General features: G+C 41.5%; 3 protein-coding genes across 4 annotated transcripts; 2 read left to right on the top strand and 1 right to left on the bottom strand.

The window, feature by feature from the left end:
• Positions 1 to 60,627: 60,627 nt before the first annotated feature.
• EGLN1 (egl-9 family hypoxia inducible factor 1) lies at positions 60,628 to 117,590 on the top strand. The gene is made up of 5 exons (XM_082673914.1): positions 60,628 to 61,731; positions 106,179 to 106,298; positions 111,223 to 111,359; positions 113,964 to 114,031; positions 115,057 to 117,590. The coding sequence occupies exons 1-5, from the start codon at positions 60,799 to 60,801 to the stop codon at positions 115,119 to 115,121; spliced, it is 1,323 nt and encodes a 440-aa protein (XP_082530040.1). The 5' UTR covers positions 60,628 to 60,798; the 3' UTR covers positions 115,122 to 117,590.
• Positions 117,591 to 124,431: 6,841 nt separating this feature from the next.
• Positions 124,432 to 136,636, bottom strand: SPRTN (SprT-like N-terminal domain). Of its 2 annotated transcripts, XM_082673370.1 has the most exons (6): positions 136,490 to 136,636; positions 136,084 to 136,358; positions 134,965 to 135,064; positions 130,966 to 131,094; positions 127,978 to 128,245; positions 124,432 to 126,733 (listed from the first exon to the last, which is right to left on the bottom strand). In XM_082673370.1, the coding sequence occupies exons 1-6, from the start codon at positions 136,490 to 136,492 to the stop codon at positions 126,000 to 126,002; spliced, it is 1,509 nt and encodes a 502-aa protein (XP_082529496.1). In that variant the 5' UTR covers positions 136,493 to 136,636; the 3' UTR covers positions 124,432 to 125,999. The 2 variants fall into 2 exon arrangements, with proteins under 2 accessions (XP_082529496.1, XP_082529497.1); XM_082673371.1 differs by lacking the exon at positions 130,966 to 131,094.
• Positions 136,637 to 136,818: 182 nt separating this feature from the next.
• On the top strand, positions 136,819 to 140,118 carry EXOC8 (exocyst complex component 8). The gene has a single exon (XM_082674033.1). The coding sequence runs from the start codon at positions 136,902 to 136,904 to the stop codon at positions 139,077 to 139,079; it is 2,178 nt and encodes a 725-aa protein (XP_082530159.1). The 5' UTR covers positions 136,819 to 136,901; the 3' UTR covers positions 139,080 to 140,118.
• The last annotated feature ends 4,061 nt before the right edge of the window (positions 140,119 to 144,179 follow it).

Here is a 144,179-nt window from a genome sequence, read left to right as displayed (position 1 = left end):
CTACAGGGTTCATGATAATTAGCTTGTTAATTGTCTTGTTCAACTCTTCTATACCCTTACTTATTGCTTGTTTGATTATTTGACTTTTCAATTACTGGGAGAAGTGTATGAAAATCTTCTCCTATGATGATAGATATATCACTTTTTCATTTTTACACTTTTGCCGAAATTTATTCTATTGATTTTTGAAGATATGTTATTGAGTGCATAAAAAATTGGAACTATTGTGTCCTCTTGGTAGATTGCCTTTTGTAATTATCTAATATATATTAAATCATTATATAGGTGCTCTTTATACCTAGTTATCCTTTTTGCCTTAAACTCTATTTTCAAAAATTAATAGAGCTATATTAGCGTTCTTTTGATTTTCTTGCAATTTTCTTTTCATCATTTACTTTCCATCCTTTTTCTGGTACTAGGAGTATCTCTTATAAACAGCAAGGAGTTTTTATTTTTTTAATCCAATCTAACAACATATGCATTTTAACTGGACAGTTAAGTACATTGACATTGATTATGATTACTGATATGATTTATTTCTACCAAATTATTTTATGTTTTTTGTTTTTCTAAATTTTTCTAATCTTCTTCTCTCTTTACGTCCATTACTAAAAAATTGATTATGGGTTTTCTCATTGTACCTTTCTTTTCCACTGGATTGGAATATGTATATGTCTATACCTGGTAGCTTTCCTTGAAATTGTAATATTTATACATCATGTGCAGCCCTGAAGAATAGTAAGGCAGTCAGTCAGTCACATGTGGCAAAGAATAAGAGCTCATATCTTGAGCCAGGATAGTAGATGTGTACTGCTATCCCTATCAAAAAATTTATCCTTCATCTGTAAGAAATACACTGTATTAACTCTAATCACCTCCCTCCAGACTTACATGCATTGCATTGTATTTTGTTGTCTAGTATTGTCTAGTATTTTTCTAACTCCTACAATTTAGAATTTATTATCTTCTTATATACCATCAGTTTGTTCATTTTTACCACTTTCCTTTCTCTTCATACCTTCTTGAATCTTAGATTTCCCTTCTGAGATAACTTCTTGCTTCAAAAAAAAGAAGAAACCTTTTAAATTGAAAAATATAACTCACATACAGAGGAAAATACACAAAATACAATACACTCCCCATGACTGTACAGCAGGATCCATTGTAACCCCCTGTGTAACATCTATCCAATGTGACACCCATCCAGTCAAGCAGCAGAGCATCAACACCTCAGAAGCCCTCCCTGCTGCCTCCACCCAATCACTGGCTTTCCTGACTCCCACTAGTTTTTTTAGTTTAGTTTTTGTGTTTCAAACTTTCTATAAAAGAATATTTATTCTTTCATGTGTGGCTTCTTTTGTTCAAAATTAGAGTTGTGAAATTCAGCCACGTTGATGAATGTAGCTGTAGTTTGTTTGTTTTCATTGCTGAAAATTTGCTTATCCATTCTACTGTTCATGGAAATTTGAGTCCTTTTCAATCTTTGGCTACTGCAAGTAATGCTGCTATGAACATTCTTATCTCGACCCCTTGGTGCATGAATGTACCCAGTGTAAAAGTGCTGGGTGATAAAGTATGCATAGGTTCAACCTCCAAAGAAAATGCCAAAATGTTTAACAGATTCTTGGGTCAATTCATATGCCTACCAGCAGTGTATGAGAGTTCCAGCTGCTTCACATCCTTACAGACCCCTTGGTATTGTTATCTACATTTTTGTCATTCTGCAAATTGTGTGATGATATTCCATTGTGATTTAAATCTGCATTTTCTAGTCACTGATGATGAAGTAAGTCTTCATATGTTCAGTGGTCATTTGGGTATCTTCTCACATGAAGGGCCTGTTGCCCATTTTAAAATCGGATTTTCTATTTTTTTTATTACTCTGTAGAATTTTTTTTTTTTTTGGTAGATTCTGCACACGAGTTCTTTGCCAGTTATATGTATTGAAGTACTTTCTTCAACTCTTTGGACTGAATTTTCACTCTCTCGATTGTGTCTTTTGAAGAATAGAAGTCTTTACTTTTAAAATCAATTTTTTTAAGGCTAGGATTTTTGCTTCACCTTTAAGAAGTGTTTCCCTATCCCAAAGTAATGAAGATATTTTCCTGTATCAACTACTAGAAGCTTTATTATTTTGCCTTTCACACTTAAAGCTACAATCCACTTAGAATTGATTACTGAGTATAGTGTAAGAGCTAAATTTCATTTTCCTCCAATTTAGATATCCAATTAAGTATAATTTGTTAAAAATTCATTTTCCCTACTGCTCTGTAGTGTTACCTTTGTCATAAATCATGTATCCTCATACTGCACTGTCTAAATTGTCATAACTATTTATGAAGTCTTAATATTCAGTATAGCAAATGTTAAACCAAGCTTTCACTACAAAAATCAATACAAATTTATTGGAATCCATCATCTTTTTAGACAAAGCTGAATTTGCTTTGCTATTGTTTTGTTTAGGATTTTTTGCATCTATCTTTATGAGAAAGATTGTCCTTTAACTTTTTTTCTTATGATTTCCTTGTTGGGTTTTGGTATCAAGGTGATGCTGGGTTCATAAAACAAAATTAGAGAGTGGTTCTTCTTTTCCTGTTCTATTTCTCTGAAAGAATTCATGTAATATTGGCATCATTTATTCCTGAAATATCGGGATTTACACTGAAATAGTCCATGAGTTGTGTGTTTGTATGTGTGTGTGTGAAGGTTTTAAATTTTGGATCGAATTTCTTTAATAATTGCAAGACTATTCAAAGTTTTACTTCATCTTGCATTTTTGAAAAGAAACTGTGTTCTATAATTGCTAAGTGCAATGGTATATACATATAAATTAAGTCAAGTTTGTTCATTGTGTTGTTCAAAATCGACCATATCCTTACTGATTTTTAAAAAATCTTATTCTATCAGTTACTGATAAAAGTGTATGAAAATCTAATATTGTGGATTTGCCTATTTCTCCTTATAATTCTGTCAATTTATATACGTGTGTGTGTGTGTGTGTATGTTGGGAAAGGCAGTCATGTACATACAGTCTGCCAGCCCCTGCTCAGCTGCGTAAGCATGGGCCGTGGTCCTGGAACACTTCCTTACTAGGACATAAAAAGCCAACACAGCCTGTGCTGGGCTCTTGGCCTTGTGAGAACCTTTTCCTGTTCTGAGCTTGATGTATATGTACTCCTTTGTTCTGCTTAAGCTTGTGTGTCAGTGGCCATCAGGCACGCCCCCAGCTTTCTGTATTTAGCCCCTGAGTGGGAGGGGTTGGGAGATGATGTGGTCCCCTGGTTGGCTGCAGAACAGATCCGCTGGCCATGGGGGGCCAACGCATTGCAGGAGGCTGGATCTTGTGCACATTTTACCACTCTTCCTTCTTGCTGTAAGTAAACACTGGACTACTCGAGCCTGGTGTTCGTGTTTTCTGTTCCCAGGGACTTTGAATCATGCACTGGTTTCTTCCTTGGGTGGCACTTATCCTCCTTTTAACCCTGACCACACTTCTAATAGCATAACATTCCATCCTGTGGCACAGCCTGACCACCCAGTGAGCAGTAAAACAACGTATATATAGTTCTATACAATTATATTCCACCTAATTATTAGTTCTTCACAAATTATGTTTTACATGCAAATTGTGTGTGTGTGTGTGTGTGTGTGTATTCCTGTTAAATGGAAATCTTGGTTTAACATTTGCTATTTTTCTTTAAGAAGTGAACCTCTTTATCTTAAGAGTTTTTGCTTTAAAAATCAACTTTTTGTACGTATATTAATATAGAAGTAACCAGCTTTCTTTGGGTTCGAGTTAGCATAGTGTCTTTTTCCATATCCTTGTATTTCAATCGAACCAGCTAGTCTAATTACATTTAATGTAATTACTGGTACATTCAGTTTAAATCCACCACCTCTCTATTTGTTTTTTATTTGTTTCATTTCCCCTGTGTCCCTCCTTCCCTCCTTGCTTGCATTCTTTTGGATTGACTTAGTTTTTTACAGTTCTTTTCCCCCAGCCCTTCTTCCATTTCTCAGCCTTGTATTATATCCTCTTGTAGCTCCTTTATTAGTGGTTTCCTAAAGTTTGCAACGTGCATCCTAGACTTATCAGAACCTAATGCTATTCGGTACTTTTACCCACCTCCTGAGCATCAGAAGTACCATTTTCCTCCTTTTGATGTATGTGCATTGTTGTCGTGTTGTAAATTTTCCTATTATTTGAAATTCTACAAGGTATTATTATTATTAGTTTAGGTAATGAATACTGATAGGATTAACTCCAATGTTTACCATTTTCATTGTTCTTTATTGCTTCTTGCATCTCTGGTCTTCCACCTGGGAGTATAGTTTCATCTGCCTGAGTAATACCATTTAGTATGTCCTTCAGTGCAGGTCTATTCATGGTCCATTGTCTCAATTTTTCTTGGTCTAAAAATATTTGCTCTTTATCAGTTGAAGGATATTTTCTAAGTTGGTAGTTATTTTCTTTCGGCTGTTTAAAAATATCATGCCATTGTGTTCTGACTTGCACTCCTTTAGTCTGGTTGTCAGTCAGTCTAATTGTGACTGTTCGTTATCTTTATCAACAAATATTTTTAGAGTCCTTTTATTTTGTTTTGGTCTTTTGGAACAGATAATAGAGAAATAGAATAACAAGCATGTTTCTTTACCAGTCCCTCTGTGAGCCACTGATTGATGCTGATAACAGGCTTTTAGGAAAATGAGGCAGGGAAAACACGCTCTCAAACCGTGAAGAGCTATTTTTCACATGTATTGCTTATTTCTTGTTATTTAAAATTGCCTTCAAATTACATACAGTAAATAAAACTAGTCAAGCAGAAACATCTCTATTGGTTGTATTTTAAGAGCTATAAGAAGTTTTATTTATTTGTACATCTTTATGTTTTGTGTTCTTCCATCAAGAGGCACATAACGTTTGATTGTTTTTTTGTGTGTAATGTTAGCAGCCACTGATAATCAATGGTAAGATCCATTAATTTATTGCAAATGAATTACCTCCAATTCAATTATTTCCTCTTTGCTTATTATCTGAAATACTTCTCTAAAAAATAACTTCCTGTCATCTACTGTTTAGTTACTCAGTAGCAGAGTGTGTATAGGAAAGGCAGAATAAATGTCTGATTATTTCCCTTTTATTTACCAGTTTTCTAAATGATGGATTAGTTTACCAGCATCCTCTGATGGTAACCTATAAAGGCTATTTTTTTGGGGGGGAGGGGTGTGTAATTAGGAACTCGTGGATTTAAATATACTTGATGTGTTTCAATCTGTTGCAGTTTTCTTTGTTCTCAGATTGTCCCAACTTTGTCTTGTCCTATTTCTGAACACTCTATTCTTTCTCAGTTCTCAATTTTCCACTAGCATTTTACTGGTTTCTTCAAGCCCTCTGAATGTATTTTTAGGCCCAGGTATTTCCTCAGAGAGATTCTTATTCCGTGTCTTGGCTTCATAAAATACTGATTTGCTTCTTTGATCATGTAGTTCAAATCTTTTTAAAATTTCTTCTATTTCTTTCAAATTATTTTTAAACTCTGTGTAAACCATTTTTCAGTCACTTGATGTGTTCTATTCTTTGTAGAAAGGAACACTCGCCAAAGAAAACGGAAAATGAACCAATTCTAAATAAGATGGTACAAATCCGAGCAATTCATGAAAACCTAACCTGCACTTAAGGTCCGCAGATACTTGAATATAGCATCTTTGTATATTTTTTCACTAAGTTTTTTAATTCTAAGAACATCCCTCTTCACAGCTGTGAGATTTGGTAACTCCACTATACTTTTCAGCTGGTCTTCCCTGTCTAGAGGTGTATCTTCTGTTGGAGTTACCCCTGAGGCAAAATTTTTGACGATATTCACTTCTTCGGATACCTCTGTGATGGACAGGCCATCTTCAGACACACTGATGTTTCTGTTCTCACACAGATCCCAAGAACCTACATCTTTCAACATGTCTATACCTGCTTCAAGTGTTTTCATTCTAAATTACTTCTTCCTTCTCCAGAAGCTTCTTTTTTTTCCTCAAAACTTCAGCTGAGAAGTAATCTTTATTTATTCACTTACGTTTAACTTCAGTTTTATTTATTTTTGCTTCACATGTTTCACAGAACTTTCATTTAATATTTCAGCCGTGGCCGGTGGTGTGCTTTCCTCCACTGAAGATTGTGTGCAGAGGAAAACAGAGCAGATTCTAAGCATCACACAGCACAGGGGCCTCTTTTTCTTCAACACTTATTTTTAAAATTTATTTATTTTTAATGAAGTATAGTTAATTTACAAAGATGTGTTAGCTTCAGGTGTACAGCAAAGTGATTCAGTTATACATATACATATATATATATATACATATATATATTCTTTTTCAGAGTGTTTTCCATTATACATTATTACAAGATATTGAATATAGTTCCCTGTGCTATACAGTAGTAGGTCCTTGGTTTTTTATCTATTTTATATATAGTAATGTGTATCTGTTAATCCCAAATTCCTAATTTGTCCCTTCCCGTTTCCCTTTTGGTAACCATAGTTTCTTTTCTATGTCCGTGACTCTATGATTTATAAATAAGTTCATTTGCGTCATATTTTATATCACATATAAGTGATATCATAAGATATTTGTATTTCTCTGCCTGACTTACTTCACTTAGAACGATAATCCCTAGGTCCATCCACGTTGCTGCAAATGGCATTATTTGTGAATCGCTTTCATTCTCCACCCTTGAATTTTGGCCACCTAAGGGTGACACTTTGTCTCTACCACACCCAGAAAGTGTAACTTCCAGAAATGAAAGCCTTTGATCAGCACTAGATCAGGCCTCCTACTGTACCAGCTTCCGCTTTGATCCTGTGCTGCGTGATGCGGAGTCTGTCTGAAGGATACGCTGGTGTCTGAAGTATTCCTTAATTTTCGTACAGCAAGGCAGTTGGCTTATGCTGACACTATTCTCTCCGTCCACAGATCTCCTTGTCGTGGAATCTGAAGGACCAAGTTGTCTTCAGTTTGCTCAGTCCTAGATTTTGTTTCTTTTCTGTGTCCACACGTTTCTCAAAGTCTTCACAATGTTGGGAGAATTCTTCCACCACGAGTTTCTCTTTTGTTGTTCTCTATAGTGTCCCCTGTTTCATTATTCAAAACTCTTTAGAAAATCTTGAAATCTTTTGATTATGAAGGAAGTATACAAGTTAGAATCAATTTCAATTGGAAACAACAGAAAACTCAAAAAACGGCTTAAGATACAAATTTCTCTCACACACACATAAATAAAATATGATCTGAGAGGCTCTGTCTGATGGGTGTTTATCCCAGTTTTACTTGCTGCAATATTATATGACTGCTTATTTCCCAACCTATTCCAGACTTTCCATTAACAGTACTTTGTTTCCTTGTTTTCCGTTTCCTACATTCCATTGGCTACACCAAGTTTTCTCCTGTTACTTTACAAGTTTTCCATTCTGCATTTTTTTATCTTATGATAGTTGCCCTTATCTCAAGAACCAAACTGAATTGATTTCTTAGACTTCTCCACATCTCTATCTTCCCCCATTAAGACACGTACCGTAGCACACTCACGTCGCTTTAATCACACCTCTGCCAACCCCACATTGATTAGAGATACAATTTCAGTTCTGAGGAATTTTTAAATATTTTTGTTTAAAAAAATTTTTGTCTTTTTTTTTTTCTGTACACTTTTTTTTGGCTGTGTTGGATCTTCGTTGCTGTGCGCGGGCTTTCTCTAGTTGCGGCGCGCGGGGGCTTCTCTTGTGGCGGAGCGTGGGCTCTAGGCATGCGGGCTTCAGTAGTTGTGGCTCATGGGCTCAGTAGTTGTGGCTCGCAGGCTCTAGAGCGCAGGCTCAGTAGTTGTGGTGCACAGACCTAGCTGTTCCGTGGCATGTGGGATCTTCCTGGACCAGGGCTCAAACCTGTGTCCCCTGCATTGGCAGACGGATTCTTAACCACTGTACCACCAAGGTCTTTCTTTTTTTACTAATTTGTTTCATCATATTTATTTTCTATATCTCCTGCAGCATCCTCAGGAATTGTTCTCATTTGAGTGCTTCTCCAGTAGTATTTTTTTAATGGATTTTTGTCTGACAAACCTGAAGAATTATATGCCTGGTGATGTCTTTAATATTGTGAGTGTACGTATTTAAATGACAGTTTGACTGAATACAAAATTCTAGATACAAAGAACTACTTCAGTGCTTCAAAATATCACCCCACTGTCTTCCTGTATCCAAAGTCCCTTGGTCTGTATGATGTCAATCTAATTCTTGTTTCTTTGAAGAAGACTGGCTCTTTGTGTGAGCTTTTTAACGTTATCATTGTCTTTGCTCTTCTTAAATTTTATTATAATATGTCTAGGTATAGGTTTTTCCTTATCTGTCCTCTTTGGCATTCTCTGAGCCCTTTACATGTAGCGTCTTTCATCCTTAATTTTGAGGACTTTATCACCGTTCACTTGAAATATTTCCTCCCCTCGGTTTGTTTTTTTTCTTTACTTCATAGGCTCTTTTATCCAGATATTGGCACTTGTACACTTCATTTCACTTACCTTTGTCCTCTTCCCCCTTCTATTTGATCTTATTCACAAATTCCTGCTTTGGGTGTATCCATCACTATTATTTTCATGGAGCCAGAATATCTGTGTTTAAATCCTGGCTCCGCCTCAGCAATTTACTTAACCTCTTTGTGCCTCAATATCTTCATCTGTAACGTAGGAATAATGCTAGCTCCTGTCTCACAGAGTAATTGTGGGAACTAAATGAGTTAATATATGAAACACACGTAGAGCATTGCCGGGTACAAAGTAAATAATACATACATTCAAACTGTTATTATTATTATTAATTGTTCTTATATTTTCATACCTGTCATTTCCACTTACCCCTTTTTGACCTCTTGTATCAGCTTCCTATTATTTATGTCTTCTGTGAGGATATATGTTGCTTATTTTAAATTCATCGTTCATCTGTACCAATAATTCTGCTTTCAGAATTCATGTGGTGTACACTATTCGGTTTTGTTGTTTTTCTAGTTAGCTGTATGTTTTCGGGAAGAGTCATGCCCAGGTCTGGTTTCTCTTCTTGGTGACTTTAAGGTAATAGAGAAGATGTGCCTCTGTGCAGACAGCCCCGGGTACCACACAGCAGCGATCCGTAGCCCTGTTTCCTGCCACCACACTGGCAAACTCCTGGTCAGGGATTTGCTCTTAAAAGTCTTAGCGAGATGCTGCTGCGCTGGAAAGAAAGAATCTGAGCGTGCGATGCACGGGTCCTGCAGTTCGGAGTGGGAGTGTGTGCAGGTGTGAGAGCTTAGCACCTGTTTCCATCAGTGTCTCACCTCACTCCACCCCAGCAGGGCTTCTAGGTCACCCTGAAATTATCCTGAGACACCAGCTGGCCTGGCTACTGCTTCCGTGATGATACTCTGAAGGCCATGTGTGGGAGAAGCCAGGTTAGAATTTAAAGCTCTGGTCTGGCTTTCTTGGTCCCTGGGTGTTCTCCTCCCTAGGCTGAGGCCCCCTCTGGCTATCCCCTCACTCACACCAGTTTGTGAGTCCTCCCGTCTATACTGGGCTTCCCACAGTTTTTCTGTTGGGCCTTCAGATCCTCACTTGCTCTCACTTCTGATTTGGGGAGATAGAACCAGCAGCCTAAGATGGCTGCCTTCTTATCAGGAGCCAGGAGTCTCCTCTTCACAGAAAACTTCTAGACCTTTTTCTCTTTGGTTTCAAAGATAAACTTGATGGTCAAACACTATGAGTTTCTTGGATGACACTACTCACTCTTAAGGTCACCATTGACCTGGGCTCTTTGAGATAAGGATTCATGGAAAGAAGACCACACACTCCCTACCTCCCACCCCAGAGGAGGGACTATTTTTTCTTTCTCTCTCTCTCTCTTTTTTTTTTTTGTTGTTGCTTTTCTTTTCTTTTCCTTCTCCTTCCCCTTCCCATTCTTCTTCTCTTCCTCCTCCTCCTCTTCCTCCTCCTCCACCTCCTCCTCCTTCTTCTCTTCTCCCCCTCCTTCTTCTCCTTCTTCTCTTTCTTCTTCTGCTTCTTCTCCTCCTCCTTCTTCTTCTTCCTCTTCTTCTTCTTCTCTTCCTCCTCCTCCTCTTCCTCCTCCTTCTTCTTCTCTTCCTCTTCCTCCTTCTTCTTCTCCTTCTCCTTCTCCTTCTTCTTCTTCTTCTTTTTCTTCTTCTCCTCCTCCTCCCCTCCTGTTTCTTCTTTTCTTCACAGAACCTTGCACGTAATGGCCTCTTGGTAAATACATAATGACGTGACTTGGATCTATATCTAACTCTTGTCAGGCGATCTTTTCAAAGGAACTGATGAGACCACCTGTAATAGAAAGAGACTGGGGCTTCCCTGGTGGCCTAGCAGTTAAGAATCCGCCTGCCAATGCAGAGAACATAGGTTCAAGCCCTGGTTCAGGGAGATCTCACATGCCGCAGAGCAACTAAGCCCATGCGCCACAACTACTGAGCCTGTGCTCTAGAGCCTGTGAGCCACAACTACTGAGCCCATGTGCCACAACTACTGAGCCTGAGTGCCACAACTACTGAAGCCCATGTACCACAACTACTGAGCCCACGTGCCAAAACTACTGAAGCCCAAGTGTCTGGCACCCATGCTCCACAAAAAGAGAAGCCACCACCATGAGAAGCCCATGCACCACAAGGAAAAGCAGACCCCACTCACCGCAACTAGAGAAAGCCCGCACGCAGCAACGAAGACCCAATGCAGCCATAAATAAATAAGAAAGAGTCGGCCTTTCTTTTCTTAATTTTAAGTCTGAGTAACTGAAAATTCTGATGAAGGGTGTGTGCAAGTATATAACAAATTCCTTACGTGATTAGTCAAGCTACCCAACTTGAAACAAGTTTTATTTTTGTCTCTGTTACTGGTAAACTGCATGGACTACTTTTACTTGGCTCAGATCAAGTTTGATCAACGTGTTTGGCACATAAATGAATACATCCCTAAATAAATCAACCTGTTTGGGCAAAACAAATGAATCTATTATGACAGGAGCCAAGCAGAAACTTCCCCTGAAACTTTCCAGTGAATATGACACACGATCAGTGTCTAAAGCTTTCCCCACCACCGCAGGGAGCAGAGCTGCACCTGCCTTGCTGCACGTTGCAGTTTACACAGTCTGTGTCACACTGTTGCTTTGACTCAGAACTCAGTGATGGACAGATTAATTTACCTGGAGAGCGTCCGATCTTAATCTCAAATCTGCCTCTGCTTTTGGTGCGAATGTTGAGAATTCTAAGAAAGAAAACAGAAATGCTCTCGTATCTGGCATATGAAAGACAAATGATTAATTGTGCTTTAGTTTTTAACAGCATTCTTTTGAAAGTGCCTACATAGGCCCATGGAAATAGAAGTTTCTGTCATATGCATGTTGCTTTAAAGTCCGCTGAAAGTATAGTTTCTCACACTTAGTATTTCATAGTGAATTATCTTGGTTCTCAGTGATGAGTGGGTACCTGTATGACAAGAAAATTTGTGTCTCTTTTTTTAAATTAATTAATGAATGAATTTGGTTGCACCGGGTCTTAGTTGTGGCAGGAGGGCTCCTTAGTTGTGGCATATGAACTCTTAGTTGCGGCATGCATGTGAGATCTAGGTCCCTGACCAGGGGTCGAACCCGCCCCCCCTGCACTGGGAGCGTGGAGTCTTATCCACTGCGCCACCAGGGAAGTCCCAGATTTGTGGCTCTTGGTGGTTCACACACAGCCTCAGATATTCTATACTGTTATGTATATTTGAAATGACCACTGGCAGCTAAAGTATATTCTTGGACTGCAGTGAGGCTTATTTTAGAGGCCGCACTGGGGAGCAAAATAACATAGTCTTGGGAATTAAATAGACGTCAGATTGAGCCCTGGCTCTGCCACCAAGTTAAAGCTCCAGGCATGTAACGTCATCTTTCGGGGCCTAAGTTTCCTCATCTGCCTATGATGTATGTGAGATGTAAGTGAGATGATGTATGAAAAGTGTCTGATACATAAGTGATGTTTAAATGATAGTTTCAATGACCCATTGAAGTTGTAACATTTACTTAATAAGCATTTATTTATTCATATTGTGTGCTGATTTCCAGGAAGGGATAAAACACAAATGTTTTCTGTCTTTCAATCATGTATATCTCAATACATAGAAAATTTATGTTACATATATGCCTACTGGATTCATGCAGATGAATAAATATGCCACATGCCTCCCATGTAACTCTCAAAATCAGAAATTGAAGAGTCAATGGGAAATTCCACTTGTCTTTTTAGAGTTTGAATTGCTCCAGATCCTTGGAATGACCATAGTAGCAATTGTATATAAACTGAAGTATTATATAGCTACATATTTCTGATTTATCACATTCACCTTTTCAGGAACGCAATAAAATGTTGTTCATCACTTTTCTTCATGCCCTCAGCTTCAGCACTTTTTATTACAAACTTTAGAGATATATGAAATAAATTATTTGAGACCTGTTTTTAAAAATTTTGCATAAGAAAGAATACTTTCAATATTTTAATACAATTAATGGTGTTATATCAAAACTTGATAAAGATAGCACCAAAAAATAATAATAAAACCCTTATAGCCCATCAATTTTTGCAGTGACTGCAAAAATAGTAAATAAAGTTATTTTCAATGGAGCACAGTAATACATTCATAAAATGATTCATAAATATCAGGCAGAGTTCATTATAGGAACATAAGAACGGTGCAAAATTGGGAATTCCATAAATGCAGTTCCCTGTATTACTATATAAAAAGCATATGATCTGTGGTGGCTTTGTAACGTGTCAATTTGTCCAGGCTGAATCAAATTCCTTCCCTTAATTATAGAATAAATCAGTTGAAGTAATGAAAATATTAACAACTATGAACAATTTGTGCGTAGATAAGTAATGACAAGTCCTTAAGCTGACCAAAAGCGGTCATAAAATGTTATCAATTTTAAGACATATTCTGATTTCAGATGTTTAAAATGTCAAAAAGATGTGCCTCTAATAATCAGTGAGATATGGCATTTCAAATTGTTGAGGAAAAGATGGGATATTCATTGCAATTAACACATTTGACAATACGAAAACAATTCTCTTTGACAAAATAAAAATGTACACAAAACAAATGACAAATTATAAGAGTTATTTTAAAAACATGAGTGGGGGAAAAGTATGACAAAGGGTTAATTACCTTACTATAAAAAGAATTCTTATAAATTAATAAGGAAATGATCAATAGTTAAGAAAAATGGGCCAAAGACATGAGCAGACAGAGCTCTGCAAAGAGACATATGGACGATAAATCAGTGACAGAGTACTCAACTTCACTCTTGAGTTAAAATGCAAATTAAAACAAAATACGATTTACACTTATCAGATTGGCAAAAATTTTAAAGTTTGATAACACCCAGTATTGCTAAGAGTAAGGGAAAATAAACACATTTATACACTATTATTGGTGGAAGCATAAATGGCACGTCAGATTTAAAATTTTGTTCTTGGCTTTATAGAAATTATGTCAGTGATTTGTAAAGTCTTCTAAAATGGAGTATTTGAACACCAATTTATCAACCATGTGCTTTTGTAATCAAACCAATCTAGGTGAAGGCTGGGCCTTAGGATTTGATGTCGAGAAGGAAAGAAGCTAGGCTCCTGGTAACCCTATATTTATATATGTCAGGGTTTCCTTTAAGGTCTGTTCACAACTCCATATAAGTGCCTGTATACATGGTTCTGCCCGTAAATGCCGCTTGGAGCTTGGAGTCGGGCGGCCCTGTGGGTGTCTCTCATTTCCAGTTTTTACTTGCCGTGGGACTTGGGTAAGACACTTTCATTAAGACCTGGAAGATAGGTAGAACAATAGCTGCTTCCCAAAACTGTGATGTGAACGGAATGAGATAACTTATATAAAGCTTTTATCATGTTACCTGACACATAGTATACTTAATAAATACTGTTATTATTATTTTATAATCAGCTCACAATCTTGGCTATTGGCCCATTTTAAAATGCTGTCTTGTGCTTAATTTAATAGGGTTCTGGAGAAAAGGAAGCTTTTTGGATTCAGCAGTTCATCTGTAATTGCCTTTCTTCACGTGCCAATTGTTGTTTTTGTTTTAATTCTTGCCATAAAGTTCTCACCTCACATCTTTGGTCAACACTCACGTAGTGTTCTAGGCCCTTCTCTTGTCTTAAGATGACTTCCGGTCAGGACAGCCATGTGCAAAAATATCCTGCATTTCATGATGGTTCAACTTCTCTGTGGAAGCCAAGTTGGCGGAAGGGACAGCTAACTCAAAGAATGTCACAATTTGCTGGTTGGAATCTGTAGTTGGAACTCTGGTGGCATCTATTCATAGCAGTCCCATGGTGACATTGCATTTGTGTTTGGGAGGGAGCCTCTGAGGAAAAGCTACCTACTGCTCTTTCAGAATTGAAAAAACTCCAGGTGAAAATCAGCTACAATGAAATATATGTATATGTGAAACTGAATACATATATAGAATATTGAAAAATATATATTTCATATTTATAATATATACATTATATATTTTTTAATCAAAATATAGTTGTATCTTGCTTTGAAATCAGAGAATCTGACACACTTGAGCCAGGTATGAAGAGTGGAGATTTGAGTGGATTCGATAAAGACCTTAGTTGGAACCAAGTAGTCGAACATGAAGTGATGTTTACCCCTGGAATGTGATCATGTCAGTGGATACGTGCACCTATCCTGTTATATGGAAGAACGAGAGCTAAACTATAAACACATGCATTGGGCTAATTATATGAAGTCATCTTAACCGTGGAATAACTTCTAGCTTTCAAGCGGAAAGAGAAAGTTAATTATTGCTGAATTAATAAGCTCCAAACTGCTCTGGAATCATTGGTATTAGTATATCTAAATGGAGACGGTAGGAATCAGAAGGGAATGGTGAGCACCAGAAACTGAGAGGTCAGGAGGGCACATCCAGCTGTGTCTAAACTGACGAGCCACACCACTCACATCTTTTGTACTGATTGTTCACTGTATCTGGAAGATGCTCTGGGCTGCAAGTCACAGAAATCTCAACCTGTCCTAAATGTGAAGGAAAGGTATTATTTCACAGAGCAGGAAGTCTAAATGTAGTACAGGCTCCAGATGCAGCACAATGAAGGCTCTGGCTCTGTTTAATTGTTATTGCTCCGCCCTGTGTGTGTAGCTTTGTCCTTAGCCTGTTTCCACTATTATTACAAGAGGAGGGAAAGGGAGGGGAGGAGAGGGAGGAGAGGAGGGGAGAGAGGGCTTTCCCATCAGCCTCATTAAGCTAGCAGCTGTCAGTGGCCACTATTGCATCGCACATTATTGCCACAGACATGTCACGTGCTGATTGGCTCAAATGTCATCCCTGAGTCAATTACTTGACAAGAGGATGGAATTGATGTTATTGGCCTAGACCAGATAGAGACCTCAAATCTCCCACTTAGAGGATGGAATCAGATTCCCCTTTATCACACAAGCTGCATATGAACAAAACTGGAGCTCTGTTAGGTAGAATATGATGGGGGCCAGATGGGGAATGCATGCCTGATAGACAGCTAGCAGATTATACTACCTATACTAATCGAGCAACCTCTGACCAGGAATCAAAATTTTAAAATTCACTGTCCATAGGGCATAACAGACTGATCACTCTGCAAGTTATACCTCTCACAAGTTAATATATTAGCATCTGAGTTTATACAGTTATCTCTCCAGGTCTTCAGAGAACTAAACCATTCTTGATGTGTTGACAAAACAGGTGTCTGTGCCTGCATTTCTGAGGACCAGCCACACACCACAGAATATAATGATGTCACCAAGGGGGCTTTAGTTGGCGTTCATTGATGACCCCCTTCTTGTCATATTTCATCATTCCTATGTTATATTTCATCAGGTTTGAGCACATAATTGCTCTGAGTGCATCAGTGGGAGCACCCTAAGTCTGTACTCTGGTTTAAAGTCTCAATCCGGTGCGAATCCAAATCCAAATGATCTCCTTTCCTCCCCATTTATTATGTTCTTTTAATTCTTATATATTTATATAACTATATAAATTTATTTAAACGTGCAACATTTTTTTGTTTATTATCCGTCACATCCACTGGACTAAGGGTAACGAGGACAGAGGCTTTGTCTGTTTTATTTACCACTGTAGCCCAGGACCTCAGTCTAAGCCTGGGCACTATTCTGTGCCAGGCATGTAGTTGGTCTTCAATAAATTCCAGGCAGTCCTTGCTTTGCACAGTTAGTGTGAGACCATAAAATGACTGTGTAAAGCATTCTTAATAAACTACGGAAAAAGTTAGAATTGTTCCACGATCGTTAAAAATGTTTGTCGAAACAAAAACTCTAATGTCAGTTATAAATTCATAGCAAAATGAGAAAAGAGTGAAACTCATATTCACTTAGTATACTGTAGTTTAAAAATTAGAAACATAGGAAAAAATAAAGTGTTTTATATATTTTTGCAAAAAATTTATTGAGTGCTTTGCTTCTGTATGTCTATTCTCTACTTCACTAATTCCTGGTTTTACATTCAATATATTCACCCTTGTGCTTTCTTTTGTTTTATACAGTTCCTTTCTTCCTAGCTTTTTGAGCTGCAATTTTTAAAAACAAAAATTTATTGGAGTATAGTTGACTTACAATGCTGTGTTAGTTTCTGCTGTACAGCAAAGGGAACCAGTTATACATATGTCCACTGTCTTTTAGGTTCTTTCCCCATATAGGTCATTACAGAGTACTGAGTAGAGTTCCCTGTGCTATACAGTAGGTCCTTATTAATTATCTATTTTATATATAGTAGTGTGTATATGTCAATCCCAATCTCCCAGTTTATCCCTCTCCTGCCTTTCCCCCCTGGTAACCATAAGTTTATTTTTTACATCTGTGACTCTATTTCTGTTTTATAAATAATGAACTACAAATTTCGCTCATTACTTTTTGTTCTTTCTTTTTTTTTTTTTTTGCGGTACGCGGGCCTCTCACTGCTGCAGCCTCTCCCGCTGCGGAGCACAGGCTCCGTACATGCAGGCCCAGCGGCCATGGCTCACGGGCCCAGCCGCTCCACGGCATGTGGGATCCTCCCGGACCGGGGCACGAAGCCATGTCCCCTGCGTCGGCAGGCGGACTCCCAACCACTGCACCACCAGGGAAGCCCTGTTCTTTCATTTTTATTGAGAAAGTATTTAGTGCTATTAATTTTTCTCTAATCACTGCTTTAAATACATGCTGTAGATTCCGATATATAGTGTTTTCACTGTCTATTACTTGTTTAAAATCATATACTTTCAGCTTGTATTTCTCCTTTTAGCCAAGGGTTGTTTAATAAAAGATTTTGTTTTTATATTTCTGTGACTACTCTGATGTGAAGACTGCTCCTCTGCTTTCTTTTTGTTTCCATTTGCCTGGTATACTTTCATTCATCCCTTCATGTTTAGCCTTTCTGAAGCATTTTGTTTTAGGTGTGTCTCTTGTACATAGCATGCAGTTGAGTTTAGTTTTGTGAGCCAAATTGAAAATCTTTTTGTTTTAATAAATAAATCAGGACTTCCCTGGTGGCACAATGGTTAAGAATCTACCTGCCAATGCAGGGGACACGGGTTCGAGCCCTGGTCCAGAAGATCCCACATGCCGTGGAGCAACTAAGCCCATGCGCCACAACTACTGAGACTGCGCTCTAGAGCCCGCGAGCCACAACTACTGAGCCCGTGTGCCACAACTATGGAAGCCCGCACGCCTAGAGCCCGTGCTCTGCAACAAGAGAAGCCACCGCAATGAGAAGCCCGTGCACCGCAACAAAGAGTCGCCCCCGTGCGCGGCAACGAAAACCCAACGCAGCCAAAAATAAATAAATTTATTTTTTAAAAAGTAAATTAAGCGCATTCAGCTATATTGTTATAACTGACAAATTTGACATTAATTCTATCATAACATTTTATTATATTTTGTTATATTCCTTATGTTCCTCTATGAGACATATTTTCTTTGCTATTTTATTTATAACTCTTTTAGGAAGGTTTCTATTTTTGTTTTAGTGAGTACTTTTGTACTTACACCTTTTTAAAAGTTCTTGGTCTCTTGTTCTGTTAATCAACATTTTATTATCTGGCTTATCAAGAATTTTCATTTTTTCAGGTATCTTTAATATCCAGCTAATACGTATCTAACAATTAGCTTTTTCTACCTTCCTTATCCTCCCATTTAAAAAAGGCATTATTTCTACTTTGTTATAATATGTCATATTTATGATAGTGACCCACCCTCACACCCACTTTTGTTTAATGCTTACCTTCAGTTCTTTTATTCAAGTTCGTCCAGTCATCACTTGGTTGGATGAAGTTCATTCTCTAGTAAATTTCTCGGGAAGGGCTTATGGATGCAGAATTCCCTACATCTGTGTTTTTCTATGGCCTTGATATATGGACAGCTTAACCGAATATAAAATCTTTGATTCACACTTTCTTTGCTTGAGTCCGTTAAAAATGCTCCTCAATTGCTGTCTTGCTTTGCATATTTGTTCTGAAAAGTCTGATGCTACTCTAATTCTTTTGCCTTTTCATATTTGGTAGTTTTACCTGGAAACATCTTTTTGTACTTCTGGAAATTTTCTTGGATGATAGGTAGCTCAAATATTAGCTCTTTTCCATTATTTTGTTTTCCTCTTCAGGGACTCTAATAGTACCAATACTACAACTCTGCTGCCTGTCTTCTAGTTCCAGTTCTTTACTTTCTCTTTGATCCTTTTTACAGAAGAATTTGACTTCTGCAGAATTGCATATTAAAAATAATAGACTTACAGAAAAAAACAGGATAAGACAAATCACTTAAAACCAATGCAACTTGATAAACTAGAGCGCTAGCAATTGTAATATAATAATTATAATAAAAATATCAGCACAATTTAAAATTCCTAAAAATAAAAACTATGATAAACTTCATAGGGCATTACCTTAAACAAGCAAACACACAGAAGTGAAGATAGAGACATTTTATGAAGTCGCTGGCTTGTAGTCTTCAGAAATGTCCAGGTCATGAACCTCCAAGGAAGGCTGAAGAGCTGATCCAGATTAAAGGAGAAACAAGTGACATGACAACAGAAGTCCTAAAAAGATGTGGATGAACCTTTGACGCACATGACTTAAGTATAAGCCAGATTGAAAAGGCTACATACTGGAGGGGAGAGAGGGATGAAGAGATAGAACACAGAGGATTTTTAGGGCGTGAAACTGTTCTATATAGTACTATAGTGGTAGATACTTGTCAAAACCCATAGACTGTACAACACAAAAAGTGAACCCTAATATAAACTATGGATTCTAATGAATAATAACATGTCAACATTATGGTTCATCAATTGTTGCAAAGGTACCACACCAGTGCAAGATGTTAATAACAGGGGAAACTGGGGAGGGGAGGAGGGAGGAGAGGGCATGTGGGAACTGTCTGCACCTTCCACTCCTTTTTATGTAAATCTAAAACTGCTCTGAGAATTCCCTGGCGGTCCAGTGCTTAGGACTCCGTGCTTTCACTGCCCTGGCCCAGGTTCAATCCCTGGTCAGGGAACTAAGATCCCGCAAGTGCATGGCATGGCCTAAATAAATAAATAAAGCTGCTCTAAAAAAAAAGAAGTCTATTAATTTAAAAAAAAAAAAAGGCAGCCAAATGCTACACATGATCCTGAACCAGGAAGACCATTTTTTCCCCTTTGCTATAAAGGACGTTGCTGGGACAATTAGTTAAATTTGAATAAGGGCTTTAGCTTACATAACATTGTGTCAATATCTATTTCCTGATTTTATCATTGTACTGTTAGTTGTGTAAAGGAATGTCCTTGGTTTTAGGAAATATACATTTGGGATTTAGGGATTACAGGAGTATCCAGTGTACAACTCACACAATTCAGAAAAAGACAACAGGGTTTCCTTGGTGGCGCAGTGGTTAAGAACCCACCTGCCGATGCAGGAGACACGGGTTTGAGCCCTGGTCCTGGAAGATCCCACATGCCGCGGAGCAACTAAGTCCATGTGCCACAACTACTGAGCCTGCGTGCCACAACCGCTGAAGCATGCACACCTAGAGCCCGTGCTCTGCAGCAAGAGAAGCCACCGTAGTGAGAAGCCCGCGCACCACAACAAAGAGTAGCCCCTGCTCACCGCAACTAGAGAAAGCGCGCGCGCGCAGCAACGAAAACCCAACACAGGCAAAATAACTAATTAATTTTTTAAAAAAAACCACTCCCTGCTCTCCTCTCCCCCCAGCCCTTGACAACCACCATTCTACTTTCTGTCTCTATGAAGCTGACAACAGTAGAGACCCCATATAAGTGGAATCATACAGTATTTGTCCTTCTGTGACTGGCTCACTTCACTCAGCGTGATGTCCTCAAGTTTCATCCATGTAGTAGCATGGGTTAGAAGTTCCTTCCATGGGATGGATAGACTACCTTTTGTTTATCCTTTTATTTTTCAATGGACACTTGGTTGCTTCCACCTTTTGGCTATGGTGAACAATGCTGCTGTGAACACGGATATATAAATATCTCTTCGTGTCCCTGTTGTCAATTATTTTGCGTATATACTGTCATTATAATTTTGATATAATTTTTAAGTTTATAATTTTTTCATCCCATTATTATTTTCCATATTATTTTGTATAATTTGAATGACAAAGTTGTGAGGGACTTTTACAGATGACCTGGCCCAACTCTCTCATTTTTCAGAGGAAGAAGCTAATACCCAGTAGGCTTTAGTAGGTAAAGTCTCACAATTAATTCGTGGCAGAATTGAGACTAGAACCCAAGCCTCTGGACTCCTAATCCAGAGAGTTTGCTATCATACGGGCCCTCCCTGTGACCCTGCTAGTGATATCCACCCCCACTCCTGCTTGAATCTAAAACTTGTTGAAGACAATCTTATACGCGCTCACATACTTGATATTTTGAAAAACTGGGCAAAGTCGTACTGCCTGTACCTAAATTAATAACTTTTATCTCTGGAAGAGAATTAACTAGCAACTAGCAATGTGTACACGCCTCCTCAAGACTGGCACCAAAAGCAAGACTCCCCAGAGGCAGATATACTACGACAAACAGCTTTGCGACTGGTTACTTGTCATGGCAACGGCTCGAGGAAGAAAAACGAAATCCTAAACTCTCTGGCTTCTACAAGCTTGTAAGAGCCAGTTATGCACCTCTCTTCCCAATTCCACGTTTGGTGACGTAACATTGGCAGCTTGAAATCAGCCATAGTGGAAGAGTGTACACCTCAGAAACCAGCAGATGCTACGAACTGTGCCCCATATTCCCACTGAAAGCCGGCGGTTAAGCATTTATCAGCACCTACTGTTGCCAGGGACTGGGCTCAGAGTTATGGGTGGTGGTGGCAATGTTATTTAGTCCAGCTTATAATCGATAAACCTTAGTCATTTAGTCATATTAAGCCAACCATTTATTCTTCTTTAAAATATTTATTTATTATTTATTTGTTTTTGGCTGCATTGTGGCGCATGGGCTTGTCTCTAGTTGTGGCGTGTGGGTTTTCTCTCTCTAGTTGTGGCACGTGGGCTCCAGGGCGCGTGGGCTCAGTAGTTGCGGCACGTGGGCTTCTTTGCCCCGCGGCATGTGGGATCCTAGCTCCCCAACCAGGGGTCGAGCCCATGTCCCCTGTATCAGAAGGCAGACTCTTTACCACTGGACCCCCAGGGAAGCCCCCCAATCATTTATTCTTACTCAACTAGTTATATTTGTTTCCTCAGGTGTAAAAAATAAAAGCAACAAAAATGTCATCTATCTCCAGGAAAATTGTATTATGATAACTCGGTAAGCAAGGGTGTCAAGGGAGAACTAATGCGGGTACTTACCTGGCACCTCAGATCCAATTTGCGGGAAGTGCAAGCATGCTCAAAGAACAAGAAGCCAACAAGCGTAGTGTATGGAGAAGAGAAACCTTACTCTGAGGAGAACAGAATTCACATACCCAGGGCACAGGTTGATTCCTGAGGCAAGAGATATTTGGGGGTGTGGTTTTGTCATGCCAGCCACCCACCTTCCCACCAAGCCCCAGAGACATGACAAGGGAACTTAAGAATGTGGCCTTGGTTCCTCGGAGTCTGATAGCTTCATTACAATTCAGGCGCAGAGAGGACCTGACGGAGAGGAGTGGCAGGTCATCAGTGAGCAGACTAAGGTAAGTTTCTTAGAGCAGGGGTCCCCAACCCCTGGGCTGTGGACTGCTACTGGTCCTTGGCCTGTCAGGACCTGGGCTGCACAGCTGGAGGTGAGTGGTGGGCAAGCATCTGCCGCTCTCCATCACTCCCCATCGCTGGTGTTACCACCTGAACCATCCCCCCCCGCCTCCCCCCCAATCTGTGGAAAAATTGTCTTCCACGAAACCAATCCCTGGTGCCGAAAAGGCCAGGGACCGCTCTCTTAGATGGGAGACACAGCAACAAACTCAGCCCTTCTGCGGGTAAAACACCAAGAAAACTCAAATGGAGACAACCAGAACTTGCAGGTTAGTTGGGTCAGAACACAGTGTCTAGACTGGTTGTAGGTCCCAGCGACCCTGACGGATGTGGAGTCTGAACCAAGTGTTGTTTTTGTTACCAATGAAGTTGTAACCTACTCCCTTATTTGTTACCCAGGGTGGGTGGTTTAGGCAACTAAGGGTTATAACAGTTCAAAGAGAGGATAAATGACAATCTTTCCACCATGTATACCACATTTGATGTCCACATGTGCAAGAACAGAAGTGTCCTCTTCACCCTCAGAATTCTTAAGTGATGTTGATCATGTAGTTGGTCCCTACTTCATTGCGTGTTTAATAAACAAATTCATGGCTCCCTTTCTTTCCATTCCCAGCACCGCTAACAAAGATCAGGCATAAATACTTAGTACCTATGATGTCCAGGCACTGTGCTAGAGATGAAGAGACAAAGGTAGAATTCTTCTCCTCAAAGACTTAAGGTCAGTAGAAGGAAATGAACATGCTACAGCAGTAGCCCTGTGATTGGTCTCCACTTCCTTGGTCTCCTTCCTACTCCAACCCATAGTGGATGTGCTAGTGGTTTCACTGTCCTGAAAGACCACTTCGATCATGTCACCCACCCAATCATCTCTAGGACACTCCCATGCCAGTAACGTCCAGTCCAACCTCCTCAGAAGCTGGGCTACCCCAGGCCAACTCCTCTCTGAAGCTCTCCAATGTTTCCCACGACTCTGCTACACAACATCCCTGATCCAGACAAACCAATTTTATCATCGTTCATTGAACGTGCCCTGTGTTTCTTCTCGCCCTTTAAAACATACCTCTTTCCCTACAAATGCCCTCCCTGTTCATTTTTCATATCCGCATCCCTTCTGCCTTCCAAAATCCTGTTCAAGTTAAACTTTACCCAGAGTCTTTTCTCCACCTTAGAGGTGAGGCTTATTCATTCATTCAACAAGACAAATTAGCTGCGTCTTTACTGGGTGTGAAGAACTATACTCAGTGGTAGGGATGTACAGCACCTGGAAAAAATGCCTTACATGTAATAAATTCTTAAATAATTATTGACTTGCTGTGAAATAGAAATTCTGGTCCTATTTAATCTTGTCCTTACCCAGTGAATATCTGTAAGCCTATTAAGAACTTGATGGAGTGATTGAAACTTCCCAAATTAAAGAATATTATAATATATATCTGTCTTGTTTTGACAGTTAAAGGAAGGTTATTTGTAATCTCTACAGAAATAAGTGATATCTGTTCTTTTGGCAAAGTGAACAATGCATTCTTCCAGGTAAGAAACATCTGTCCTTGTCCTCACAGTGGCCAGTTTGGAGTCTTTCGAGCTTGAGATTTTAGCACTTACTGTAACTTGTCCCACTATTAAATATTGCCTTGTGTCTTGTGAGTCCTGTATACTATAAGCCCACGTGCAGCAACGAAGACCCAACACAACAACAACAACATAAATAAATAAATAAAACTCATCAGGGGACTTCCCTGGTGGCGCAGTGGTTAATCCACCTGTCAATGCAGGGACACGGGTTCCATCCCTGGTCTGGGAAAATCCCACGTGCCGTGGAGCAACTGGGCCCATGCATCACAACTACTGAGCCTGTGCACTGGAGCCCACGAACCACAACTACTGAGTCCGAGTGCCACAGCTATTGAAGCCCACACGCCTAGAGCCCGTGTTCCGCAACAAGAGAAGCCACCGCAATGAGAAGCCTGCTCACCACAATGAAGAGTAACCCCCGCCCCCCGCTCACTGCAACTAGAGAAAGCCCGTAAGCAGCAACAAAGACCCAACGCAGACGAAAAAAAAAAAAAAAACTCATCAGAAAACTGAGGATTTTCAGTGAACTGAAGAAACCTAAATAAACTAAAATTCAGAAAGCAAGGAGTCCTTCACGGAAGAGAAAATGTTCCTGGCTGCTCTTCTCCCTGTGAAATGCTGAGATGAGGGCTCTGCCCTATCTGGTGGGCAAGGAAAAGCCAACCAAATCTTTAACAAGTTTAACAGCATAGGTGGTTGGGCGTGACAGATCAGAATTCAGAAGAGCTCCAGTCACACAGCAAGTTTGTACCCACTCACCAACTCTTTCAATAAGTCTTCACAGAATACTGGAGAGCAATATGCCAATGGCTAGGGCAGGATAAGAGGCCTGAGACACATCCATTTCCAGGTGTGCAGGGCCTCTCCTAAGTGCAAGACAGATGCCCTTAGAATAAGAAGGCAGATCAGGAGAGCTGACAGAAGTCTAACCTAAATGCCTATGGCTTTCAGTTCCAAATGCTGGGGAAGGAGAAAAAGAACTGAGAGAAACTCTGCTCGAACAATCTGAGTTTCCACAGAATAGAAGGCAACTGTCCCCCACAGACTGGTAAAAGTACAGCAGGATAGACAGAGATCTCCTGAGTTACAGAAATCTGGAGCCAGTACTGGAGAACAAAGAGAACTCCTCAATAACCCCAAAAGTTGTCAACCACGCTATAAAGCAGAAAGGCATCACCAATAGTTTAAAGAACTGATAGCTCAGCTGTAAAGTACAGAGAGATCTCTGAAAACTTGCCATTGCTCAGATCTTTCTCCCTGCAGAGCAGAAAGTCCTAATTCCACCATCAAAACATTTAGAAACGATGTTGAACTAAATCCAGCTAAAAATACAACAAAGTCCAAACCAAGGTCAACTATTGAACAAATTGACTCAGCCCCCAACTCTAGTGGCCTGACACAAAAAGGGTATGCACTTTTCTAGAGGAAAATAGTTACTTTATCCTTTACTATTTTTATATCAGTACATATCATTCAGTGTGCAATCAAAAATTACAAAACACATGAAGAAGCAGTAAAATGAGATCCATGGAAAGGAAAGAAAAGAAACAGTCAATAGAAACAGACCCAGAGATGGCCTGAAGTTGGAATGATCAGATAAGAACTTTAAATTAGCTGTGTTAAAATGCTATAGGGTCTAGTAGAAAAGGTGAACAATATGCATGCAAAGATAGAGAAATTTAGCAGAGACATAAAATCTATTACAAAAAAGAACCTCATGGAAAAGTTAGAAATAAAAAGTTCAGTATCAGAAAAGAATAATTCACTAGATTATTAACAGCAAACCAGATATAGCAGGAAAAGGAGAATCAATGAACTTGGATATGAGACAACAGAAAGCATCCAAGTTGAGAAAAGATAGTAAGAGGGAAAAAAAAAAAAAAGACCTGAGTGTCCAATATCTGTGGAACAATACCCAATGGTTTAATATATAGGTAATTGAAGTCTCAGAAAGAAAGGAGAGACAGAATGGAGAAGAAATATATGAAGAGATAATGACTAAGAATGTCCTGCAATTTGATGAAAGACATCAATTCATAAATCCAAGAAGTTAAAGAAACCTCAAAGGAAAAAAAAATCTAGGCATATCATAATCACAAGTTTAAAGCAAAGATAAATAGCAAATATAAAATCAGTTAGAGAAAAAAAGGCACATTAAATACAGGAAACAATAGCAAATAGATGAAAATAAAAGTGAAAATGCTAAAGAAATGAACCAGTGAAAACATCCTACAAAACCAAGGCAAAATAAAGACATTTTCAGACTGACAACAGCAGAGAGAACTTATCCTCAGAGACCTGCACTATAAGTTTTTCAGGCTGAAGGAAAATGATGCAATATATGCAGGAAGGGATGGTGGGTAAATATGCATTTAAAAAAAAAATTTTAAAAATCTTCACCTTTTAAATATATTTATGTAAATGTTTCTTTGAAAAATTATTGATGTTTTAAAACAAAATGTAAAGTAATAATGCATTGTAGGGTTTATGGTATATGTAGAAGGAAAATATAAGATAATAAGAGAACAAAGAGTGGATGTAGGTAAATTAAAATGTACAGTTATAAGGTTCTTATACTATCTATACAGTTGAATATTATTTGAAGATAGATTAGGGTAACTGAAAAATACTTATTAAAATCTCTAGAGCACCTTCTAAAAATAACACAAAGTTGGATATAACACTAAAAAGTGAATAGATGAGGCAAAAGAAAATACTAAAAATAACACATGATCACACAGACACAAAGGAAGGACAGGAGGAATGGAGAACCAAAGAACGAATGGGAAAATAAAAGCCAACTAACAAGACAGGATACTTAAAGCCAACCATATCAATAATTACATTCAATGTAAATGGAATATACACTTCATTCACAGGCAGAGATTATGCACATCCCCAGTGGTTGATGTTGGCTGCCATCAGCAACCTCTCTCAGACCAGTAGCTGGAACACTTACGCGTGGCCTCCCTGTGTGGCTTGGGGTTCCTCACTCATGGCACTGAAATTCAAGGGTGCACATCCCAAAGAGAAAGAGAGAGCCAGAGGGGACCTGCATATCCTTTTATGACTTAACTCTGGAGGTCTTATTTCTGAGGTCATTACAAGGAATCACCACATTCAAGGGTAAAAGGCCTTCCACTTCTTAATTGGGGGAGAGGCAAGTTTCTGGAAGAGCTTGTAAGACTGCAAATACTGTTGCAGTCATTTTTGGAAAGACAAAAATCTGTCACAGGCTCCATTTGATGAGGTAGTGACTTGGTTATTTTTTAGGTTCCAAGCCATTACTAGGCATCTCTCTTCAATTACAGGTAGGCCAGATGGTCAGTTATCTCCAAGATCATTGGTGGACAGGATCCTCTAACATTCGTAGGGAGTGGGCTAAAGGGGATATTTTGATCACTCTTCCTAAATGAAGTAGCACCAAGGCCTAGATATGAAGCAGTTTTGTCAGAGAGATTAGGGCTTGGCAAATTATTACTTGAGGGCCAAATCCAGCCTGCAACATGTTTTTGTAAATAAAATTCTATTGGAACACAGCCACCCCTATTTGTTTATATAATATCCCTGGCTGTTTTCACATTACAATGGCAGACTTGAGTTGTTGCAACAGAGACCTACAATATTTTCTATATGGTCTTTACAGCAAAAGATTTCTGACTCATACCTCATCATAGGAACAGGTGGATGTACTTTCCTGTCTCAGGATCTCAGGATCTGAAAGGAGATTTTCCCAGTCTCCTTCAGTCTCATCTGTTTGATTAAGATGCACTGGGGGAGGGGCTGGTAGGATGCTCTACTTTTAAGAGGTGGGAGGATGGTGGATATCTTGGCCACCAAGTGTATTGATGAAGCTAAGCGCACCACAGATCAGAGGTAGATGTCTATACAGATATTTCTTAAGAAGATCTCAGACTAGGTGGAATCTTATCCACATACTCCAGATCACTTCTTGTCCCATCTATTTACTAAGAGTAGATGGCAGAGTCAATGGAACAGCCTTTATTGGGGTTGGGGTAGTCTGACACAGGAAGGAATCAAAGAGTCACCTCAGAAGACTTCTCTGTGGTGGGGGGATTGGATGATCAGGTCTTCCGGATCACTGCTTTTCAAGCATACATATTTCTGGGGTTTTCCTTCTATCTTATGCTCATTACTTTTTTTGTCTCCAGTAAAGGCTCTTTCCGTAGCATAAACAGGGAGTCAGCTGTCATGGGCTCTCCCTCAGTAATAGCAAGTTCATGGAAATAGGTATTCATGGAAACTGTTTTATGAAAGCATCCTCCATGTCTTGAATTCTCTGCCTGTAAATATTTGTTTCCTCTACATTGACAATTTCTGTCCAGTCCTTACATTCTTCTTAAATCAATTTGTTTTAAAGAATGTCCATCTGCTCAGGGAGTTCTCTAAAAGCCTCTATTTTTAGGGCTTTGTATTTATTTTCCAGTTGTGCTTTTGTTAAGTGCAGTGATCAAAAGCTGTTATAACTTTTTGTTGTTTTTCTCCCTCTTCATGCCCAGCTCACACCCCATCACTCATTTTATTTTTTAACAATAATAATCATAGCTGCCACTTATTTCATGTTTACCATTATTGAGACACTGAGCTAGATATTCTGTATAACTTATCTCAGTTAAATCTTCACACTTGATATTCTTCACTGCATTTATTAGGGTGGAATTTATTAACCCAGTTATAATGATATAAGCTAAACATCAAGACACCCAATTATAATACAAAAGACATAAAACATTATTTAGAAAGAAAAATTCTCAGCAACCCAGACTATATTTGTTATAAGATTAAGGTACATATATATATATATATATATATATATATATATATATATATTTTAACATCTTTATTGGGGTATAATTGCTTTACAATGACGTGTTAGTTTCTGCTTTATAACAAAGTGAATCAGTTATACATATACATATGTTCCCATATCTCTTCCCTCTTACGTCTCTCTCCCTCCCACCCTCCCTATCCCACCCCTCTAGGTGGCCACAAACCACCGAGCTGATCTGATCTCCCTGTGCTATGCGGCTGCTTCCTACTAGCTATCTATTTTACATTTGGTAGTGTATATATGTCCATGCCACTCTCTCACTTTTTCACAGCTTACCCTTCCCCCTCCCCATATCCTCAAGTCCATGCTCTAGTAGGTTTGTGTCTTTATTGCCATCTTACCCCTAGGTTCTTCATGACCTTTTTTTTTTTTCTTAGAGTCCATATATATGTGTTAGCATATGGTATTTGTTTTTCTCTTTCTGACTTACTTCACTCTGTATGACAGACTCTAGGTCCATCCACCTCACTACAAATAACTCAATTTCATTTCTTTTTATGGCTGAGTAATATTCCATTTATATATGCATCACTCATTTTTGATTGTAGATGGTCTCTACCATTTGCAACTAATATTGATGTAGTTTTGTAATAGGGAAGAACAAATCTGACTCCATATTAAATCTGTTCCTTTTTACTTTAACCTTTGGTGCTCTGTTGCCTGCGCTTAGTCATGCTGGCTCTGCACCTTTTGTAAAAGAATGTTGCCTGTAGGGCTTCCCTGGTGGCGCAGTGGTTGAGAGTCCGCCTGCCGATGCAGGGGACACGGGTTTGTGCCCCGGTCCGGGAAGATCCCACATGCCGCGGAGCGGCTGGGCCCGTGAGCCATGGCCGCTGAGCCTGCGCGTCTGGAGCCTGTGCTCCGCAACGGGAGAGGCCACAACAGTGAGAGGCCCGTGTACCGCAAAAAAAAAAAAAAAAAAAAAAAGAATGTTGCCTGTAGCCTGAAATATACAGGATAGCTTTTCTCAGGGCTCTGACCTTTAAGAGTCTCTTCATATAGAGAAAAAAAGTTGCAGAACAGAGAATAACATTTGTTGGAGGTTTAGAGGAACATCATGACCTGACCCACATGGACAGCTGCAAGAACAAAGGATTCGGACACCAAGAAGTTTGCAACAACTAACCACGCTCCGCCCTCAGCTTGCCTTTAAAAGTGCTTTGCTGAAACCCTTCAAGGAGTTTGGGGTTCGGGGGGCATGAACCGCCCATCTCCTTGCTTGGCCCTGCAATAAACCTTTGTCTGCTCCAAACTCCGACATTTCAGTATCGTTTAGCCTCACTGTGTGTCAGGCACGCAACCTTGCATTCGGTAACAATTTTGGCAAAGCTAGTCTAGGAATCTGTGCCCATGGCAGGTCAACAGGTCAACCCCTTTGCTGAGTCCCCCAGCAGCTGCCAGAGCTCATTTTGCTCTGGGGATCTCGGAGGCGCTGGCCCCAGAGGCACCGGCAGCCCCACAGCATGAGGCTTCGTGGAGCCACGAAACGTTCAGAGCTGCGGTCTACATTCGGAGTCGCTTAGGGGTAAGGAGCTCTAGCTTCAGCAGATGGAGAATTCTCTCCACTCCATTTGGGCTCATCCCTTTGTGGGAAGTGAGCCACTCTGGGTCTGCTCTCCTTCGAGAGCTGGGCCACTCTATTTGGGGGCCTCCGTCTGGGAGTGGAAGTGGAGTTTTTAGACCACACCTCCCCGGATTTCCTGTCTGTGCAAGCATAGCTTATTTGTTGTTTGTACGTGTGTCTGTATCAGTACTTGCATCGGCCAGTTGAGATGTCTTTAGGAAATAACGGGGCTCGCGTGTGACCACACCAGGGTATCCTTCCCTGCTGCATTGGGCTTTGCCTGTGAAGAAGCATTGGTTGGGATTTTCCCTTTTGGACTAGCCTTGGTCATTTGTTCAGCTTCATCTCTGATGGGGCATTGGTTGGGGTTCTCCCCTTTTGGACTGACAGGACATTGGTTTGGAATCTCCCTTCTGGAGCCAGGGAACTGTGACTCTGAGAGACTGATGTAAGTTGTTGTTTGCTTGATATTTGATAACACTGGTCATGAATAATTAAGTGTGGATAATCGGAGTTCTGTTCCATCCTATAGTCCCCCTAGGGTGTATTTTGCAAAACTGGGAGATCTTCATCTCTGCTTCCATAAATGAAAGAAAATGATATTTTTACTGTAACACTGTGTGACCTCAGTACTCCCTGAGATCTGGAAAACAATAGCCCCCAATACTCTGTTATTATATCAAAGTGGGCCTTTTGCATTTGCTTTCGATTTTATCTTGGAGGGCTGTGCGCGTGTCTCAGTACCTGAGTCCAAATCCTATTCTCTCTTCCTGGTTTTGCTGAAAGTGAGGCATGTGAATGTGAACGAATTATACATATATATATATATGTGTGTGTGTGTGTGTGTATATATATATATATATACACACACACACATATATGTAATTGTCTATTGCTGTTATTTCTTTAGACTGAAGTGGATATTTGGGAACTGAAAAAAAAAGGAAGTTTCTTTAAAAAAACTCAGGTGGAGAAACTGTGGGAACTCTGGTTCTGTCTGTCTTTACGTGGGAATTGACTGGTACTCCTAGGTATAGGGGAAGTTGGACACAGCAGATTTCAGGTTCACATGATGTGGGAAATATTCAATACTGAATCATCTGCTGCTGAAGCTAGCTTAAGCTTGTTGGTTTGATTAATATAGACATTTGTCAGCAAAGAAAATAACTTAATATGATGAAACTTTAAGTAAATGCAAATGAGATAAGAGCTTTTAGGTAAATTCTATAGGAATAATTATATTTTGAAAATGTCTATCTAAAATAGTCTCTCCAGATTTTGGTAACTTGAAACTGAACTAGGTTGAATGGTGAGAATTCATTGACCATCTGGGTCATTTCAAATAGGATAAAATATTGGAACATTAGTTGCTGGGAAGGTGTAAGTTTACCTACCTTTGCCTTCTTAGGAGAGTAAAACTAAAGCATAAGTTTACAATCAGGAAATGCTGGTATGACAAACAGTTCACAATTACTTGCCTCTTGGTTTTCACTAGAAATTAAGGTCTTTGAGAGGTGAGGATTCTAATTTAAATATGTAATTAAAGCTACTAAAATAATAAAGGAAACATTTCAGGATACAGTAGGAGAGTAGGATATATGTTTTGAGTAAAAAAAGAAGTTTTGTGTATGGTCAGTCTGAGATTAGATTAAACTTAATTAGGTAAATGGATTTTGTTATTAAAAGTAGGCTGCTGCAGGACTAGATTTGGTTCTTCTCTGCTAAGAGAACAAGTTTACTTAAAATGCTGCTTTTGATAACAGATTGTGTGAACTTCCTTGCCTTTAAGTGATCTGTATTTGTTTTTAAATATTCACAGTGACCTATGATTCTATCTGACCAGATGTCTTTAAAGCTTTTTGATATTTTTGACAAACTTTCTATCAAATTCTAATTAAAGTTCTTTTGACTTCAGCTCAATTTGGGTTGCTTCAGAGGGTCCCCGAGGCATCTCAGAGAAATATTAAACTAACTAGAATTTTTTGGTGTGTTGAATGACATGGGAAGCATTGTCAACTGAGTGATAAGCCTCCTCAGAATATACTACATGGATAAATGTTATTATTATAGACAGTCTAGAAAGTTTCCAAAATTTGCATATGTCTCAGTGTCATGTCATAATTCCAGCTGTTACCTTAAAATACTGTATGTCACAGCAACTCGATTGAGCTTCTTTGTCAAAACACTGTAATCGGATCCTTCACCTTGCCTTTTTAAGTCTTGTATAGACAGCGAAACTGATGCTTTGCAAAATTGCTGCATCTTCAAGAAGACTCATAAAAAGGACTTTCTTTTGATAAGTACAATTTTCATTTAAATCGTAATGCTGAACTGGGTAAGATGTTTAAAAAGTCTAATGGAAACTCTGATTTCATGAAATTGTTGATAAAAAGGATTAATTACATAGGATTCACTAAACTGATGAGTATGGTTGTAATTTTTTGGTTTCATCTGAAATATTGTTGGCTTTTCATCTATGTATTCTGATTAACTGTTTACCAAATGTTTGTCTATCAGTATTGAAAGTTATTGTTTTACTTCTAACCACACTGTTGCCCCTAATGTTTAGGATAGGGAGAAAATTCTCTAATGCGGTTGCCACAGAGCATAACTACTCATGATGTATAACACCACTTGCTTTAAGTCTGTTGCTAAAAGCACATGGACATCTGCTTTGGCCATTGAGGAGGGGAATACATTTGAAAATCAAAATGGAGTAGCTGTGGTTCAGACATCCAAGGTAAAACTAGGTGGCCATTGTGGACCTGATTTCAGACAAGTTTCTGTATTGCTGAGAACTTTAGTTTTCTGAGCTGCGTCATACTCAGGATGCCACCAGCCACTCTCAAAGCAGTGTCTGCTGGCAGCTGGTAGCTATAACGTTATGACTTCACAGTCTCCTCTTGTAAGTATTAAATTTTTAGACAATAAAATTGCTTTAGATCAGATGTTAGCAGAAAAAAAAAAAGGAGACATGTAGTGGCCGACAGCTCCTGTTACGTATATGTTAATACCACATCAGAAGTTAAAACCTACTTTTGTAGACAACTGGCTACAAGTCTCCCCAAAATGCCAGGTCCAGACTGTTTTTCAGGTTTATTCTCCTGAATACCTCAGGGAATGAGGTCTTAATCTTACAAGACTTGAATCCAGGACTTGGAACTTGGGAATACTTCCAACTCAGTGTCCATTCTGCAAATCAAGGTAGGGCTATGCCCCATTTCAGCAAGAAGTAGCCAGAGCAGTTGTTGCCCAATTCCCTGAAAGATTTGGGGAAGGATGAGATGGGATTGGAGATTGAAATTGAGTTCCCCCAAAACTGAATTCCCGTCAAGTTTATGATTAAACTCTCTATACCAAACAGTATTCCCCTTCTTGTCCAACAGCTGTTCTCCTCGAAATTGAGTAGTATCAAAGAAAAGGGGGGAAATGTATTAGGCAAGAACAAATCTGACTCCATATTAGATTTGTTCCTTTATACTTTAACCTTTGGTGCTCTGCTGCTGGCTCTGCACCTTTTGTAAAAGAATGTTGCCTCTAGCCTGAAATATACAGGATAGCCTCATCTCAGGGCTCCAACCTTTAAGGGTCCGTTCATATAGAGATAAAAAGGTGCAGAACAGAGAGTAACATTTGTCTTATTGGAGGTTTACAGGAACATTGTGACCTGACCTATGTGGACAGCTGTAAGCACAAAGGATTCAGACACCAATAAGTTTTCTTTTTTTTTTTCTTAATGCATGTTCAACTTAAATTTTTTACTGTGAAATAAAGCATACTCACAAAATAATGCAAGAAAACATTTACATGCACCTTAGAAGCAATAATAAAACAAGCACTTGGAGCCACCAGCCTGGTGGACGCAGCACTGACCCAGGGCCTCTGTGGTCCCCCCTTAGCAAGGAGAGTATCACGTGATAACTTTTCTCCTTCTTTTTTCTTCTATCTAAACATACTGGGTAATCCTTCAATAAACAGATAAACTACAGGGTTTAGTGGTAGGAGAGAGACACTCCAGTAGCTCCAAGCACACCAAGCACTCAGTCCGTGGTTCCTAAACACCCTTCCCCACTAATAGGAACCGGGGGGAAATGGCCGATTCCAGGGCTGGGGCAGGGAAAGTACAAGGTGAGCCTGAGTCTAGTTAATGGCAGATAGAGAATGCTAAAACAACAAAAATGACAGGACTCTGTCAAAGAGCCAGCCAGATTTGGGACAAGGAGTAAGTAATGACCATAAGGGATAACACCTTGAATTAAAAAAAAAAAAAAGGGGGGGGCTTCCCTGGTGGCGCAGTGGTTGAGAGTCCGCCTGCCGATGCAGGGGACACGGGTTCGTGCCCCGGTCCGGGAGGATCCCACATGCCGCGGAGCGGCTGGGCCCGTGAGCCATGGCTGCTGAGCCTGCGCGTCCGGAGCCTGTGCTCCGCAACGGGAGAGGCCACAGCAGTGAGAGACCGCATACCGCAAAAAAAAAAAAAAAGAATCCATGAAACCACTGACTCTAAAAATAAGTCTTCCAAATGTAAATAAGGAGAGGGAAGAGGGGAGAAAAGAGGGCTCTTCCCAAGAAGAGCGCCAGCAGGTAAACGTGGAAGGGATGCATGCACTACGGAGACCACCGTTTCAGACACCACGTAGTAAATCCTCAGTGCGCAGACACCAAGAAGTTTGCAACAACTAACCATGCCCCTCCCTCACCTCGCCTATAAAAGTGCTTTGCTGAAACCCTTCGAGGAGGCACGAGCCCACATCGCCTTGCATGGTCCTGCAATAAACCTTTCTCTGCTCCAAACTCCGATGTCTTGGTATTATTTGGCCTCACTGTGCGTTGGGTACATGAACTCGCGTTCAGTAACTGTTTTTGCACACAGGACATAAATCATCTCTTTTCTGATCTCTTAGCACCTCATTCCAAAGATCTACCTGTTGTCCATTCACTGATTTACACCTTTCATTTTCTCTTCTGTTATATTGTATTTGCCACCTGATTCAGAATGAAGATCTGGCTATTTCAGTTGCATGATGCAATGATTAAAATGTTTAGTTTCATTTTCCTTGTACCCAAGAGTCCTTCTGTGTCTTTCTGAGACTTCTGAATTACTTAGGTTTGTCCTTCTGGTAAGTTCTGAACTCCAGGCTGCTGCTTCCTCCTCCATGCTCCTCTCCAGGCTTGTATTTCTTCTTCAGTAGAAAGCAGGACTTTAAACTTTACGTTCTCTTCATTGCCTCTACTTCATTGGGGATATTTATATATACATATATATATATATTTTTTAATTATTTTATTTTTTTATTTTTGGCTGTGTTGGGTCTTTGTTGCTCCATGTGGGCTTTCTCTAGCTGCAGTGAGCAGGGGCTACTCTTCCTTTCGGTGCGCGGGCTTCTCATTGTCGTGGCTTCTCTTGTTGGGGAGCATGGGCTCTAGGTGTGCAGGCTTCAGTAGTTGTGGCACGTGGGCTCAGTAGTTGTGGCTCACGGGCTCTAGAGCTCAGGCTCAGTAGTTGTGGCGCACGGGCTCAGTTGCTCCACAGCATGTGGGATCTTCCCGGGTCAGGGCTCGAACCTGTTTCCCTTGCATTGGCAGGCAGATTCTTAACCACTGTCCCACCAGGGAAGCCCTAATTTTTATATTTTTGAAAAAAATTTTAGAGTTCCTTTTACAGTTTGGGTTGAGTTCCATGGAAGTTTGTCACTTACCTGTGTTCCTGAACTATGAACTAGTAATATCTGGGCTAAGGAATAGTTTCTCTTGATAAATAAATTTTATAAATACTTATAACATCTGTACAGATTTCTATCTTTTCAATATTTTATCCCACTTCCTTACATAATATTCTTTTGTTTTCTCTGTCCTCTTCAAGCCCAAGGATTATACCTTTAATGCCAATCCCTCCATTAGAGATATTTGTATTTTTGTCTATTGGTTTCTCCAAATATTTGTTTACTCTTAACAGTTCATCTCTTTAAAATTTGTCTCCAGAATTTTAATCAAACCCCCAGAACTTGCCTTTCAAATATTCTGGAGTTTCAAATTTTTTTCACTACATCCGGTACGTTTGTCTTTAAAGAACTGAAGTTCTTGTCCAGGTTATTTCCCACATTGTTGGCTAGAATTTCTCCCTGGACAAAATGTAACCTTGGCCCTATGGTGCGTAGCATGACTTGATCAGAAGGAATGTTGAGAATCAGTGTATTTCTTGAGCTGACTTACAGTCAATTTGTCAACATGAGATGTCTTTATTATAAACAATGGTTTCACGGGACTACTTTTTCTTTACCCCTGTAGAGGCAGAATAATCAGGTTACTGATTATTCTGAGTTGACTGATTTTTCTCTATCTATGAATTTCTTCACGTCCTCATGACATGCATAGTAGAATTCTATGTTAGGCTCATCAGTAAGGCTGAATATTTTTGTTTTCCATGGAGTCCTCAGTTTTTACTGCATAGAAACTCTTATTTAAGTAATGAATATCCCTCTGTCTCTGTTTTTCTCTTCCAGACAGAAGAAAAAGTGAAGGGAATCCCAGGCAGAAGAAAGAATGTAACCAAAGACACAGGCATGAGGGAACTGCACTTATCTGTGGAAGAACTCATATGGGTAAAATGGGAGAGGTGGCAGGAGCTGGGGCTGGAAAAGCGGGGCGGAGCCAGTGTATGGAGGGTCCAATATGGTCCCCCAGGAGTCTGACTTATCATGCTGAATGGGGAAGCATCTAAGTTTGTTTGTTTCAACACAGGAGCAGGGGCTTCCCTGGTGGTCCAGTGGTAAAGAATCCGCCTTCTGATGCAGGGGACGTGGGTTTTATCCCTTGTCAGGGAACTAAGATCCCACATGCCATTGGCAACTAAGCCCATGCGCCACAACTAGTGAGCCTGCGTGTCGCAAACTACAGAGCCCACGTGCCCTGGAGCCCACGCGCCACACCTAGAGAAGAGAAAACCCGCACGCCACAACTAGAGAGAAGCCTGTGCACCACAACGAAGATCCCACGTACCGCATCGAAAGATCCTGCATGCCTCAACGAAGATCCTGCGTGCTGCAACTGAGACCCGATGCAGCCAAAAATAAATAAAATCAATCAATCCATCTTAAAACAAACAAACAAATAAACGAAACCCCCCACAGGAGCAGCACGCGGTTTCCATGTTGAGAAAGATAATTCTGAACTAGTGGTTTTGGAAGGTGGATTGATAGCTGGGATAGGTACTGGCAGCAGGGAGACCAGTCAGGAGATGGCTACAATAATCTAGGGAGAGCTGGGGAAGGTGAGTTGTGTCTCAGCTCACGGCATCCTTGAAACACTGAAGGGAAAGCTCCAGTGATCCGCAGGAGTGACCCAACCTGGCGTGCCAGTGAGGACGGCTGGCACGGGAAAGAACTGGATGCGGATGGAACTCTTGGTAGCCTGACGACTAGTTCTTCAAGACACGATCCTGACTGGATTCGATCTTTCTGGCCTTCCTGCCTGAGCCAGAGTGCATTTTGATTTCGTGACTACCCTGCACTGTTTCTTAAGTCAGTATTACATTCATGTTCCCCTTGTGGATTAAGTGGGGCTGACTATGAACGCCTTCCCAGTTTCTGCCTGTGCAGTCCCGACACTGCACCCAGTACAAGTGGTGATGGGGACACTCAGGAAGCTGCCCTGAGGACCTTTCATGACTATTCATGACTGGGAGGGCCTACTTGACAACTAAACAGATGTGGAGAGAAATAAGAAAAAGAAGCCGGGGAGACTCTGATGTGTCCATCTCAGACAACTGCATGATTAGCAGAGCCTTGAAATGCAAGAGTAGGCTGGGGTGAAAGCTGATTTAAACTTTTGGAGTTCAAAGTGCCGGCAGGACATGAAGGTAGCTCCCCGGCAGACAGCTGGAAGCACTGATAGTGTCTTCTCCATTTGGAATTCTGCACCTTCAGCCAAATGCCCACAGGTCATGTCAGACACTATGTAAAAGCCTAGCCAGAAGCTTCCTGTCTAAAATACTTAAAAAGAGTGTGTTGCACCCTGTTTTTCTGTTATGGTCTTTCCAGCACTTCAACCCTTAATTTATACTCCAAATTTCCTGGTATCTCCTTGGTTTTCTTGCTTGGCATTATCAGATTCTAACGTGCCATAATTATATTTACCTTTTTCATTCTTCCTCACTGTGTGCTACATACAAGTGAGGATTATTTTTCTGTTTTACTCACTGTTGTACCACTAGTGACTAGAACAGCATCTCACATATGCTAGGCACACAAAAAATACCTGTTGAATAAATGAAAGAAAAAGTAAATAACTTTTTTAAAAACATTTCACGTATATTCAAACCTTATATCCATTAGCAGTAGGCCTACATGAGGGGAATTATTAAAAAGTATTATATTTGTAAATATGTTTCTCAAAATGACTATCCACTCTACTGATTCCAGATCTAATTACACTGGAATAATTAATTGCTTTATGTCCTACTTAGAGATTTCTCAAAATTATAGCATTAGGATGTTAATATTATCTCCTAAACTATAAAATGATGTTTAATTTGCTTCTTCATGTAAGTTAAACATAATTAGAATGCTTAGTGGGCCAGAAGGCAATTTTGTTTGATGAAGCTGGTCTTCCTCTTTTAGTATTAGGTTCACTTAATACAAGATGACATTATCTTTATAGATCATTTAAATTTTATATGGATTACCTTTACAAAATATTTCTAAAATACAGTCATTTCATTGTTACAGTGTTACTCATGGATTAGTTAAGATCCCCTTGAGGAAGTCTATTATTTCTACTTCCCTCTGAAATAGTTAAAGTGTTCATAAAACTTAACTCATCAGAGAGCATGGGAGATGTCATACAGATCTTGATGGCATAAACATTCCTGAAGAGTTCTGAAGTATTTTGATCATTTTGAAAATAAATTTAAAATCCAATTAATAAAGAAGTGATTTTCTAAAATGTATGCAACATAAGTAGCACAGGAAATTCTTTAGAAATTTCATTTTAAACACTTTGTTCAAGAAGTAAGTCTTCTCTGCAGCAATGAATTTCTCACCATCTTCACTTGTTTATTATATTCAGGTGATTGGTATTAATTTGTCTCTTGTTTCTTTTTGCATCTTCATTTTGAAGTCCGATTGGCATTCGTTCCGTACAGAAAACAATTTAATTTTCATTGAGGCCTTTTCAGACTACGTACATCTGCAAAAAATATCAAAGGAATGATCCAGAGCAGCAGCTACTACAAGGGAAGGATCTTTGTTGGAAACGTGAGTAAGAAAGTAACCAAAGTTATTAATCATTTTCTCAATCCTTTCCACATCCCTGCCAGTGATTCCTAGGATACAATACTAATAATATTTCCTCTGACATAGGCATTACTATAACGAAAGCTCCCTTTACATAGTAACATTGACTCAATCGGGAGTCAAATGCTGAGAAATATTTTTAGAGGCCATTGTTTGCAAAAGATGCCTTCTTACATTTTTTTTGGAATTGCCATGCATAAGCAAAATTTGATCAACAGAAAAGAAACTGTGATGGACGTTCTGCAAGGTCCCAATGGTTCTGACAGCAAAAGAAAAGAAAGGGTCTAGTGACAAAGCAATTTGCAGATGGATACATAAGAGTATAATGTCATTTCTGTGAAAAAAATTCCAATACACAAAACTATACCCTTCTATTACGTACACAGAATGGTGACTGTAGAAAGTATGTGGGTAGCAGTTTCCAGAAGAGTGCTGGATTTAACTTGGTATTCTTTAAATGTATGGCCCTGAGATTATATATAATTACTCATGGAATAAAACGATGTGGAGAAAGACTTCACATGACTATAGAAGAAAAGACAAAATGGGTCAAAAACTCAACTCAAAACAAATTTTTGAAGGTGGCTCTAAGGAATTAGTTTGGAAAGGTAGTGGAGTGTAAACGTGCTCTACAGAGCTCTTTGAATTAGCTGCGTAAATTGTGTCTTTTAACTTTTACAACAAGATTGAGGCAGGTAGTATTATTTGCTCTTTACAGATGGGCAAACTGAGACTCAGGAAGGTGTCTCACTTTCAAATCTCACATACATATTAAGGGAGTTTGAATTTGAATTAGGTTCTTTCTCCAAAATCCATCCTTCTGCCAGTGCACCAGATTGCTTCCAGTAACTTGGTCAATTTCATTCTGTGACCACCTACTAACATCTTTTGTTTTTAAGTCCTTTCATCCTTTTATTATTTGAACACTGTTATTCTATTACAAACAAATGAGTATATTATTGATTGGTTCTTTTAGATCAAAACAAATGTATTTAACAAATGTTTTACACAGTTATTGTAGAATCACTGCAGAATAAGAAAAGATTAAAGAAGGAAAAAAATTCTACATGTCATACCATTTAAAGGTAGTCACCGTTAACATTTTGGTAAACATCCCATTGCAGTACTGTTTTATAGTCAGCTTTTACGAATTACTCATTCGGGGGACTTCCCTGGTGGTACAGTGGTTAAGCATCCGCTTGCCAATGCAGGGGACAGGGGTTCAAGTCTTGGTCCGGGAAGATCCCACATGCCACGGAGCAACTAAGCCCATGTGCCACAATTACTCAGTCTGTGCTCTAGAGCCCGCAAGCCACAACTACTGAGCCCACGTGCTACAACTACTGAAGCCCACGCACCTAGAGCCCATGCTCTGCAGCAAGAGAAGCCACCACAATGAGAAGCCCGTGCACCGCAAGGAAGAGTAAGCCCTGCTTGCTGCAACTAGAGAAAGCCTGAGTGCAGTAACGAAGACCCAACGCAGGCAAAAATAAATAAATAATTTTTTTTTTTTTTAAATTACTCATTCAGGACTTCCCTGGTGGCACAGTGGTTAAGAGTTGGCTGCCAACGCAGGGGACGTGGGTTTGAGCCCTGGTCTGGGAAGATCTCACATGCTTGGAGCAACTACGCCTGTGCACCACAACTACTGAGCCTGCGCTCTAGAGCCTGCGAGCCACAACTACTGAGCCTGCGAGCCACAACTACTGAAGCCCGTGTGCCTAGAGCTCGTGCTCCGCAACGAGAGAAGCCACCACAATGAGAAGCCCACGCACCGCAACGAAGAGTAGTCCCTGCTTGCCGCAACTAGAGAAAGCCCGCACGCAGCAACCAAACCCAATGAAGCCAGAAATAAATAAATAAATTTATTTAACAAAAAAAAGAATTACTCATTCAACAAGTATTAATTGAATGTTGAAATATGTCATTATATAACAATGTGTTGTAAACATTTTCCCATCATTAAATATCTTCCACGGTCACACTTGTTGCACTGTAAAATTTTTAAGATCAATCTCTACCCTTTTGCTTATTTAATGGAGGATACAAGCTAATATTTTTGTATTTAATGAGAAACTCCAGAGAAATTAAATTATTATTTTAGTAATAGAGGCTCTAAGTTCTCTACAGAACCAAGTGTCATAACATTTGTAATTTGTTTTACCTGCTTTAAAGCCATTTCGTTTGGGTTGCTATATGCTGGAGGTTGGCAAATTATGGCCTGAGGGTCAAACCTGACCCACTGTCGGTTTTTGTGATACAGTTTATAGGAACACAACCACATTCATTTAGTTACTTGTCTTTTGCTGTTTTGTGCTACAACAGCAGAGTTGGTGGCCCACAGAAAGAGTGTGGCCCCCCAAAGCCTAAAATATTTAATATGTGGGCCTTTACAGAAAAGGTTTGCTGACCCCTGATACACACTACAATGTTGATTCCCGCTCAAAGCTTCTCTGGCCCATATGCTCACAAATCCCCATATTCTGGTACTAGAGACGCGATTCCAAATAGAGCATCCAGGTCCAGAACATAATGTCAGATGCCCAAATCAGAATCAGTCTACACAGCTTCCCCCAAATTCATGAAATCAACAAAATGCAAATAAAACTAAACATTACCCAGCCTGCAGCATTAGTAGGAGACAGGGAACAACTCAAACATCAAATTACCTGTAAGAAGAGAAATAAACACCAAACTCCAGTAGAATTCCTGCTCCTACAAGCCTATGGAGGCTAAGAGTAGGGGGACAGTGGCTTAAGCAACTCCATTTAAAAGAAAAGAGGGGAGCAAAGGACTTAAAGCATTGACCAAAATCACCCCAGGAAGAAAACGTTCCACATTGAGTGTTAGCACTCAGGTCTGGGAGGTGATCATTCACAGTCCTGGATACATGGAAGACGCTTGAAGGTGATGGGGCTGGAAGCAGCTGCCTCCAATCAGGACTTGTCCTGCAGGGTGTCAGTCAACAGAGAGGGGGTGGGGCACCCCGGAGACACCACAGCAAGGGGAAAAGAGAAAGTTAAATCAAGGATCCGAAACAACAGGACACACCAACACTTTCACTCTCCAACACTACCATAAACTCATTTATTTAAAAGAAACTGTATGTCCATATCCTGGCTGAATTGGGCATTCATATTATGTGTTAAATGCCCAGGAATAGCAAAAAATTAAACCAACTCCATACAAAGCAACTATAAGAACACAAAAACAAAACAAACAAACCAAGAATCATACTTTTAGCTGATGAAAACTCTCTCCCCCAAACCAGCCACCAAGTAGTATACTGTGACACAAAATTCTATGAATTATATATTCTCAAATAAGCATGTAAAGATAATTTTGTAGGACACCACTTAGAATCATAAATTCAAACACTAAGAAGAAATATGGACCTCCCGCCACAAAAAAACAAAACAAAGCAAAAAACAGCAAGAAATGCAACAAGAATTGATCAAAGTCAGTAAAGTAATTGAAGAAAAAAGCATAAGGTCTAAAAAATGAAGGACTACAAAGTGCCCAAGGAAGAAGGAATTCAAATAAAGACCTAATAATAAACAATGAAGAAAGTGAGTAAAACAACAAGGGGATGAAACTGAGATAAAGATATTTTAAAAGGGATTAGAGACAATATGATGGGAATGGAAAACAGACACACACAAAATCAACATACATATAACTGGAATCTCTGAAGAAAAGAAATGAAACAAGGGAATAAAACTAGTGTTGTTTTAAAAAAAAAACTTTCCCAAAGTGAGAAAACATTAATATAGATATTGAAAGGGCTCACCACATACATGGGAAAAATGACCTGTTATGATGAACTCCGAGGTATAACTTAGAAAAATCAACAATGAAATATTCCCAATGTTTAAAATGCAATTAAAAATTATTGTACACTAGAAACTAACACAACACTGTAAACAAACTATACTTCAATAAATTTTTTTTTAAATTACTAAATCTGCAAAGAAGCAGAGAAATGTAATCCATAAACAAAGAAAAATTAATCCAATTGCAACAGACCCAGAAACAGTGTGGAATAAGCAGAGAAATCCTTTATTTATTTATTTATTTTATTGAAGTATAGTTGATTTACAATGTTGTGTTAGTTCCAGACGTACAGCAGAATATATATATTCTTTTTCAGAGTCTTTTCCCTTATAGGTTATTACAAAATATTGAGTAGGTCAATATTTATTTATACAGTAGGTCCTTGTTGGTTAACTATTTTATATATAGTAGTGTGTATATGTAATCCCAAACTGCTTATTTATCCCCCCCTCCCCTTTCCCCTTTGGTAACCATAAGTTTGTTTTCTATGAGCAGACAAATCCTTTAAAACACCTTTTATGAAAACACTCAAGGATGTAAAGAAAAATACAGATGTACTGAGGGGAGAAATAGAAGATATAGAAAGAAAAGGCCAAATGGAAATTCCAGACCTGAAAAAGATGATGTAACCAAAATGAAAAAAATCACTGGATGAGATTATCAGAAGACTAGACACTGAAAAAAAAAAAAGATCATGTGCCTGAAGATACAGCAAAAGAAATGCTTTCAAATGAAAGCACAGAGGGGACAAAAAGACTGAGGGGAAAAAACAAAAGAACTTCACTTCAGTGATCTATGGGACAATATTAAGTTGTCTAATATATGTATTATTTGAATCTCAGGAAAGTGGGAGCAGAAAACTATTTGAAGAAACAATAGCTAGAATGTTTTCTGACTTGATGAAAACTATAAACATACATATCCAGGAAGCTCAATGAAGTTAATCAGAATTACAACAAAGAAGACAACACCAAGTCATGTTACTGTCAAATCACTGAAAACTAGTGACAAAGAGAAACGTTTAAAAGCATTCAGAAAATAAAACACGTTAGCAGTGGACCAAAGGTAATAAATACCAAAGACAATTTTCAGAAACAATAGAGCCAGAACACAATGGAAGGACAACTATGTTTGGCTAGAAGAAAACCCCTCAACTTACAGTTCTATATCCAGCAAACGTATTTTTCTTTTTTTTTAATATTTATTTTTTTATTTGGCTGCATCAGGTCTTAGTTGCGGTATGTGGGATCTAGCTCCCTGACCAGGGATCGAACCCGGGTCCCCTGCATTGGGAGCATGGCGTCTTAACCCCTGGACCACCAGGGAAGTCCAAAAATATTTCTCAAAATAAAGGCAAAATAAAGAGTTTTCAGGCAAACAAATGGTGGGAGAATTATTATTATTTTTTTCGGCCAGCCAGACTTGCACTAAAGAAGTGTATGGAAGTTCATTGTGCTTCCATATTATGGCAGAAAAACACCAATTGTGCTTCCAATTATGGCAGAAAAACACCACTCTACCAAAGTAGAGCAGGAGAGAGAAAGTGAAGGGGCAGAAGAGGGTAAGGAAGAGAAGGAGAAAGAAGGTAGAGGAGGGGGGGAAGCAGAAGCAAGAGCAGGAAATCAAGAAGAGAAACAGAACAAGCAGAAGCAGAAGAAGCCTCCTGTAAATAAGAGGGCCATGTGCATATGTTTATGTATTTTCTATACCTGCTTTCACATTACCATAGCAGATGTGAGTAGCTGTGACAGAGACCAGTTTACTATCTGGTTGTTTATGGAGAATGTTTGCTGACCCGTAGTCTATATATTTCAGTTAAATGGTAGAGACTATCAGATTGAATATAAAAGCAAGAGCCAACTATATACTATCTCCAAGAAATGTGCTTAAAACATAGAGACATGAGTAAAAGAATGAAAATAATATACCATACAAACACTAATTGTAAGATAAAGTGCTTATTAATATCAAAGTAAGCTTTGGGAAAGGTATAAGTAGCAGGAATAAAGGGGGACATTTCCTAATGATAAAAAGATCAGTTCAGTAAGAAGGCATACAATTTCAATGGAGTATTTAACAGAGCATTAAAATATAAAAAAGCAAAACCTCACAGAACAGAGAGAACAAGAACAACCCATAACTATAGTAGATTTCAACATCCTTTCTCAACAACTGATAGTACACAGAAAATAAGTAAGAATACAGAAGATTTGAACATTATCAACCAACTTGACCTAACTGACGTCTGTAGAACACTTGACTCAGCAACAGCAGAAAATACATTCTTTTTAAGCATACAAAGACCATTCACCAGAATAAGCCATAGACTGGGTCATAAAATAAGCCTCCAAAATTGACAGAGGATTGAAATCATAGAGAATATGTTCTCTGATCAAAATGGACTAAATTAGAATTCAACGGAAGAAAGACATCTGGAAATCCCATATATCTGAAAATTAAATAACACATTTCTAAATAAGCCATAGGTCAAAGAAGAAATAACAAGAGATATTACTGAAAAACATATTTTACTGAATGAAGATAAAAACACAACATATTAACACATATGGATTGCAGCTAATGTAATGTTTAGAGAGGAATTTATACCTTTAAGTGTATAAAGTGTAGTATATCTAAGGCTATCTAGCAATTGCATATATTTTCTTGGTTGACATGTTACTAGAGACTGCTTTACCTGGAAACAACTAAAACCAGTATTTTCTCAATAACTCCATGTCAGTATTACATATGCAGCTCATTTTGAATAATTTGTAAATCCTGTTCCTGGTTTTTAAAAGTCAGATGTCCAAAGTGCTTAGAAAAGAAGAAAGGTCTAAAATCATTGACTCAAGTTTCTACCTTAACAAACAGAAAAAGACAGCAAATTAAATCCAGAGTGAATTGAAAAAGGAAATTATTCACATAATAGCCAAAATCAATAGAACAGACAACAATAAAGAAAATCAATGAAAACAAAATTGCTTTCCTAAGAGAAACAAAACTGACAAGTCCTGAAACTTATATACTATTGTATATCAATTATACCTCAAAAAAAACCAACCACAAAACTGACAAATTTTTAGCTAGATGGATTAGAGGGGAAAAAGAGAGAAAATACAAATGATCAATATTAGGAAATTAGCTAAATGTTCAAACATAGGAGTCTGGTTAAATAAACTATGATATATTCACATGATGGAGACCCATGAAGTTGTAATAAAAATGAGGAAGAACTCTAGGACAAGATATGTGGTGGTTTCCAGGATATATTAAGTAAAATAAGTAAAATGCAGAACAGTACATGCAATATGCTATTTTGTGTATAAGAGAAGAGGAAATAAGAAAACATACACAAATCTGCTTATAAAAAGAAATACAGGAGACATTACAGCTGATACTACAGAAATACAAATAATTATGAAAGACTACTATGAATAAACATATGCCAACAATCTCGATAACTTAGAAGAAATGGATGAATTTCTAGAACCAGAAAACCTACCAAGACCAAATCTAAAGAAATAGAAAACCTGAACAGACAACTAAGGGGCATGGAGATTGAATCAATAATCAAAAACCTCCCAAGAAAGAAAAGCTCAGGACCAGATGGTTTCACAGGTGAATTCCACCAAACATTTAAAGAAGAATTAACACCAGTCTTTCTCAAACTTTTCCCAAAAATTGAAGAGGAGGGAACACTTCCAAATTTATCTTATGTGGCCAGCAATACCCTGACACCAAAGCCAGACAAAAACACTACAAGAAAAGAAAATTACAAACCTGTATTCCTGATGAAGATAGATGTAAAAATGCCCAACAAAATACTAGCAAATCAAACTTAATAGCACATTAAAAGGATCACTCACCATGAGCAAGTGGGATTTATCCCTGAGATGCAAGGATGGTTCAACATATGAAAATCAATAAATGTGATACACCACATTAATAGTATGAATGAAATGAAATATTAAAATCATATAATCATCCCAATAGATGAGAAAGCATTTGACAAAATACAACATCCTTTCATAATAAAAACACTCAGCATAATAAAGGCCAATATGGCAAGACCACAGCTAACATCATACGCAATGGTGAGAATTTTAAATCCTTTCTTTTAAGGTCAGGAACAAGACAGGAATGCCCACTCTCACCTTTTCTGTTTGACATAGTACTGGAAGTCCTAGCCAGAGCAATTAGGCAAGGAAAAAAAACAATAAAGGGCATCCATAGCAGAAAGGAAAAATTAAATTATCTGTGTTCACAGACGACATGATCTAATACATAGACAATCCTAAAGATCCAACAAAAAATAGTTGGAACTAATAAATTAATTCAGTAAAGTTGGAGGATGCAAAATCAACACACATAAATCAGTTGCATTTCTATACACTAACAACAGACTATCTGAAAGAGAAGTTAAGAAAGCAATCCCATTTACAATAGCATTGAAAACAATAAAATACTTAGGAATAAATTTAACCAAGGAGGTGTAAGACCTTTACACTGAAAACTATGAGACATTGAAGAAAGAGGTTGAAGGAGATACAAACAAATAGAAAGATATTCCATGTTCCTGGAAGAATTAATGTGGTAATGTCCATATTACCAAAAATGACCCACAGATTCAGTGTAATCCCAATCAAAACTGCAATGGCATATTTTCACAAAAATAGAAAAAACAATTCTAATATTTGCATGGAACCACAAAAGACTCCGAATAGCTGAAGCAACCTAGAGAAAGACAAACAACACAATACCTGATTTCAAGCTATATTACAAAGCTAAAGTAATCAAAACCATATGGTCCTGGCATAAAAACAGACACACAGAACAGTGGAACAGAATATAGTTTAGAAATAAACCTGTAAATATATGGTCAACTAATTTTTGAGAAGGGTGTCAAGAACACATGATGGGACAAGGGCAGTCTCTTTAATAAATGATGGTGGGAACACTGGATATTGTCATGCAGAAGAATGAAACTGGACACCTATATTTCACCACTAACAAAAATTAACCTGAAATCAAATGTAAGACCTGAAACCGTAAAACTTTTAGAAGAAAACATAGGGGAAAAGATCCTTGACATGGGTCTAGGCAATGATTTCTTGGATAAGTCACCAAAAGCACAAGCAACACAAACTAAAATAAACAAGTGGGACTACACTAAACTAAAGAGCTTCTGCACGGCAAACAGTAAATTGAAAAGGCAATCTACAGAATGGGAGAAAATATTCAAAAACCACATACATGATACAAAACTAATAGCCAAAATATGTAAAGAATTCACATAGGGGCTTCCCTGGTGGCGCAGTGGTTGAGAGTCCGCCTGCCAATGCAGGGGACAGGGGTTCGTGCCCCGGTCCGGGAAGATCCCACATGCCGTGGAGCGGCTGGGCCCGTGAGCCATGGCCGCTGAGCCTGCGCGTCCCGAGCCTGTGCTCCGCAACGGGAGAGGCCACAACAGTGAGAGGCCCGCGTACGGCAAAAAAAAAAAAAAAAAAAAAAGAATTCACATAACTCAATAGCAAAAAAAGTGAACAATCCAATTATATATTGAGCAAAGGACCTGAATAGGTTTTTCAAAGCAGACATACAAATGGCCAATAGGTATATGAAAAGTTGCTCAATATCATTAATCATCAGGGAAATGAAAATCAAAACCACAGTGAGACATTACCTCACACCTGTTAGGATGGCTTTTATCAAAAAGACATGAGATAACAAATGTTGGCGAGGATGTGCAGAAAAGGGAACGCTTATACACTATTGGTGGAAATGTAAATTGGTACAGCCATTATGGAAAACAGTATGGCAGTTCCTCAAAAAATTTAAATTGAACTACCATAGGATCCAACAATCCCACTTCTGAGTATATATTTGAAGGAATTGAAATCAGTATCTCAAAGATATCTGCATACCCATGTTCATTGCAGCATTTTTCCCAGCAGCCAAGATATGAGAACAACCTGTTTGTCAACCGATGAATAGATAAAGAAGTTGTGGGTTATATATACATATAGAAAATTCAGACATGAGAAAGGAAAAAATCCTTTCATTTGCAACAGCATGGATGGACCTTAAGGGCATTATGCTAAGTGAGATAAGTCAGACAGAGAAAGACAAATACTGTATGATCTCACTTATATGTGGAATCTAAAAAAGTTGAACTCGTAAAAACAGTGAGTAGAATGGTGGTTTCCAGGGGCTGGGGCTGGGGAAATTGGAGAAATGTTTATGGGTACAAACTTTCAACTAGCAAATAAATAAGTTCTGTAGCTCTAATGCACAACAGATTGTTTATAGCCAACAATACTGTATTATAAACTTCAAAGTTAAGACTGCATCTTAGTTGTCCTCAACATAAACAAGAAAGTTCTGTGACATGATAAAGGTACCAGGAACACTAATCATATTGTAATATATAAATGTATCAAATTAACAAGCTGCATGCCTCAAACTTACATGATGTTATATGTCAATTATATTTCAATAAAGAAAAATACAGGATGGATAAACCAGAAAAGAAGAAGAAGACTGGTTACTCACAGAGGCAAGGAGGTGAAGTGGATGGATGTAAGGAATAGGGATAGATACTTCTCTGAATGTAACTTTTTTAATAGTTTCCCTTTGAAATCATGTTAATGTTTTACATATGTAAAAAATTAAATCAATGAGGAAGGGTGAATGCCCTAACACTGAATGCAAACACAACTAAACAACACTAGCTGGACTGCAAATTCATAACACTACAGCACTGAAGGGAATAAAAATGAAAACTAAATCAATTACTTTTGAACAGAGTACTTTGACTACATATTCTCAATCTAGGAGAAAAAAAGAACTTCAGACCAATCTTGAACTCAATATTTGTTTTTGTTTTGTAGCAGTGGTAGCAGTATGTGTGTGGTAATTATGAAACTACTTTACTTGTAGCAAATTGTGTTAATGTCTGTAGCCATAGTTCACACTACAGACGAAGGGAGATACAAATAAAGAACAGGGGAAGGCAATGAAGAACCTTGTGGTATTGGATTGGAATTGGAGGTATCAGTATGAACTCAAGATTACTTAGCTCTGTAGGCTGAAAGGGTCTAGAAGCAATGATATCCTAGTTGCAATAAGCACACTTATAATCTAGATCTTGGTTTCCAGATACCATTACTCACTAAAAGGATGCAGGGGTCACTGAATAAATGACTGATCCCAGGGTTGAGGCAGGGAAGGTATAATTTGAGCCTGGAACATCTTGTTGAACCAGAAGTGCTCAAACAAACAAACAAGATATATGTAGCATGGAAAAAAGACACAGAAGTCTTGAAGGAACTCCTACTATCCATGTCTGGGACACTTCGAGCACAAAAATAAATAAGGATGCAACGGATTATAATCCACTGAATTAAACAGGATCCGTGAGTCTATATTGATGATTAAATAAAGAAAGGAAGGCTCTTCCTTTCAGTAAAATGCTCACTAGTGTGAAGGGAGTAGTGGAGTTGGATAAACACTATGTTGGTTCAGGCAAGAATTGCTAAGGAATGTTATATCTAGTTTGATGAGGTCTTAAAAAGTGTCTCCCCACAGATTACTTATTAATTCCACAGAGAAGAACAGTAACTATATAGCGGAGACACAAAACAATACCTTGACCAGATGATCAAAATTAATATAACCAGTTAAGGACAGATGGACACCATGTACCTCCAAATGTGATACCCAGAAAAGGACACGACATTACTTCCTCAGTATTTCAGCCAGAGAGTGTATAATCTGAATCTAGCTCTAATCACGAGGACGACAAATCCAAACTGAAGAACATTCTGTAGAACAACTGACATATATTCTTCAAAAACGTCAATGTCATAAAAGAAAAAAAAAACGTTGAGAATGGAATAAAAATGGCTTTTAAATTTAACAACTAGAACATCATTGCCAATTTGGTAGTGATGGAGATAGAAATCAGGTCACAGTGGGCTCAAAAAGTGAATGGGAACTAAAAACACAGCATCCAGGTAACTCCTGTGAGGAAAGGAGACAGGGTGAACAAGGTACGCCGATTCATAAATGGTTAATAATATACTTTTGTGTGGGACATATTAGGTTGAGCGACACGAATATGCTATCTTTATGGGGCAAATGATGTTAGAAAAACTGTATATTTACATTCAAAAGAATGAAATTGGATGGACCCTTATCTATGACATACACAAAAATCAACTCGAAATGTATTAAAAATTTAAACGTAAGACCTGAAACTGTAAAGCTCCTAGAAGGAAACATAGTGGGAAAGTCATAATATTAGTCTAGGCAATGATTTCTTGGATATGACACATAAAGGATAAGCATCAAAGGCAAAAATAGACAGGTGGCACTACATCTCACTAAAAAGCTTCTGCACAGCAGAGGAAACGTAAACAGTGAAAAGGCAGCCTATGGAATGGAAGAAAATATTTGCAGACTCTATATCTAAGGTGCTAATATCCTTACATAAAGGACCTACTGCAACTACAATTCAACAGCAAAATAAACAAATAACCCAAAAAATGGACAAAGGATGTGAAAGGACATTTCTCCAATGAAGACATACAAATGACCAAAAGGTACATGAAAAGGTGCTCACATCACTAATCATCAGGGATATGCAAATCAAAACCACAATGAGATATCAACTCAAACCTGTTAGGATGGATATTATAAAAAAACAAAACAAAGCAAAAACAAAAAATAACAAGTGCTGTCAAGGATGTGAAGAAATTATAACCCTTGTACAGTGTTGGTGGGAATCAAAAATGGTGCTACCACTATGGAAAACATTATGGAGGTCCGTCAAAAAAATTAAAATAGATCCAGCAATCCCACTTCTGGGTATATATCCAAAAGAATTGAAATCAGAAACTTGAAGAGATATCGGGACTCCCATGTCCATTGCAGCTTTAGTCACGATAGCTGAGATATGAAAATAAATATGCATGGATGGATGAATGGATAAAGAAAATGTGACATAAGCATGCAATGAATATTATTCAGCCTTAAGGAAAGAAGGAAATCCTGCCTTTTGCAACAACATGGATGAACCTGGAGGACATTATGCCAGCTGAAATAAGCCAGACACAGAAGGACAGATACTACATGATATCCCTTATATGAAGTATCTAAAATAGCTAAACTCATAGAAGCAGAGAGTAGAATGGTGGTTGCCAGGGGTTAAGGGGAGGGGGAAACAGGGAGGTATTAGTCAAAGGGTACAAAGTTTCAGTTATACAAAATGAATAAGACCTAGAGATCTACTGTATAGCATAGTGACTGTAGTCAACAATGCTGTATTGTATAATTAAAAATTTGCTAAGAGGGTAGATCTTCAGTGCTATTATCACAAAATATAACAGTAATAAATAATTAGGGCAGGAGGAAACTTCTGGAGATGGATTTTTTATGGCATAGATTGTGGTGAGGTATTCATGGACGTATACTTATATTCAAAGATATCTTTTGTAAACATTAAACACGTACAGCTTTTTATGAATTAATAATAGTCAATAAAATGGCTTCTTAAAAACCAAATTATAGGATAAACATCTATGTTATTTTTGAAATAAAAAAAGGAAGCTTGAGGGCTTCCCTGGTGGCGCAGTGGTTAAGAATCCGCCTGCCAATGCAGTAGACACGGGTTCGAGCCCTGGTCCGGGAAGATCCCACATGCCGCGGAGCAACTAAGCCCGTGCGCCACAACTACTGAGCCTGTGCCCTAGAGCCTTCGAGCTGCAGCTACTGAAGCCCGCGCGCCTACAGCCCGTGCTCCGCAACAACAGAAGCCACCGCAATGAGAACCCGCGCACAGCAACGAAGACCCAACGCAGCCATAAATAAATTAATTAATTTTAAAAAAGTAAGCTTGAAACAAAATGTTTGAACATGTTGAAAAAAAAGAAAGAGTGCGATGCAGAGATCAAGACGGCAGAGTAGAAGGACGCTGGGCTCCCCTCCCCTCATGAAAACATCAAAACTACAATTGCACATAGACTGACCCTCACAGAAATTGACCCGGGGCCTCCCGGAACAGCTCTTCTACAACCAACGCTGTAAAGAGAGCCACACGGAGTGTGGTAGGAATGGAGATGGTTGGGACCCACACCCCTAGAAGAGGAGGATATCACAGGCTCGGGGATCCCTGCCCTGGGGAGCAAGGCGTTTGAGCCACACCCCAGCCCTGAGGTCTGACACCAGGAAGACAAGCCCGCTAAGCGGAAGACAGGGGGGCTTACCGGAGTGCTGTAAGAAACCAGGCCTCCTGAACACACGCACAGCACGGACGCAGCAGATTGGAAACTGCCTGGGGCTCTGGCCTGCCTGCCAGGACCCCCCCAGTGCACGCCGCACAGCTCACACCAGGCTCCTGCCCCAGCCCCTCTCGCTCTGGCATTGCTCCCCACGAAGGCGGAGGTCGCTGTTTCCAATGAGAATGGGTATTATTGGAGGGAGCAGAGGCAACTCAGACCCCGCCCATGCCTCTGGCCAGGGCTGAGGCAGCCATTGCTAGCATGCGTTTTGGTGCACACACTTGGGAGTGAAACTAGCTCCCAGGCAGAGACCACGTTCTCCAAAGCTCCCTTCTCTGTGCACACTTGGGAGAGGATGGGGCCAGCCCAGTGGTGAGGCAGCAACTCCTCAGGCCCCAACCCAGCCTCCAACCAAGGCTTGCACACCAGGGAAAAAGGGAAACCAGCACAGAAGTGCAGCCCTAAGCCCTCAGGCCTCAGCCGCATCCCAAATCAAGGTGGAGACTACCATTCACCCCCAGGAAAAACCTAACTCCCTCAGGGCACCTGCTCCTGGCCTCACACCTGAGAGGGCTGTGATGACCACTGAGCACAGCAGAAGCCCTGGCTTGCACGTAGTTCTGGCTTTAGTCCTTCCAACCCCAGCCTTACCTCCTACGTGGCAAACACTGCCAGCACACCACCGCGACGTATGCAGCCCTGCTCACTTCAAATCCAGCTCTTCCACCAAAGCCACTGGACACGTGCAAACCGCACAGGGACACTCACACACAAGGGCACACCTCCAAGACCAGATAGGTAACTGTTTCACCTAATTTCATACAGACAAAGTTAAACAGAATGAGAAGACAAAGAAAAGAAAAAGAAATAAAACCCCCCTGAAAAAACCTTAATGAAGCAGAGATAAATAATTTATCTGATAAAGAGTTCAAAGCAAAAGTAATGAGAATGCTATTGAACTGGGGAAAAGTAAAAAAGACACATAGATCAAGGGAACAGAATAGACAGCCTAGAAATAAATCCACACATATATGGTCAATTAATTTATGACAAAGGAGCCAAGAACATAATGGGAAGAGGATAGTCTCTTCAATACATGGTGTTGGGAAAACTAGACAGTCACATACAAAAGAATGAAACTGGACCACTATGTTACACCACACCAAAACTCAGCTCAAAATGGATTGAAAATTTGAACGTAAGACCTGAAACCATAAAACTCTTGGAAGAAAACATAGGGGTGAAGCTCTTTGACATCTGTCTTGGCAATGATTTTTTGGATTTGACACCAAAAGCAAAGGCAACAGAAGCAAAATAACACGTGGGACTACATCAAACTAAAACGATCTGTACAGCAAAAGCAGCCATCAGCAAAATAAAAAGCATTCTAGAGAAAGGGAGAAAATATTTGCAAATCATATATCTGGTATACTATATGTATTACAGAAAAAGAACAAACAATTCAATGAAAAAGTGGGCAGAGGATCTGAATAGACATTTTCCCAAAGAAGACATACAGATGGTCAACAGGTACATGAATAGGTGCTCAACATCACTAACCATCAGGGAAATGTAAATCAAAACCACCATATCACCTCACACCTGTTAGAATGGCTATTATCAAAAAGACAAGAAATAAATGTTGGTGAGGATATGGTCAAAAGAGAACCCTTTGTGCAATGTTGATGGGAGTACAAATTGGTGCCGCCACTGTGAAAAACGGTATGGAGGTTCCTCAAAAAATTAAAAATAGAACTACCATATGATCCAGCAATTCCACTTCTGGGTATTTACCTGAAGAAAATGAAAACACTAAGTGGAAAAGATATCTGCACCACCATGTTCATTGCAACATTACTTAAAATTACCAAGTTATGGAAGCAGCCTAAATGACCATTGATTGATAAATGGATAAAGAAAATGTGGTGTATACATATATATGTATATATATGTGAATATTATTCATCCATAAAAATGAAGTACATCTTGCCTTTTGCGACAACATGGATGAACCTCAAGGGCATTATGCTGAGTGAAATAAGTCAGACAGAGAAAGGCAAATTCTGTATGATCACACCTACATGTGGTTTCTAAAGGACAAAAATAAAAAAACTGACTCATAGATACCAAGAATAGATTAGTGGTTGCCAGAGGCAGTGGGTAGAGGGGGTGGTGAAACGGTCCAAAGGTGCGAACTTTCAGTTATACGTAAGTCTGGGAGACGTAATGTACAGAAGAGTGACTATAGTTAACAATACTGTATTGCAGGTTTAAAAGTTGCTAAGAGAGGGGCTTCCCTGGTGGAGCAGTGGTTAAGAATCCGCCTGTCAGTGCAAGGGACGCGGGTTCAATCCCTGGTCCGGGAAGATCCCACATGCCGCGGAGCAACTAAGCCCATGCGCTACAGCTACCGAACCTGCGCTCTAGAGCCCACGAGCCACAACTACTGAGCACACATGCCACAACTACTGAAGCCTGCGCGCCTAGAAGCCACCGCAATGAAAAGCCTGCCTGCCGCAGCGAAGAACAGACCCCGCTCACCACAACTAGAGAAAGCCCACGCGCAGCAACGAAGACCCAACGGAGCCAAAAATAAATAAATAAATTAATTAATTAATTTAAAAAAAAGTTGCTAAGAGAAAAGATCTTAAAAGTTCTCATCACAAGGAAAAAAGACTGTGTGAGGTGATGAATGTTAACTAAACTTCCTATGGTAATTGTTTCATAAAATATACATATATCAAGTCATTATGTTGTACACCTAAAATGAATAAAATGTTATATGTCAATTATAACTCAATAAAAAATAAATTTAAAAAAAGGCAAAAAAAAAAAAAGAAAGGCAAAACGGAGGGAATTCCCTGGCGGTCCAGTGGTTAGGACTCCGCACTTTCACTGCCATGGGCCCGGGTTCAATCCCCTGGTCGGGAAACCAAGATCCTGCAGCCAAAAAAAAAAAAAAAAAAGGAAAATAAAAAGAAAAGGCAAAATGGGGGGGCACAAGAACATAAAAATGTTGATAATTGTTGAAGTTGATAATTATTGACCTAATCAGGGTTGAGGTTAATTATACTACTATCTCTATCTTTGTGTATGTTTACCTTTCCCCACAAAAAAGAGTTACAGAAAAAAATTGAGCTGTCTTTAACCTGGGTTGGTATAAGTTACTAATTGGGACTACATTAAAAGTGGGTTCAACATTAAGGTAATGTTTGTTAACAATGACAACAAAAAACAACTCACAGTGTAATTATATTAACCCATTATATTTTTATACATTATGTAAATAAATAATCATTATAATGAGGAATGATTCTAAAGTTTCATGTTATATTTCTTGAGAGGATCAATTTTTAACTGGATTAGTGGGTAAGTTTTAAATCATAAGCTGATAAAGTGGGTGATAGATAAATTTTCCTGAATATATACAAAGTCTATTTAAATATTTTATTTTCATAAGGAAACCACCTTGGTAGACAGTAAACCTGGCTCGACGTATGTGGGGAAGCACAGCGCATGTGTGCATCTGGCAGAACACCCAGTACAGAAGAGAGCAGGTGCTGTTTTCCAAGACACCTACTTGTGCGTGTCCCAATACTATAGTTAGAAAATGGCTCAAATTTTTAGTTGCTTTTCCCAGAACTTGAAGATCGTCTTCCTGTTTATCTTGGTGGGATGCCTATGTTGTACTTGTGATTTTTCTGTTCTCTGTAATGTATTAAAACAAGATTGCCACAGATGGGGAAACAAGAGGTCATTAGTTAACAATCAGATGTGTGATTTCCTGAGCAGAGAAGACGCTCTCTTGTGCATTTTAAACATTTTTAAAGGAGAAATAGGGCTAGTCTCTTGAAGGCAAAGCCTGTTCACCGGGCTTTCCTCAAGACTTGGCACATTCATTTCTAAATTCATTTCCTCATTTAATTCTGTCCTTTGCATTTAATCTCAATTTTGCCTCATTTTTTTGTAAGTCTCTCATCAGTTCATAGTGGTTACTGCTTCATAGTTTAAGTAAACATTGCCAGAAGAACAAAGGAAAGTGAAAGAGGTGGACAATTAGCTTTCCTCCAAGTTGGTGTGATATGGAGATGACAGCACCTTTCCTTGAATTCATCCTTCAGGTTTTAGAACAGTTGATCTTCATTAGGTTCGGGGCAGGGAAAAAGTTGTACTAATTACTGGCTTTGGGAGACACAAGCCTTTGTTCTCCCCAAAGTATCAGGTAACACTCCTACTGCTACTCATCTCATTGCCTTACTCTTGTTTCATTTTCTATAAATGGACATAATAATGGTACCCACCTCATGGTGATTGTAAAGATTAAATGAGATAATATTTGTAAAATGCTTAGAACAGAGATTGGCACATAATAGTAAGTACCCTGTAAGTGTTTATAAGATAAATTCCTGCATGACAGTGTGGATCTTCTCTATAACATTTGAATAAATGACAACAGTTACATGCCGGTGGAGTTCTAGAATCTCCTTGGTGAACTTGTCATTCACTGGCTATTGCATGGTCAGCAGATAGTTTGGTGAAACCTCACTAATTTGGAATTAGTTCACAGGTTATTAAACCTGAATAAGTGAAAATTCTGAAATCATAGATCTTTGGAAGTATTTGAAACAACATTTTATATTTGTTCTATTCATGAAAAATTTGAAAGTGTCACATTTGACTAAGTATTTTCAAGATACACATGTTAAGTTTGTGATTTTGTATACTTAATTGGAACAAAATGAAAGCTAATAAAGGTTTTGATACAGACATCTAATCTTTTAGGTAGATATCAATGAAAATACATGAAAAAAGCATAGAGAGATGTAAATACACTTCTTTGCATGCCGCAGACCTAAATAGTAATTTTTAAAGATATTGCTGGACTACTTTTAATATCTACAAATAACTAAATTTAGAAGAATCAAGTGTTTGTAGAATGAGTGTTCCCTAGCAAACTTGAGAATACTTAAGAATCAGTTATCATTACTACAGCAAAAGGAGGCCAAGGAAGTCAGATTTCACTTGTATTGAAATTATATTTTACTTTTATAATTTACATATGTCAAAACGTTTTAAAAGCTAACTTTTTAAGCCATTTTTAAGACTTTCTAAATTAATCGATTTGAAATCTTGATTAGTGCAATGCGCAGGGCTAGCAATTCCTTTTTCTTTTTTCCCATCCCATCCTATCCGCCCTCTCTTAGGGCATTTACTCTGAGCTCTAGGTTGTCATTATTTGTTTACACGTCCGCCCCCTGCACGGAACTTATCTGTCTTCCAAAGGCCAAGCTAATTGGAATTACTGTCCTCTTTCACCAGATTGGATCCCCAGGGTACTGTTTATTTATATGGCAGAATTTAATGACAGTTTTAAGTTCTGTGTAGTTGATGAAGAGTTTTTGGATTCAGGCTAGTTTAAAAAATATTTTACAAAGTGGTTTATAAGTACCTATATTATTCTGCTTTTAACCTTACACATTTCAGCTCTTGTGCTGTTAATCTGGAAGGCTAACATCTCAAGGACTGCTGAAGTTACCTGCAGTCTATTCAGATGGTACAGAAGCCCAGCACAGCATTTCCCACATTAGCAGGTGCTCAATAAAGATGGTGAACATCGCAGTCACAGCCCTTTTTATTCCAAAAATAAATGAAAGGGCGGAAAGAAACACCCTTGGCCTAGTTCTGGTAAGGTTTTTATGTACTATAAAAGAAAGAATTGTACTCATCAGCATAGCACAAATTCTAATAATAAGAGATACTTCTGTTTAAACTTAAAAGTCGTTAATGCAGTAATGCCCATTTGCCCTCCCTCCGCCCCGCGCCCCGGCCAGATCCACTTCTCAGGAGCAGTTCCAGCAGTTTGAGCTCAAGTGCCTGAATGTGGACCCTGAAATGAGCCTTGATTAACTTAGTCGACTAGGTAGCCAAACATTTTTTCACGAGGGTTTAAACTCCGCAAGATTTCACAGGATTTAAAAATGGTAAAAAAAAAAAAAAAAAAAAAAAATGCATCGAATTTCAGTACCTTTAAATTTGGCTCAAACGGGGCACAGGGGCTTGGACTGACCGCAGGAATACTTAGTTTTGTTTTTAACAATTTCGGGCCTTCCTGAAATACAGGCTGAATTGGCGTAATGGAAAAAGGAGCCTTGGAATCCTAGAGTCTGGTTTCTGGGTTCCGTCCCAGTTCTGCGTGACCTTGGGCAAGTTACTTTACTTCTCTGAATTTCCGTTTCCTCCGATGCAACACGACGGTGGCAGCAGCCACCTTGCAACGTAGTCTGGAGCGCGCCTGGAACACACCCAGTCGGCTGCGCACAAACAGCAGCCATATTAAGGCCGCCCAGCTCCGCGGCGACCTCGCGGCCGCGCTCTGCCCAGCAGGTGTCGGTACCGCCCGGGGCGCGGGCCCGGCGGCGACGGCGCGGCCCCCTCCCTTCCGCCGCTCTCGGGCCTGCCCCTCGGCGTCCCCGGGCGGGCCGCAGCAGCGTCCCGGGCCCGCCCCGGACGCACTTGGCGTGGGCGCCGAGGGCGCCAGACCGGGCTCCGAGGCCCAGCCGGCCGAGTGCGGGAGAGCGGAGGCGGCCCGGGCGCCGCCCGCGCCCGAGCGCGAGCGCGCGGCCACCGCCCCCCTCGGCCCACCCCTCGCCCTGCCCCGCCCCCCGCCCTCGCGCGCCGCCCGCCCGGGTCGCCGCGGGGCCGTGGTGTACGTGCAGAGCGCGCAGAGCGAGTGGCGCCCGCACGCCCTGCGCTGCTCCGCGGGCCGAGCCGGCCCGCCTGGGACGCTGAGGCGGCGGCGGCCGAGGCGGCGGGTCTCGCGCGCCGGGCCTGTGTGCCCGAGCGGAGGTCGCCGTCCGCCGCGCAGGCCGCGCTCCCTCAGCCCTCCGCGGCGATGAGGCGTTGAGGCGGCGGCCGGCGCCGCGCGGCGGGACCGGAGGACGAGGAAGCGGCCCGGCCGAGGGCGCGGGGCGCTGGCCTCCCGAGGCGAGGGGCGGCGGGTGCATGGCGCAGTGACGGCCCTTGCCGCTCCTCCAGCTCCCCGGCCCCAGGCGAAGCCATCCGGCCGCCACCCCTCCTGCTCGGCCGCCGCCTCCACCGCCGCCGCCGCCATGGCCAATGACAGCGGCGGGCCCGGCGGGCCGAGCCCGAGCGAGCGAGACCGGCAGTACTGCGAGCTGTGCGGGAAGATGGAGAACCTGCTGCGCTGCAGCCGCTGCCGCAGCTCCTTCTACTGCAGCAAGGAGCACCAGCGCCAGGACTGGAAGAAGCACAAGCTCGTGTGCCAGGGCGGCGAGGGCGCCCTCGCCCCCGGAGCGGGCCAGCCCCAGCATCCCGGCCCCGCGCCGCCGCCCAGGGCCGCCGGGGCCGGGGCCAGGGAGGCCAGGAAGGCGGCGCCGCGCCGGGACAGAGCCGCCGCCGCCGCCGTCGCCGAGGCCGCGGGCCCGCGGGCCGCCGGAGACGCGGCGATGGCGAAGGCGAAGGCCAAGCCGGCGGCCGACCCCGTGGTGGCCGCGTCCCCGCCTCGCGCGGCGCCCGGCGGCCAGGGCTCGGCGGCGGCGGCGGCTGCCGCCGAGGCGGAGCCCGCGAAGGAGGAGCCGCTGGCCCGCTCGTCGCTGTACCAGGAGAAGGCGAACCTGTACCCGCCGAGCAGCGCGCCGGGCGAGGCGCTGAGCCACGGCGGGGGCCTGCGGCCCAACGGGCAGACGAAGCCGCTGCCGGCGCTGAAGCTGGCGCTGGAGTACATCGTGCCCTGCATGAACAAGCACGGCATCTGCGTGGTGGACGACTTCCTGGGCAAGGAGACCGGGCAGCAGATCGGCGACGAGGTGCGCGCCCTGCACGACACCGGCAAGTTCACGGACGGGCAGCTGGTCAGCCAGAAGAGCGACTCGTCCAAGGACATCCGAGGCGATAAGATCACCTGGATCGAGGGCAAGGAGCCCGGCTGCGAAACCATCGGGCTGCTCATGAGCAGCATGGACGACCTGATCCGCCACTGTAACGGGAAGCTGGGCAACTACAAGATCAATGGCCGGACGAAAGTAAGTGTGTGCCGGGAGTGGGCGCGGGGCGAGGGAACGCGGTGTCTGTGTGTAAAAGGGATTTCCTTCTTGTGCAGCACCCGGTGGAGCAAACGGATAGCATCCACCTCCTGCCGGCTCACACACTTCTGCGTCTGATTGCAAGGTCTTCTGGCTAAACTTAGGCTCTTCCTTGAACTTTGCAGTTTTCTTTTTTCCCTTGCACAGTGAGTCGGGTCAAACCTCGCTGGAGCTCTAGGCGCCCGACGGGGATTATTAGAGTGCTACCCGAAGCAAGTGCTGGTTCTGCATCAGCCTTGTGTTTGCAGCGGCTCTTAAATTCCCCGTGGGCTTTGAACCTCTCATCAGCTTCCGACTTCCACAGTCGAATGTTGTGTTCAGTGAGGAACCTGCCAGCTGACCACAGAAAGGTACATGTAAAATAAGCATTTAGGCCGAAGGCTCCTTTCCTTATGTTCAGGAAGAGCCTGCCTGTTCCCCTCCCCCTCTTACAGCTCTCATCCCTCTCCCTTGTCCCTGCTGTTTTGAAACCCACTGCTAAACGGGGGAAGAAGTATTTCCGTTTTCAGACCGCTCAGTGTAGGTAGGTTACATTTTTAGCATAGGTTTCCTTTATTTGCTTTTGTTAGTATAATCCCGCTGTTGAAAAAGAACCGTTTTGTAGCTTCCTGGAAAGAAAACAAAAACCCCATGGAATTGGCTCACTCTTAAGTCTCGGTTTGGTGAAATCTTTGTTTTCTCTTGACTATTGTAGTCGTTCCCCAACAGATTCTTCCGTTCCTACCTAGTCTGATCGCTCTTCCCTCCTCAGTATGGTAGATGATAGACTCTCCTTCTCTGTACTCTCTTGTGGTTCTTTTCCATTTCACTCCCCAGATCTTAATCTTTTCTTTGTATCCAGCTCCACTCCAGGCCACCCTACTCCACCCTCCTCCATCATCAATCTCTGTCTGATTTTGTGAGTTTGAGGAGATTGTTGAGGAGATTATCACACGTGGGTGTTTGTACACAGACACTGATTCTTCCCAGTAGTTCTTTTGTGTGTGTCAGACCATCTGTTTTGACAGTCATTATGTGTGACTCTCAGACTGCCCAAAAGGCTAGGCGTACGCAATGAGGAAAGTTCTAAACGGGAAAATTTGGTGGGAAAAGACAATGTAAAGTCTAATTTATGCATTGCTGCTTCGTTGCTGGATGAAGGCGTGTGTCTTAATATCATATGGTCGCCAAAAAAAAAAAAAAAAAGGTGAACGCTTGCTTAACACTAAGCTGGAAGGAAAAAAGAGCCTGATTAAACGCCAGCTTCGGTCTTTAATGCAATTCTCATTTATATACATATATATTTTTAAAATTTGTTATAGATCAAATCTGAATATAGCCATAAACCGTAGAGGAAGGAAAGCTTGGAAAAGCTTGAAGGCACATTAATGTAACTGTACAAGACTGACCGGAGTATGTATACAGTTGGGGCACAAGCTTCAGGTGAAGAAGATAATGTCCTGAATCTTCCTTGCTCTGCTTTCCTTAGTTAATTTAGCTTTCCAAGTTAAGCTAAATCCTCTTCTCTCCTATCTTCCTGTTTTTGACTGCTCTTCTCAGGGAAGGGACAGCAGTCAGCCTAGCTCTTACCAAAGGGCCTCCTAATGGGGAGGCTGTTAGAGAATAGCCACCTCTTTCCTCAGGAGTGCCAGTGGTTGAAGGGCCGTTGAGGTTCTAGATCACCTGACTACACAGATCATGTGAAGGAAGGATGGATTTTAAACTCTTTAGATTTTGATCTTATGCTTACGTTAATTTTAGGGACACAATTTCAGGATCTGTGAATGGTTTTAGGGAATCCCTTTCATTGTACTTCTTGGTTGAGAGAGGTTTTGGTAATCTTGTTTGATTGTGTAGTTTAAGCATTCCTAAAAGAAACTAAAGATGCTTGCTTTGGGGGAATGGAAAGGCAGTCAGATTACCAGCCACCATATACTGAGCAACCTCAGTGTGCTAGGCACCAGGTTAGACTCAATACAGACATGGTCACAGTAATTTTAATCCTATGAAATCGGTAGCATTATTCTTACTGTACATTTGAGGATATTTTAGCTCCGACTTGGCTAAGGCCTGCCACTTACGACACCCTAGCTGAGATTCAAACTTGGGGTCATTCGGACATCAAGTCCTGTGCTTTTTCTACTACACTGGATATGGGTAGGATATTAGGTGAGAAGATGTAGATTACTTAGCACACTACTGGGACTAAGATTTGATATACATACTTTGTTGACAGCGAGAGCATTAGCCTTGTATGTGAATAATTGTAGTTTATCTTTGGACTGTAGAAACTTCTTTCATTACAATGTTTGTTTCAGATAGTGACTGAAAAGCCAGTTAAATTTATCTGCCTGGATCATGCTTATACTCCTAAGAGAGGCAGAATATGGGTACTATATGTGATGGCAGAGAGGGTCTTCAGTTGAGGGTTTTATTATCCTTTACGACATTGTAGTGATTTTAAAAGGTACTTGCCTCAAATGTGTGGTATTTTTCTCACATAGATTTTCACAGCAACTCTGTAAAATATTTAGGTTGTTGGTGTATTATCCCTGTTTACAGATGAGGAAAGTGAGCCTCAGGAAAGGTCGCTTGCTGGAAATCCTGCAGCGTGCCAGGACTTAAATTCAGGCTTTCAGACCGAGATTTGATGTTCTTCATTTACACTGTCTGTTCTGTTTGGTCTTTGTGCATGTCAGGGCCTGATAATCAGATGACATATAATTTATAATTGGCTGTGGCTCGTTCAGTATATTCTTGGATTTCTCCCAAATTTCTGCTGCCAGCACGCTTATCTGGCCACTGTTTGTCCAGCTACTTTAAAAGAGGAACTACAAGGGAAAGATGAAGAAATACAGGAAAAAAACAGGAACATGATCGTGGCCACTGAGCTCCAGTTTCCACTTTCTCTGGTCCTTTTTTGGGATTTTCCCCCTTTTTGCCCTTAAACTGCCCTTTGATCCTTTATCCTTTCTCACACCCTTTCTTCCATCAAGAAGACTTGCAGTGATGTCCAAGAGGAAGGAGTCACGGCCTGCTGATTTGTGAGGAGTAGCTTTGTGTGGGCTGTAAGAAATCATAGGTGCCTTTAGGTAGAGGAAGAAGAATGCAGAGGAGTGCAGATCTTGGGAAAATGTGCAGCTGTTCAGTTGGAGTTTCTTTTTTTTTAAATTTATTTGTTTTATTTATTTATTTTTGGCTGTGTTGGTTCTTCGTTGCTGCATGTGGGGGAGCGGGGGCTACTCTTGTTGCAGAGCACAGGCTCTAGGCGCACGGGCTTCAGTAGTTGTGGCACGTGGGCTCAGTAGTTGTGGCTCGCGGGCTCTAGAGCGTAGGCTCAGTAGTTGTGGCGCACGGGCTCGGTCGCTCTGGCATGTGGGATCTTCCCGGACCGGGGCTCAAACGCGTGTCCCCTGCATTGGCAGGCTGATTCTTAACCACCGCGCCACCAGGGAAGCCCTCAGTTGGAGTTTCTTAACCACTCTGAAGGAAAACGTTTGCCTGTTACAATAAAACTAGTAGAATCATATACATGTTTTTGGAATTTTGTCTAAAACTTACTCTGTTCAGTTAAAATGTACATAAAGAGAAGGAGCGATAAAATAAGACCAATACGCAGCAGATTCTATTCCTGAGATTTTTCACCAGTCCCGCAGTTAATTGGGCAGCTCTAGCTGATTATGGCTTTTAGAGCAAAGGGTAGGATAAGGAAAGACCTGATCCTTTATTATCACTACCATAGAGATGTGGTGTCAGTCCTCTTAGATGTTACAAACAAAACCAAACGAAACTGCCTTCTCAATCTACTTCTGCCACTTTCTCTATACTCTTGGCTCCCAGGATGTCCTAATTGAAGCAGCTTGTTTAATGTTTTAATAGCTACGTCAGAGTCGAGATCAAAGTCAATTATTCTGTATTCAGAAAGGCTGAAAATATTACAACTTCCATAGTAGCAGTTTTGTATAGCGCTTTACTGTTTTAAAAGAGAAGCAAGTGGCCTGAAAGAGTAGTCTTAATAGGTTGTGACAACCAAGTTCAACTTTGTAGGAAAACATTTTGTACGGTGAATTAGTGTACGTGTAGTTTACATATATGGTAACTTCTTTAATTCTAAAGGAATTTTAGTTTAAATTAACAGGTTGTTGGTTTTTCAGAAATGTTTATAGCTCTTCCCTTATCTACCGCCTAATAAGCCACAAAAATTTCCTGCAAAACCTTAGTCACACAGGAGGAGAGCATCTGAACATAGAAGGATAGTGGACTTTGTCCTTCTGTGAAACCTGGCTTGGATTCTGGATCTGCCACTGTTTCCGTGTCCTTGAGCCAGTTGCTTAAGCTTTCTGAGCCTCAGTTATTCCATTTGGAAAATGGTGTTAAATGATGCCTGCCTTTTCTGTCTCTCAGGCTTGCTGTGACGAATGTATATAACCTGGCATGTAAAGGCACTTTTTAAATTGTAAAGCACTATGCAAAAGTGTCCTTAACTTTTCTCATTTAGAAAATTTTCTGCTTTTCTGATTTCTTTCTTTAAAAGAGTCCTGTGCTTTTCCTCTTTAATAAGCTAGAGGAAAAAAGACTTTAGAATGATCACCCATTTTTGACTACACACACACACACACACACACACACACACACACACACACACTCACTCACTCACTCACTCACTCACTCACTCACTCACTCTCTCCCTCTCCCTCCCTCTCTCTCTCTCTCTCTCTCTCTCTCTCTCTCTCTCTCTCTCTTTTTTTTAACAGAGGAAATAAGTCCCAGAGAGGTTAAGTGCCTTGTTCAAGGTCAGAGAGCTGGTTAGTGATTTACTTCATTCTTATATCTGCACCTTAATGCTGCAGCGCCTGTAAAAATCACGTGTTCCCACTTAACTAATTTTGGTGTCTTTTATGCCATTTTTGAGGCTACACTTGAACATTTATGACTTCCTTTTCTTCTCCCTTTTACTCCTGTCACTCTACAGTTTGGCTTAGCTGACATTCTAGTTTAAGTTTTCCTCCTTTCAAGAATTCCTCCCTAATTTCCCTAGATGTTCTTTATTTACCTCCTTTTTTCCTCTGTTGTTGAAGCCATTTTCCCTGAAGCAGGCCCACTCTCTCTTATTTCCTTAGTTGGAACTGTCTTTCTGCTCTGTGTTTCTGATTTAAATGTTTATTCTCTGTTTTCCTTTCCCCCCTTTCCCCCATCGGGCATGAAGTCTGTCTTTGTTCATCTTCTAGCATGTTCTCTGAAGCCTGTGCCTTCCCATTATGCTTTTGGATTGATGTTATCAGCTTAGTTGTTTTTATTTAATTTTTCTCTTTAGGCTTTTAAAGCAACACCAAATGTTTCAGTCTCCCTTTCATTTGCACACATTCTTGATCAGTGTTTCATAGATGCATTTTAGTGCTGCATTTGCATTCTACCTCCTTTTCCACTATGCCCTTGTTTCTGCACCTGAAACATTGTTTGTGACCACAGGATGGCATTCAGATGATTATTTGAACCATATTCATGGCTCGTCTTTGACTGTTTCTGTTCCAGCTCAAAACTTTCTATTCTAAAGAACAAAACAGAGAAACAACCAAAAAAACTGATAGATGATTAACCGAAGTCTTCCCTTAAAATGGTTTATTTCACACCTGTATTTCTTAGCCCAGACTCTGAATTGTTCTGCCGTCTTTACTGGAATGTTCTGTGCTTCATTATCACATTTTTCCAGAACCAAGCCACAGTTTTATTTCTGAAGAGCTTGGATAGTATCTGTACCCTCTGTCTGTTTGCTCGCTGAAATCACCGGAAAGTGTTCTTGGGTTTGGATTTCTCGTTTTCTTTATTCAGTGCCCCAAACCCCGTTTCTTCATCAAAGCAAAATGCATGCACTCTTGGCTTCTCCTTACCGTGTTCTCTGAGTCTTGTTTGGATAGTCTTTTCATTCGTTCGTTGATTCAACAAATGACATGAAGTGAGTACTTTGCATGCACAGGTACTATCCTAGGAGCTAGGAATACCTGAACAACGAGAACAAAAATGCCCCCATTCTCAGGGAGCTTAAATTCCACTTGAGGCAGGTGAGGGGCGGGGAGAGACAGTTAATAAAGAGATGTATGAGTAAGTGCATGACACATTAGGTGGTAAATATTAAGACAAAAAAATAAACAAGGTAAGGACAGAGTGACCAGGGGGTTTTCTTTTACACAGGCTTGGTAAAGTAATACGATATTCATGTAGAGGCTTGAATGAAGTGAGGGCCTGGGTTATAGAGGTACGTGGGGGAAGAACAGTCCAAGTAGAGGTATTAAATAGCACACACAGCGGCCCTGACGTGGGATGTGCTTGGTGTGTTCAGAACACAGCAAGGAGGAGGCCACTGCGTCTCTAGCGGAGCAGAGGGGAGGGACCGAGCGAGAGTGGTAGGCGATGGGGTCAGTAAAGCAGGGGTGGGGATGTGAGGTCAGTTCATGTAAGATTTTGCCTGTGAGCCGCGGCAGGAGTCCTGGGTTGTATCCTAGGTGACACAGGAGGCCCCTGGAGAGCTTGTTCTAGGAGATCTCTGTGGCTGCTGTGCGGGAGCAAGGGTGGAAGCAGGGGCACCAGGTAGGAAATTCTTCCAGCAGCCTTGGCCCTGGGAGGTGGTGGCTCACATTAGAGCAGTAGCTGCAGACCTGTGGAGAACTAGTTGGATTCTGGATATATTTTGAAAGTAGAGTCAGTGAGATTTGCTGATGGATTAGTCGGAGGAATGCGAGAAAGGAAGGAGTTGAGAATGTCTCTTGGTTTTTGGCTTGAGCAACTGGAAGGAGATAATTCTTATTTCATCTTGCTCCAACCCTCCTGCTTTTCTCCTCTGGCCCCGCTCTTTCAGTTTCCATTTAGAGCAGATTGTTGACACTTATTTCGCAGCTCAATCCAGAGGAGAAAAGTTCCATGCTCTGCTTGTCCACATTCCTTCAAATTGGCCGTGTTTGCTGCTCCTGCTGTTGACCTCGCAGCGCCATCCTTTCTTCTCCAGAGGCTTTATGGCTTCGTTGCACAGTATGCTCTCATCAGCTCTGCCCCTGGGGCTGCCTGCGGGAAGTACTGCAGGACATCTTGCTGAACTTCTGGTGCTGTCAACAAGTAGGTCTGTGCTCTCTTACATGAACTGCTCACTTAAGATGGCTTGTAGATACAAATCCATGTAAGAAGAATTACACAGATTCTGAAATTTAGGGAAACACTGGAGAAAATTGAATGGTTCAACCTGAGAGACAAGCATAGATTTAGATTAAATTTCAAAATAAAATTAGAAATAGAACATCTTTGTTTAAATATGCTGTTGGAAGTTAAAGCTATTGTAGAAAATTGAGAAGAGGTAGAATGACCATAAAATATCAAAAATAATTCCTGACATATAGATGCAAACGGCTCTGTGATAGCTGAGGAAAAGAAGGGGGAAGTGTATGATACTTTAGGGATCCGAAAAGATAGCAGAGAAATACAGCTCTCATCCACTTGATGCGGAGCCTGACCCTGGAATTAGAAATAAAAGTACCACCTATCAGATGGGAAGTGATAGGGTTAAAATTATAATATAGTACCCAGGACTTTTAAGCATAGGAAACCTTGCTTTTGACTTTAGGGTAAGGGAGGGTCACAGAAGTATGGGTAAACATTAAAATACTCTATATGAAATGATTAAAAAAAATTAAAACCTGAAAGGTCAAACTTGAGCTATAGAATTGAGGAACCTTATAATCTCAACTTAATGCAAACAACATCAGTTTCAGCCTGATTTTTGTATACATGGGAAATGTCAGATCTGGCCAGTTAATTGAAAGAGTCTAATCAGGAGTTTGGGGTATGAAAAGATTGACCGCATCTGAATTTTTTCTCATTAATATTGGTACTCTCATCTGTAGATGGTAACTAGAGGTTCTGAGTCCATAGTTTTGTCAGTAATTATCCTTTATTCTATCTCTAGGCATTTTTTACCTTCTATTATGTCTTCCACTGACTTCTGTTAGCATTACTTCTCTGAAATACAGCCTTGAAAGTTACTTTTTAATTAGAAAATTGCGTGATTTCCCCCCGTAGGCCAGGTCTTCGTGCTGCTTCAGTAGCACTATTGACCACCCCACCTCTAGAATCTTTGATCACTCATTTACTAGCCTGGATCTGAGCCTTTCAAGTGTTGTTTTCTCAGTATATTTTTCAGAATTTTCCTTATTTTCTCAGCTTCTAACTGTGGTTTTTTCTTGAAGCTCAGTTCTTAGCTTTCTGCTCAGCACTGTGAGAAGACACATGTAGGGGGAACTTGAAGCATCTATATTTCTAGACTTTTCTTCTCAGCTTATATTAGTTATCTGTTGCTATGTAGCAATGTAACAAGTTGTACCAAAACGTAGTGACTTAAAATAACACCCATTTATTATTTCAGTTTCTGTAGATCGGGAACCTGGACACAGCCTAGCGGCATCTTCTGCTTCGCTGCCTCTCACAAGGCTGCAGTCAAGGCGTCAGCCAGGGGCGGTGGTCTCCTCCAGAGGCTCAAATGGGGAAGGATCTGCTTCTAGGCTCACTCAGTGGCTATCAGCAGCGTTCAGTTTCTCGTGGGCTGTTGGACTGAGGACCTCAGTTCCTTGCCACGTGGGCCTCTCCAGCACAGCAGCTTGCTTCATCCAAGTATGCGAATCAGAAAGGCAGTAAAGAATCCTCTGTCGAGACTGAAGTCCCAGACTTTTGTAACTTAACCACAGATGTGACATCCCATCACCTGTGCTGTATTTTTTTGGTTAGATAAAATCACTAGGTTCATTTCATACTCAAGGGGAAGTAATTACACAGGGGTGTGAATACCATTTCTTAAATTGCTTCTTCCTTTATAGTGTTTGCCCCTGAAGTGATACTGGTTTTTTTTTAAATTTATTTATTTTTATTTTATTTATTTTTGGCTGCGTTGTGTCTTCGTTGCTGCACGCCAGCTTTCTCTAGTTGTGGCGAGCGGGAGCTGCTCTTTGTTGTGGTGCGCTGGCTTCTCGTTGCAGCAGCTTCTCTTGTTGCGGAGCACGGGCTCTAGGCGCGGAGGCTTCAGGAGTTGTGGCGCACGGGCTCGGTAGCTGTGGCTCGCGGGCTCTAGGCGCGCAGGCTCAGTAGTTGTGGCACGCGGGCTCAGTAGCTGTGGCTCACGGGCTCTAGTTGCTCCGCGGCATGTGGGATCTTCCTGGACCAGGGCTCGAACCCGTGTGCCCTGCATTGGCAGGCGGATTCTCAACCACTGCGCCACCAGGGAAGCCCTGAAGTGATAGTTTTAATGATCTGTGGTTTGTTTTCTCCTTTTGCTCTGGTCTATATCTTTTTCTCCCTGGGTGATCTTATGTGCTGGAGGAAGCACAAGTTCTTGAGCTAGTTTGCCGGTGTTCAAGCTCTTGTTTTGCTACTTAATTGCTCTCTGATTTTAGGCAAATTTCCTAACAATTAAAGTATCGCTTTCTCATCAGTATATTAGGAGTTAATAATGGCACCTAATTCAATAAGGTTTGTTCAGAGATAGGTGAGATACATGAGAAATGCCCAGCAGATTATCAGTGTTCATTTAATTTTAGCTGTAACTGTAATAGCAGGAGGAGGAGAAGGGGAGCAGCCGTGGCTTCAGCTGTTGGGCTTTGTTCAAGACGCCTTGACCGTCTCTGACCCCGGCATCTGGAAAGGACTGATGGACGGCTCCGCTTGGATGTTCTACAAGTACTGCAAACCCAGCGTGGTTAAGACTGAAGTCTCCTCTTGGAGGGGATCAGGGTTGGTGGGGCTCTCTGATGGGAGAACAGGTTTAAAACTGAACCTGTTTGCAAAACCCATTTATTTTTTCAACGACTATTTGTGGTGTCTAATATATGCCCGGATCAGTGCTAGGCACTGAGAGTACCACGATGCCCAGGTCAAGGTAATTCTCTCTGCCCTTCCCAAGTTTTATTGTCTGAGGGGAAGATAACACTGAACCTGCAGTTCCATGTGTGATGGATGTTCATGAGATGTACTGGAGGCCATGGGAACATGTTAGAGGAGACCTAGGTTGGTCTGCAAGCCAGGAAAGGTGTCCTTTTTTTGTTTTTTTTTGCGGTACACGGGCCTGTCACTGTTGTGGCCTCTCCCGTTGCGGAGCACAGGCTCCGGACGCGCAGGCTCAGTGGCCATGGCTCACGGGCCCAGCCGCTCCGCGGCATGTGGGATCTTCCCGGACCGGGGCACGAACCTGCGTCCCCTGCATCGGCAGGCGGACTCTCAACCACTGCGCCACCAGGGAAGCCCCCTAATTGAGATTTTTAATCACTTTATACCTGGACTGTTATACAATATTATTATTTAATTCATTCTCCATGTACCAACTACATCTATCTAATATAAGTTTACTAACACTTATAAAAATCTTACTCAAAAGTCTTCTGAGGCTTATTTAAAGGATACAATTTGATTCCTAGGCACTTAATGCTCCCCAGCTACTTAGGCCCACCCCACCTATCCACCCTTATTTGCTACCCCTCTTTGAAATACAGCCACTATTTCAGCCAGACTATTTTCTGCCTTTTTGCTTCGCATCTCACTCCTCCCAACACGTCTGTGAGTTCTTTGACTGGTTTATGCTCCCAGGATTCAGATGTTATGCATCCCTTGTGCGTCCCTTAGCATCTAGTTTTTAAGTCCCATCCCCCGTATCTCCCTGAACTCTGAACCTCCATTGATCTCTCTTTTCTCAAAAATTTTGTATATCTTTTATTCCTGAAGTATCTTCTCCAGAAAGTTGTAAGAGCAGGGGAGCTGTATTATATACTCTTTGGTCTTACACAAAGCACCTTTTGTTGTTCTGGTTATTTATTATTCATATGCTAACACTTAGTGAATTGCCCTCAACCAACCTGCCGTGTACCACCTCTGCTTCCCCTCTTTCTATCCATTTTCTAAAACTACAGTAAGACCTTTTGAAAGTCTGTGAGCATTTTCATCCTATTGTGGTCAACTCTCCTTTCTATGCTTACTATGCTATTTCCAGTCCCTATTTTCCAGATAAAAATAACCCAGGCCAAGATGGCCTAAACTATTTTTAACTCCAAGTACTGGGAGAAAGGTCTGAAAGTGAAATGAAGTTTTAGCCATTGCCTTGGCCCACGGTCGGTTGGTAGGTTACGCATTGTGGTAGAAGCCTGCACATCCATGAATCTCGAGGGCAGAGTGCATGTATGTCTTACCTCCCTCATCCCCACCAGTGAGAATCCCCAGGGAACATGTGTCACTTCAAAACAAAGGTGCATAATAGACACGATGTTGAAAGTGACCTCTTACATACTCTTCTCTGTGACCCAGGAGAGAAGCTTGTGCCTAGCAAGCTGACACAAAGCTCAGCGTTTTCTATACCATGGGATTGACGTGCAAAGTTAAAATTTTTCAAGAGCAAAATTATCATAGTTTTGATTTGGTTTTAGTATTTGGTAATCTAGTCAAAATTTTAGATCACATTGAAGGAGTTGTATTTACATTTTTATGTTTAAAAAGAATTTCACTTTCCAACTTCGCTTGCTTTTGGTATTTAAAATGTGTTTTCGTTCTCTGAGAACAGTTTTTTAGTTGGAGGAAAGTAGCTTGAGATTTAATATTTACCACAGATAATTTACGTGCAAAGAATGGGTGCAGTTTTGGGTTGTTACAGTCCAGAGTATTTGGAAGCAAATTTCTTCAATGAAGAAAATTTTGGCTAAAAATCACACATGATAATAAAATAGCACCCCTCTCCCATAGCTTACACTTTTTGTTTCAAGGTAATTATATACACTTGTGGTTCATAACTTTGTTTTGCATCTGGACCCCTTTAGGAATCTAATTGTAGCCATGCACCTTCTCGCCCTAAAAATGAACATACATGCATGTTTTGCTTATACTAAAGCCCATCCATAGACCGTACAGTAAGAACCCCTGTTATGAGAAGAGTTTTAAGGAACAGAACAAAACTAAAAACATTTTAAGCTTTTCGTGTCTCCCCCTTTCCTTTTCGTGTCTGGTTATGGTTGAGTGAGGTTTCTACATTTATTCAGTTGCTGTTCTTGCCTCATGTCCACAGAACTCTGCTTTGAATTTTTTCCCCCCATGATAGTAGTCAATTTAAGTTATGGAGACCCAGATAAAGGATATATATTATAACTTAAATCTAGTGGTGTAGGTGTGCAGACTTCTGAAAGATGTCTGCCTTGTACAAGCTGGCTATGTAACAAAACAAAGTTAACTTGTGTACCAGGATGGAAACCATGACCTTAGGGAGAATGCCTTCCCAGAGGGCACACCTCTGCAAGTACGTCTGCTAGGTTATCCTTGCTTTAGAATTCTAGATGTGCAGTTTTGCCATAAAAGACGGAGATCCTTTATCACCAATAGATAACGCTGGACGCTGATTCTTTCTCTTCTCCCCTTTTCCGTTGCACCGTCTTGTTTCCTGCTCCCGCTGTACACGCTCATGCGTGCGTGTGTATTTTGCTTTTTGTTTTTAACTTGTAACTGACATTTCAGTAAGATTCATCTGAATTTTTTTAAAAATGAAAACCTTGGTAATAAGAGAGCATCAGGGCTGGGGGGGAGCGGGGGGAGTGCCTTTAAAACAAAAATGAAACTAGAATTCATATTGGTTGGTTTTGTTTTTATTAAAAATAGTTGCTGTAACTGTTAGACATGAAGGATCTCTTGGTAGTTTTGGTAGAAAACATTTTTAATACGTGTAAGAATAATTTGTCCATCTTGCGCATCTCAGGATCTGTGCTTTGGTGTCGCATAATAACTGTGAGGTTGTTCTTTGATGTAAAGATTCTTGCAGGTGTTTCTTTATCTCAGGAGTGTCTGGAGTCAGGGGCCATTGTTGACAGAAGCCAGGGGTGGGAGTAGGACCTGCTGGCAGTACTTCGGATGCGTGCGGTCGGCCTCTCGGAGCTCTGAGCACAACGCTCAGCGCTCCTCCCACTCTCCTCGGCTCTGAAATGGGGGTGACGTTGACCTGGTTAACAGAAGATATGTTGAATAATTGATTATTGTAAGAAGCTTTTCAAAAAGGTGATTCTGGCTCTCATCAGTGCCCTTTCAAATCACTAGGCCTCGGCCCTGGCAGTCCTTAACTCTCCACCTTTGCCCCCGTTTGTTGTGTCGGTTAAGTTCAGTTTTAGATGAAGAATTCTTAACTTGCTTTTAACGCAATACCAGAACCTTATTTTTAATTAAGAGGAATCTGTTGTTGCTTAGGCGGTTGGTACATAGCCTTGGCACTGTGAAAAAAGAATCTGGTCAGTTGATAAGGGCACCTTGAACTGAATTTCAGAAGTTGTGTTACATCATGGGTAGTGAAATAACTCAGTCCGAGGGACACCCTGATCAAAGGCTCTTTCTCCCTCCATGTTCTCCCCTTTAGAGGATTCAAGTCAAATGGCAATAAATATTTTATTTATAATCATGAATTGAATTATTTAAGGTGCATTTAAAAAATTGAAACCTTTGGACGTTAATTACTTTTAAGAGCTAGTTGTGTGTACAGATGAGCTAGTACCTATAAAATGATCAGATCAAATCTCACACAAATGAGTTTATACTTATTTTATAGTTTTTATTGATATAAACATAGATTAGATTGTTTGGTGATTTGTTGATATTAGTATTTACCTTATTTGCCATGTAGGCTATAAGTTAATAGGCTTTTAAAACAAAATCTGAGAGGTTAATTCTTCCTTCCCTAAAATAATGGGGGGGTGTTTGGGGTTAGCTACTGTTCAGTCATGCTTTATGTCTTTTTTACTCTTAGTAGTATCGTCTTGTGGCTGTTACCATTTCATAGCATTCCTTTGGTGTCTGCACTGTTGAATTCAATTCATAATAATAATAGTTGTGATTCTAGTGAAAAATGCATTTTAAGAAGCTCACGTTGTCCTTGATATAAGAAATTGCTTGTAGCTTCCACATTTTTCCTAAAATTGGTCATTTTTAACAATTGAAACCAGTAAGATGTGAACTACTCTACTTACATATTATAGGAAGTAGCTTTTTTATGTTGACACTGGACAAAATTAGTTTAGTTGTTTACAAAGAAAATAAAGCTTATTTGAAAATAAAGAATTGAGAGGAAAGCAAAGTTAAACTACATGTATCCATATCTGTATTTTTCTTACAGAAATATATGCTATCGAGATATGGAAGAGTAATTTCTTTGAATTATACAATACTTTTAATAATATAGATTATATATGTGGTAATTTTCGTGCTTGCTATCTTTTCAGCTTGGGAACTGCATGTATATGTTAACTGTAAAGATCTTACATATGGGAAGAGAGATTGCTCCTTTGTTTGTGACTTTATATGTTTTCTGATAATAAAAATAATCCAATGCTTCAAAATCCATGAAGCCAAAACTGACAGAATAGGAAGGGGCAATAGACAAATTAAAAATTACAGGTAGAGATTTCAGTACTTCGTTCCAGTAATTGTTAGAACGAAGCAGGCAGAAAATCAACAAGGGTGTATGAAAGATTTGAACACTGTCAACCAACTTGACCTAATTGACATCTGTTGAACGCTCCTCGAAATAACAGAATAAAATACACTTTTTGGAAGCACACATGGGGAATAGACCCTATGCTGAGCCATAAAACAGGTCTCAATGGACTTAAAGGACTGAAATCATTTAGAGGCCGTTCTCAGACCACAGTGGAATTAAATTAGAAGTAAATAATAGGAAGAAATCTTGCAAATCCCATATATGCAGAAATTGAAAAACACATTCCTAAATAATGTCAAGGAAGTAATAGAGGGCTTTCCTGGTGGCGCAGTGGTTGAAGAGTCCGCCTGCTGATGCAGGGGACACGGGTTCGTGCCCCAGTCCGGGAGGATCCCACATGCCGCGGAGCGGCTGGGCCCATGAGCCATGGCCGCTGAGCCTGCGCGTCCGGAGCCTGTGCTCCGCAACGGAGAGGCCGCAACAGTGAGAGGCCTGCGTACCGCAAAAAAAAAAAAAAAAAAAAAAAGAAGTAATAGATATAGACGTAGGAATATGGGCAGGAATAAGAATCCAGAAATAGACCCACGTTCAAAACATCAATTGAGTTTTTATTTTCGTTTGTTTACAAAGACTAAGCTAATTCATTGCAGGATAGTTTTTTATTTTATTTTTAAATAAATGGTTTTGGAATAGGTGGATATCTATATGGAAAAAGTAAACATGACCCTTACCTCACTTCATACAGAAGAAATTAATTCAGAGTGGATCACTGACCTAAATATAAGACCTAAAACCATAAACATTTTAAAAAAAAAAGAAGAGAAAATTTTTATGATCTTAAGATAGGCAAAGATTTCTTAGGACCAAAAAAGAAAAGGATGAACGATGAAGGAAAAAAAAAAAAAAAGACAAATTGGACTTTAAACATTAAAACATTTTGCTTACTGAAAAACACCATTAAAAAAAAAGACCCTTTTAGGAGAAAATATTTGCAAAACATATCTGACAAAAGACTTTTATCTGGAATATAGAAAGCTTTCTTATAACTCAATAATAAGAAGGGAAACAACCCAACAGAAAAAAGGGCAAAAGATTTGAACAGATATTTCACAAAAGAAGATATGTGAATGACCATGTACGTGAAAAGATTCTCAACATCATTGGTTATTAGGGAAATGAAAATTAAAAGCACAATGAAAAACCACCGTATATACGCTAAAATGGCTAAAATTTAGCATACTGATAATACCACCTTTTGGGCAAGGATGTGGAACAACTGGAATCCTTACACGCTGATACATTCCTTCATCACTTGTGGGGATGCAGAGTCGTACGGTTACTTTGGGAAACAGGTCAGCCACTGCCCAGAAAGTTAAATACATATAGACTCATCATATGCCCCTAAGTATCTTAAGTATTCTACTCCTAAGTATCTACTAAGAGAAATAAAAACCTGTCCAGATAAAGACTTGAGTATTACTCATTTCCTCAAAAATAGGAAACAACCCAAATGTCCATCATCCGGTGACTAGATAAATAAAATATGGTACATCATACAGTGGGATACTCTACAGCAATAAAATGAACTACTCTTTTATTCAACAATATGAATGAATCTCAGAAGCGTTGTGCTCAGTGAAAGAGTGTACCATAAATTATTCAGCTCCTTGTGTTGGAAGTTTGGGTTATTTCTAATTTTTTGCTCTGACAAATAATTCTGCATCGGATATTCTTGAAGGTGAATCTTGTGCGTTTTAGTAAGGTTTTTATGAGAAAAATTTCTTGAAGTAGAATTGCTGGATTGAAGAATTTTATATACTTATATTGCTAACATTTACTCAATGCTTATTATGTACCAACCACTATTATAAATACTCCTTCTACCCAGATTATCTTGTTTAGTTCTCACAACAACCATATGAGGGGTAGATACTATTATCTTCCTCATTTTACAGTTGAGGAAACTGAGGCACAGATTTGTTTTAAAAAAACTTGTTCCAGATCACACAATTAGGGACTTACGGAGCCGGGGCACAAACCAGGATAGGCTGACTCCAGAGCTTGACCTCCTAGGTAAGACATGTGAAGTATGTTTCTATTTATGCATGTTTTAGGGGAGTTTATTTACTTTTATGTTTCCTACTTGATCTTGTTCAATGCATTATAGAAATTTCTTAATTTTAAAACATTGGGGATAAGCCAAATATTTATCAAGAGAGTCTTTCTCTTTCTTACTGAAATAATTTCAGAAATGCACTATTGGAATGTTGTTTAATGTCAACATAGACAAAGTCATACTCGAAAAATACAAACTGTTCACTTAAAAGAACAGTCTTTTGATTGTATACAAATATAGTGTACAATTCTTTGAACAGGTTCGTTTTTTCACATAGATCATAAAAGGTATTGGTCAAGTAGTAAAGTTCATATTAACCTGTAGCGATTTTCAAATAGGCTGTATATGCACAGCGTGTTGTAGTTCCTTTAAGTGTGTAAGCTTTGCATTAGAATCACGTTAATGTCAGGGGCCCACTGTAGATCTTCTGAATCAGATTTTGAATCCCAGGAGAAGGCCAGACAACTTCTTAAAACTTAATAGAGATCCTAGTTCATATTTGGGTCTGAGAAAACTGGTATAAGGTGTATTCTTAATCGATAGGGATATAAAAAATGTGACATCTGATATCTCAGGTATCCAAAGGACATTTATTAACTATTCTAAATACCTCTTAACAACCAATAAGTTGGCAAGGAAGAAATCTTTTATTAATGAAAACAGCTGGTTACATTTTCTTGATTATATGAATCCCATAAATTAATGCTCTCTCATCTTTCTTCCCCAAGGCTTCTATACAAGTAGGCGATACCATCTGCCTTCACTTGGTCATCACTTATTTATTCCTTAACCTACTTACAACATGATGTGTGCGTTCAAGTGCTGTTTTGAAGCTAATCTTTTGAAAGGTATTATTCCCCTGTTATAAGAGGACCTGTCCTTTTCTTTCTGCTGCCTTTTTTCTCCTGTCACTCTGTAGCACTTGATTGGAGGTAGTATGTTGTATTGGTGAAGAGTGTAGGATTCAGAGTCAGAATGCCTGGATCCTAAGCCTGGCTGTGCCATTGGCTAGTTGTGTGATGCTAGCAAGTTACCTGCCTTGTGTTCACATTTGTTTCACGGGATAAAAAGAGTACTTATGTCATGATTGTGGAGAGGACTAAATTGGCTAATGTATGACAAGCATTGTAGCTGGCATGTAGTAAGCTAGCAGAATTCCCACTTGTTGTTATTCACCCCTCCCTTTTCCTTTCTCCTTCCTCAGCTAACATGATACTGCACTGCCCTGGCTTTCTGTAATCTCTCAAACCGTTCCTTCTCTGTTGGCTTCCTTTCTTCTAAGTGTAGGTATTTCCCTCCCTTTGGCATCAGCATTCTTCTCTTTACCCGTAATATGGAGATGGGCCACTGGCTTTGAGATCAAGCAGACCTGGTTTCAGTTCTAGCCCTGCTGCATGTTAGCTGAATGACCTCAGATTTTAACCTGAATCCTTTCCAAGCTCAGGTGTCTGATCTGTAAAATAGAGGCAGTTCCTTTCTTCCGGATTGTTGGGAGGGTTAGAGATAACAGAATGCCCAGTATAGGGTCTGGCACACTAGTTGCTGAGTGAATGGGATCCTCTGCTCCTGCTGTCATTTCTAGCTTGTGTCATCCACTTGATCTCATCCAGTTCTGTATCTTCAGATACATCACTGAACTGTTGATTCTTTTTTTTTAATGTGTATTTTATTTATTTATGTATTTATTTTAGGCTGTGTTGGGTCTTCGTTGCTGCGCGCGCGCTTTCTTTAGTTGCGGCGAGCAAGGGCTACTCTTCGTTGCGGTGCACGAGCTTCTCATTGCAGTGGCTTCTCTTGTTGCGGAGCATGGGCTCTAGGCACGCGGGCTTCAGTAATTGTGGCACGCGAGCTCAGTAGTTGTGGCTTGCGGGCTCTAGCGCGCAGGCTCAGTAGTTGTGGCGCACGGGCTTAGTTGCACCGCGGCATGTGGGATCTTCCCGGACCAGGGATTGAACCTGTTTCCCCTGCATCAGCAGGTGGATTCTTATCCACTGGGCCACCGGGGAAGTCCCGAACTGTTGATTCTTAGTTCTGTTTCCCAAGTTGCATTTTCTTCTCTCCCTGTTAAGGTGCGCTTTCTCTATTTCTTACTGGTATTTTAGAGTTTTCATATCTGATATCAAATTAATCCTCTATCATCTTCCCTCTGAAACTTGCTCTTTACTGTGTGTTCCATTTTTTAATCCTTGCTCTTGACATCCTCCCAGACATGGTACCTTAGCATTGGGTTGATTCATGCTGTCTTTCAGTCTGTCTCTGCTTCCTCTCTCAGCAAGGGTTCCATTCTCACCAACACTGAGGCTCAAACACCCATCTTTGGCTTTCAGTTCCCACTATCTTTTTTTGTGTGCTTTCTCCTGATAGCCATGAATGTCATCTCCCTGCTTCCAGTATTCCTTGTTCTCCCTAGTCTATCCTTTACATTCAACTTTACATTCATCTTCCTAAAGTCGGGGGGGGGGGGGTTAGTAGATTTTTCCCAAAGGGCTAAGTGTTTTAGGCTTTGGAGGTCCAACATTCTTTGTTGTAGTTACTGAACTCTGCTGTTGTAACGGGAAAGCAGCCATAGCAATGTGTAAATGAATGAGCATGGCTGTGTTCCAATAAAACTTTATTTACAAAAACAGGAGGTGAGCTAGCTTTGGCCCACAGGTCAGGGTTTGCTGACTGCTGTCCTAAATGGCAGCTCAGATTATTGTCAATGCTTGCTTATATGACTTCAGGCATTCTGTAGCTTGAAAAATGAGTCTGAATTCCTTAGCATAGTATTTGAGGTCTGCCTCGAGTTAGCTTTATTTCCCTTGTCATACGTTGTTTATTCTAGCAAATGAAACTACCTCCTGTTCTTCGGACACGCCGTACTTTATTAGGGCAATCTCATGGTTCTTTTGTTGGTTAAGGTTTTAGAGTAAGCACTCTGTGTGTGCTTTTTAATTTTCCTCCCTCCCTCTCTTCCTTCTAAATTACCGCTTCTCATAGTATTTCTTGAAATAATTCCCTTTTTAAAATACTGACTGCCAGGTGGAACAGTTTTCCTAGCACCCCGCTTTCCTATTCTTATCTAAAGTATTTTGGTTTTAAGTGTTCTACTTCTCACCATTTGGAGAAGCAAAATATGATGCAATTCCAAGGTTCCAGAAGTATTAATTCTCATACCAGTTGCTCTGAATGGTAGTTCCTAACACTTTCTTAGCCATTCTGGACGCATGTGTGAGTGATGCCGTGGTACATGGAAGTTCTTTGGGAAAATAGCTTTAGGTCTGATGGGCTTAGTGGCAGTTTCTTCAGAACCTGTTTTGACCTCTGTATAGTAGTATTCTATTTCTCCTATCTCATCTCAGCCTTTCCGATCTCACTGAGTGATGAAGGAACATCTCTATTATATTTTTTTCTTAAAAAATTTTTTTTTAATTTACAACTTCCAGAGAAGTTGCGATATTATTACAAAGAATTCCTGAATGCTCTGCATCCAGATTTCCCAAATGTTAACATTTTAGTGCATTTGCTTCATTTTTTTTCCTGTCTCTCAATATGTATTCTGAAATATTTGAAAATAAATTACAAGCATGACACCCGTTACCACTAGCTACCTTAGTACATTGTTTTATATAATCACACAACAATAATCAAAATCAGAAAATTAACACTGATAATTCTGTTATCTAATATACAGATCTTATCCTGATATGGCAAGTTATTCCAATAATGTCTTTTATAACAAATGAAAATCTTGGATCATACATTGCATTCAGTTATCATGTCTCTGAAGTTTCCATTAATCTGAACCAGTTCCTCAGATCGCCTGTGTTTTATGACACCTACATTTTTGAAGCGTACAGGCCAATTATTTTGTAGAATGTCCTTGAGTTTGGGTTTGTCTGACATTGTTTAACCATTAGATTAGGGTTATTTGACTTTGTCAGGAATATCGCTCAAGTGTTGCTGTGTCCTTCTCAGTGCCTCTTACCAGGAAGCACATGATGTTGATTTGTCCCTTTACTGGAGAAAATCTCTGTTGGATGCTGTATATCTTCCCTAGGGCTTGGGGACATTCTGTATCAACCTGGTGGACACGTGAGCCCCTTGGAGCTCCCTTATGAGCCCTTGGAGCTCTTCCTAGCAGCATTCTAATTCCTTAAGTTAATATTTTTTAGTACTTTCTCTAGGCACGTGCTGGGGACGTAAAGACAAGTAAAACACGATCCTAGCCTTAACAGTACTCATGGTGTAATGCAGGGGTCAGCAGACTTTTCCCCAAAGGGCCAGGTAGTAGTTATTTTAGGCTTTGTGGGCTACATGGTCTCTGTTGCAACTGCTCGAATCTGCCATAACATCAGTGGCTAACCATGGAATAGAATGTAAAATTGAAATGACTATTTAAGATAAAACTGAGCCTTGCAAGAAATGTCGTGTGTATAGTGAGCTGCTTAGATGTGTATCTGCAGACCCTTCTACTGTTTGCTGGAAAACTTTGAAAAGCACTGCTAGGCGTTTGGAGCCATTGAAGGATCAGAGGAAGGCAGGGACATCAGATTTTGATTTTAGAAAGTTAACTTGGATGGAGTACAGACAATAGTTTGGAGCAGGGCATGGCAGTCCTGGAGGCGGGGAGAGGGGTCAGGAGGCTGTTACTAGGAATCCAAGGAAAAGATAAGGACCTCTTTTAAGATAGAAGTACTAGCGCTGTAGAGATCCAGGCATACATAGCAAGGGATATTTGATCTGATTGATTGTATAGGGCAAGGGAAGTGGAGAAGGGTAAGTCGAGGATGATTTCTAAGCTTCTCTAGGGAAATTGACCAAGGTTGCCACTTGGTAAAGGAAAGAATATATGAAGAACAGCAACTTGAAGACCAGGGATGACAGGCAAATAAGTTGTCGTGGAATCGTTGAGTTTAATATGCCTGTGTATGTACAAGTGGAAATAGGTTTTATAGGTCTAAGGCTGCAGAGAGCCATCTGGACTATGGTGGTCAGCATATAGGTCATAGCTGAAGCCACAGGATTGAGTGCCGTCGCCTGGAGAAGGAATTTTGCATAGCAACGGTAGTGCTAATTACAGAAGCCCTGTGGGAAGGAAAACTTCATTGGTGGAGAAAGGGCATGGGAGGAAAGCATATTGAAAGAAAAAGAAGGAAACCAAAGGACAGTGGTGTTTTAACCAAGGAGAATAGAGGTGCAAGAAGATCAATAGTATCAACCACAGCAGAGAGGGTTAATTAGGATTAGAACTTGAGACATATATTGCTTTTATTAAAAAGGTGGGGCGGGGCTTCCCTGGTGGCGCAGTGGTTGAGAGTCCGCCTGCCGATGCAGGGGACGCGGGTTCGTGCCCCAGTCCGGGAGGATCCCACATGCCGCGGAGCAGCTGGGCCCGTGAGCCATGGCCGCTGAGCCTGCGCGTCCGGAGCCTGTGCTCCGCAGTGGGGGAGGCCACAGCAGTGAGAGGCCTGCGTACCGCAAAAAAAAAAAAAAAAAAAAAAAGAAAAGTGGGGCGGGCATAGTTTGGGACTTCGCCCAAACTTTAATGGTATCTAGGAGTCATTTGAAGATCTTGTTAAAGTAGAGATTCTGAGTCAGTAAGCCTGGGGTGAATTCCAAGATTCTGCATTTCCAACAACCTTCCGAGCAGCAAACGCTGCTATTCTGAGAACTATGTAGACCACCCACGGTTATCAAATTGTGCATTAAGGCAGCCCAGGGCACTGTAGCAAACTCACAGGGGTGCCATGAATATTTTTAAAATTTCAAGGGAAATACAGCAACATCTCTTGGACACCACACCATTAGGTCACTGTATTCCTTTTGGTGATGTCATACCTTTGTGAAGCTGGGTTTTCAGTGCTTACTCTGATTTTTTTAGAAAAGCAAGTACTGGGCTTCCCTGGTGGCGCAGTTGTTGAGAGTCCGCCTGCCGATGCAGGGAACACGGGTTCGTGCCCCGGTCCGGGAAGATCCCACATGCCGCGGAGCGGCTGAGCCCGTGAGCCATGGCCGCTGAGCCTGCGCGTCCAGAGCCTGTGCTCCGCAACGGGAGAGGCCACAACAGTGAGAGGCCCGCGTACCGCAAAAAAAAAAAAAAAAAAAAACCAAGTACTTCCTAAAAATCAGTGTGAAACAGAAATGAGGCTGATTCCAAGGTTTGAAAAGTTATGCAGTGCCCAACAGACGCTAAACTATTAGGATTTAAATACTTGCCAAGTGGTTTGGCCCATACGACTTAATAAAGTGAACAATCAGGTATTTCTTTTGGCCTAGGAGTGCCATGAAAAAATTACTGTGACACTAATTACTGTGTGAACCAAGAAAGTCTGGGAACCATTGGCATAACTGTTCTTCATAGAAACTTACCTGTGGAGCAAAGCGGCCGAGAAGATTGGATGGTAACTGAGAAAGGGCTTATTTTAAAGTAGAAAAGACAGGTATGTTACATGCTGGGGGAGGGAACAGCTGAGAGAGAAACAGATGTGAAGATATGGCAGATAAAGGTGTTGACTTAGAGTGAAAGGTCTCTGAGGAGGTGAGACAGGATGGAATCTAGACCCTGCTTTTCCAAACCTTGCTGCAAACCCGCAGCATTGGTTTGCTGGAAGGAAGTGCAGAATCTCACATCCCACTGCAGACCTCCTGAATCAGAATATGGATTTTCAGTAAGATTCCCAGGTGATTATAAATGTGTGTTAGAATTTCAGAAGCGCTGTATAGGCAGGATTATCCGTCCATAGGAGAAAGAATGCCCCTTTTGCTTATTCCATCACTGTGTTGTGTAATCTTGTACACGCCAGCCGTTCCGATTGAGGGGAATGAGGTGATGAGGCCTATAGGTTAGATACACTAAGAGTTCTGAGAGTAAGAAGTTGAAGAAGTTTCTACCCGATTGCCTTAATTACCTCAGAGAAGTAGGAAACATCTCCATCTATTGAATTAAAGAGTTGGAGCTGAAATAACGGCTGGAAGAGGTGAGTGATGGAGGTTTGGAATAATCGTTCTGAGGAGTACAAATAAATTGACTAGGGTGAAATTGCCAAGCAAATCTGAAGTTCCGGCGGAGGTCAGAGGCCACTTGCAGTTGTTTAGGTGTTGGTCCGCATGGTAATAGCTTTTTCCAGCAGTGCTGAGTAGCTTGGCTGTGAATTTGTTAGTTTGCAGGGTGAGGTTAAGGGAAAAATGAGAGGGCTAACAAAGACTCTATCCTGGATAAAGAAAGAAATGAAGCCACAAGGAGGAATATGAGAAGGAGGGGTAGAAGGATTGGAGGTCTTCTTGAAAGCCTGTGAGGTCACACATCCTGGATTTGGAGGAGTTCTGCCCTTGTTCTTATCTACCAGGAAGAGGAAAATTCTTTTTTGTCAGGCTGTAGAGATTTATCAGGACTTAGTGATTGACTGGCTAACAGGGAAGAAGGCTCAGTCTAGAATGACTCCTAGAATTCTGGTTTTAGAGACTGCTTAGAGTACATTATTAATCAGTGAGGAATTGATCTCCTGTGGGGGTTTTGTTTTGTTGTAGATGGGAAGTGTGGAGGCAGGGTAAGATCTGATTTGGAAATGTCAAATTTGAGGCTGGATAGGGGACTATCTAGGTGGAGATGGCTAGCCCACTGGTAATATAGACATGCTACTCAAGAGAGGTCAAGTATGAAGGTCAATTTGGGAGTCAGTGGTATAATAATAGCCTCTACTAATCGAGTGTTTGCTCACTGTTAGGCAGAAGACTGAGCAGTTTATGTGCGTTATCACATTCACCCTCTCATCAAGTAGGCTTACACAAATTGTCCATGGTCACACAGCTAGTAAGTGGCAGAACCAAATCCACGCCCTTCTACTGCATTCTGGGAGGTGATTGATACCAGGTGTAAATGACAAAAGAAAATGAAAACTTCCTCAGATGGGCTTAAGCAAGCCGAAAGAGAAATGCATTGCTTCCCAGAACTCTAGGTCTAGTAATTGACCTTCTGGCGCACAGTTGGAACCAAGGGCGCAAGCGGTATCATCAAAACTTGATCTCTCAGCCCTTGTTTTCTATATTAGTTATTCTCTTGTAAGCTCTCTTCATCCTCTTCTCTCGCCAGTAGTTTCAGCCTTACATCCTGGAGATACACAGTTGACCCTTGAACAGCAGGGGTTTGAACTGCAGGGGGGTCCACTTATAGGATTTTTTTCAAAGTAAATACAGCATGATCTGCTGTTGGTTGAATCCCCAGATGCTGAACCACAGATATGAAGGAACTGTGTATACAAAGGACAGACTATAATTTATACTTGGATTTTTGATTGCTCGGAGGGGTGTTGTCCCTAACCCCGGCATTGTTCAAGGGTCAGCTGTACATAGAAAGAGAGCTTCTGTTTACCAGGGGCTCTGACAGAAATTGGCTTGGGCTGTGTGCTTATTTGTGAACCAGTCTCTGGCCAGGCTTGAACCATGTGCTGAACCTGGAGGGTAAAGAGTGAGCCTCACCCAGACATAGGCACTGAGGATGACAGATCAGCATTGCCCTAGGAAATGAGGCTGCTGGAACGAGAAGAGGGGGAATGGATGCTGCGCAAACCAAAGCAGATGTCCACACACGGGCAGGGATGCAGTCCCCCTGTGACTGTGTGAGGAGTGTACCAGGAATGATGATAATAGCTAACATTAACTGGATGCTTACTGGGTACCACGTGCAATGCTAGCCCTTTATATGCATTCTCTTTTTAATCCTCACAGTAACCCTTTGAGATACATACAGTCCACCCTCCTTATCCGTGGATTCCGCATACATGGATTCAACCAACTGTGGATCAGAAATATTGGAAAAATATTCAGGAAGTTCCAAAAAGCAAAACTTAAATTTGCTGCAATGCTGGCAGCTACAGTTGACCCCCAAACAACACAAGTTGAACAACACAGGTCCACTTATATGCACATTTTTTTCATTAGCAAATACTGCAGTACTATGCTATCGGCAGTTGGTTGAATCTGTGGATGCGGAACTACAGATCTGAAGGAACCTCAGATACAGAGGGCCAACTATAAGTTATACTCAGGTGTTTGGCTGCGTGGCAGGTCAGTACCTCTAACCCCTGTTCAAGGGTCAGCTATATTCACATAGCATTTACATTGTATTAGGTATTATAAGTAATCTAGAGATGATTTTAAATATATGGAGAATGTGTGTAGGTTATTAGCACATACTGTGCTATTTTATATAAGGAACTTGAGCTTCCATGGATTTTGGTATCCAAGTAACAAATCCCCGTGGATACTGCGGGACAGCTGTACTGTAGGTATCCCCACACGTAGCTAGTAAGTAGCAGAGCTGAAATTATAATCCAGGCTGGCCAGCTGCAAATCTTAATATACTTACTTAACCATTGTACTATAAGTTGCTTTATCTCCTCTGTACCACCATAACATTTCTATACCACCATAACATTTTTTTAAGGGCCTTTTATTTATTTATTTTTATTTTATTTATCTTATTTTTGGCTGCTTTGGGTCTTCGTTGCTGTGCACAGGCTTTCTCTAGTTGTGGCGAGCGGGGGCTACTCTTCGCTGCGGTGCGCGGGCTGCTCATTGCGGCAGCCTCTCCCATTGCGGAGCATGGGCTCCAGGCGCGCGGGCTCAGCAGTTGTGGCTTGCAGGTTCCAGAGCGCAGGCTCAGCGGCCATGGCTCACGGACCCAGCTGCTCCGCGGCATGTGGGGTCTTCCTAGACCAGGGACCGAACCCGTGTCCCCTGCATTGGCAGGCAGATTCTTAACCACTGCACCAGCAGGGAAGTACCCGCTGTAACATTTTATTTGTGTTTTTTTCATTGTATTTTTCACAGTTTGTCTATTATAGTTGGGGAGTTACAGCGGTTTAGAGCATAGTGAATCAGACCTAGGTTACCATTTGTTCTATATAATATGCTTTTAATAAACATTTGTTAATGTGACTTAAATAACATTTACCTTAAATGTTATAGTGGAAATTTTTGTTATTTTAAAAATTAAATTCTCATTTTTCTCCTTTTAAATGTTTTGTGCCATTTATTCATTTGGGCTGTGCCGCGCAGCTTGTGGAATCTTAGTTCCCCAACCAGGGATTGAACCCAGGCCCTCGGCAGTGAAAGCGCAGAGTCCTAACCACTGGACCGCCAGGGAATTCCCTGTGCTTTATATTTTAATCTCACAAGTGGCTTTTTATATTTAGCCACAGAACACTTTCTTTTTTTCTAAGACTTTTTATACCATCCTTGAATATGTAAAATTCTAGTTGAATTGTTGCATTTTACTGTGTCTCTAGAGATTATGAAAATTTTTTTGTTAATCTTGGTTGAGCCTTTATAACAGTAGTTTCAGAATCTTACCCAGTATTTCTGTAAAATTTTTTTTCAAGAAAACAAAACAAAATAAAGCTAATAGTGCTTCTGCAAGGCTTTTGTCATCAGAGTAATTTATTGAGGTCACCCCGTTTATTTATTAGAATTGGATATTCACAAAACTGAGCCGATATCTTAATGTGTCCTCATTTGAGATGTTTATTTTAAGCAGTGAGTGTTCTGGGCTGACTAATAAAGTTTGAGTTTTTAGACCAATAAAAGTTACCAAGTACTGTTTAATTTTGGCGTCCGTTATTACATGCGTTGTGACGCCAGTTATATTTCTTCTAATCCTGTCGGTTTGAAATGTCTGCTCTGTGTCATTATAAAGGAAGCAGTGTAGGATTAGAAATTGGGAGACCCAGATTTTTGTCCTTTGGATCTCTAGTTGGAGGGGTCTCTTAACTGAAGAGTTTGGGGCAGACCTTTATGGTCTCTTCCAGTTTTAAAATTCTAGAGTTTCTACTTTCAATTTCTGCTATATCTGAAGTACTGCCAGATGGAACGTAGTCTTCGAGCTAGATTGGAAAGTTATGTAGTCCAGGTTCCTCGTTTCAGAGCCAGAGAAAGCTGGCTAGACAACGTGGTCCATGAGCTCCGCCACTCAGCGGCAGATGCAGCAGGGAAGGGGGGTTTCTGCCTCTGCTGCTCTGCACTCTTCTTTCCTCAGAACAGTTGTGCCAAGGGGAGCACAGCTAGCATGCGTTTATTTGATTAAAGAAACATTTTATTAGGCATGTTGCTAGCTGCCAAGATGCATAAACGAGGGAATGTGCATGAAAAGCCACATAGTGTGGAGTCTCAAAACTGGGCTGTGGAGTCCAGCAAACCTGGGTTCACAGTCTAGCTGGCTGCTTAGTTCTGTGGCCTCAGGTAAGTTAGCCATTCCAGATCTCAGTGGCCTTGTCTGTAAAATGAGGACATTAGCATTCTATACAACTGTTGTAAGGATTAAATGAGATAATAAAGATTATATCAGTACTTCGCAAGGTGCCTGGTGCATAGTAGGCTCTTGTAGAGATTATAATGAAGGTGTTCATGAAGGAAGAAAGGAATTAAGATGTACAGAACTCTTTCCTTTGTTGTCTTGTTTAGCTCACATCCTCGTGTGAAATAGTGCTAATTCTAATTTCTCAAATGAGGAGACAGCTCTGAAGGTTTGGGACTTCTCCCACGCCCCGTAGCTGTCGGTAGTAGCTAACACGGCTAACGCTCTCTGTTTCCCAGGCTGTGTTTTAAGCACTTTTTGTGTCCTATCTTATTTGCCATGCAGGTCAGGTATACCGTTGTTATTTTCACTTTACAGACAAGAGAAATCAGGCACAGCAAAGTTAAATAACCTCCCCAGTGACCCAGCACATACAGTGCAGGCAGTGTCTGTGTCCTTCCTTTATTTCATGTGGCCTTTTGGGGATGTAAAAGCCATGTTGCAAACTGGAAAGCACTACGTAAGATGGGGTGCTATTTTATCTGACTTGGGCCCTGCACTCTGGAGATGACAGTCCACTGGGGATGTGTCTTCTCCATGCTAAACCTGCTCACTTCTACCACTGTTACTTACTGGACGTTGTTTGGCCATTTTTTTTTTTTTCTTAATAAATACTCCAGCTTGTCAGTATTCTTCCTCTAATGTGTCCCCAGAAATGGATACAGGCTTCAGGTATGGCCTGAGTAGTACAGAATCTAGGAGCTGTTTAATGTTGCTTAATGTCGCAGTAGCATTTTAGTAACACAGTGGCTCGTTTAAGTTTATGGTCAACCCAAACTCCTAGATTTGGGGAGTTTTTTGTTTTTTAAGATATCTGTTCTCTAAACTGTCTTATCCCCGTTTTATAGTTTACTCTGCCCCCCAGGAGTTGTGAGAATTAAATGAAAGAATGAGTATAAAGTTCTTGCCACAGTGACTGGCACGTAGTAATACCTCAATAAATGGTGGTTGTTTTCCTGTTATATTTATTTATCTAAACTCTTCCCCTTCAGAAAAGTTACACTGATAGATTCTTCTATTTTTGTGATTCAAGATCATTGGTAGTGATCAAAATTTGTGGTCAGGATGCTGAGTGGCTACATTTGGGTAGAAATAAATGTAATTGAAGTTAAGTTTAGGGAAGGGTTGTAGAGTGGGAAGTAACATTTGAGAATCATATAAACTATTCTCACGCTTCTGCTGTTTGTTTTAAATTCTGTTAGGTAATTTTAACCATTGTGGTTTGGTTTGCATGTTAAGTGTTTGGGAGAAGAAAAGTTTGTATTGTTGCAATACTATCCTCTGCAAAGCCTTTTAAGATATGAGATGTTTACACCAAAAAAAAAAAAATTGATGAAAAGGTAGATTAGGTAGAGGCTAAAGACAGAATAGAACCTCCAGGCAGACAGGGGCCAGATGTGGGATTTATCGAGAAGCAACCTGTTAGTTTGTCCAGCTCCTGTTTCACCATCTTATCAATCAAATATATGAGAATGTTTTCAAGGTGTATCTGGTTGGTTCTTCATAATTAATTTACTTAAAATTCTCTCAAATTGTATACAAAAGTGGAGCCTCACCTTAAGACTTCTTGCAACATTCTCTGCACATTAATCACATCCTTACAGCAGTGGCCCACCTCATAGCCCATCAGTCACTTTGGTTAGAGTCACTGGGCCCCATCACCCTCCAGAACCAAACCAAAACTTCCTCTTTCGTCAGCAGCGTATGTAGAGATAATATTGAACAACAGTTGGTAAAGTTCTGCCTGCAGTAGATTTACACATAATGATGTTGATCAGATGAGCTGGATGGATCTGTTATTAACAGGATTCAGTAAACATTGTGACATAAGATTAACCTGGGCCAGCAGAAAACTGTAGCTCAAAGAAATAGGTGGCTCTGAGGAATAGGGGAGAAGCAGCAGAGTGGCACAGATGCTTGTTCTGGAGGGCAGTGGGAACAAGGGTTGGAAATTCTGGATGTCAGTACTTAGTTACTGGCAATATGCCTGGAAGTCACTGGGCGTAAGGGTTTAGAGAACTTGAGTTCTTAATAGTTGTTATGGAAATCTTGTATTCCTTTTAGACCGTTTTTCTAAACCACTCGCTAGGTACACTTGAACATTCTTAAAAATAAGCTACGCCTAGGGCCAAAATAAAGTCACATGGTACTGAATGAAAACCAGTCTGTAGGCTTAATTTAGTAACCCTGCCTGTGTGTGTGTGTGTGTGTGTGTGTGTGTGTGTGTGTGTGTGTGTGTGTGGTGTATGTAATTTTTGTCATCCCTTGCAAGTAGAAAGCTGTTGAACTTCAAATTTATTTCTTATGACCTAATAATACTTCTGTCAACCTTTAGTAAAACTCAGCTTCTATTTTAAATGTATTAAAGTTGTTTACATTATTCCCAGCCTCCCCCCTTAGTCATTAATTGATTTATTCAGCACATAGTTGAGCACTTGTGTTTGGCACAGATTAATAAAGCCTGGTTCATGCCCTGTAGGAGTCCAAAATCTGATCGGAAAACCCATAAAGTAAGTATTATAAAGGTGTCTAGATATGGCAATTTATAGTTAAGCAAGTACCTTAAGGATGATGTGAAAAGCAAAGAACGTTAAAAGCGCATTAAACTCACTCAAAGTGATAAAAGTAGAGGAGAGGTTAACTTTATTTGAACCGGGCCATAATTATTTTCTAAGACCAGATCTGGCTCTTATAAGATTGATTACATTCCCGTGCAGTGGTATGGAGAGGCATATTAAACCCTTCAGCACTTAAAACAAGGCCCAGATAGGTTTATTTGTAAAATGTAGATAGTCGCTTTCCTGCATGACTCATGGAGCCGTTGCAGGACTGAAATGAGATGCACTGTATGCAAGTCCTGTAAACTGGAGTTCTCTCCCAGTAAACTCGTCCTCTCACAAATGCTGCGACTTGAATCTCTGTCAGTCACGCCACAAAAGCTTTTCAGAAGTGCTTGGTTCTCTGCCTACAAAGAGAGTTGTGCTATTATTATTGGAAAAAAAAAAGAATCAGCTCATTATTGGAATTATTGATTTCTTAAGAGTCTTGAGTTATATGACCATGAGTTATATGTTCTTATGAACTAAGAAAGAGTGCTGACTTTGTCTATTAAATCTTAATGAAAAAAGCATTTTAGTGACTACTGAATTTCTCTCCAAGCATTGAGGCTAGGGCTAAGTTTAAACTTTTAAGTAATGCATTTGAACCCATTCATTTTGGGAATATTTTTAAAAATATGACTTTTGTTGTTACTGTTGCATTGATTCTACATCAAGAAAATTAAAAATAAAAAACAAGCATTTTGATAAACCATTATGGAAAAGAATATAAAAAAAGAATGTCTATACGTGTATAACTGAGTCACTTTGCTGTACAGCAGAGAGTGGCACAACATTGTAAATCAACTACGCTTCAATTAAAAAAAAACACAGGATTTGGAATCGCAAAACAAAACAAAACAGAAAAAACAACCCAGGGACTCCCCTGGTGGCGCGGTGGTTAAGAATCCGCCTGCCAATGCAGGGGACACAGGTTCAAGCCCTGGTCCGGGAAGATCCCACATGCCGCGGAGCAACTAAGCCCGTGCACCACAACTACTGAGCCTGCGCTCTAGAGCCCACAAGCCACAACTACTGAGCCCGCGAGCCACAACTACTGAAGCCTGTGCGCCTAGAGCCCGTGCTCCACAATGAGAAAAGCCACCGCAATGAGAAGCCCGCGCACCACAATGAAGAGTAGCCCCTGCTCGCCGCAACTAGAGAAAGCCCGCGCGCAGCAACGAAGACCCAACGCAGCCAAAGGAAAAAAAAAAAAAAACCACCCATCATTTTTTCCTCTCTAGAGTGACCCAAAAGAGGAAACAGCTAGCTGTTTGCCAGCTCCAGTAAGAAAAGCAGACTCATTACTTTGCAGCTATGCTTTGGTGCTACTCTATCACCTACTCAAGTGAATGAAAACTCAGAGCTGATTGTATCACTTCCTAGCTCAGAGCTCTTCGGTGGCTCCCTATTACCCACCAGATAAAATCAAGTTCATTATCAAGGAGCACTCACCTTCCAGGAAGGGGCTTTGCACGTGTCCAGCCTCGTGCTCACACTTTGGCTCCCCCACTTGCAGTTTACACACAGCACACGCCTGAGCCCGTAACACCGTGCTGTTCCTTGTCTTCGTTTGTGACTTTTTCTTTTACTGGAATGTTCTCCCTCTCCTCTTTGCCTAGCTAATTTGTATTCTTCTTTCAAGACACATTTATCAAGAAGCTTTCCCTGATCCCAACTTCCCGCCGTGGGATAATGCTTAGTGCCTAGTCTGGTCATTTTAATTGTTGGTTGTGTTGAAATGATTAGTTTTCCTTTTGATTCCTCTGGACTGCAAGTTCTTCAGGAGCAGGGACTGTCTTCCTACCAGCGTCTCGTGAACCCTAAGTCTCAGCGTGTCCAAAATTGGCCTCCTCATCTCCCGCAGCCCCTGCCCTAAGCCCGTGCCACCTGTTGTCTCCGTTCATTTAGGATAGTTACAGTTTTCCAGCTTCTCAAGCCAGAACCTTAGAGTCATGTTCTACCCCGTACCAGTCCCTCTGGGGATTCTGCTTGTGCTGCCTTCAAAACAGAAGGAGAGTCCAGCCACTTCTTAGCGCCGTGATCCAGGCCGTCAGCGCACTTCACCTGTTACTGCAGTAGCCTCGGAACTCACCTCCTGCCCTCCACTCTTGCCAGCCTTCAGTCTATTTTCCACATCAGGGGTTGCAGACTTTCTGCAAAGGACCAGATGGTAAACGTTTTAGGCTTTGTGGACCAAACAGTCTGTGTCGCAGCGACTCAGTCCTGTCGTGGCATGAAAACAGCCATGCCACAGATGGTAATACGTAAACAAATGAGTGTTCCAATAAAACTTGACTAACAGAAACGGGCAGTGGGCGGTAGTTTTCCAGCCATTGCTCCACATGGCAGCCAGATTGCTCAAAGCCCTCCAGCGACCTCTCTCTTAGTTAGTCCTTTCAGTGATGTCTACAGCCCCCAGCTCTTCACCTCTGACCTCATCTCCCACTGTCGCCTGCTTTGCTCTCTCCTCTCCAGGCACACTGACGCTCCTTTCCCTCCGACAGGCCAGGCACACTGTGCCTGGAACATTCAGTTCTTCATCTCTTTCAGATTTGCTCAGACGTCAGCTTCTCAGAGAGGTCTGCCTGACCACCCCATTAATAATTATAAGCCCAGCATTGTATTCCCCATTCCTGTTTTTTTTTTTCCACAGTGCTTATCTTCTCACGTACTATTTATTGTGCTCTGTGTTGACTTAATTATTTTGTTTGTCCTTTCTCCTCCTAACAGAATATGTTCCCTGAAGGCAGTCACTTTTTTAATCTGTCTGTCCATTATTGTACCCCCAAGATCTAGAACAGTGTCTGACATATAGTAAATGCTCAGAAAACAGTTGTTGAATGAATGAATAAACAGTGGATATTTTTAAGGTGGTTGTTGTTGTTTTAACGCGTTCTTCCTTCTCTGTCACTGCACCAAATCCTGTCTGTTTCACAGTCTTAATTTTGCCTTAGTTTTCCTGTCCTCTCCAGTCCTGTGGCCCTTCGTCCGGGCTCGCATCTCTCACGTGCATGTCAGTAACCTCTAATCCCAGGTCCTCCACTCCATCCCCTACGAGTAGCCTGAGTGGTGCTTGGAAAGTTGAAATGCGATTCTTCTGCTACTATGCTTTGACATTCGGCCCTTGATAATCAGAATCCTGCTGAACGCTTGTTTAGAATTCTGAGCGTAGGCCTCATCCCATGCTTACGAAATCAAGATTTCAAGTATGGGGTTTGGAACCATATTCTAAGAAGTAGACCAAGTGATTCTTACTGAACACATTTGGCTTCACTGGCCTGTAAAACAAACTCCTGAGCAAGTCGTTGAGAGCCTTTCTGCCGGCCCCTGCCCGTCTATCCTGCCTCATCTCCCCCCGCCCCGCCCGGCCCCTTTGTGTTCCAGCGGTGCTCGCCTGTTTGTGGCCCTCTCAGGGTGCCGCCTTTTCCAAATATTGTGTTTCCTCTACTCAGAATCTCCCCCTGCTCTGGAAAAGTTCTGTTTTTATTCTTCAAAATTCTGCTCATTTGTCACTTTCTCCATACAGTATTTTCTGCCGCCCCATTCCCATGAGCGCATTGATCATCTTTGCTGTCTGGATGCCTCATATAAGGCTCTGTTTTGTTCAGTACGCCGTCCCGGATGCCTTTGTGTGACTGTCTCCCTGTTATGACCCACCTGAGCCAATTCAGTTGTTTAGGTATTAGGCTCTTTCTGAGAGACACTGCTTACGTTTGCAGCTACAGATAAGTGAGTACGGTTGATCTGCTCCCCCAAAACTGAGCTTCCAGATGGCATGTTACTATGAAAACAAAACTCAGCCTGATCTCTGCCACACACACACAAATAGTCTTAGAGACTGTTTTCTAAACTGGGTGGAATCTCTACTCTCCATTCATTTAGAAACTCTGACAAGCACCTTTTATGAAAGGTTTATTCCAGGCAGAAGTGCTAATGTGGTTTTAGTATTCATTTTAACCTACATGAGATCAGACAACAGAATTCCCTTAGAGGGGGCTAATCGCAGAACCAGCGGGAACCTTAAGGCCTAGGGTACCATCCCAAAGAGTATAGACCACTGGGTTCACTAGACTTCTATGTACGTGCTCATGTAAGAGCAGTGGTTCCTGTTTGACATCTAGCCAAACCACATAGCTTACTCACCACTCTTTTCTAATACTGTAGTCACTTCTAATATCTATTATGCTAATCACCAAACTCTCTGGATTTGAAGAGAGAGAAAGATCCTGGGCTTACCTGAGGTTTCTGATTAGAAGCTTTCAGCATTAACCAATGACTGTCTCTATCCGGGAGTGGCTTTGCAAATGTTAACTGACAATCCAGGATGAATATCAGGACCCTCTGATCCAAGCCCTCCAGTCCGTTAAAACAAATAAGCACTCTCTATGCTGAAATAATTTAAATAGTTTAAATCACACCTCTCTTCCAGACTCTGGAATTTCAGGAAGCAGGTGTTGAACTTCCGTCTCTGTATCCCCAGGCCTAGCGAGGTGCCGAAGTCATGTTTGTAATGTTAAGCAGCTGGGGGTTTTGTTTGTTTGTTTGTTTGAATGCTAAATTGCAAACTCTGCCAGAGAGTTATATCAATAATAAAACAGGTTTGCCATAGCTGTCAGAGACTGTGTCTTACCTGTGCACCTCCTTGCATGGGCTGGAATGCAGTGCAGTCGTGTCGCTCCTGGAGATCCAGCTGAGGCCTGCCCGGGATCCCCACCTCCTTGTGCAGAGAGGCTGCTCTGTCCTCCTCAGGTTTCATCTTGGGGTGCTGCAGGTGACTGCCATAAACAGAGCCCAGCTTAGGAACCTGAGGAAGGGTTGTGCAGAGCTGGTGAGGTTGCAGCCGAGGCTAACAAATTATAGGTCTCCTCTGACAGCAGAGCCAGGCAGCTCAAATATAAACTGCTCCCCCAGACCGATTCGTGATTTGTACAGTAGGACTTCATCAATTCCTTGCTAAAAGGGAAAAGGAGTGCAGTAAGGCATCATTATGTATCTCTAGATTACACTGCCTGTTGGGACATTGCTCTTAAGCAGGTGGATTTTTAAATATATATTGAAGTTTTTTTTCTTTGGGGCTAGAATTAGGGCCCAATAAGGAAGGTAGTGTGTCTGGTGTTGGATTAAACAGTCCATCATTGTTGGGCCGTTTGAGGAGTAATTTGGAGCAATTCAATTTATTATGTTTCCTTTTTTTTCCCTGCATTTTTCATTCCTGTGAGTATGGAGAGAAGAGTCTCTTGGACTTTTTAAAACTTTAACTTATAGTAGTAATTATTATGGTTATACTCTGCCTTACTACACAAATTATAACTAGCTGGTATTAAAATATTCTATAGGAGCATAGTAAAAATGTTGAAATTGTTCTTGTATTATATGATAGAAGATTAATAAACAGCTCTCAAAAATCAGTAGAGAAATGATGAATAACCCAATAGGAAAGTGAATAAAGGATGTGAGTAAGCAGTCAACAAAAGAATTAAATAGCAAGTAAAAATGTGAAAAATGTTTACTCATAAATTGAGATGTGATTAAAACATTAATAATACAAGTTTTTACCTATTTTAAAAGAATGAAACTTAACAGCCGGGGTTGGCAAATGGGTGGGAATATATATGTACTCATACAAAGTATAGGATTCTGAAGGATATTTTGGCAATAAAAGTTTTTAAAGATTTATATTTTCACTTCCAGGAATTTGATTTTAGGGAGTTATTGAGGATGTTTACAGTGATTAGAGCTCCAAAACTGTTCTCAATCACAGTATTGTTTATAATAACAAAAAGTTTTTAAAAACGTTTTAAGGAAACAACGTAATGCCCTTGTATGTCCTGTTTTATAATATATCTTTAATCATTTACAATTAGTCAAAAAAGAATAAGTGAAATAATTAGTCAAAATTCATTTACAGTTGGTCAACCTTTGGCTAGTTATTTAACCATTTTCCTGTGATGAGGACAGCAACACAGCTTAATGAGTTCTTACTCTAAATGAGTTTATTCCATAAGAACGTGTCCTCTGTTCCTTCTCTTCTCCCTGCACGCTCTTCCTTCCGTGGCACTCAGTGGCAGCCGCGTCGCTTCCCCTGTCCCCTGTGAAGATGGCGCCTAACCCGCATCTCCAGCCATGACCTCTTTTTGACGTTCCAGACTCGCATTCCCAACTGCCTTTTGAACATCTGCACCCAGATGGCCTAGCAGCATGGCAAACTCAGTATGTCCACAAAAAGGAACTCATCTTTCCCAAACCCATATTTCCTACTTCCAGTAGTGGTCTGTTCATCTCAACCAGACACAAACCCTCTTAAACCGTCTTTGATTCCAGCCTGTCCCTTGCTCTATCAGTGAGAGCGCATACTAAGGCCTCTCACTTTCCTCAGTCTCTACCCCTCCCCATGCTGTTGATCCTTTGTCCTGCTCCCTCTTTCCCCACCCTTCACCAGCTCCCTCCTCTCTGTCAGGCTCTCCTTGCTTTTCTTTGTCTGTTGCAGTTGTGATATGATTGGTCTCCTCAGTGTCGTTTTTCTTCCTGCCCCCTTTCCCAGATCCACCCTGTATTCTACTTGTCGTGTTTCTGAAGCACAGTCCTCTCATCATGTTGCTCCCTTGCCCCAAAATGATGGCTTCCCTCTACCTGTAGTATAAAGGTCCCTTATTCCTGAGTCTGGCCCATCTTACCTTTTCCGTTTTCTTCCCTCTTCTCATGAACCCTGGACTTCAGCAAATCTGAGTAATGTTCTTTATTTTCTCATTTAAACCTTCCCTTAGTTAATTCACTCTGTGAATTGAAGTGCCCTCCTCTTCCCTAAAGTCTGCCATGATCTGTCCTAATACTGTCTTGGTACTTCCTTTTACAATCTTCTCTTTCTACCTGGAATTAGTTGAGTAAGTTTTATCCAGTACTGATCTTCTGAATGGTCTTTATTGCCCTGTGTGGACTAGAGGCTAGTACCAAGAGAGACTGCCCTGGTTCTTATTGCTATTATCCTTTTTCTCTGTGCTAGTTTTATTTTTTCCATGATATAGATTTGAAAAATTCACCTCCCCAAACACAAAGTCTGTTTATTTATGGTGAGATATGTTATTTATAACATTAAAGTTTAGGAAATAAGTCAAGAGCCTTGAAATTTTAAATGCCTGTGGATTGCCCTTCCTCATTACCCCTATTTTTAACATGCTAATTAATGCAGTGAACCAAATTCATAACTTTATGAAGTTTTTAATTGTCTCTTTTAGGAAACGAGATTAACTAAGCAGGTGTAATTGAAATCTGCAGTTTTAAAAACTAGATTATTCTTATAGTAAATACCAACTTGCTGTTAGTCTAGTTCTCTTGATGACCTGTTTTCCCCGTATTTGAGCTAGATTTTGTGGACCCCAGAGGTAGTGAATAGTGGTGGGTGCGTGTGCTTTGGGAATGAAGGAGGAAGAGACTTAAAAGCTGTAACTGCAGGGCTGGAGGAAACCTTCTGAAGCACATCTGGACGTGGGAGGACCGAGCCTTACGCACGTGCGTATCGCTGTGTCAGGTAGGCGGTCAGGCCGAACAGGACCCCACTGGAGCCAGGAACTGGGGAGGCTGCAGAGCCGCCGGTTTTCCCTCTGGGCCCCTCAAGGTCTCTGGGGCCTTTGGCAGGCTTTCTGTTCTCGTTATAGTTCAGTTTTCTGATCTCCAAAATGGATACATTAATTGTACCTAACCTCATAAACTTGTGAAGACACGGTGAGACGGTAATCCTTGCCTGGCTCAAGGTAAGTGCTTACTGAATGTTAACTGTCAACATCTACAAAGGGCAGAGGGCTGGCGACCCTGGGGCAATATAGTTTAATAGAATACATTTTCAGATAGTAAAGCTTCTCCCCCCATTCAGGGTAAATACAGTACTTTGATAGCCTGTAAAATTTTACTTTTCTTGCCTTTTTGAATCAATGTTTTAAAACAATTCAGTTCAAAAAGGAAAAAGGAAAAAAGTTTCCTGGTTCAACTTCATACTGAATACAAGCCTTCCAGTGCCAGAAATAAATGTCTTCAGATTCCAAAGAGGTATCGCAAACCTCTTCCTTCCTTTTATTCTTAGAGTAAAAAACACATTTATGGTGTTTCTTATCTTAAGAACATCCTCAATCATGTATAGTTTCATATCAAAAAGGAAAAAAATAGTATTTAATTGTTTTGCTTATGTTTAAATAGACTTTTCCTAATGGGAAACTGAAATATTTCAACTTGGTGTCTCAAAGAGATGTCAGATTAGGAATGTGCCTCAGAATGATATAGTAGGCAACCGCATTGTTTCTTTTTCAGGCTAATGTCTAGACTCTTCCACTGTCTTCCAGCCCAACCCTTATAGGAGTGTGAGGTCGTGTCTGCTGCTCCTCAGAAAGGACAGAAGGATGACCAGGGAGTACCGCTCCAGTCCCCAACAACTCTCTAGGGATAGAGATACTTCAGTTTTTCTTCGTCGACTTTAATGCCTTTCCTTATCCTTAGGACCAGTACATACGGTGTAAATCTCTTGGAACAGTCTTACCCTTCATAGGTGTGTCTTACTCCCTGTGGGCTGCTATAACAAAATACCACAGACTGGGTAGCTTATTAACACAGAAATATATTGCTCACAGCCCTAGGGGCTGGAAAGTCCGAAATCAGGGCGACCATGCGGGTCACTGTCTGGTGAGGGCCCTTTACTGGTTCGTAGCCAGCGACTTCTGGTTGTGTCCTCACATGGTGGAAGGGGCAGGGTTACCTCCAGAGCCCCTTTGTAAGAGCACTGTTGCATTCATGAGGGCTTCCCCTTTGTGACCTCAGCACCTCCCAAAGGTCCCACCTCCTAAGTCTTTGGGGGTTAGAATTTCAACATGTGAATTTAGGAAGGGACACAAACATTCAGACCATAGCAGTGTGCATTATCTTACAATAATCTTTCATATAAATCCCAGAATACGGAAGCTGCCTTCTTAAAAGCTTTTGCTGTGGCCATCCCCACCCAAGGACCACAGTGGCTCACTGCTGCTGACCTTTCCTGTCCTTCTTCCTTTGCTGAATTTTCAAAATTTCATCCTATTTTTACCAAATTAACTTTACTACTTAAGTAATTAAGTGACAGAGCAGACCGTTATAAAAATACCCCACTGTCCCCTCAGCTGTTTCCTATATTTGTCATGCTTATACTGTTTGCTTTTTATCCCTTCACCTTTCCAAATCACATCTGTCCTTTAAAGATAAGCTGGGGTCATGTGTAGCTCAGAGCCTTGTCCCTTTATTTTATCCCACATGAATAATTCCTTTTTTTCAGAATTATTTTCCTGTTTATTATTTGCACTACTCAGTTTTATCAGTTGATTTGTAAGTGCCCGGTGTTTTCTTTCTTTCCAGTTGCCTGGTGTTTTCTTTCTTTCCAGTTAAGTCCTTTCAGACAGATATCACACTGACCCTTTTTGTAGTGTGATATGGTAGGTATTCCATAAATATTTTTTAATACTGCTAATGACTTCTAGACTAATAACATGCTCAAGCAGGTGAAATCAGGTGTCGAATGAGTTGTTATTAGTTGCTTTATCAAGAGATTAAGAGAAAATAAATTGAATTTATTAAAAGTATTGTGAATAAGAATCTGCATATTAAAAACAAACAAAACAAGAACAGCACTATCAAGAGTCTTTTTTACACAAATACATGTAAAATATACCAGGAAGGGGCTTCCCTGGTGGCGCAGTGGTTAAGAATCTGCCTGCCAGTGCAGGGGACACAGGTTCGATCCCTGGTCCGGGAAGATCCCACATGCTGTGGAGCATCTAACCCCGAGTGCCACAACTACTGAGCCTGCGCTCTAGAGCCCATGAGCCACAGCTACTGAAGCTCACGTGCCTAGAGCCTGTGCTCCGCCACAAGAGAAGCCACCTCAGTGAGAAGCCCAGGCATCACAGCGAAGACCCAACACAGCCAAAAATGAATAAATAAATTTTTTAAAAAATTAAAAAATATATATATATACACCAGGAAAACAAAATTACCAGTTAAGACATAAAGTGTAAATATTTTTTCAAACCTGGAAGCACTATGTTACATTTAAGGAACTTTAAATTTTGATAATCCAAACCATAGCTAAGGATAACTTTATTTAAATATGAATACTTATTTTAAATGTAACAGCTTCCAGATTTCATGAGACGTTATAGAAATACCTTTTTATGTTTTCTAGAATCCAAGTGGGGAGGAGTTTCAGGACACACATGAATTGCTAAGTGCAGTTTCACTGTGTCATTTTTAGGCCACACAGATACTTGAATGAATTTATGATCCTTCCAAATCTTTGCATGTTTCCTACAAAATTTATCTTTCCCCAGAACCTCTAGGAGTGTGGCTCTTTCGGGTCTCAGGTTTTCCGTGACGATCTGCTCTTTCTGGGTATGCTTGGCTCTCTCTTTCCTCTTAGAGTCTCTAGTTATAGGCACGGAAGGGCTCGTCTGTGCTCTGGGGTCAGGGTCGCCTTGCTTCCTTCTCCTTTACACATCACTCTTATTTTATAGCCAGCCGCAGTTAGCTGTAATTATTGATAGGCCGTCTAGTTCGCTGGGTTACGCTGGTGTTTTGCATTTTATCCTTTTACAGTTGTCCTAATGTACTGCTGCCTTTCCTGCGGCTGGTATTGACAGGTCAAGCTGGCAGATAAAATGCAGGCCCTGTGTATCACTGATCCCCTTCTCCTTCCTTCCTTTCTCTACATTTGGTAGCGTCCCTGCCACCAGAGCAGAGCTAAAGGGATCTAGGGGACAGCAGGCCAGGCTAAAGTGGTAATGGCACCTCAGATAATACACTTAGGTGGGCGTGAGTGAGCTATATCAGGGATTACAGAATTTAATTAATACAATTGTTTAAAGCTTTTATTGCATCTTTTATTTTTTCCAAAAGTCTCACTTGGAATTCAAAGGACACAGATAAATGCTGCCCCTAGTTGAAGGCTGGGGCAAGACCAAACGAATGTTTGGCCTCTTCTCATTTCACTGGACCCCCCGCCACAGGTGGCCACCCTCAGGTACCTCCAGTAACCCTAAGGAAAGCGGAGTAGAAGTGACTGACACAAACAGGTCCCATCTTGAGGCATAATCCTGGTGTCTTCAATCCTGTTCTACTCTGGGATGTCTGACTCATCGTGACTGTTGCTGAGAAACTCCTTTCCTACCCTGTGCATGTTACTAAAACCACTCTTTCACCTAGTGTTTCCATCTTGGTAAATAGTTAGCTCCATTCATTCAGTTACACAGGCTGAAACGAAACCTGCAGTCATCCTTGTCTCTTCCCTACTCTCCGCTTCCGGTCCCTGAGCACACCATGTTGCTTTTCTGCCTTCAGAATACATCCCACCTTGCCACCCTGGTCAGCCTCTTTTTTGTTTTTCTCCTAGAAACAAACTGCAGTAGCCAATTAGCAGTCTTCTTTTTTCACTCTCCACCCCCAGTCCCCCAACACACACACCACAGTCTAGTACAGTGGTCAGTTACACGGGTTCTTAAACCAGACTGCCTGCATTCATACCTGGGTCAGCTGTCTATGTCATTAAGAACGTGAATTAACCTTTCTGGGCCTCAGTTTCCTTAACAGGTAAATGACGAGGAGGAGGACGGTACTAGTTACCTCATACAGTTGTGTCAGATAAGTTATTGTATGGAAATTACTTAGAGTAGCGCTTGGCAAGTAGTAAACATCCAGTGAATGTTAGGTAGTGGGTGACACTGAGGGTATTGCAGTTGTTATTTTTTATTCATACAGAGTCTAAACTGACCGCCTTCAGACATTAATCAGATGTGTCCTCCATCGGCCTCCTGTCACTTTTAGAGCAGTATCCAGAGTCCTCACCATGGCCTGCAGGACCCCCTCCGACCATCCTCTGCCCTCGCTCCTTTTCCTGCAGCTGTCCTGCTGCTGCCCTCCGCCTGCCACGCCACTGCTGCCTCCGTGCCCGTGGGCCCTCTGCCGGACGTGCTCACCCCGCACACGGACACGCGACTCGCCACTCCCTTCCTTTCATCTCTGCTCAGTGTTAGATCCTCAGAGCGGTCAGAGTATCGTTCTGTCATTTTCTGTATCCTTCAACTTAACACATTATTGACCGGAGATGTATTAACGCCACAGACGTTAGTTTCTGCAAAAATCCCCCAGTCAATAATGTGTTATCTTTTCATAAGATATGAAGAAAATCATCGCTACCTAACATCACGTTATATATCTGTTTGTTGATTATTTACCCCACTATGCTGAGTTCCATAACAAATGAAAGCAAGAGACTTTGTTCATCATTTTAGCCCCAGGCCCTTTCATGTACATAGTAGGTGCTCAAGAGGTGTTTGTAAATGGAGGGATGGGGTGGGGTGGGGTGGGGTGGGGTGGACGATCGAAGAAAGATTTTCCCATTTGTTCTTACCCGAGAAATGCTGAGGTTACAAACCAGATAGTTGGAGGGAGGCCTGAGTAAACTTTCTCGAGATGAAAACTCCTTAGGGAAGAGTTCAGGTTGATTTTTCTTTTCTTTTCTTTTCTTTTTCCTTTTTTGTTGATAAGAACATATCAAGTAATTTACCATAATTGTCTCAATTAATCACATATGGATTAGTTGCATTATTAAATTAGTACCTTTTTATAGTTAATGTTCAAGGTCTGCTACATATGCCTTTCCTTTGCAGCTAATGACAAGGAAATTGGGTTTATCTTTTATTGAGCATTATTAAATGCAAGAAACATGTCATTCTCCCTCTTATTACAACCTCAGGTCACAAGAAGAGGGATTTAAAGTCTGTCTAGTATTACGAAAAATAGAGACATAAGTAATCTTCACCAAAAATTCTTCTTCTGATAAAGAGCAGTAGGTCCAGGTGTCTATGAAAATGTGATTTTTTTTTTTTAAGCATTCATGTTTAAAATGCTTTCTAGTCCCTCAGAGATAGAACAGAGTTATTTGTTCACTTAGGAATTTTAAAAATTAGCATTTGCCATTTATCTTAAATAATGATGTAATTTAATTACTGTTTGATGACTGTACTAATTCATTGACATTAATACTTATCCATTAACTTTAACACGTGGAGAAATTAGAGAAATAAAGAATTTCAAGAATAACTGGTAATCTTGAGCATCTTTGTTTTTGCTTTCTTCGTAATTCCTGAGATTTAAAAAAAATTACCCTTACTAATTTCACTTCATTATAATGTACTACATTTCTAGGACATGCAAGTTATTTGGTGCTTTTTATTTTGGGCCTCTCTTACGCCTTCATACTTAAACCCAACAGTCTTCTGAACTACATCTTGTTATAATCTGAGTGGAAAAATGACTTTCTGATTTGAAGAGGGGTTCGTCACATGCTAATTTGTCATTTAGCCTTTTTTAAAAAATCACTGACATTAAATGAGTTAGTGTTTGGAGTTGATCTTCTAAATTGTGTCTATCCAAATTGGTACCACTCAGAGAGAGATGGTATCAGAGGACGTGTGTGAGTGTCGGACGGTAACGCAGGTGCTCTGTGGCGAGCTCGGGGAGGGTGGCCATCTCCCGTGGAGCAGGACAAAGCCCACCTGATCTTGGTTATCGGCATGAGTGACGATCACGAAAGAGGTCCTGCAGGCTTTCCCATCCTTCCACATCAGCTTTTCCCATCGCTGTGAGGCAGAATTCACCACACTTTGCATTGTTCACCAGCCTACCCTGTGTTTTTTCTTAATGTCAACATAGAAGATTTTTACCTCTTCTATTTACAAACATGATTTTTATTAGAGAAAGAATTTAAGCGTAAGTCAGAGTAGCCGAAAATCAGAGATCTTTGCTGTAAGCTGTTTTCCCTTTTTATTCATATGTGGACTTTAAAATTTATTATTATTATTATTATTACAGGCCATGGTTGCTTGTTATCCAGGCAACGGAACGGGTTATGTACGTCATGTCGATAATCCAAATGGAGATGGAAGATGTGTGACATGTATATATTATCTTAATAAAGACTGGGATGCCAAGGTATGCCACCTCATTGAGCATTTTTTTTCTTACAGGTATTTTTTCCTCACAAGTAGTGTTAAGATTCATACTCCTCATAGGTGAGACTGTCTTTAAAACGTGGCACAGTTAAACATTCCTCCTTAGGTATGTTTCACTCAGGTATTAGGAGTGGGTCTTTGTTAACATGAAACAGATCCTCATAGAGCTCAAAAAGTAGATTCCCTTATTTCGGATGTTGAAACATTCATATCCAAAATTTAACTTTAACAAAAGTATCTTTTATTAAAATAATATCCCTTCTAGTAGTTTTTATAAAAACACTTCTGAGAGTGTTTGTTTTATCATGACTTTTGCAGGAGATTATGTATTATGATTATGAAGTTATTTGCTCTTTAGCGCCTGCATTTCATGCTTTGCATTGTTGCAGAGGTGGTGTCTGGCACTGGGCTATGGGATATAGGAGGCAGGATTTCTTTGTCCCCGGATTATGAAAAGCTAGTTTATCGGTACTGAAAAATCCTGTAAAACCAGTTAGAATGTGCAGCGTATCCAATTTCTCGTGTTGCAAATATTTATTCCCTTAACATCAGCCTGAGTTTCACTTAAGTTTAAATGATTTAAACTTTAGAAGTGTGTCATGTATTATTGCACTGGAGGTTGTATAAACTAATTTTTGGTTGATTTTTGTAAAAAATCTCTTTTTACTTACATGTAATGAAGCAAAATATTTAAATAGAAAAGTGAACATAATGTATAGCCCAGTGGATTTTCAGAGAGTGAACACACTTGTGTAGCTAAGGTAATTTTTAAAAAATCAAATAACCTTTAAAACACCTTCTTCCACCACATGCATACGCACATAAATGGAAATCATGAGGTCTTAAATGTACAAAAACTTAGTCCTGTTCTAAAAGCAAATCCTAAAACTTAGAGTATGCTCACGGTGATCCAGTCATCTTTCCATATCATATACTGATTTAAAGAATTTCCTCTGTCCTTGATACTCTATGTAGAAAACCCTAAAGATTCCACACAGAAACTGTTAGAACTGATAAATGAATTCAGCAAGGTAGCAGGATACAAGATTAATATACAGAAATCTGTTGCATTTCTTTACACTAACAATGAAATACCAGAAAGAGAAAGTAAAAAAATTCTGTTTAAAATCACATCATAAAAAGAATATATCTAGGAATAAATCTAACCAAGGAGGTGAAGGACTTATATGCTGAGAACTATAAGACACTGATAAAAGAAATCAAAGGTGATGCAAGGAAAAGGGAAGATATTCCATGCTTTTGGATTGGAAGAATTAATATAGTTAAAATATGGCCATATAACCCAAAGCAGTCTACAGATTTAATGAAATCCCCATCAGATTAGCCATGACATTCTTCACATAACTAGAACAGATCATCCTAAAATTCATATAGAATCACAAAAAAACCAGAATTGCCAAAGTGATCCTGAGGAAAAAGAACAAAGCTGGAGGCACAGCCCTCCCAGACTTCAGACTATACTCCAAAGCTACAGTACTCAAAAGAGTGTGGTTTTGGCACAGAAACAGACATATGGATTGGTGAGACAGAATAGAGAGCCCAGAAACAAACCCACACACCTACGGTCAGTTAATCTTTGACAGAGCAGGCAAGAATATACAGTGGAGAAAAGACGGTCTCTTCAGCACGTGGTGCTGGGAAAGTTGGACAGCCGCATGTAAATCAGTGAAGTTAGAACACACCTTCACACATGCACAAAAATAGACTCAAAATGGCTTAAAGACTTAAATATAAGACATGACAGCATAAAACTCCAAGAAGAGAACACAGGCAAAACATCCTCTGACATAAATCGTACCAATGTTTTTCTTAGGTCAGTCTCCCAAGGCAATAGAAACAAAAGCAAAAATAAACAAATGGAACCTAATCAAACTTATAAGCTTTTGCACAGCAAGGGAAACCATAAACAAAAAGAAAAGACAGCCTATGCGCTGGGAGAAAATATTTGCAAACAGTGCGACCGACAAAAGCTTAATTTCCAGAATATACAAATAGCTCATACAATTCAATAACAAAACAAACAAACAACCCAATCAGAAAATGGCAGAAGAACTAAGTAGACATTTCTCCAAAGAAGACATGCAGATGGCCAACAGACACAGGAAAAGATGCTCAACATTACTAATTATCAGAGAAATGCAAATCAAAAGTACAATGAGGTAACACCTCACAGAACGGTCAGAATGGCCATCATCAAAAAGTCTACAAATAATAAATGCTGGAGAGGGTGTGGAGAAAAGGGAACCCTCTTGCACTGTTGGTGGGAACGTAAATTGGTGCAGCCACTATGGAGAACAGTATGCAGGTTCCTTAAAAAATTAAAAAGAGTTACCATATGATCCAGCAATCCCACTCCTGGGCATGTATCTGGAAAAGACAAAAGCTCTAATTCAAAAAGATACATGCACCCCAGTGTTCATAGCGGCACTACTTACAATAGCCAAGGCATGGAAGCAACCTAAGGGTCTATCGACAGAGGAATGGATAAAGAAGATGCAGTACATATATACAATGGAATACTACTCAGGTACAAAAAAGAACAAAATAATGCCATTTGCAGCAACATGGATGGACTTAGAGATTATCATGCTAAGTGAAGTAAGTCAGACAGAGAAAGACAAATATTATATGATATCACTTATATGTGGAATCTGAAAAATATTACAAATGAACTTATTTACAAAATAGAAACAGACTCAGACATAGAAAACAAACTTATGGTTACCAGAGGGGAAAGTGGGGAGGGATAAATTGGGAGTATGGGATTAACAGATGCACACTGCTATATCTAGAATCGGGAAACAAGGATTTACTATATAGCACAGGGAACCGTATCCAATATCTTGTAATAAACTATAATCGACAAGAATTTTTAAGAAAGAATAATATAGATATGCACACATATGTGTATAACCGAATCACTCTGCTGTACATCTAAAACTAACACAATATTGTAAATCAACTATACCTCAATAAAATGAATAAAGTTTAGAATTAAAAAGAGCAAGTAACAAAACAAATGCAAGAATAGAAAGTATTATAGAAGTGTGACAAGTAGTTAAAAGTAAAAAATGTTACTTTTCTGGGAAAAAAAAAAGAATTTCCTCTGTCCTACTCCAAGTTCAAAGTAGAGGTAAGTTTTACTGCTAAGTATATTTTGAGGCATTATGTCAACAAACATGGTTTTTTGTTATAGCTTTTAAAGTTTGAAATAGAGACATAAAATTGGTAATTCACCTTGAGCCCAACGCACAAAACAAATTGCTATAAATTTGGTTAGAATTAAAATTTTTTTCCCGATTTTGTGAATATCTAGAAAACTATGAATATGTTTGATCAACTCTTAAATTTTACATTTTGTTAGAATCTAGGTTCTTTCTAGGCTGATCTTTTAATTTTTACATGACCTGTCCAAGGTCATTAATACGTTGTTTTTAAATTAGCATATAAGCAGAAAAAAATCTTCAGTATTTTTATATGTAAAACTGAAAACTTTCACTGCAAGATTGCACTGAATATGTACACTGTGGCAGAAGTTATTCTGGGTGCTGGAAACAGCAGAAATAGAACTATCCCTCCTAGAGCTTGGGCTGGAGTGGAGGGTACAGATCAGTAGACGGACGATTACAGTTGGCGCTGCCAAGTGCAGGACAGATTGCTGTGGGAACACGTGGGAGCCCGCCTACTTCAGGGATCAGGGAACGTTTCCCAGAGGAAGACTGGTAGCTTCAACTACGTGTTTCTGAACATTTTCAGCAGATGGCCTGTGCTATTCCCGGCGACTCCAGTGAAAGGGCGGAGGGCAGGGGGAGAGAAAAGAGGCATGTTCTCGGTCACAGTCTAGAGCTCCTTTAAAAGATGTCTGCACGAGTGCTTTGGCAGTCGCTCGGAACAACGCTGGAACCTGAGGAAGGAAGGCAAGGGAACCGGGTAGCCTGAATCTACCTTACTTGACAGTGAGCTTCTCTGGCTGTAGTGGAACCGAGGAATAGGCTCCGCCTCCATGGTGTCTTGATCAAGTATCAATGTGCCTTTCAGTTGAAGAGTCTACCTGTTAGGAGTTGAGTTTTCCAAGGGTGAAGAGCTACTCACTTGGGTCGGGTTTACCTCGCTTTACTCCCCCCCCACCCAGATTATAATTACCACAAGGACCACATCTGTCTGAATTATTTCCTACTCTGCTCCCAGGGCCCAGAACAGGGCCCAGAACAATAGACATCCAGTCAGTATTGGAATGAATAATAGGTAAGTCCATCTGGTCCAAACAGAGAAGGGTATTTGCTGGGGTAAATAGTAATGATCCTTTGTGAGGGGAGTCCAGTTGTATAGGCGGGGAGTCATCCCTGTGTCAGGCCCAGTCTGGGGAGGGAGAGCTACAGTTTCTAATAAGGACTGCAGCGCTGATGATAAATGACACTTTCTACTGATTTAGTGAGTTCCTTAAATAAGAGGCATTAGATTTGGCAAGGGCAAAGAACTAGTTCTTTGACATACTTAACCATTTGTAGTAATTTAGTCAACATGACTAGATACGGATACATTTTTAAGAGTAGGTTAAGCAGATCATCACCATACATAAATAAGAAATGCTTACTACTCTTCTAGGCTTTCAAGTGTCATTTTAAGACTTTTGAGTTCAGATCATATACATCTGTCTCATCAGGTATTTACAAAATTCTCTAAAAGAAGGAACGAATGTTTCCTTGTATTGATTGGTGCATGTACTTGAAATCTCAGCTCACCTTCCCACCTCGTTAACCGAGATATGTTTGTGAATAATTGATTTAAGACTTCGGATATCCTGAATTGGTCTTTTCCCCCCTAAATTTAATTTTGTAGCATTCTTGGGTCACTCATGCTTACATATTTGGCCCTTTTCCTAGGTAAGTGGAGGTATACTTCGAATTTTCCCGGAAGGCAAGGCCCAGTTTGCCGACATTGAACCCAGGTTTGATAGACTGCTGTTTTTCTGGTCCGACCGTCGCAACCCTCATGAAGTGCAGCCAGCATACGCTACAAGGTAGTACTCCTCCCCTTCAGGAAGAAGTGGTCAAGAGCATGTAGGGTAGGAGGGGGTGGCTGGGGGGAACATGGACATTTTCTAATGCGTACTTTCCTGCTCTTCACCTGCCTTTATCAGAGGGCCTCGGTCGTAACTGTTTAATTTGAATAATTCTATGAGATTGATTCACAGTTGGTACCAAATGCTTGTGAGTCTCTTTGCACAGCCACTCGGTGTCTGGGGTCAGTCACGGGAGCATGGGGCTCCCGTCTTCGCTTAACTATGATCCATTCTCGGATCTGGTGAGAGTATTCACTTAGGGAGTAAAGATTAGATAGAGAAGGGAAAGGGCAACTTCGTTAAAGGTGGTCCGGCAGGGGTGGGGGGCAGAGGAATGACGTAGAAAAATGATACAGAAGAGAAAAACACATGACCAGAGAGTAGAAATACAGAGGAAGAGTAGAGCAAAGGCAAGTGGAGAAGAGGTATTTGGGAGTTAATGTTAGAAAACTCACCCTTCAGCTTCAACAGTAAGCGTCTGTGAGGCTTGTTACACGCTCCTCTGCATTATTTTCTACGTTACACTCTCTTCCTACAAAGTTTAGTTTTCTAAACCTATTATGTTTAATGTATTCTTAAAAACATTTCTTTTACCATTTACCATGACCCAATTAAAATGTTTATTAAAATGGAAGATGTTACAGACATTGTTATCAAAATGAATATTCGGGGAAAAAAGTGCTACTTTTTAATACCTATTTTTCATTATAGAAGGGACTTCGAACCTTACAGTACTGAATCACTGGCACGCATTTGCCTAGGTCCCTTAGACACACTGGGAGAAGAGCTGCCTCTTGATAATGATGTTAGGGACGGGCCAGCAGTTGATGAGGTTCAAGCTTTGAAGCCTTTGTCACCTGTCCCTCCTTCTGGCTTCTCTCCGAGCCATGTCGCCTCAGCCGTAATTCATCGTAGTGAGTGCCAGCTGAGTGGTGTGGCTAGCGGCCAAAAGAATCCCTGGGTGGAGGCCGGGGGTCCCGTCACACCACACGGCGCGGCGTCCTGAATCCCCGCCTCGCCTCCCGTGCCCCCGGTGCCCGTCTCTGCCCTAGAGACCGCTTCACAGACATTGCTTTTTATGGAATCTCGGATACGGTGTGGTTGTAGCCTTTCTAGATGAAGACAGAACCGATAGGTGGTAAATAGATGCCAGACGATTAGGGAGTGCTCCAGGGCTTTGGAGGAGGGAGACGGGCCTGTTGAATTGGAATCGATGGGTCCAGTGTCACCACTGGGCCTGGAGTGTGGGGAGTGGGGAGTAGGGCAGCGTCGGCCTCTGCCGGGAGCGGGGGCGGCTGTGGAAGTCCCAGCAGAGGGGGACGTGGGGACGAGGGGCCTCTAAACAGATGGCTGGAGGGAGAGGCAGGGGAAGCAGAGCCACGCCTGCTGATCTACAGCTGTCTTCTGGGAAAGCCTTGGGGCAGGTGTTAGAACTCTGATGACTACGTAACTGAAAGTGTAGGGCAGGTGCGGAAGACCTGCCAAAGTGTTTGTGCACCTTCCCTGTTGCCACGGCCGCCTGACAGGACAGAAGAGGCTGCGTGGTAGGGGAGGGGCTGGAGCTCTGGAAGCCGGGAGGCCAGACCTCGAGCTCAGCTCTGCCCCTTTGCAGCTGAGTGGCCTGGGCCTTCGGCCTCCCCCGCTGCCCAGACTCCCAGCCTCCACTCTACTCTGCCTTTGACTCGTTGCTTCCGACGTGTTACGGGATTTAGTTCTGCCACGTTTGCTGGCTCTTCATTTGATCAGTCAGTGTTGCTTTGTCCCCCAGTGAACACTGGCCAGAAGCCGCAGGACACTCTGACCGATGGCTGCGTTCTACTCAGGCGCTGGTCATGTGCAGCGGGCTTCCACTTCCTGTGGTGTGTGCACATTTCCCACGTTATTGGTACCAAAAGCTGTAACTAAGTGGTATTTAATAAACCAGAGATTCTTCAGTATTTGTGAAATGAGATATTCCAAGTGAGTGATGAAATTTTCAGAAAAATGAAACAAAACATAGTATAATTGCTTTGATAAAAATCCTAAAACATTCTTAGCATAATGTAACTTTCTTGATGACTCCAGCTTGTAAAATTGTAAACCCGCATCACGATTCTTTGCCGGTATGTGTGTAGTGGTGTCCTTAGAAGTGGTGGAGACTTAGCCCTCCCTTGCTCTACAGGGCCCCTGGCCTTGAGTCCTTCTCTGTTTTTCTTTTAGAACTTGTGCTATTGATAGCGTGCTTTTTCTGTAACAGCCACTCTTACCTTCTTACTGTCTGTTTCTGATCTGCTGTGGGCTTGCAAAACAGATAATCAAGTAGGTTAAGTGGGTGTTAAGAAAGTCATAAAAACTCATCAACTCTGCAACATAAATTTTAGCTACTCCTGGCTCTCTGCCATACTCTTGAGCACTGGGACTACTGGTTAAGTGAGTGGGTTGTTGCTCCGCTCGCTTATCATCTGATGTCACCCCAAGTTAGGCATTATTTTGGCGTTACAAGTTTTAGTAGACCTTTGCAACAGAATACCCTTTGTTTTCCCCAGTGTGATCATTCTTACCCTATTCTGAATTTTCTTTTAGGTACGCAATAACTGTTTGGTATTTTGATGCAGATGAGAGAGCACGAGCTAAAGTAAAATATCTAACAGGTAAACATCTGGGGCCAGGGTACACCGGAAGGAAGAGACCCCGCAGCCAGGCAGGGCTTTCCGTGAGCCAGAAGACTGGCTCCTTGTTTCCGTCTGATTCTTAATTCCCCTATTGAAGAGGGCTGCTCTTAAGTCATCTTCATTGTTATCTTGAACCGTCACAATTGCCCAAAGATGAGGAAAGTTTGAGACAAAGAAGTCTGGGAAAATCGTTTGAGTCCAAGCTGAGTTTTTCTGTGGTAATCCTTTTCAGTCACAGGCTGGCTTCCTCTCATTCTCCCCGCAGAGGAAAGGTAATAATATCCTTTCCGTGTTAGATGTACGTGCTCTGAAGAGTACTCCAGGTCTGCCATGTAAAATGTGGACATGAAGAAAATTAATACAAAGGGGATGAATTGACATGCTGAAATCAGTAAAGCAGACAGGCATGTGGAGTCCATGTCTGCCAGTGGCGTCCATAGGTCACCCCCAGTTACGGGTTATCTCCTGGAGCAGTTGGGTCTGAGGTTTCCATCGGATGGACCACTGACCTGTCTTGTCTTTAACCCTACCTTGTATCTCCACAAACCTGCTCAAGTTCATTCATATTACTGATTTAACTAGCTGTATATTCATGAGCCCGTTGATAATCCCACATCAGCCTTTTATAAAACTATAAAAATTGAATGTTCACGCATTTTCTGTGTATTTTTAAAGTTTATTTGGGACAGAAGCCTAGTAGTGTGCTTTCAGTGATGCTGAACACACTGTGCTCTTACAGCAGTTTGATTTGCTTTTCAAATAAAAGGAGACAAAAATCATTATCTCTGTGTAGAGAATGATTTTTCCCTTTGAGGGTTTACTAGTTCAGCGTCTGTGCATGCCTCGTAATACAGTCCTGAGGGTAACTTTTGGAAGTGCAAGCATGATCGTTTTCAGATGATGTGTGTTTGCAAAGCTGAAACGCTGTGCATACTGTTAGGAACTTAGTGGGAAGCAGTACTCTGGTGCTTACTGAATGAATGAATTTTTTTTTTACCTTGCAGGTGAAAAAGGTGTGAGGGTTGAACTCAATAAACCTTCTGATTCAATCAGTAAAGACGTCTTATAGAGCCTTTGATCCAGCAATACCCCACTCATCTACAGTAATTATTGACGCTGTTTGTTAACTTGTGAATACGAATAAATGGGACAAAGAAAATAGACCACCAGTTGGCAATTTAAGGAAACCAACAACTTTTTTGTGTTGCATCAAAACGAAGATTTTGACTGTGTGGCTTTGTACTGCATGATTGACTCCAAACCGGTGATGGGAGGAATATAAGTTATCAGCTGAAAGTGGTATTTACATCTGGACATGAGATAAGTGCCCTAGGTGGAACTTTTTCACTCTTATATTTGCCAGGTCTGTCGTCTAGCTGACTGCATTGCATCTCTCCCTTTTTTATATAGTCAAGTTTGAATTTGAAGTAATTTTTATATGATCAGGTACAATTTATCAAAACTGAATTGAGAAAAAAATTACAGTATTATTCCCCCAAATAGCATCAATCTATTTTTGTAAACCTCTTCGTACTATTAAATTTTGCCCTAAGAGGCCTCTTATAATGATTGTTGCCAGTGACTAATGATTACTTTAATTTTCTTTTTACTTAAAATAAGAAAAGGAGCACTTTAATCACCAGCTGAAAAATCCGATTGTTTTGTGTCCTGTCTTACACTAATTTGGACTCTTAGAAATTGCTGCTGTTGTTTTCCTGACATTGTTAGTAGTGAAACATAACAGTAAAGCCATCACCGTTTACTACCAATAACTTCTAGTTCATGCTTTATAAGAAAACATACACAGTAAAAAGGTTTTATCTTTTAAGTTACATTTAAAAAAACTAAAGTGACTGGCACTAAATGAACTTGAGGTTATCCTCAGCATCAAGTTCCCAAGATAAAGGGCTTTCTTATGCTTTCAGGTATATATATCCTATAGATGTAGAAGATACTGTCCCCTTTCCTAAGACTTTTCCTTTTGCTTCCCGTCAAGTTGATTGTACTTTCAATTTTGCTGTTAAACGTTTTCTTCCTACTCCTGTGCCCATCTGGTCAGCAGATCAGCACCTCGTTCCTGTTGGGTAGCGTCAAGGGGAGGCTGTGCACATTCAGACTGAACGGTGTTGGTAGAGACTTAACGTTAGTGACGCCTCAGACCCCTGCTGACACACTCCCCAGACATGACGCTCTTCGTCAGTACCGAAAGATGGATGTTTAGCTTACAAACACGAAACACAAAGCAGAAAAACAGATACTTTTATGTTTCATGAGTTTGCTTTTTCACTTTTCAGGAAAAAAAGAGGGAATACTACAAAATCACACAAGGCCTCCCAGACTTCTGTTATTTAACACCTGAATTAGGATGGGTGTCTTAGACTTCAGTTTCCTAGGCTCTTCAGCAAAGCCCTAAGGGTGGTATCTGTATTTTGCGTGAATTATGGGTGTAAGACCTTTGCCCACTTCAGTTTTCTATCTCTATCCTTAATCTTCTTTGCCAAAATAATGTGAGTGTACAGAAATATTTCTGTATATTTCAACCTATGACAGTTTTAGCATCTGTATAGTTTGTACTCAATTAGAGACCTTTTCTATGGAAAGCTCAGTAATTTTTATTAAAAGATTGCTATTGTTCATGTAAAACATGAAAAAAAAATTGTTTAGTGAACTGACAGTGTGGACTTAGGGTGGGATTGAATATTCAGTATTGTGATCTCACGTCCGGAGAACTTGCAGGAGACAATTACAGTTGACTGTTGTTTTTCCTCGCCCGCGTGCAGTTTCGTTCCGCTTCCTCTCCTAGTTCCATAGAATACAGCGGAGCGTCTCGACAGTAAGTGCCTCTGCCCCCTGCCCTCCACACTCCCCGAGCGCAAGTTGTCTTTGCCACCCGGCCTGCGGTGCAGTGCGCTGCCTGAGGCCACAACTCAAAAAGCGCTGTTATTTTTAGGTCTAGTAGAAATCGTATGATGTGGATGGGAGGCTTGTCTGTGAAGGTGTACAGCAACAGCCTTTTAATCTGGGAGCCCCTGTGTCATTCAGATGTGTTTCTCTGCAGTTGTGCAAAGTGTCAGATTCTACTACCTGTGGGTTTTGCTCACCAGACAGGTTTTAAGTTTTGGTTTTTTGTGTTTTTTTGTTTTTTGTTTTTGGAAAAGTTTATATAAGTTCTTGGAGATTGTTGTGAAAGGATTGAGAAATCGGGATAGCCATTCCTTTAATATCCATTTAAAATCTGTTCATTTCATGTTAGTGGGACCGTTAACTTGTCACCAAGCAGGACTCTATATAAAACAAAATTTAAAACTTTTTGTGGCCTATATGTGTTTAGTCCTGGTTAAAGATAAAGCTTCTGATGCTGTTTTCATTCACCATATTAACCAGCCGTAAAACGCAGACCTTTATCCACAGCAGGCAAAGGGTTCATCTACAGATAGACTATAAAGTCATGTAGCCTGAGAAGCGGCGTTTCATTATGCAAAAGCTCTCCAGATGCTTGTAAAGCTAATCTAATTAAAAAGATGTATAAATGTTCTTGAAAAAATTATGCTTCTTCCCGCCTGTCTTGTTTTTTTTTTAATCCTTTATCATACACTGACTTTCTTAATGGGCCCTTCCGTCAGACAATGTGCTTTTCTATCACACATCTCTGGTTCAGTCCAGAGCGTTTGGTATTGCTTTTTGTAAATGATAACGGGGAAGAGAGAACAGTAAACATGGGAGTCTGACAATTTCAGCAACATCCTGGGAGTAGCTGAACTGGGTCCACGGGCTCCATGACCTCTGGCTGGATTCTCAACATTTGGATTCTTGCCCTTTTACTAGGATTTTTATGCTGTCGAGCATATCTGTGTCGCCCCTCTGCTGCAAAAAGGAAGGGCCACTAGGTTCTATCGCTGGCCGTCACAGGTGTCCTATGTGTGTATGTAAGAAACTGAAGAGCTCTCACAACATGAGGTCAATATACAAGTTCATTTATCTCTTATTTAAAATATTTTTCGGTATGGTGTTTTTGTTATATCCCAACCTATCCTGGGGCATTTGGACAGTTGTGCTGAAACATAGCTGCGTGGGTTAAAGGAGAGGGCAGATGAGCTAGGGATGAAGACTTCGTTAAATTTGGTAGTGTGGTAAAAGAGCACAGCAGGATTGACCAGTCTGTTTAGTTCTGGCTCAGCCACTTAGTTGCGTGACCTTCGGAGCCCTTTTCATCTGAAACAAGCACAGTAGCTCCAACCTTAAGAGTCGTGCGCGACCTGAATGAAACACACGTTATTCCCAAGACACACAGGGTTCAAGGATGAGAGTGCATCTCAGCGGTGGGTGGCAGTTACATGTATTTATACCATATATTTGATCATATAATTGTACATGGACTTTCCGAAGTGCCCAGTCTCCACTGCTTCAAGAATAGGTTTTTAGACATCTTAATGCCAGGAATGCGTTCTCCAGATTCTGCCGTTGATTTTAAGGCAGAGTCTTCTCATGATGTTGACCAGCAAGTAAATTTCACCTGAACCATGGCAGTGCTCAAGGACGGACCATTGGACCGATGATATGTATAAAGGGCGTGGCCTCATGAGCCGGGAAGAGCTTTACAAGTAGAAAACACTTACATATAAACCAGTTCATAAGACAGGGAGAGCCTACGCAGCTGCAGGCGGCTAAAGCTCTTCGTATCGAATGGGTAATTTCTGCAGGTGTTGTAGAGGTCACTGGATAGGGAGTTACTGGATGAGAGCTCCCTTTCATTGAGATTAGGCCTTTTTCTGCCAAAATTGTTATATTTCTATGCTTTTCTATAAAATGCCTTTACAGTTTTCTAAGTCAAAGGTATAAATGCACACGTAGCTAAGTCAGCTTGTTTTGTAGGGGTTGTTAAGGAAAACAGCCCCTTGTGTCCTTCCCCTGAGAAAAGATTTCACCTCTTCTAAGTGATTCTTTGGGTGTGTGCCCGGTTCTTAATACAGTTGCGTCACGCGGGCCTCTCGCCGTTGTGGCCTCTCCCGTTGCGGAGCAACAGGCTCCGGACGCGCAGGCTCAGTGGCCGTGGCTCACGGGCCCAGCCGCTCCGCGGCATGTGGAATCTTCCCGGACCGGGGCACGAACCCCTGTCCCCTGCATCGGCAGGCGGACTCTCAACCACTGTGCCACCAGGGAAGCCCGCGTCGCTACATTCTTGATTCTTCATTGTCCGACATTTATCTCCTAACTTCCCCACGTGGAAGGTAAGAATACAGGTGTCTCTCCAGCCCTCCTCCACTGCCGCTGCGATACCTCCCCGATGTCCTTACATAATTACATTGTAACTTAGGTCACATTAATGTTAGACTATCTGGGACTTCCCTGGCGGTCCTTCCCTGGTGATCCAGTGGTTAGGACTCTGCGCTTCCACTGCAGGGGGCACGGGTTCGATGCCTGGTTGGGGAACTAGGATCCTGCATGCCGCGCGGCGCAGCCGGGGCGAGGGGGGGGGGGAAGGCTATTTGTGCTAATTCAAAGGTGAGACGCAGAATAAACCATGATGACTTTCCCAGTTTACTTTTTTCTTTATGTCTTGCTTGATCTTTTGTTTTCCCCTGTGGCGTCTAACCTGCAGGAACCTGGAGTGGTTGCCCTTTGTGCCTGGCGCACAGCTGCCTTCCCTAGACCTCCTTCCACATTGTTCTGGAGATCTATCACCACTCTCCGTTGGGTCTCCCATTTCCTGGGTCCCATGTCTTCCTCCGTCTTGGTTTACTTTCTCAATCTGGTGGGCCTGGCCTTCAACGCGTTCTGTGAGAGAGTATGTGAGAGCTCAGTTTCCTGAGACCAATGTCTTTTTTTTTTTTTGACCCTCACATTTAATTGGTAACTTGCCTGAGTTTAGAAATCTAGCTTGGAGATAATTACCCTTCAGACTTCTGGAGGCACTGTCCAGGTTCTGAGTCGCAGTGTGGATGCTGAGAAATCGGAAGCCGTTCCTGTCTCTGATTCTTTACATGTCATCTGCTTTTCCTCTGTGGAAGCTCACGGAATAATTCTTTGTCCCCAGGGCTCCACCGTTTTACAGTCACCCGTTCTCCGCCAATACGCTAGGTATGCAAGCTGTAAATTCGTGCCGTACATTCGGGGACATTTTCTTAAATTGTTTCTCCCCTCCACCCTCTCTGCTCTTTCTGAACCCGTGTCATTCAGACAGTGCACCTCAGGTTTGAGCCAGCTGCTGTCGTCTGCTTCCTCTGCGTCTTTGTCCTTTACCGAGGAGACGTGTCTTTTTCAGTTCTGCCCGCAAGGGTTTCACGTCTGCTCTCACGTTTTTAATTTTCAAGAGCTCTCTTTTATGTTCTCTAAATTTTTAAAATATAGAAAAACCTATTCTGTTGAATAGACACAGTATTGAACATTGTTTTCTGTTTGATTTCATTTTTGTCTGTCAGGTTAGAAGCTTTCCTCCCAGGTCTGATAGTTCTTGCTTGTGTGTTCATTTTTAAGGGGGGAGTACCTGAGCTTCTGGTTTTCCAAGGAATAGTAGTTGCTGCCTGAATCTGAATTTCTTTCACTGTCTTCCCAACAAAGTCACCTATAACCTGTACCTGCAGCATAACTGTGAGACACAGAAAAAAGTTCATCTTATGGGAAGCTAGAGCCGGCATCAGAATCCCTATGAAGGCAGAGTCAGGTGGAAACTATATGGTAAAGGGACAAGGGCAGGGGGCCTAGCTGTGGCAGTACACAGGGCAAGAACACAGGGCCCGAGCACGAGTGATGGGGATACTGACGCCTCACACCAGTGCATCACAGCGCTGCCCACGGGATCATCAAGAGGAAGTCTGAATGAGATTGAAGGGGGCTGTGTGAGGAAGGTACCGTGTCTGGGACAGGGGGAGATGTCTCCTGGAGGCTTGATGATAAAATGAAAGGAGGAAGTAAGGGTCTTAGAAAAGTAAAATTACAGAATCAGGTGAGACTCCAAGCCCCAACACACCTCACAAAGAAAAGTGTCATCTCTTGAGAAATACCGTATTTCACTGTTCCAGCAGAAGAAAACAGTCTTGAATCAGAAACCCCTCATCCTTGCCTACATCGAACCAACCGTTTCTGCAAGTCAAGGCAAAGAATACCTTTGAAAATGAGCCGAAAACGGAAGAAAATATCTACAAACACTACTATCTATAAGAAGAAAAAAAACGAGAAGTATAGCTGCTGAAAATTCTCCCCTCAACCATAAGGCAGAAAACTGCAACAATATTCGGTGTGCATTAAATATCCTCCAACAGAACTTGGCAGGAAATAAAAACTAACACCTGAAATTCGAAATTCAAAACCTCAGAACAAAAATGGTCCAAAAGACTCCTCAGGAAGCTGTGAAACAAGAGCTGATGTAACTCAGTAGAGAAATTGAAAATGACAAAATTAAAAAGATTAAATTGTGAGGTACCCCAGGAAGAATAGATTCAACTGAATATATAATGGTCATTTAAAAAAAAAAAAAAGTAGGAAAGCAGCCCAAAGTACAAAATAAAATAGGCACAAAGAGTTGGAAAGCCGGATGGACACATACACGCCTGCTATACCAATGAGAATGAACAAATAACCACGGTGGCTCTCACAGACATGCCAAGAAGCTAGACTCCATCCTCCCCTCGGGGATCCTATGGAGGTGGCTATTTGAGTATCTGATGGTAAGAATGCAACTGAACAGGTGTCTGGGTGCATCTTACCTTCCCTAGGGAATTATTTTAAATGTATACAAATACATAAAGGAACCCTGTGAGGAATCTTTTGTTAAAAAAATCCAGTTTTCTTTCATGTAGATGCAGATTTTCATGTATTTAGTTTGCAAAGCATGCTTATAACCTGGAATGATTTGGGTCTTAAGAATATCCTATCTTGAAAATACAAACTTTGATTCTTCAGGGAAGTATGGGAACGAGTCAGTGTTACATTAAGATGTTTTTGCAAAAGCAGGTAACGATGGAAGTTGAGAAACGCCAAGAATTTAACAGGCCCCTCTTCTTTCTTCTAGACCTCTGACACAGGGGCAAAGGACATTATGTCCTAGGAAGCTTTCAGACTAACCTAGATGATACACAACAAAATAAGAAGTACCAGACATTCAAAGGAAGAGTGCTGTGATTTTGAAAGCAGTAGAAAGTATAGGTCCCACCGCGTCTGGAAGACATTCTGTTGGGGAGTACCATGTTTTGCCATATGTTTGTTAAGTGTTCAGAGTGGAAGGTGAAATGAAAACAAGTCTGGGGAGATTACGGTGCCCTGTAGATCAGTCCTCGTTTGTCTGAACAAGCACACACTCTTGGCCATGCTGTGTCCCCTCCTCTCTCAGGACTTGAGATCCTAACCTACCGTTTCCCTTTATGGGTCAAAATTAGCAATTACTATGCCCGTTGAAGTTTCTCCCTTATATCCTTTTGGCTTTGCTTTTGCCTTCGGTTTTTCAGAGAAATTTAATTTACTAAGAGCGCCATCTGGTGTTCAGTGAAGCCAGAGGGTATAAATCTTTTGGTAGGTTTATTAGCACCAGAACTGAAGAAAGCAAACAGCGGCTTGTTTCTGTATTACAGTCTACAACGGTGTAAATTTTAATAGTGAGATTCCTGAGTCACTTAAGAAGATCAAGTCTTTCACTTTTCATATCAAAAGGTGTGTGATGATGTGTATGGAATTACATAACTTCTAACATTCTGGTGGAATGTTAGAAAAATAAAGGAAAACCAGAGCTGATCTCCTCATTGCATCCTCTTCTGTTCATTTCAACTCCCCAGGCAACTTAATCTGTAATGATAATTGTCCAATAGAGTTTCACTTCATTTGGTGGATACGCTACTTAGTCAACAACACACACAACAAACTGCTAAGGCACCAATAGCCTCAAGGACAAAAAATTGAGACAAAGAACAATGGGAACCCACTGCCCCTCAATAAGGACTAACTGCAAAGACTTCCGCTTTTTCACCAAGCAGCCCAGTGAGAGGAGATACCGCGTGTGCCCCAGGCATGGGATCCCAGCTGGGTACTAATCTGCAGGGAGATGCAGCGCCTCTTTCACTTTGACATTCTAATTTACTTAAAACTCCTCTGAGCTTTGGGGGGGGGGGGAACCCCACAAGCTCAGCGCTTTAGGACGACGGGATACTCTGCGAGATCTGCCCCATCCCCACCCACCTTAGAATTTCCAGTTAGCACACGCATGTACAGTCTACTGTGAAAGTCTACTATACTTTCTAAGTCTAAAGTTGCTTTGCTAGATATTGTATAACCTTGACTTTAAAAAACACCGAATTTTTACAGAAGTCAAGTCTGCTCCCCTTCTCCCACCCCATCTCTCCAACATGAAGGGCAACAACATTTAAAGGTTGACCCCAAATGACTGTTATCAGGATAGGAAACTTGCTTTAAAAGGGAAAAACAAACCAACAGAACAGAAAACTATTTTTCTAATATAAATGACAGATTGGGGAGTATCAGAATTCTGAGCGATTGACGCGAAGGCTTATTTAATCCCAAATTTAAAATTAACTTGTTTTCTTGCCAACTAACATTCCCATCATCCCTTAAAACTGACCAGCTCTTGATTTTACAACCTGAGTTATTTCTCGAACCCATCCTCTCTCCTTCCCTGCCACTGCCCCCCTTTCTTCCTCCTGTCTCTGTTGCCCCCGGAGAACTGGTCAAAACACTTCTCGAATGTTCTTGGCTGGCTTACAAGCCTTCCCAACCCTCACTGCACCAGCCCTACCTGAATCAGCAGATGGCCATACAAACTGGATGTAAAGCGCAGAACGTGACGGACGGATGGGTCTTTCTGCCCTCAGGCTCTGCGTACACCTGTCCTGTCTGCAGCCCTTCTCCTGCCATCTTACCCCTCACATCTTACATACACTCCGTCCACTTGGAACAGCTTCGTTCTCCCAGTCGAACGTGCCGGTCTGTTTCCAAGCCTTCGTGTTCCTTCTCTGCAAGGCCCTTTCTATCCCCCACCCCGACCCCAGGCGACCCTGACTGGCCCTAGGAGACTCAGCCTGATGCAGAACTTGTCCCTCCGTCCCCTGAAGCCCTGGGCTGTTCTGCTGATCGTCTTTAAGTTCCCGCAGCGCCGGCAGAAGCCCGTCAGAGCACTTACTGCGCTGAAACCACCTCTGCTTGTCTCACTCCCCGACTAGGCTGTAAAGCTCCTTGAGGACTCAGGCTCTTACTTACTTCACAGCCCCAGAACCTTGTACGGTTTTGCACCCCTCCGCCCCCAAAAAGTGTTAAACTGCACAAAATTTGTTAAATTGAAGTAGAGAAAATGATCCTCTATGAAAGTGTAACGGTATATATTCAACATAATACACATTTTAAGTCATTTATCTATAAATATTTATTAAATACTATTGTTTAACTTCATGCTTAAGAAATATCAAAACTCGTAAACACTCAACCAGACAGGCTAAAATGAAAAGGACTGACAACAGCGTTAAGACTGCTGAGTGACAAGCTCTCATACACTGCGGGCAGGACTGTAAACTGGCAGCATTTACTAAAGCTAAACATAAATGCACCTGGTGACCCTGCATTCCAGACTGGGGATATGCTCAGCAGAAATGAGTAAGAACGTTCTTAGCAGCGTTATTCAGAATGGCCAGCCCCAAACTGGAGATAATTGCAATGTCCATTAATATCAGAATGATAGATAAACTCGGGCACATTCATACAAATACTACAGAGCAATGAAAAGACTGAACTTCTGCTACCCATAGCAACAAAGGTACTACTTCATAGTGTTTAAAAACAAGCTAAACTAACCGTGGTGACAGACGAAAACATTGGTTACTCTGGGGTGGTGGGTGTTGGCTGGCGAGAGTTGCCCATAAGGACACTTCATGGCAACTGAAATGCTCTCTAACTGCACCTGCGTAGTGGTCACTCAGCGGGGAACCCAGCTGCACCTTACGGATGTAAAGTCGTGTTGCAACAAAGTTAAGAAAAAGAAAACCTGTGAACTAAGGCCCTGAAAATATGCCAACACACTGGCGGCAGAGCCATGAGACAAAGTAAGCTGACCAAACTATCTCTGTCCCTTTGCTGGGACGTGGAAAAGAATGCTTTTTAAAAGAAATATAATTTTTTACATACACAAATGGTATTCCTAAATGGTTTCAACTTTGGCTTAAGGTTCATAATACTGTTTCCAGATGATGGTCCACTTGTACATAAACTCGGCAACTCGGTTATGTTCTATATGCCGTTACTTAGTACTGAGTTTTAACCAGTCATTTCGCTAAAGCTCAACCCTGGCCCACAGAATTACACTGGCTATTTGTTACCAGCAATGTTCCAAAAGGCATTTATTTTACTCTGCTTACCTACTTTAACCTTAAACCTGCTGCCACCTTTTAGTGAAACAGAGAAATAAAAATCTTTATAATATAGGAAATGTATTTCCTGTTAAAATTTTGAAGAAAAAAAAAAAGAAAAACCAAAAGCCTTGAGTGCCGGAAAACAACTAGGTTGTATTTTTGGTCAATATGTCCGATAACTATGAATATTACCAGTTCTGGGAATGAGTTTTAATATTAATAAAGGAATTTAACCAAACACCTGACAGGATTCCTCACTGACTATTTTAAGAAAAATATGCAAATTAAAAAGATTAACAAATTTAAATACTTTGAAAAGAAAGAACAAAAGTATCTAAAAATTATACATGTATGCACCCAGAAGCAACTCTGGGCTACAGTACACCTACGAGTGAGTATAGCACCCTCAGACATAAAACAGTTTAAGTTACAATCTCATATATGTATATATAAAATAGAACATTTAATATGGGTGAACTAGGTTATAATCTGCAAATCTTAGCACTAACCAGGAATTCCTGAGCGGCTGACACTGTGCTATGAGGGAATACGGGTGGGACATGTGAGACCCATTCATTTTTCAGAGATTTTTTTCAGCTTTTGACTTAGAGGCTATCACCTGCAAGGCACCAGTCCAGGTGCTCATTAATCTGAGACTCCAAAACTTCACTCTGACAAACAGGACAGTGAACCATTTTGCTCTGACTAGATGAACTGCTGGCATTCTGCGTTGCAGCTATAGGACGTGAACCACACTTTGGATCGTTACCACCACTCTGTGTTTGCTCTTTCGCGATAAAAAAGTTGTCGAAAACAGTCCTGTCTTCGAGCCTGGGGCGTTTACTTGGGAATTGATCTTCAGGCCCACCTGCAACCTGGGGTGCAGTCACAGATGTCGATTCCACTGTTTTTAGAGGACTTCTTAGGGATATCTTAGAAGATGTCACCCTCCTTTGAGAACTAGAAGAGACCGAGTTTTTAGCGATGTCACCAACCGTGAGGCTTTTCATCGGAGACCCACTCACACTTCTGAAAGCCTTGTGCTTGGAGACCGATACTCTCGAGAAGTAGTTGCTTAAAACACTTTGGTGACTGGAACTGCGAGCAGCGGAGACTAAGGAAGTTTTCCCACTTGAGCCGTTCTGTTCAAATGTCACCTCAGGTTTCGAATTGGGTCTTAAGGCATTTGCTGAATGGTCCTGATTTAAAAGATCCTGGGTTTTAACAGCATGTGAAGTGAGACATTTCCCAGATGAAGGCGAATTGCTGGTTCCCCCTAGAACATACCCTTTCCCACTGAAAGGGATTAACAACTGTGTCTCCCCTCTGTTCGGTTTACCTGCAAAAGAAGCAAATAAGATTCTTCCTTGGCTCAAAATCAATACCATAACAAATATTAAGCTAATGGATAGCTTTTCCAAATGAAGAAATACTACTTCTGTTCTGCATTAGAACTATGTTGTAATTATCTACTGACGGGAGACGGACAATCCTCAGCAGTCCGAAAGCTGTGGTACTGAGAAAACATAAAGGACAAAAACACCCTCTCATATTTAGATAAGCAGTTCTATCACACAAACATCAACAGCAAAGTAACTTTTACCTTGAAAATTGCTTTTAGTATTCTTAAGTGTCATTCCAGAAGCGAAAAATCTGCTACCACGTTCTTATCTTCCCAACTCACAAAACTGAGGGCATAAAATCTCTCCACATAAATTCTTCTATAGCTTCTCAACTTACTAATGAACACTTCAGATATGAGAAATATAGCTTATGTCTGTGAGTCCTTATCACATCAAATCCACAACTTCCCAAGGGAAGAAGCATTAACTTTAGTAACCTTGTTACCCCTTCAAAAGGCAGTTACTCTAGGGGCTTCCCTGGCGGTCCAGTGGTTACGACTTCGCCTTCCAATGCAAGAGGTGCAGGTTCGATCCCTGGTCAAGGAGCTAATATCCCACATGCCTCCAGGTCAAAAAACCAAAACAAAACAGAAACAATATTGTAACAAATTGAATAAAGACTTTAAAAAAAAAAGTGAGATTACAGAGCTAAAAAAAGTTAAAAAAAAAAAAGGCAGTAACTCTGAACTGCACAGGAAAGGGATAAATCCTGAAGATGAAGTACTAGCGTAATACATGTCATATCCTTTTCCCATTCTCCCAATGAAAATACATACATCAACAGAAGTCACCTGGATAGACTCCAACTGATAGGAAGGGGTGTAGCTAGGACTTCTATTCCGGGCATTGTTATCTGAATTACTGTTTTTATTCGGACAGTCTTTGCCTTCTGTTTCTATCCTAATGACCCAGTGAGTCAGGACAGGGAAAGGGACTTCACCCTCAAATTTCAGCGGTGGAAACTACTTCTACTTTTACTCACATGTGTATACAGCAGAGGATAGTTTTCTACCACCACTTCATGGACAACGGGATTTTTTTTTTCCCTTGAGTCCACACTTGAAAACGTCTACACTAGAAACAATCCTTAAGCTTACCTAATGCCAGGTCCCTGATGGACAGTACTGTCTGCGTTACAGCCACAGCCGCGGAAAAGTTGGGAGCATATAAGCAGAGTTACCTTTATTTTCTGCTTCTGATACTGGCTGCTTTCCTGGTTTTGTCTTTCCTTTGCCTTTTTTTGAGTAGCTCTCTGGTTCCTTGATTTTTATGTAGGTGCCTCCACAGGTTTTCTGGTGCTCAGCCCACCAGTAGTCATGGGCAGAGGGTGCCCTGTTGGTGGCGCGTTTCACGTAGCCGTAATATGGCTTCTTGTGCTGACACGGCCCATTGCAGCGCCACCAGTGTCGCCGGTATTCATCCACCTCGTCGTGGAAAGTATGGTACACCTGGGTCGAGACGAAGTTGTCAGCGTTAAGCAGGCAGGTTAACAAGTGTAAGAGAAGATACAAGCAATATATAAGCAGCCCCCCGCCCCCTTTTTCAACTTTCCAGTTTCCCAGAGCTTTCTGAAGTTGTGTTTTGGGAAAGACAGTAACGATATTTAGCTTCTCTTCAAAAGTTCATTTTAATGGGAAACAGCAGCACTTAATTTAGTGCTTCATAAACTGTGTAAAGATAGAAAAAGGTGAGACTAGAAGAAAATTAAAAAAAAACCCAAAAAGCTTCTATAAATGCTAAAAGTTTTAGAACCCCTATTTCTAAACGATGAAAAACTAGGATAAAGACAAGATTTTATATAATGCTGTAATAAATAAGAATTGTTCCCACTGCCAAGCTGAAATCTTCCCCTGTAAGTAAACAAAGGGTCCTGAGGACTGTTTCCTGTAAATGCTGGACCCAAACCTCGTGCAGCGTCTGTCAAACCCGCCCCGCACATGCGCCCGGCTCCGCCCATTTCTTCATAATAAGGCTTCGGGCTATCATTTTATCTGATTATAGGTGAAAAGCTCTCCAGGACTTGAAAGTTCTCAGCCTGTACCCCTAGTGGCTATTACCGCCTGGCACAGGGAAGGTGCTCAGTGTTTGCTGAGTGAAAAGCTTCGAGTCAAATAAAATTCTCTGTAAATGTGCTTTTCAGTCCTTCAACAGGATCCGTCTGTTTCACCCTCTAGATGAAATCTTACTTAGAACCTAAGCAGGAGACAGACAGGACGGCTATAGCCCCCCCACCTCGGGAGTACTGAGGACGGCAGGGCACCGTCTGAAACGGATACTCCTGAAGGACTGAGCACCTTTTCCTCCTGTCCTCTCAGTGAAATGTTACTGTTTATATAAGGAGCACAGCATATGAGTTTTGTTTGTTTAAACCAAGGCATTTAACTCTTTAGTAAAGTCCCCTTGTGGGAAAGAATGCTAAGCTTTCTATAACTCTACAGATAAATAGTTTCATAATCACCATCTCTCCATCATAAGCAAACAAACTCTATTATTTGGCAAGCACGCCAACAACGCAAATTATGGTAGGTGCAGAAGAGACTGGAGGACAGAGGGTCTGGGAGCGAGGAGGCCTGTAAGACCCTGCCCGCTCTCTCATGTTGAGAACACTCCGCTTAACAATTCAGTGGCAAAGACCACAGCGAACTGGATCTGTTTTGCTTGCAGCTTCCGTAATTCCTATAGCCTGGGGATGTAACTTTTTAACAATGTAGTCACTAAAATAAAATTGTTCTCAATGTGGATGCCCTGTGGAGTGTGCTATAATGTGATGTAACCCGTGAAAGCAAGGGGTGTCCACCTGATAAAACCTCCTAGATGAAAACACACAGACATCCAAGATAAAAGGGCATATCCTCTTCCAGCTGAACAACAGGAAGTATACTAGGATTTTGCTTAAAGTGTGAATTCTGATGAAGAAACTAAGTCTTTTACACTAGCAACTCCGTAATTCTTGTGCTAATCTGGATTTTATGTGATTGTGTTAATGCCAGCCACTTCCCTGATGTTGAAGGAACTCTGTCCGGTAATTAAATGAGCTCTCTAGAAAATTAAACTGACGGCTAGAGAATACTACACGGAGGGTCAGCACTTCTCGCTTTCCATCACACTGGCCTTTGTTGCCTTTTAAAGGAAGGAAATATCTAAACACACCAAGGCATTTAATCTTTGTAGGAATTAATATTTCTGTTTGGTTCCATTCAATTCCATATTTGCTAAGCGCCTGTAGAGACACTGCACTACACATCTCATGCAGAGGTATGTAAGGACAGGCAAGAGCCGCCCCGTGAGAGGTATGAAAGCAGAATAAAGGAGTGTAAAAGGTTAAACATCTGCCGAGCAGGTTCCAAGGAGGGAGAAGCTGCATCTCACTGTAAAGATGGAGATCATTTTGACAGAAAATGGGAGAAGTGGCATCTTTTAGGAAGAGGGTATATGAGGACAGGCACGGAGGTGCAAAGTCCAGTTAGAAACGTTAAGACATAAGCAGGGCGGCTGCAGAAGGTAAGAGAAAGGGAAGAGCAAGGTTATCTGAAAAAATGAATCAGTAATAACAAAGACAACTAATATTTAATGAGTACTCAAACTGTGCTAAAACGTTTTGCACGTACTTCCTCTAAGCCTCACAGGACGCAACAGGTAGGTGCTGTCACTACCCTCCTTTCACGCGAGTAAACTGAAGCGCAGAAGAAATCTGCGGGTCCCACAGTGAATCAGTGGCACCAGCGTCTGGACGCAAGCAACCTGACTCTTCCTGCTTTTTTGACCCCAGGCTCTGCCATCTCCTACAATATCATGCAGAAACACGAATCAAGACTTCTGAAGAAGGGAATGACATATGAAATGGTGGCAGAATATGGGACAGACTGGAGGAGGACACGACGAGGCAACAAAATTAGGAGCGGACTGTAGTGGTCCAGAAGAGAGGTGCGCAGGCCTGCAGCAACCCTGTGCAACGTGCTGCCCTCGCTGGGGCTGGAGGCACCAGGGTACCGCTGCTGCGGCCGCCCTTCGCCTACGTGGTCCTCGACAGGCCAGGCAGCTTCTCTGGGCCTCTCACTTGCTGTGGAAAATCCTCAAACATAGTGTTCGTTTCTACCCAGTTCTCTATGTTCAGGAAGTGCTGAATGAGTAACTGCTGAATATTGAAAATGTGTGTGGCTTTATATACCGTTATGTTGGCTCCCGTCAGGCGATTGATGCGACGCATATGTTTACAAAACTCTGGGCCGTGCCCTTCCCGATCTTTATCGTTATTCGTGACAAATAAATAGGCATGTATCATTTCATGCAAGAGGGTCTGAAACAGAGAACAGTCAAATTAATTTGTTATGGTGCTTTTGAAAATAAAAATGCATTTACTTACTCTACCTGGGGTCTTAACCTTCTTTGGATCACAGACTCCGTTCAGATACTGAACGAAGTCATGAACGATCTTTCTAGAAAACTTACATAAGCACACATTCACAAAACTTTGTCTCTATAATATTCAAAGCTCTGTAGGTCCCAGGCTAAGAACTCTTGTTCAAAGAAAGCCTTTTTAATTATTAATAAAAATCCAGTAGAAAAGACTGACAAATCCAACTACATGAAAATTTTAAAATTCTGTATGGGGAAAAAATTTTATAAGTAAAGCGAAAAAAGAAACTCAGAAAAATATATGTGCAACCGTCTCACAGCCTATTAATTCCTAAAATATAAAGAACTCCTAAAAGTCCACAGGGAAATGACCAACAATACAATTTTAAAATAGGCAAATGTCACGGACAGGTCAGAGAAAATGAAACATATATGATCCATAAACATGTGAAAAACGTTCAACGTCATTTATAAAAACAGAAATGCAAATTAATACATTAGTATACCACTTCTTGCTTATCAAGACTGGTAAAACTCCTAAAGTTTGACACCATTAGTAAAGCTAAGGGAAAATAAGCACTCCCATATATCACTGGTAGGAGTGCAAAATGGTACAAATTCTCCTCTCCCTGGGGAGGAGAATTTGATAACATCTAACAAAATTACAAATCCATTTATCGTTGAACTCAGCAATACCCAGACTAAAATGAAAGGCCGCACATATGAGGTATTTTCTCGGTGGCACTGCTTACAAAAGCAAAAGAGTGAGAACAGTGTTTAGCAACAGGGGCCTTGTTGAAAGAAGAGCCACATAATGGAATTCCATGCGGCCATAAAAAAGAAAGAAAAATTTCTCTATGAAATGATCTGGAGGAGGCTACAGACTGTATCATTTTAATGAAAAAAGGCAAAGTACAGAAGAGTATACACAGAATTTTGTATAAGAAGTATGCTATGTGGTGGGGAGGGCATAAGAGTGGATATAAATATTGGCAAAACAGAACAACGATAGAAAAAAGAAACTAATAACAGTATCCTTTAGTAGGTAGAGAGTTCAGAATAGAGGGATGGGGGAGATCAAGATTTCTTTGTGTACAGCTTTCTATAGTTTTGGGATTCTGAATCATGTAAAAATTTAAAACAAACAGTAAAACCTGCTCATTCCACACTAAGGATGCAGTAGTTTAGGTGCAAAGTTAACAAAAGCACTTAAGGCTGCTATTTCATACTTTATTCTAAAAAAAAGTGAATACAAAAAGTGAAAATCATAAAGGTCTTCAAAAGCATACCTTTTTCATAATCCTCCATAGTTTTGTGAAAAAAAGAATTTCCATCAGAAGAACTAGACTGGCATTAATGAATTTTAGTCTTACAAAATTATGCTGAACAGCAAAATGGGAGAATCAAACATTTTAACTTGGTCATTATGAAACCATCCCTTTAAAATTATCAACTCTGTCTTTTCAAGAAAATGCCACTCTACTGAGACTTAGAGTCAAAGGCCATTCTACATTTCAGATGTCTCTCAACATTCTAAAATAATGATAACTATTCTCAGAAAGGAGAAACTACTTAGGTTCCTGATTTTTGGTCCAATTTAAACACATCTCGAAAATGGGACATGGCATTGTACTGAACACTTCTATTTTTATATATCTACCATTTTCCACATTTAGGCTCTACACAGCATGGTCCCCAAATACCTCTATTTCCCACCACTGTTCTATATCTGGCCAAAAACAAGTACTTCTGCTCCTAAACATGCCGTAAGTTTAGTGGCCTCGCTTCTGTTCACAGCACTCCCGTTCCTTCTGTCAAGATAGTCTCCTCTACTATGTGTACATGTGAGAATCCAACCTGTCCTGTCAGGTTCACCCCCATGTTTTAGTTTGCAGTGGTAACAGTTCTAAGGGGACAGGACAAGAGCTTTAGGGCCAGGGAATCCAGAGCCTAAAGCGAGGATCTGGTATTCGTGATCCACGTGACCCTGGACAAGTTACACTTGCCCCTCACCCTTAAAATGGAGATACCCTAATCTTGCAGGGCTGTGGTAAAGGCGAACGCTACAATAACCAGGGTAGTCCGGCACGCAGTAGGCGTGGTGATGTTACTAGTAATAAAATCCACATCTCTGAAGCTTTTCTTGACCTCCTCAAGCAGTTTAAGTCTTTTCCTTTTCTGAGTCCTACTGATTATAATGTAGGCAGCTACTTTCAATACGGGCCAGAGTCCCCCTATTCTTCCTCTGTCCACCTTCCTGATCTGATGTTAGAACTTTCTGCCAACAGCAAATGCTCACTTGAAGCATTAGCACCTATTTCCCATTTTCTTCTTGCCCATTACCTTAAAAAGATAAAAACTGTTCACGTGTTAATTTAATCATTTATGCAACAAATATTCATGAAGCAGTTTTCAGTTAGGGCTGTTCCAATTAGGGCTCCTGGTAAGGTTGATCTGGTTAATCATATTGTTCAACTTTTGTTTTTTCATTTTCACTATTTTTTTTTCTGCTTATTCATTTAATTACCAACGGAGTTGTGTTAACACCTGCAACTATGTGGATTGATTATTTCTCTTTTTGTTTCTGCTAATTGATGCTTCATGTCGTTTAAAGCTATGTTATTACTTTTAGGGTCATTATGTGTTTTTATTTAATAGATTATTCTATCATTATAAAATGTCTCCCTTTTTTCTAGTAAAACTCCCTCCCTTAAAATCTTTAAACTAATACTAATAAAGCCATAGCAGCTTTCTGTTGTCTAGTATTTAGATGATATGCTTTTTCTCATCCTTTTATATTTAACATGTGTGTCTTTATCTTAAGCATGTCTCTGTTAATCTAGGACGTCGTTTCACGTTTTTAACTGGAGTGTTTAATCCATTTACATTTAACATAATAACTGCTGTTTTTATGTCCACCTTTCTCTTTATTTCATCTGGGCTTTGTTCCTTTATTCCTTTCTTTCTTATTAATTGGGTTATTTCTGTTGTACCATTTTACATTTAGTGGCTATTTACCTTTTTAAAACTGTGGTAAAAAAAAAAAGTAACATAAAATTTACCACCTTAACCATTTTAAGTGTACGGTTCAGTAGTGCTAAGTACATTCACATTGTTGTGAAACCCATTACCTTTTATTACCCTTAAAAACATATTTCCAAGCATGTTTTAACTTATTTCCCATCCACCTATACCACAGGTGGTATTTCTCTACCACCTACGCCCTCTAGTGCGTATGTTGCAGGTGATATAATTGGGGCAAGACCACTCACACTGGCTGTATCTTGGGGATCTTCAGGCAACTATTCGACTCCACTAAACATACTCTGACAGCTCCCACGGCTCCGTTTTGCTAGCAGGAGTGACCACTAGCTCTAGATACGCAGCGTGCCCTCACGCTGCTTTGTTCTGCCAGTCAGCTACACGTCCTGGGAGGACACCATGGTGGCTGAACACAGGAGAATCTGTGTGTCTCAATACAAAGATCTGGATCCTAAGTTTTTCTCTGCTTCTAAACCAACCACTTTGCCTCTCTGAACCTTGATTATCTCATTTATAAAATGAGAACACACCGTGAACATAAACAGGATTACGGTAAAGATCACATTGGGTGACTTACCTGAAAGCCTCTATTTTCGAAACTCGATAAGAATATAAGGTAATCACTATTATGTGCCCCACAATAAAAGTTCGCAGTGAGGGAAAACGGGTTTTTTCTTGTTCACGTGCACAAATTAATTTACAGCAGTCTAAACCAGTAACAAGCGTTTCTAAATTACTGAGCTAAGCATCGGGTTCACGCAAAGAATACCTCCACCAGATCCTTTCTTGGTCTCAACTTTAAGAGGGGTTCACTGAGGCGGATGGAACACATTCCGCCCCTGCCTTCGTAGCTGCATATCCCAGCGCACCTGGAAAACAACCACCACAAAACGGTCGCTTAGCAAAGATACGCGAAAGGGAAGCGGACGGGAAAGGGCAACCGCCGGTTCCTTCTCCAACGGTCCAGACTGAGAGGGCTCTCGGGCGGGGGGGAGGGGCTCTCTCTCGAGAGCGCACGCGCAGCCGCTCGGAGGGGCGGCCCCTGCCTTCCGCGCCAGTTAGGGAGGCACCTGAGCAGCAGGGACTCCCCGAACCCCAGCCGGGCCGTAAGAGCTCGAAGAAGGCCGTCCCGTTCTGCCGCTCCCTGCCTCCTCCCTACACGCCACCGTCGGTCAGTCGTCGGTGGCGGTAACGGCCAGGTCTCCAGCAGCCTGTGTCCAGAAGTGTCGAGGAAACCCACATACGCAGCAGCATGGCACTAGAAACACACTTCCGTGTCGTACCTTCATCTCTTACTTCAGGGCGCTTCGCCTCCATCCAAGAGCAAGCGCGGTGGCCTCGAACCGCACTGTCAACTTCTCAACTCCGTTCGTACGCAGCAGCAAGTTACCTGGAGCCGGCATTTCCCGGACTCGGCGTGCCGGAAAGGGCTGCTTTGAGACGCACCCCGCCGCCCCCCGCCCCGAAGAGCCCCTGGACCCAGAAGTAGGGAAACGCCGCCCCTTCCCCACCCTGACCCGCGAGCTCGCGGCCCAGCGGCGGTACCCGCCGAGCCCGGTAGAGACTGCACGCGTCCCGGGGAAGAAAGCAAGACGCGGCCCCGGCCTCCTTTCCCGGGGTCAGCTTCCGGCTGCTTCTCCCGCCTGGGTCCTAAAGCGCTCCCGTAAGCCCCATCAGAAAACGGTGAGCTCATCGTTCTAACGCCAAGGAACGTCCCCTTACCAGCCAAACCGCCGCGGGGTGGGCCACAGGGCTCCCCTGACGCTGTCTGGGCGGGACAGAGAAGGGCAGGGAAGGGACACAGGACCGAGGGGCCGCCTGCCCCCAGCTCCTCAGCGCCAGCTGCGGCCGCCGGCGCCCCCCGCCCGCGGCGCGGCTCGGGACTCACAGCGTCATTCGCATGCTCCACTTCACCTCGACCGCCTCCAGATGGCCCCAGAAGAAACGGTCGTTGAACAGCATAAACAGGGCCTGAATATCGGGGGTGGGGTCCACCAGCTCCCAGGACGCGTCCACCAGAGACAGAGGCTCCTGGGCCGGATCGCGCTCCAAGACCTGCAAGTTCCACTCCTCCTGAAGCTGCAGCGCCAAAACCAGGTCCTCATCCATGGCTGCCGGGGGACTCCACGTACCGGAGCCTCGGACGGCCGGGTCGAGCTCCTCCTAGGAGATGCCGGCCCACGGGTCAGCCCACCGATCTCGCGAGACTCAGACAAACTGCCCCGACAACGAGAACGGAACTTGTCCCAGACGCCGAAGTAAAGCTTCTGGGGCTCAAAGAAAAAAGAACTCACCATGACAGCACGTCCCAGTGGGCTCAAAACTTGGGTTCCCAGGGCTTGAGCCGGAGGCAGGTTTCAGAAACCTGGTTACCGCCTTCTCGGTTCGCGAGTAACGTCAAACACCAACGTCACGCTCGGTTCTGGCGCAGCACCTACGTCTCTCTGCCCCGCCCTCCACTCGCTTCCGCACTAGCTTCTCCGGCGCATGCGCCCTAGGCCGCTGGCGCTGCTGCGCAGGCGCAACGCCTGCGCCCGGCCTCTTGCGTAGGCGCAGTGCCTGAAGTTCATACGCGGGCGCAGGCGTACTCGTCTCTCTTGCAGCCTGCTTCCGCAGCCCTGGAGTTGGACCCGGCTTGGGTGGGCCTCGACAGCGGCGGCACGGACGACGGCGATAGTGACAGGGACTGCGTGAGTCCGGACGGAAATGGCGATGGCGATGTCAGACAGCGGGGCGAGCCGCCTGCGGCGGCAGCTGGAGTCGGGCGGCTTCGAGGCGCGGCTGTACGTGAAGCAGCTCTCGCAGCAGTCGGACGGAGACCGAGACCTGCAGGAGCACCGGCAGCGCATCCAGGCGCTGGCGGAGGAGACGGCGCAGAACCTGAAGCGCAACGTCTACCAGAACTACCGGCAGTTCATAGAGACGGCCCGCGAGATCTCCTACCTGGAGAGCGAGATGTACCAGCTCAGTCACCTGCTGACCGAGCAGAAGAGCAGCCTGGAGAGCATCCCGCTTACCCTGCTGCCGGCTGCCGCCGCCGCGGGGGCCGCCGCCGCCTCCGGAGGGGAGGAGGGGGGAGGCGGCGCGGGGGTCCGCGACCACCTCCGGGGCCAGGCTGGCTTTTTCCCCAGCCCCGGGGGCGCCTCCCGCGACAGTTCTGGGCCAGGCGAGGAAGGAAAGCAGCGCACTCTCACCACCCTGCTTGAGAAGGTGGAAGGCTGCAGGCACCTGCTGGAGACGCCGGGACAGTACCTGGTGTACAACGGGGACCTGGTGGAATACGAGGCAGACCACATGGCCCAGCTGCAGCGGGTGCACGGCTTTCTCATGAACGACTGTTTGCTGGTGGCCACCTGGCTGCCACAGCGGCGGGGGATGTATCGCTACAACGCCCTCTATCCCCTGGATGGTTTGGCCGTGGTCAATGTCAAGGACAACCCGCCCATGAAGGACATGTTCAAGCTGCTCATGTTTCCTGAGAGCCGTATTTTTCAAGCGGAAAACGCAAAAATCAAACGAGAGTGGCTGGAAGTGCTGGAGGAAACCAAGAGGGCCCTCAGTGAAAAAAGACGCAGGGGGCAGGAGGAGGCAGCTGCCCCTCGAGGGCCACCCCAGGTGACTTCCAAGGCTGGCAACCCATTTGAGGACGAAGACGACGGCGAACCAGCTGTTCCCGAGGCAGAAGAAGAGAAGGTGGACCTCTCAGTGGAATGGATCCAGGAATTGCCTGAAGACCTGGATGTCTGTATTGCCCAGAGGGACTTTGAAGGGGCCGTCGACCTGCTGGATAAATTGAACCGTTACCTGGAAGATAAGCCCAGCCCACCTCCTGTGAAAGAACTAAGGGCCAGAGTGGATGAGCGTGTCCGCCAGCTCACTGAGGTGCTAGTGTTTGAACTCTCCCCGGATCGGTCCCTGAGAGGTGGTCCCAAGGCTACCCGCCGGGCGGTTTCTCAGCTAATCCGGCTTGGCCAGTGCACGAAGGCTTGTGAGCTGTTTTTGAGAAACAGGGCAGCAGCTGTGCATACTGCAATACGCCAGCTTCGCATTGAAGGTGCCACTTTACTCTACATTCATAAGCTCTGCCACGTCTTCTTTACCAGCCTTCTGGAGACCGCCAGGGAATTTGAGACGGACTTTGCGGGCACCGACAGCGGCTGCTACTCTGCCTTTGTGGTCTGGGCGAGGTCAGCCATGGGCATGTTTGTGGATGCTTTTAGCAAGCAGGTGTTTGATAGTAAGGAGAGCCTCTCCACGGCGGCTGAGTGTGTAAAAGTGGCAAAGGAGCATTGTCAGCAGCTGGGCGACATCGGACTAGACCTCACCTTCATCATCCACGCCCTCCTGGTGAAAGACATCCAAGGGGCCCTACACAGTTACAAAGAAATCATCATCGAAGCCACGAAGCATCGCAACTCCGAGGAGATGTGGAGGAGGATGAACTTGATGACTCCAGAGGCCCTGGGGAAACTCAAAGAGGAGATGAAGAGCTGTGGAGTGGGTAACTTCGAGCAGTACACGGGGGATGACTGCTGGGTGAACCTCAGTTACACGGTGGTTGCTTTCACCAAACAGACCATGGGCTTCTTGGAAGAGGCCCTGAAGCTGTATTTCCCGGAGCTGCACATGGTGCTTTTGGAGAGCCTGGTGGAAATCATTTTGGTTGCTGTTCAGCACGTGGATTACAGTCTTCGATGTGAGCAGGATCCAGAGAAGAAGGCTTTTATCAGGCAGAATGCATCCTTTCTGTATGAAACTGTCCTCCCCGTGGTGGAGAAAAGGTTTGAGGAGGGTGTGGGGAAACCCGCCAAGCAACTCCAGGACCTGAGAAATGCATCGAGACTGATGCGTGTGAATCCTGAAAGTACAACGTCAGTGGTCTGATGCCTGGACCTGTTTATGTGTATCCGTGTATATTGCTTATGGATTATTTATATTAAGTTGCAGTAGCGTATTCTTTATAGTCTCAAACATGTCTTAAAAATAAAAGATGCCCTCTCGGATAGAAGTGCAAAATCACAAGGAGAAAGAAAAAAAAATGTTAAGTTAAGGCCATATGACGAAAACATTGGAATTATTAAAATATATGCTTTCCTTTTAAATTATGCAGCTCTCTAATGCATATATCGTCACACTATAGCATTTCAGCTTATCCTTTGACTCACGACACACGTTCTCACAGTGCAGATTGTGCAGCGCCAATAAACAGTTTCTGTAAATACAGAGTTTAAGTATGTTGTGAATGTCTCCCCGTTCACAAAAATGTTAGGTTTCTTAAAGGGTACTGTGCCATATAAAACACCCTGTGCCCTATACTTACACACCTTAAAATGTGTTTGAACAATTTGGGGGAAAGAAAGGAGTTGAGGAAATTGGTTTTAGGGTAAACTTTGGTCAAAAGAATTCCTTCATGAAGGTAGCTAGTGTGTGGACTTGAGTACTCCAATCCTTACAGAGCACAAGAGGAAGCTGTCATAAACGCAGTTCCAACGTAATTTAAATGATTCAGCATTTTTAGCTGCCAATTAGCAGGTTGATAACACTTGATTTGGGAGCATTTACTTGAAAATCTTAAGAACTATCATCAAATTTTTTTAAACATATTTCTGAGTTGTCTGAAGTTCCCTTTTATCATATTAAAAAAAATAAACAAGACACATTGAAGAACCTGACAGCGCTTTTTGTGTGGGTTACACATAGTGGCGCAGACTTCATGCAAGTGGAAGAAAAGTTTTCAGATTTCAGGGTCTGGGTGGGTGGGAAATTAGGGAAAATCCTATGCAGACCCCACGGTGTTCTTAAGTATGACTGCTTTGAGCAGAGATTTGTTTTTGTTTTTTCGTGGCTAAGTGGAGAGCTTTTCATGGCTAAGGGTAAGTGTTTTTTCGTCTCGCAGAAAAGTGAGACAGTGTGCCCAAAGGAAGGAGGGGAAAACCTTTGGTGACTCCTAAAATGCTCCAGGCTGCATATTTCTTGTTTTATTTTTAAATTTTATTTGTTTTTCAAACTGAATATAATGCTCACTTCAGATTGTTTAGTAAACAAAAATGAAGAAATTTGAGCTTCCCTAGGTTTCTAAACTTGCATCCGTTGTATCTTGATTATCTGGCCTTCCTCATACTGGGAGAGAAACTGCTAAGACCCATTTTTCCCCTAACTCTGGTTGTGATTCTTGTCCCTAAGTGTCATTTCTGATGCCGATGACTTCAAAAGGTCGTTTCTTTTATCTGAAGGAAAATAGTGGTATTAAGACTCTGGGAATTATGTAAAACCTAAAATAGCTTCTAATAGCAGGCTAGGGTTGTAAAGCTCCTTGACTTAATTACTCATATGCCAGACGAGCCTCTCATTTTATATTTAGCTGTGCATATCTAAAAGGTTGAAAATTATCAAAGTTAAAGATTTTCTTTGACCTTTTTTTCACATAACTTTAGCATTTGCTAGATAATAACCATAACTGGATATCTCAGTTGAACAAAAACAGCTATAATCTGCCTTTTTGTTTTTTAAGATCACTGGAAACTTGAATTTGATTAAAATTTTATGATTATTTTGTGCCACTTAAAGTTTCCAAAAGTATATTGTATGAAACATGTATTGTGTCAATATTTGATGCTGGGTCCATGAAATGATACTTCTGAAATGAAAACTTCTCTTAGGGCATGAAGTGTTAAAAACCTCAGTGCGTATGCTCTCAGATGCTATTTAAATGGTAGCCTTTTCACAGAACTGTCTGCTTTTTAAAACTGGAAGTACAGAACTTTCTTCTGTTAAAAGTTGTGTGTTCCTTAATCAAAGTTGTAGCGGGAGGAATTAAGCTGTTGGTGAATCAGTTCGTGTGGGAAGTTGATTAAAGACCATCGATGTTGCAACGTGCCTTTGTGCCAGGACAGAGCATTTCGCTGCATTTCCTCCAAGTGGGGTCAGAGCTCTTCTCTCTAGTTCTCTTTAGTTCGACACCAAAACAAGGTCTGAAAATGGAATGCGGTTAGAGATTGCCCCAAAATGTCGTACATACGGTATTATACCACTTAAGTGTTGATTGCCTTGTCTCGGTTGCTTTGAAGGTAACACTGTCACTTGAGCTTGAAATCAGACTTGATTGAATTAATTAGTGTTGAAGAAAGATGCCCTGTGGAATTAAGTCTGTTTTCGATAAAAGCCTCATTTCACTTAAGTGCTGAAAACTCACTTATTTTTGTTTAAAACACTACCTATCATTGTCATCAGCACTTGTACTTTGCAACTTGCTTTCCTGGGATTGGGAATTCGGGACTTGACGTGTACTATAAAATCAGTATGTGTACATTTTGCTTATTGGTATGCTGTGATCTGAGGGAATCTGAGATGTTTTACCAAAATAAAGCTGAACATTTTTCTTACACTGGATAAAATCGATTGATATTACAATGTTATATTTATTTATTTTCTTTAATGAGGATTTAATATTGTTATGTTCATGTTACTGAAATGTTTTAAAAGCCTAGGTTGTTTTCTAGTTTTTGTTTTTCTATATGAGGAGTAATAGGTACAAAACTGTTAGCTTATTTAAGTAAGTGTTCTGCTACTATCAGAATTAAGTGAATTAAGTCAGATGGCAACTTTTTAGGATTCCCTTGAGTGGGAGATTTCAGATGTACAAAATGTGAATTTACTCTAAAAACTGGGTGTTAGGGACTTCCCTGGCGGTCCAGTGGTTAAGACTCCACGCTTCCAATGCGGGGGGCGTGGGTTTGATCCCTGGTCAAGGAACTGAGATCCCGCACGCCACGGGGCGCAGCCAAAAATAAATAAATAAGTAAAAATAAAAATATAAAAAGTGGGTTTCATACCATCTGCACATCTTTAAGTGAAGAAAATATAATGTGGGCTATATGACCTAGGAACTAGGATCATAAATGACAAGGATCTTCTTTTTTTTTTTTTTTAAATAATACGTGGATATTGCGGGAACTATCACGTATAATTGATTTAACAGTATTTAACGAATGCTATGCCTCACATTGACTAAAATGCGGGTGGGGAGGACAAAAGAAAGTTAAGCATGCTTTCACTTAATATGCTTAAAAATTGGTGAAAATAGAGAATAAAAACTTGGAAAAAATAAATTAGCAAATTAAAGGCAAAACTGTTGCAAATTAAATTCAGCAAAATTAATTCGTTTATCAATAAATAATTGAATAATTGCAAACCGTGTTGGGAAAAAAAAAACGACCAAAAAACCTGCGTGTCGCAGTTTAAGTCCCATGGGAATGCTGAGAAGGATGAGAGCAGTGTTATTCTGAGGAGTTTGGAAAGGCCTCGTGGAATTGTTGGCCTTGGAGCAGGTCCTGGAAGAGGGGACGAGATTTAGGTGTGCAAGGAAGATGGGCGTGCAAGTGTGAGCAAAGACATGCAGCAGGAGCGCGTGCGTGCTTGGGACAGTCTTGTGGAGTAATGTCACTGTCACAGCGCCGTTGCAGATGTGCTAGAGATTTGAGGAGAGGAACGCTGTGTCTGTAACTCATCCCTACTAAGGAAGCTTCCATCATGCAGAGGGCAGGAGGTAAAAAGTCCACGTCATCCTGCCCGAGCCCCCGGTGACCCCCTCAGCATAGGTGCCACTTGTAAGAGTTTCTCATACATCTTTTCCCCAGAAATTGAACTGTACGGCACCTACTGTTGAGCCTCTTGCTCCTACTCGAGTGCCACCAGTTCAATATTTCTCAGAACTGCTCACGTCAGTACCTCACCGGGCTGGATTTTTCTGTGATTGAACAGCACTCAATCACAATGAATGGATCTGTCAGGATTGCGCGCTTTCCAATTACTTTGCTGTCTTCAGGTTTTTTTCAGGATTGCCAAAAATCCCGAAAAAAGCTCTCTGTGCATGTATCTTTGCTTACCTGTGCGACTGTGTCTTAGGACACATTTCTAGAAATTGCTCGGCCAAACCGTACATTTTAAATTTAGGTAAATGGGACTTCCCTGGTGGCGCAGTGGTTAAGAATCTGCCTGCCAATGCAGGGGACACGGGTTAGAGCCCTGGTCCAGGAAGATCCCACATGCCTCGGAGCAAATAATTTACATCTTTTTGAAGTGTTTTCACACACACACACACACACACACACACACACACACGCACACAAATTGGCATGCAACAGTTGTCCCAAGGTAAAACACAGTCACCTTAAAACTGTTGCAAGTATTTTCACCCAAGGTTGAAAAACTGTTTATCCTGAACGTGAAAACCTGTAACAAATTTAAATTAATTATATAAAACTTATTACTTGTAGTTTTCCCCTTGCAAAGATCCAAAAAGAAAATGTCCAAATAACTAATATACATCAGTCACAACATGGTCCTGGATCACCCCACACCAAAACTGGATGATCTTTTAATTTTAAACCCATCATCAGAGACCAAGAGAACATCATTTCGTTTTATACAAAACAAGATTCACATGTGCCGAAAAAGAAAGAGCCAAAAAAAAAAAAACAGAAACAAAAACCCTAGTACTGACAGTAACGTTCAATACACTAATTAGTGGCCAAAATGCCACCGATCAAAAATAAAATAGTGGCCGTATATCACTGCAAAGAAATCCAAGAGGCTTTTAACCCTTTGGCATCAGAAATCCAAATTTTTCCAATTACGTGAATGCATACCTCCTATGTGCCAAGAGTAGAGAAAGTGTATGTGCCGGCATAGAAAGAAAAAGAACCACCGTTCACTGCACCACCCAGAGAACTGGCTTTAACAGAGACTTCTCACAAGGTTAGGCAGAAACCAAAAAATGGTTATTAGCTGCTTGTGTCAACAATTTTAAGTGGAGGTGATTGAGTTCTAAGGTTCAAAGTAAAACTTTAAAGGGGAAAAAGTTTAGGCTGGATAGAAAATGTCAAGATTCAGATTGTTGTTTCTGGTAAGGACTCAACAAAAGGAATCTTTAATGACTTGAACTGCAGGATAAGGGATCCCAAGAATGTAGTCATTTTTAGTAAA

This window comes from Grampus griseus (assembly GCF_964374135.1).
Source record: "Grampus griseus genome assembly, chromosome: 16".
NCBI classification, from domain to species: Eukaryota; Metazoa; Chordata; class Mammalia; order Artiodactyla; family Delphinidae; genus Grampus; species Grampus griseus.
Note: the sequence above shows the minus strand (reverse complement) of the source record. Positions and strands in the feature narration are given on the sequence as shown.

Excerpts from the sequence above, each read along its gene's own strand:
- EGLN1 (XM_082673914.1), top strand. The coding sequence starts at position 60,799 with ATGGCCAATGACAGCGGCGGGCCCGGCGGGCCGAGCCCGAGCGAGCGA. Across the intron at positions 61,732-106,178 it reads AGATCAATGGCCGGACGAAA|GCCATGGTTGCTTGTTATCC; the intron begins GTAAGTGTGTGC and ends TTATTATTACAG. Across the intron at positions 114,032-115,056 it reads TAAAGTAAAATATCTAACAG|GTGAAAAAGGTGTGAGGGTT; the intron begins GTAAACATCTGG and ends TTTACCTTGCAG.
- SPRTN (XM_082673370.1), bottom strand. Across the intron at positions 135,065-136,083 it reads TGGAGCATGCGAATGACGCT|GTGCGCTGGGATATGCAGCT; the intron begins GTGAGTCCCGAG and ends GTTGTTTTCCAG. Across the intron at positions 126,734-127,977 it reads ATCAGAAGCAGAAAATAAAG|GTAAACCGAACAGAGGGGAG; the intron begins GTAACTCTGCTT and ends CTTCTTTTGCAG.
- EXOC8 (XM_082674033.1), top strand. The coding sequence starts at position 136,902 with ATGGCGATGGCGATGTCAGACAGCGGGGCGAGCCGCCTGCGGCGGCAG.